Source organism: Triticum aestivum, chromosome 3A (assembly GCF_018294505.1).
Source record: "Triticum aestivum cultivar Chinese Spring chromosome 3A, IWGSC CS RefSeq v2.1, whole genome shotgun sequence".
Classification (NCBI taxonomy): Eukaryota; Viridiplantae; Streptophyta; class Magnoliopsida; order Poales; family Poaceae; genus Triticum; species Triticum aestivum.
The window spans coordinates 7,302,117-7,446,295 of record NC_057800.1 but is presented as its reverse complement, the minus strand read 5'-3'; the positions used below and the strand labels follow the sequence as shown (position 1 = coordinate 7,446,295).

The following is a 144,179-nucleotide window of genomic DNA, read 5'->3' as shown; positions in this document are numbered from 1 at the left end:
TCACAACACCTCGGGCTAGAGAATATGGATAAAGCGGCGTCGAGTTCGGGAACTGCTACTTCTGATCTCGAGGCTATGATGGAGGAGCTAGGGCTGAAGGAGAGCGATCTCCAGGATGTGGTGGTGGATGATAGCGAGCTGTCAACATAGGCAATCCGCTGGATGGCCCTGGCTAGGGTTCATACTGACAAACCTTACAGCCAATACTGGTTCTATAGGAACATGAGAGGTGAAAATCCGCCCCCTCGTAGATAACCTATACTCTTTGCAATTTTCTTGCCTCAGCGACTGGGAACGACTGATGGATGAAGGACCTCGGAACTTCAAGGGGAAAGCGGTGGTCATGTCGCCATATGACGGGTTCACCAAGCCATCTACTATCGAGCTCAACAAGATTGATATCTGGATGCAGATTCATGACCTCCCTGATGGATACTTTTCCAAGATTAAGGCTTTGTCAGCGACTGTTGGTGATTTCATATATGCCGAACCCAAGTCACAAGACTTTGAAGGAAATTTTGCACGTGTTCGTGTGAAGATAGATGTCACCAAACCTCTGAAGAACGTTGTTTCTTTGGTGGTCAGGAGGAAGGAAACGCTCGAGAGAGTAATCTTCAGAGTCAAATACGAAAGGTTGCCAGATTGGTGCGCTGTGTGTGGTTATCTCAGTCATCAGTTTAAGGAATGTGAAGACGGGATTCATCCTCCCAAGTCTCTAGTCTTCGAAGATCTAAAAGCAAGTTGGTCAAGAGGACCTGGCAATGGACCGGGGGAAGGCAGCGGGTCCAGAGGAGGACGAGGCAGAGGTCGTGCTGGTAGAGGCGGGGGACGTGCAAGAGGACAGAACAACGCCTATACCAACCAGAGCCGTGACGATATTGATGCCACGGAGAATGACGTTGCGATGCATGAAGCGTATGGAAATAGGAAGAGAGCTGTTGTACTATCAGATGGGACTCAGAAGGCACCATCTAACACAACTCAATCAAGCAAAACATTGCTGTTGACGGCGCTAGAGACCCCGATCAGCCCTACCTCCAAGCAAGAGCCGAAGAGGAACAAGTCAAGTTCGTCAACGCATGAACCAAATCTGCCAAAGAACTCTGCTACCAACAAAAATTCTGATGCGCGACTGGCGGGCCCCCTAGCGGGGTACCGCCCAACGCAATGAGTCTCTTATGGTGGAACTGTCGCGGAATTGGCAAGGCCGCGACAGTTCGAGAGCTTCGCAATTTAGCGAGGCAATTTGCCCCCTCTATTCTTTGCATCCTTGAAACACAAATAGAGGGTTCGAGAGTAGAGAATTTGGCAGAAAGTTTGGGTTATGATAAAAGCTATGCTGTAAGCAGTTCTGTAGGAGTGGGGGACTTGGTATTTTTTGGAAAGATGAAATAAAGGTTGAAATTATTGGTTATTCCAAGTATCACATTGATGTGTTAATTGACGAGATGATTGATATACAGGTCAGAGTGACTTTTGTTTATGGTGAAGCCCAGGTGCGAGAGAGATACAAAACATAGGATACCCTCCGAGGCATCTCTGAAACACAATGACGGCCATGGGCGGTGCTTGGTGACTTTAATGAAGTATTACACATACACGAGCATGATGGAATCGGTAATCGGAGCCAAGCCCAAATGGATGGTTTGAGAGATGCAATTGATACTTGTGGATTAACTGACATAGGATATACAGGGACATATTGGACTTTTTGAGAAGAAAGTTGTGGGAGGCACCTACACGAGGGTTAGACTTGAAAGTGAAGGAAATATGCCCTAGAGGCAATAATAAAGTTATTATTTATTTCCTTATAATCATGATAAATGTTTATTATTCATGCTAGAATTGTATTAACCGGAAACATAATACATGTGTGAATACATAGACAAACAAAGTGTCACTACTATGCCTCTACTTGACTACCTCGTTAATCAAAGATGGTTATGTTTCCTAACCATGAACAATGAGTTGTTATTTGATTAACGGGATCACATCATTAAGAGAATGATCTGATTGACATGAACCATTCCATTAGCTTAGCACCCGATCATTTAGTATGTTGCTATTGCTTTCTTCATGACTTATACATGTTCCTATAACTATGAGATTATGCAACTCCCGTTTACCGGAGGAACACTTTGGATACTACCAAACGTCACAACGTAACTGGGTGATTATAAAGGAGTACTACAGGTGTCTCCAAAGGTACATGTTGGGTTGGCGTATTTCGAGATTAGGTTTTGTCACTCCGATTGTCGGAGAGGTATCTCTGGGCCCTCTCGGTAATGCACATCACTTAAGCCTTGCAAGCCTTCCAACTAAATGAGTTAGTTGCGGGATGATGTATTACAGACGAGTAAAGAGACTTGCCGGTAACGAGATTGAACTAGGTATTGGAATACCGACGATCGAATCTCGGGCAAGTAACATACCGATGACAAAGGGAACAACGTATGTTGTTATGCGGTCTGACCGATAAAGATCTTCGTAGAATATGTAGGAGCCAATATGTGCATCCAGGTCCCGCTATTGGTTATTGACCGGAGACATGTCTCGGTCATGTCTACGTTGTTCTCGAACCCGTAGGGTCCGCACGCTTAATGTTACGATGACAGTTATATTATGAGTTTATGCATTTTGATGTACCGAAGGTTGTTCGGAGTCCCAGATGTGATCACGGACATGACGAGGAGTCTCGAAATGGTCGAGACATAAAGATTGATATATTGGAAGCCTATGTTTGGATATCGGAAGTGTTCTGGGTGAAATCGGGATTTTACCGGAGTACCGGGAGGTTACCGGACCCCCCCCCCCCCCCGGGAGCTATATGGGCCTTAGTGGGCCTTAGTGGAAAATAGAAGGGGCTGCCCAAGATGGGCTGCGCGCCTCCCTCCCTCCCCTAGTCCTATTAGGACAAGGAGAGGTGGCCGGCCCCCCTCTCTCTCTTTTCCCCCTCCGCGAATCCTATTCCAACTAGGATTGGGGGGGGAATCCTACTCCCAGAGGGAGTAGGACTCTCCTGGCGCGCCACCCTTGGCCGGCCAGCCTCCCCCCTCTAGTCCTTTATATACGGAGGCAGGGGCACCCCAGAAACACACAAGTTGATCCTCGTGATCTATTCCTTAGCCGTGTGCGGCGCCCCCAGCCACCATAGTCCTCGATAATACTGTAGCGGAGTCTAGGCAAAGCCCTGCTGCTGTAGTACATCAAGATCGTCACCACGCCGTCGTGCTGACGGAACTCTTCCCCGACACTTTGCTGGATCGGAGTCCGGGGATCGTCATCGAGCTGAACGTGTGCTTGAACTCGGAGGTGCCGTAGTTTCGGTGCTTGATCGATCGGATCGTGAAGACGTACGACTACATCAACCAAACGCTTCCGTTGTCGATCTACTAGGTATGTAGATCACACTCTCCCCTCGTTGTTATACATCACATGATCTTGCGTGTGCGTAGGAAATTTTTTGAAATTACTACAAAACCCAACAGTGGCATCCGAGCCTAGGTTATTTATGTTGATGTTATATGCACGAGTAGAACACAAGTGAGTTGTGGGCGATATAAGTCATACTGCCTACCAGCATGTCATACTTTGGTTCCGCGGCATTGTTGGACGAGACGACCCGGACCAACATTACGCGTACGCTTACGCGAGACCGGTTCCCCCGACGTGCTTTGCACATAGGTGGCTTGCGGGCGACTGTCTCTCCAACTTTAGTTGAACCGAGTATGGTATGCCCGGTCCTTGCGAAGGTTAAAACGGAGTCAAATTGACAAACTATCGTTGTGGTTTTGATGCGTAGGTAAGATTGGTTCTTGCTTAAGCCCGTAGCAGCCACGTAAAACTTGCAACAACAAAGTAGAGGACGTCTAACTTGTTTTTGCAGGGCATGTTGTGATGTGATATGGTCAAGACATGATGCTGAATTTTATTGTATGAGATGATCATGTTTTGTAACCAAGTTATCGGCAACTGGCAGGAGCCTTATGGTTGTCGTTTTATTGTATGCAATGCAATCGCGATGTAATGCTTTACTTTTATCACTAAGCGGTAGCGATAGTCGTAGAAGCACAAGCTTGGCGAGATGACAACGATGCTACGATGGAGATCAAGGTGTCACGCCGATGACGATGGTGATCACGACGATGCTTCGGAGATGGAGATCACAAGCACAAGATGATGATGGCCATATCATATCACTTATATTGATTGCATGTGATGTTTATCCTTTTATGCATCTTATCTTGCTTTGATTGACGGTAGCATTATAAGATGATCTCTCACTAAATTATCAAGAAGTGTTCTCCCTGAGTATGCACCGTTGCGAAAGTTCTTCGTGCTGAGACACCACGTGATGATCGGGTGTGATAGGTTCTACGTTCAAATACAACGGGTGCAAAACAGTTCCACACGCAGAATACTCAGGTTTACTTGACGAGCCAAGCATATACAGATATGGCCTCGGAACACGGAGACCGAAAGGTCGAGCGTGAATCATATAGTACATATGATCAACATAACGATGTTCACCATTGAAAACTACTCCATCTCACGTGATGATCGGTTATGGTTTAGTTGATTTGGATCACGTAATCACTTAGAGGATTAGAGAGATGTCTATCTAAGTGGGAGTTCTTTAATTAATTTGATTAACTGAACTTAAATTTATCATGAAACTTAGTACCTGATTAGTATCTTGCATGTTTATGTTTGATTGTAGATAGATGGCTCGTTCTGTTGTTCCGTTGAATTTTAATGCGTTCCTTGAGAAAGCAAAGTTGAAAGATGATGGTAGCAATTACACGGACTGGGTCCGTAACTTGAGGATTATCCTTATTGCTTCACAGAAGAATTACGTCCTGGAAACACCGCTGGGTGCCAGGCCTGCTGCAGGAGCAACGCCGGATGTTATGAACGTCTGGCAAAGCAAAGCTGATGACTACTCGATATTTCAGTGTGCCATGCTTTACGGCTTAGAATCGGGACTTCAACGACGTTTTGAACGTCATGGAGCATATGAGATGTTCCAGGAGTTGAAGTTAATATTTCAAGCAAATGCCCGGATTGAGAGATATGAAGTCTCCAATAAGTTCTATAGCTGCAAGATGGAGGAGAACAGTTCTGTCAGTGAGCATATACTCAAAATGTCTGGGTATAATAATCACTTGATTCAATTGGGAGTTAATCTTCCAGATGATTGCGTCATTGACAGAATTCTTCAATCACTACCACAAAGCTACAAGAGCTTCGTGATGAACTATAATATGCAAGGGATGAACAAGACTATTCCCGAGCTCTTCGCGATGCTGAAAGCTGCGGAGGTAGAAATCAAGAAGGAGCATCAAGTGTTGATGGTCAACAAGACCACTAGTTTCAAGAAAAAGGGCAAAGGGAAGAAGAAGGAGAACTTCAAAAAGAACGGCAAGCAAGTTGCTACTGAAGAGAAGAAACCCAAACCTGGACCTAAGCCTGAAACTGAGTGCTTCTATTGCAAGCAGACTGGTCACTGGAAGCGGAACTGCCCCAAGTATTTGGCGGATAAGAAGGATGGCAAGGTGAACAAAGGTATATGTGATATACATGTTATTGATGTGTACCTTACTAATGCTCGCAGTAGCACCTGGGTATTTGATACTGGTTCTGTTGCTAATATTTGCAACTCAAAACAGGGACTACAGATCAATTGAAGATTGGTTAAGGACGAGGTGACGATGCGCGTGGGAAACGGTTCCAAAGTCGATGTGATCGTAGTCGGCACGCTACCTCTACATCTACCTTTGGGATTAGTATTAGACCTAAATAATTGTTATTTGGTGCCAGCGTTAAGCATGAACATTATATCTGGATCTTGTTTGATGCGAGACGGTTATTCATTTAAATCAGAGAATAATGGTTGTTCTATTTATATGAGTAATATCTTTTATGGTCATGCACCCTTGAAGAGTGGTCTATTCTTGTTGAATCTCGATAGTAGTAACACACATATTCATAATTTTGAAGCCAAAAGATGTAGAGTTGATAATGAGAGTGCAACTTATTTGTGGCACTGCCGTTTAGGTCATATCGGTGTAAAGCGCATGAAGAAACTCCATTCTGATGGACTTTTGGAGCCACTTGATTATGAATCACTTGGTACTTGCGAACCGTGCCTCTTGGGCAAGATGACCAAAATGCCGTTCTCCGGTACTATGGAGAGAGCAACAGATTTGTTGGAAATCATACATACAGATGTATGTGATCCGATGAATATTGAGGCTCGTGGCGGATATCGTTATTTTCTCACCTTCACAGATGATTTAAGCAGATATGGGTATATCTACTTAATGAAACATAAGTCTGAAAGATTTGAAAAGTTCAAGGAATTTCAGAGTAAAGTTGAAAATCATCGTAATAAGAAAATAAAGTTTCTACGATCTGATCGTGGAAGAGAATATTTGAGTTACGAGTTTGGTGTACATTTGAAAGATTGTGGAATAGTTTCGCAACTCACACCACCCGGAACACCTCAGCGTAATGGTGTGTCCGAACGTCGTAATCGTACTTTACTGGATATGGTGCGATCTATGATGTCTCTTACTGATTTACCGCTATCGTTTTGGGGATACGCTCTAGAGACAGCCGCATTCACGTTAAATAGGGCACCATCAAAATCCGTTGAGACGACGCCTTATGAACTGTGGTTTGGCAAGAAACCAAAGTTGTCATTTCTGAAAGTTTGGGGCTGCGATGCTTATGTGAAAAAGCTTCAACATGATAAGCTCGAATCCAAATCGGAGAAATGTGTCTTCATAGGATATCCAAAGGAAACTATTGGATACACCTTCTATCACAGATCCGAAGGCAAGACTTTTGTTGCTAAATTCGGAAACTTTCTGGAGAAGGAGTTTCTCTCGAAAGAAGTGAGTGGGAGGAAAGTAGAACTTGACGAGGTAACTATACCTGCTCCCTTATTGGAAAGTAGTACATCACAGAAAACTGTTTCTGTGACACCTACACCAGTTAGTGAGGAAGTCAATGATAATGATCATGGAACTTCAGAACAAGATACTACTGAACCTCGTAGATCAACCAGAGTAAGATCCGCGCCAGAGTGGTACGGTAATCCCGTTCTGGAAGTCATGATGCTAGATCATGATGAACCTACGAACTATGAAGAAGCAATGGTGAGCCCAGATTCCGCAAAGTGGCTTGAAGCCATGAAATCTGAGATGGAATCCATGTATGAGAACAAAGTATGGACTTTGGTTGACTTGCCCGATGGTCGGCAAGCAATTGAGAATAAATGGATCTTCAAGAAGAAGACTGATGCTGACGGTAATATTACTGTCTACAAAGCTCGACTTGTCGCAAAAGGTTTTCGACAAGTTCAAGGGATTGACTACGATGAGACCTTCTCACCCGTAGCGATGCTTAAGTCTGTCCGAATCATGTTAGCAATTGCCGCATTTTATGATTATGAGATTTGGCAGATGGATGTCAAAACTGCATTCCTGAATGGATTTCTGGTAGAAGAGTTGTATATGATGCAACCAGAAGGTTTTGTCGATCCAAAAGGAGCTAACAAAGTGTGCAAGCTCCAGCGATCCATTTATGGACTGGTGCAAGCCTCTCGGAGTTGGAATAAATGTTTTGATAGTGTGATCAAAGCATTTGGTTTTATACAGACTTTTGGAGAAGCCTGTATTTACAAGAAAGTGAGTGGGAGCTCTGTAGCATTTCTGATATTATATGTGGATGACATATTATTAATTGGAAATGATATAGAATTTCTGGATAGCATAAAGGGATACTTGAATAAGAGTTTTTCAATGAAAGACCTCGGTGAAGCTGCTTACATATTAGGGATTAAGATCTATAGAGATAGATCAAACGCTTAATTGGACTTTCACAAACAACATACCTTGACAAAATTTTGAAGAAGTTCAAAATGGATCAAGCAAAGAAAGGATTCTTGCCTGTGTTACAAGGTGTGAAATTGAGTAAGACTTAATGCCCGACCACTGCAGAAGATAGAGCGAATATGAAAGATGTTCCCTATGCATCAGCAATAGGATCTATCATGTATGCAATGTTGTGTACCAGACCTGATGTGTGCCTTGCTATAAGTCTAGCAGGGAGGTACCAAAGTAATCCAGGAGTGGATCACTGGACAGTGGTCAAGAACATCCTGAAATCCTGAAAAGGACTAAGGATATGCTTCTCGTATATGGAGGTGACAAAGAGCTCGTCGTAAATGGTTATGTTGATGCAAGCTTTGACACTGATCCGGACGATTCTAAATCGCAAACCGGATACGTGTTTACATTAAACGGTGGAGCTGTCAGTTGGTGCAGTTCTAAATAAAGCGTTGTAGCGGGATCTACATGTGAAGCGGAGTACATAGCTGCTTCGGAAGCAGCAAATGAAGGAGTCTGGATGAAGGAGTTCATATCCGATCTAGGTGTCATACCAAGTGCATCGGGTCCAATGAAAATCTTTTGTGACAATACTGGTGCAATTGCCTTGGCAATGGAATCCAGATTTCACAAGAGAACCAAGCACATCAAGAGACGCTTCAATTCCATCCGGGATCTAGTCCAGGTGGGAGACATAGAGATTTGCAAGATACATACGGATCTGAATGTTGCAGACCCATTGACTAAACCTCTTCCACGAGCAAAACATGATCATCACCAAGGCTCCATGGGTGTTAGAATCATTACGGTGTAATCTAGATTATTGACTCTAGTGGAAGTGGGAGACTGAAGGAAATATGCCCTAGAGGCAATAATAAAGTTATTATTTATTTCCTTATAATCATGATAAATGTTTATTATTCATGGTAGAATTGTATTAACCGGAAACATAATACATGTGTGAATACATAGACAAACAAAGTGTCACTAGTATGCATCTACTTGACTAGCTCGTTAATCAAAGATGGTTATGTTTCCTAACCATGAACAATGAGTTGTTATTTGATTAACGGGATCACATCATTAAGAGAATGATCTGATTGACATGACCCATTCCATTAGCTTAGCACCCGATCATTTAGTATGTTGCTATTGCTTTCTTCATGACTTATACATGTTCCTATAACTATGAGATTATGCAACTCCCGTTTACCGGAGGAACACTTTGGGTACTACCAAACGTCACAACGTAACTGGGTGATTATAAAGGAGTACTACAGGTGTCTCCAAAGGTACATGTTGGGTTGGCGTATTTCGAGATTACTTTTGTCACTCCGATTGTCGGAGAGGTATCTCTGGGCCCTCTCGGTAATGCACATCACTTAAGCCTTGCAAGCCTTGCAACTAAATGAGTTAGTTGCGGGATGATGTATTACAGAACGAGTAAAGAGACTTGCCGGTAACGAGATTGAACTAGGTATTGGAATACCGACGATCGAATCTCGGGCAAGTAACATACCGATGACAAAGGGAACAACATATGTTGTTATGCGTCTGACCGATAAAGATCTTCGTAGAATATGTAGGAGCCAATATGGGCATCCAGGTCCCGCTATTGGTTATTGACCGGAGACGTGTCTCGGTCATGTCTACATTGTTCTCGAACCCGTAGGGTCTGCACGCTTAAGGTTACGATGACAGTTATATTATGAGTTTATGCATTTTGATGTACCGAAGGTTGTTCGGAGTCCCGGATGTGATCACGGACATGACGAGGAGTCTCGAAATGGTCGAGACATAAAGATTGATATATTGGAAGCCTATGTTTGGATATCGGAAGTGTTCCGGGTGAAATCGGGATTTTACCAGAGTACCGGGAGGTTACCGGAACCCCCCTGGGAGCTATATGGGCCTTAGTGGGCCTTAGTGGAAAAGAGAAGGGGCTGCCCAAGATGGGCTGCGCGCCTCCCTCCCTCCCCTAGTCCTATTAGGACAAGGAGAGGTGGCCGGCCCCCCTCTCTCTTTTCCCCCTCCGCGAATCCTATTCCAACTAGGATTGGGGGGGTGGGGGGAATCCTACTCCCAGAGGGAGTAGGACTCTCCTGGCGCGCCACCCTTGGCCGGCTAGCCTCCCCCCCTCTAGTCCTTTATATACGGAGGCAAGGGCACCCCAGAAACACACAAGTTGATCCTCGTGATCTATTCCTTAGCCGTGTGCGGCGCCCCCAGCCACCATAGTCCTCGATAATACTGTAGCGGAGTTTAGGCGAAGCCCTGCTGCTGTAGTACATCAAGATCGTCACCACGCCGTCGTACTTGCGGAACTCTTCCCCGACACTTTGCTGGATCGGAGTCCGGGGATCGTCATCGAGCTGAACGTGTGCTCGAACTCGGAGGTGCCGTAGTTTCGGTGCTTGATCGGTCGGATCGTAAAGACGTACGACTACATCAACCAAACGCTTCCATTGTCGATCTACTAGGTATGTAGATCACACTCTCCCCTCGTTACTATAGATCACATGATCTTGCGTGTGCGTAGGAAAATTTTTAAAATTACTATGAAACCCAACAGAAAGGTGCTTGGTTAACCCGGAGTGGTCGCTGGCCTTACCCTCAACAAATCTTGCTCACAAAACGGCTGCAAGTTCTGATCATGTTTCTATCCTATTGACGCTACGTGAAGTGCGTGCATGCAATATTGGGCCGAAGCCATTTAAGTACGAAACCATGTGGGAACGGGAGGATTCTTTATTCACGACAGTGACTGGGCGGTGGAACATGCAGGCTGCAGATTCTGTTGCTGCGTTGTGCGCAAAGCTAGATGGCTTGGCGGGAGACCTATCGACGTGGGACCGTACCCAGTTTGGGTCAGTGAAACAGAGATTCATCAACTGAAAAATGCACTAGAGCACCTGCGCTCTGTCCCAGGTAGATCCGGTCCAACACATGAGGAGGCAAAAGTAGCGGATAGGCTGGTCGAGCTCTTCCACCGAGAAGAGATGTTGTGGCGCCAGAGGGCGCGCTTGGATTGGCTCGTACATGGAGACAAAAATACATACTTTTTCCATTTAAGAGCTAGTAGACGGCGCCGCAAAAATCAAATTAAAATGCTTTAGTTGCCTGATGGGAATATGACCGAAAATGCATTAGAGATGGAGGCCTTGGCCAACGATTTTTATAAAGGCTTGTACACCTCGGAGGGAGCGCATAATATGGAAGAAGTGCTACAAACAGTGCCTATGAAAGTAACGCCCGCTATGAACGATATTCTTAATGCACCATACGCTCAACAGGAGGTCAAGCAAGCACCGTTTCAAATATTCCCGATCAAGGCACCTGGCCCTGACAGGTTCCCAGCTCACTTCTTTCAGCGTCATTGGGAAGTATGCGGGGAGGATGTAACCAGAGTGGTTCTCAAGATTGTTGACGGAACGGAGTCAGCTGCATGCATTAATGATACTGTGTTGGTCCTGATCCCAAAGGTAAAAAGTCCCACACTCCTCTCACAGTTCCGTCCAATCAGCCTTTGCAATGTTCTGTACAAGATAGCTTCAAAGGTGATCACTAATAGACTCAAGCAAATATTACCAGATATAGTTTCAGAAGAGCAATCTGCTTTTGTCCCGGGCAGAATGATAACTGACAATATTATAACTGCTTATGAGTGTTTGCATTTTATGAAAAGGAACAGGGCAAAAAAGAACCAATCATGTGCGTTGAAGCTCGACATGATGAAGGCTTATGATAGAGTTGAGTGGGCCTACCTCCGCGCCATCATGCTTAAATTGGGTTTCACTCTTAACTGGGTGGACATTGTTATGAGTTTGGTCACCTCTGTCAAATTTTCAGTCATTTTCAATGGGAGGAAGCTAGAGGAATTTCAGCATTCGAGAGGGATCCGCCAAGGGGACCCGATATCTCCATACATGTTCTTGTTAGCAGCAGAGGGCCTGTCGTGCCTTTTAAAATCAAAGAGTGAGTCATCCAACCTGAGTGGGATTCAGGTGGTGCCTTCGGCACCCCATGTAAACCATCTCCTATTTGCTGATGACAGCCTGCTGTTCTTCAAGGCTAACGGTGTGGGAGCTACCGAGGTGAACCAGGTATTGGATACCTATAGCCAAGCTTCAGGCCAGCGTATAAACTATGCAAAGTCATCTATTTTTTCAGCAAAGGTGTTCCTGCCAGTAGGAGAACTGAAATAAAAGGACTCCTCAATGTCCCAAATGAAACACTTAATGAAAAATACCTTGGGATGCCCTCTGGCATTGGGAGTTCAAAAAATGGAGCCTTGAAATACCTCAAGGACAGGTTATGGAGCAAGATCCAAGGTTGGATTGGAAGAACCTTGTCCACGGCCGGAAAGGAAGTTCTGGTGAAGTCGGTTGCACAAGCTGTACCTGTCTATTCGATGTCTTGCTTTGAACTTCCAAGAGGGCTTTGTGAACACCTCAATATGCTCATAAGGAAATTCTGGTGGGGAAGTAAGAACGGACAGCGAAAACCTCATTGGGTCTCTTGGGAGGCAATGACGAAGCCAAAATCCATGGGTGGATTAGGGTTCAAAGATATCGAACTTTTCAATATGGCAATGCTGGCTAGACAAGCATGGCGCCTGCTACAACAGCCAGATTCCCTATGCGCCCGGTTATTAAAGAGTGTTTATTTCCCTCACTCAAGCATTCTGGAGGCGCAGTTGGGTTCTCACCCGAGCCAGATATGGAGGGCCATTATCGAGGGGCGCGATACACTCAAACTAGGGCTGATCAAGCGAATTCGTAACGGAAATAGTACGAAGATATGGGAGGAGAACTGGTTGCCCAGGGAAGAAATGATGAGGCCTTACGGCTGCATCTCAGCAAACCCACCCGAGATGGTCTCAGAACTCATAGACGCTACCACGGCTACATGGGACAAGCATAGACTCAATGCTACCTTTTTCCCGTTCGATGCAAAGGTGATATCGGGCATCCCGCTGTGTACCATAAACCTACCAGACTTTTGGAGCTGGGCTCATGGGAGAAGTGGATAGTTCTCAGTTAAATCAGCATATAACATGTTAGTCACAATCAAGCAAAGAAGGGAGGCTTGGCTGTATGAATCCGCAGGGTCTTCTGATAATCGCCTGGAAGAGGGATCGTGGAAGACATTGTGGAAAACCGAGGTGCCTTCTAAAGTGCGCATGTTCTTATGGAGGTTGTCGAAACAGTTGCTACCCACAGAGGATGTGAGGGCGCATCGCAATATGACAACATCGAGTAGCTGTGGTCTATGCGGACAACCAGATTCATGGTGTCACTCTCTTTTGGAATGCACGGTATCTAGGTGTACTTGGGCACTAGTGGACGAAGAGCTAGCTTGCACCATGGCGACAACAACAGGGATGAGAGCGAAGAGCTGGCTCTTCAATCTGCTTGACTCGCTAACCCATGATAAGTTCGTCCTCTTGGCAGTCACACTCTGGGCGATCTGGTTTTCCAGGAGAAAAGCAATACACGAGGCGATCTTCTAGACTCCTCACGCAATTCATGCATTTATCACTAGCTTCATAGCTGATTTGGAGTCAGTTCGGGTGGTGAAACCCCCAACCAGCACCAATGCAAGGACTATGCAACCACTTCCTAGACCTAGTGCCCCACCGGTTAGCTACGCGAAGATTCATGTTGATGCTGCTGTACGTTCTAATAGGGGGGAGCGGCTGCTGCTGTGTGCCGCGATGACCGAGGTGCATTCCTGGGCAGTCCAGCTTTGGTCATCGAAGGAGTGTGCGATCCAGCCACGCTTGAGTCCATTGCATGTCGCGAGGCCTTTGCCCTCGCGGAAGATCTTAATGTTCACCGCTTCATTGTCTCGTCCGATTGCAAGCAAGTCATTGATGACATCGCAAAAGGAGTTCAAGGTTCCTACGGAGCCATCATTAGTGAAATCAAAGCTAGGGCTGCACACTTTTCTTGTAATTTTATTCACAAAAGCCGTAGAGTCAATATAGAAGCTCATAAGTTAGCAAAGTTTTCTACTTCGTTATCTTTGGGTCGTCATGTGTGGCTTGGCCAGCCCCATGACCAACGTTGTATCCCACTCATTGTGGATTTTGAGTAATAAAGTGGCTTTCCCCTAAAAAAATCTATATATCTACTATATACAATTAAAACTATAGTTCGGATTAGGTATACACACACCATATGAAATGCGTGGCTCAGATTTATGGGAAGCATAATAGCAAAGACGATGTAAGCAAGAATTTCACAAAATCATTCCCTATATAATACAAAAAAGTTCACCATACTTTTGGCACAAATTTCCTACATGTTAATCGATGTCATGCAAGTGAACTCATCAGATTATCGTTCCAACGAAGAGTAGTTGAGTGGTAAATATCTCATTAGAGTATCGTCCCAACGAAGAGTAGGAGACGAGTGTTCATGCGAGTGTTGAGTTGTCACAGGTCCCATATAATTGGTTGTTTTGGCATCTGCAAAGATTATGATTTGGATGGAAAACAAGTAGTTGAGGGGTAAAATAGTAAAGTAGCTATAAGTAAGGTTGCCACTAAAGAACTTAAAATAAACGACGGTTTTCCTGCAATGAAGAAGTTAGGTGCGGAGAAATTCAGTTCATGGTGAATATCAAATGTGCTAGTGCAATGATAATGTGTATTTACCTATTCATGTGATTCTATCTCTCCTTTCCACGCTTGATAAGCGACTCACCCTTGGATAGTCAAACTCCTCCTAATGGAATTGTTTGACTCTATTATCCTGCCTTTCATTATTATCTCCCATGGTCGGCTCCACTATTAAGGTTGTTAGACCAGATCAACGCTCTAAACATTGTGGCTTCATGTTATCCTTGTATTGTCTTCGCTCCTCGTTGATACCAACACATTTCACCTAGGTTTTAAATAGCATGCATATAACAGTATAGTAAAGTGGAATTGTGCGTTCAATTAATTTATGATTTTGAAACTAATATGACATTTAGAACTAATGAATTTGTAGTATTATGATTTCTAACATGCTAACTCAGTGTTAAGTTTGGTTTACTTGAGTAGGAATTTATCAAACTTGGGGTCGGTCCATGGTAACATTAAAAACTATTTTAGCATTGAAGAACTATGATAAAATTTGAGGATGACCTCTAGCAACATGAATAATTTGAAGGAAATATGCCCTAAAGGCAATAATAAAGTTGTTATTTATATTTCCTTATATCATGATAAATGTTTATCATTCATGCTAAAATTATATTAACCGGAAACTTAGTACATGTGTGAATACATAGACAAAACAGAGTGCCCCTAGTATGCCTCTACTTGACTAGCTCGTTAATCAAAGATGGTTAAGTTTCCTGACCATAGACATGTGTTGTCATTTTGATGAACGTGGTCACATCATTAGGAGAATGATATGATGGACAAGACCCATGCATCATATGTGAAACAAACTTATTTCACTAAAAATGTGTAACAATTTATTTCGAAAGAGTGAAATATGTCTGGAAATATTAATTGAAATGGATGCGGTACTGAAACTGTTCTGGAAACGGAAATGGATGCGGTCTGAAAATTTCAATTTCAATATCATATTTCAGTCTCCCACTATTATATATTGTTGCATTTCAATTTCATGTTTCAATCTCACATTTATTGAAATGGATGCGATTCCGATACTAGTATGGAAATTGAAATGGGCATGGTTTGAAAATTACATATTTCATATTTTACTGTCACATTATATATACCAGCTGCGTTCCAATATCAAATTTCAATACAAAAGATGTCAGATGAGGTGACGTGCTAGAATCAATACAAAAGAGCATATGGCAATACTATAGCCAATATATAATTGCATAGTCACGAATCTCCAACAGATCAAGGGCTCCTACATGCACTGGTCCTTCCATGCACGGGAGAATCCTTTTTCTCCTTTCCTTAGGCCTTCAACCTTCTTGCATGTACTGTACCCCCTTTACCCCTCCACTAACTTGTGAACCTCTCTACTGAAGATTTGGGCCGCTGACATCAGGTGGGGCGTCTTGTGCAGAACAGCGACTCGGTGCAGCATCGTTGATTACTAGGATCATATAGGAAATATTCAACCCGTTCTTTGGACACAGACAAGTCTGGTGAACTCCAACATCGTGTCCGGAGTAAGTGCCAAAGTCCGAACGTCCTTGTAGTACCAGTACATAGTTGGAGTATTAGCTAGAGAAGAGAGAGAAACAATAGACAATAATAGAAAACTCAAAGGTAGGAGACATATCACGTCCATATCCTCCGTGTTCAATAATAGAAAACTGATCCTGAGGCTGCCCGGGCGGAGCTGCCATTAAATTGAAAAACGGAAGCTGACAAATCTCTCTTGTGTGCATATATACGTAGGTACATGCTTCTCCCCACTCGATTGATCCCGATCAAGCCAAAGCAGCAACAACGTTGCTGCTGCGATCATGAGCCCTCACCCCCTTCTCTCAGCCTCCGTGTACATCATCATTTGCCTCTGCTACTAGCCGGGTCTGGCTGCCGCGCTCTCCTTCAGTTTCAACTTCTCCAGCGCCGGCTCCGGCGACCTTTGCGACACCGAGCTCAGGTGTGAACTGTTAGAAAAAAAAACCTTAGGGATGAACGTGACAGGATCTTAAGCCTAAAATTAGATCACCTAAAACAGATTAACAGAGAAGGAGTTCATGAGATCTTACGGGTATTGTGTAAGGTCTCGTGCCTGCTCGATGCAGGCATAGCGTATTCCATGATCTCCAGCAACGAGAAAACGGCGGATGAAGCTGAGCGGCAGAAAGGCCACGTAGATGATGGCAGCAAGCCGCCGGCACGACCCTGCGGTGGCCGGCGGTGGAGATGGCCTTCTGATCCCTTCTAGCGCCCTTTTTGAATCGGCTGTTAGGAGTCTGGGGTTTTAGCCTGTACATGTGCGTGAGTGCCCTTGATGGGTACGCCTTCCTCCTTTTATATATGGCGCTAGGTGGACCAGGGACCAAAACCAAAAGTCGGTTATGGGTGCCTCCGATCAGAGCACAATCGTTAGGGGAGGAGACTTTGTCTCCCATATTTTTCTCTCGGTTAACAATAACCTAAGATCAAACCCAACATTCTCCCCCTTGATCGTAAGGTTAATAAACATCATAAGCCCACTCTCAATAAAAATAATATACCAAAGTAAGGTGTTGCAATGGCCAATGAAGTGTCACTGAACCTCAATCCTTATAGTATACCATTCTATCTCGAAATGGATAACATTTTTCTTTATGGGAGTTGGTTTATTTAATGGTCCTAATTTCCAGGATCAATAAGGCTTTATGAACCCATGCCGGCAACATATTCATAAAATGGGTGGTAAGCCTTTACTAAGCGGTACCGCAATACTTTATAAATCAAACACCATAGGTTTGATCCTGAACTCTATCTTTCACAACAGAGACATAATGACAATGGTTTTGGCAATACCAATTGACTTGTTGTTACTCGCATAGAGAACTGCGTGTTCATAATCGCAGTAAGTGGTTTAATGGTGTTGTCTACCACTTTCAATTCCGGGAATAATATTTCTTGACATACAACCTGCCCAATAGCCTCTTAACATGCCACATAAGTAAATGCATTATTTCCAATGTCATTAGTGTCATTATAGAGCTCTTCCACGATATAGCTCCATATGTGAGAGTGAGGATGTAACATAGCGTGGAAACTTTAAGATCCACACATCTCGCATAAACAATGTCTGAATAACTCAGAATATCAAAGTTATTGGACTCCTTATAAGTGAGCATGTAAACTTTATTGTTTTGCATATCCGCAAGACATTTGGCGGCTTTTCCAGTGGTCCATTTCTGGACTTACTTGTATATTTGCCAAGTATCCCAATTAGAAACAAGGGCGTGTTCATATTTGAATACACATATTGCTTCTGATGGCTAAAGCATAAGGAATCGACATTATCTGATCAGTTGATAATGGTTCCTTGGACACTAAAATGTCCACCTTTATCGCCCTTGACTTTAGTAGCAGGTGTGATAGAGTACTACCACATAATATTTTCTTTTGTACTCTATCAACGTATGTCATCACAATAAAACTTATACTCCTTTTGGACCTATATCTTGGCGAAATCAATACAAGCAAAGTATGAGGCATCACCAAGATCCTTTATGTCATAAATAGAAGATAGTTTTTTTTGGCTCTCCCGAAAAAAAATCCATCTTCACAAGGTAGTAATCTTACTCCCCTTCGTCTTATCGTATGAGTGTCCCAACACTTGCCTTATTTAATAATTGTATTTCTTTCGATAGCACGCCTTATGTCAACTTCACCAATGACGAAACCTTACTGTTGAGTTATATGTACATTCTCAACTAAGTCAACACAAAGAGCATGTGTTAGTAATAACGCAAGCGTCACAACAACTCACTTGGGGAACTCTATTGAGTTTCATACATCATTAGAGCTCATAATTTTCATCCAATGTGGCAACAAACCAATAAGATGACCATTCACACACATTATCAACCACGAGGACATTGTTGAGGCTCAACACAAAGTGTTGCATTAAGAATTTCTTCTCAATTTACATGATGCATATGAACAAAAAACTAATGGAGTTATCCTTAAGATTCATGTTCATAAGCTTCAGGTCCCCGATGATCACTTTATTTAGAAGATAAAAAATATATCCAAAATCTTTATAACAATCATCTCAGTTCTAATTCTCAACACCGTTGGGCAGAAGATGGAAAAGAACTTAATGAACTGTGAAACGTGATTATAAACGACGTTGGTCAAAAATATAACCACGAGCCACATGATACCGACAAACTTGCCACTTGAGTTAAGTGTGTCACACAATTATAAACGACGTTGGTCAGATATATAATCAGTATGTTACATCATAATGGTCATTACTCTAGCAAGCTTGTCACTTTAGCATTCATGCGTGTTTCTTAATGCTCATAAGGGGTAAGTACATAAACATAATAAAAGGAGTCAGCACATTAGTGTGATTTTCATTCATTCTTCTAAATAAGACTTGTTGCATCTTACTTAGAGAATTTACACAACTTTTGTTGTCCCTGTCATGGTTTTAGTAAGAGAGGTGAGTGTGATATCTCATCTAAAATGAGACATCCATTTCAAGACAGAATGGTATACTATAAGGATTGAGGTTCAGTGACACTTCATTGGCCATTGCAACACCTTACTTTGGTATATTATTTTTATTGAGAGTGGGCTTATGATGTTTATTAACCTTACGATCAAGGGGGAGAATGTTGGGTTTGATCTTAGATTATTGTTAACCGAGAGAAAAATATGGGAGACAAAGTCTCCTCCCCTAACGAGGAGCATAAACCAACATAATTGCTACAATGAAGAATTAAGCCATCTCCAAATGCTAGTGGAATATATTCAATAGTTTTTTTTCTAACAATGGTATCAGAGCACAATCGTTAGGGGAGGAGACTTTGTCTCCCATATTTTTCTCTCGGTTAACAATAACCTAAGATCAAACCCAACATGAACGTGACACACGCATGGGCTCCGGCTTCGTCGAGCTAACGAAGAACGAGAAAGACGGTAACGTCTTAAGCGTAGGCCGGGCATCGTACACAAGAGCATGTCCGCGCATAGAGCGGGCCACTTTGCTAGTTGTGTAGAATAGTGTGGTTCAGCGCGGCATCGTTGATTACTAGGAGTCCTATGGTTTATTGGATTCTAAAAATACAACCGGCTATTCGGATACGGACAAGCTTGGTTGGTGAATTCCAACATCGTGTCGAGCGTAAGTCCCAAGTCCGAACGTCCTAGTAGTACCAGTCCGTAACTGGTAGGAGTATTAGCTAGAAGTAGAAAATATATACTAGAATAGAAAACTCAAAGTTAGGAGACATATCACGTCGTTATCCTCCGTGTTGGCAACTCGTCCTGAAGCTGACCGGGCGGAGCTACCACTAAATTAAAATCCCGAAGCCTGCAAATCTCTCTATGTATATATACGTAGGTAGCAAATCTGTCTATGAGGATATCGCACTCGCACCCCGTACTCGATCGATCCCCGATCGAGCAGAGCAGCAACAATGGCTGCTGCAATCATGCGCCCTCACCACCTTCTCTCCGTCTCGGTGTACATTATCATTTGCCTCTGCTACTCGCTGGGTCTTGCTACCGCGCTCTCCTTCAGCTTCAACTTCTCCAACCCCAGCTCTGGAGACCTTTGCGACACCGAGCTCAAGTGCGAACGTGATACGCGCATGGGCTCTGGTGCCATCGAGCTAACCAAGAACGAGACTCAAGTCAACGTCTTCAGTGTCGGCCGGGCATCCTACACGCGCCCCTTGCCGCTTTGGGACGACGCCACCGGCGAGGTGGCCAGTTTCTCCTCCAACTTCACGTTCCAGATCAGGCCCCAAAACAGATCAGACGACCATTTTGGTCTATGTAACCCGAACTTCACTACCGACTCTAGTGCTGACGGTATGTCTTTCTTCCTGGCGCACTACCCGTCGAGGCTCCCTCCCAATAGCTGGGGCCCAAATTTCGCTCTCGTCAATGACAGCAACCACTTCAACGCCACCGGCGATGACCGGATTGTCGCGGTAGAGTTCGACACCTACCACAACAGTTGGGATCCCAGCGACAACCACATCGGCATAGACGTCAATTCCATCAACTCCACGACCTACACAAACGTAACCAAGCGTATGGTCTCCTACAACGCCATCATGACCGCCCAGATCAGCTACGACAACCGTACAGATGTTTTAGCCGCCAGTCTCCAGATCCAGGGCGACGAGACGCTCTACAACGTGTTTACGTCCGTGAACATGAAAAGGGAACTGCCCCAGCAAGTTGCAATAGGTTTCTCCGCCGCAACTGGTACCTGCGCCGAGCTGCATCAGGTGTCATCTTGGTCATTTAGCTCCACTCTAGATGACGCCATGGTGCCTACCAGTATCATTCCACGGCGACGTCGACCACTGGTGCCTGTGCTAGTGCCTTCTGTAGTAGCAGCTTTTCTCGTATTGCTCTGCAGTGTCGCCGCTGCCGTCGTCATAGTCGGTCAGCGACGCAAACGTAAGCAAGCTGAGTTTGAGAAAGGGGTAGGCCCTAGAAGGTACCGCTACCGTGAGCTCGCGGCAGCCACAAATGACTTCGCGGAGCAGGGGAAGATTGGGCAAGGGGGCTTCGGTAGCGTCTACCAGGGTGGCGGCCTTAGCGACCACGACAGCCCGGTGGCCATCAAGATGCTATCCACGGAATCGTCAGCGCAGGGGAGGAAAGAGTTCGAGGCCGAGGTGAAGATTATAAGCCGGCTGAGGCACCGAAACCTTGTGCACTTGCTAGGCTGGTCCGACAGCCGCAAGGGGCTCCTGCTAGTCTATGAGCTCGTGCCGGAAGGCAGCCTCCACGGACACATTTACAGCGATAACCGTCTGCTCACTTGGCCAGAAAGGTAAGTGACTAGGCCTTATAAATTAATTGAAAATTTAAGTTCGTTCTAGATTGAACTTCTTTGAATCTGACCAAAGTCTATAGAAAAACATTCCAACATCTACAACGTCATATTAGTTTTTTATTGGATTCTTTATAAAAGGCATTTCTATACTATATATGTTTGATGTTTTAACCCCATCGCACTTTTCTATAAACTTGGTTTGACTTAGAAAAAAAATCTGGAACTTCAATTAACTTGGAATCACCAAATGATTATTACCTCCTTTCTGATCATTTCCATTATTATAAATTAATTTAAGCACTATTGGATTGAGCAAGTCAATCTGTGAATATGCAAGGTAGTAATTTATTAACCCGGCCTTGTTGAACGAACACACATACAGATACAAGATCATCCTTGGCCTGGGATCTGCACTACGCTATCTCCACATAGAGTGCGATCAATGTGTGCTGCATGGTGACATAAAACCCGAAAACATACTACTCGACTCATCATGGAGCACCAAGCTAGCAGATTTCGGGCTGGCGAGGCTCGTGGACCACGGAGCTGGGCCACAGACGACGAAGATCCTCAAGGGCACCCCATGGTACATGGACCTGGAGTTTATTCTCTCACACCATCCCACCCCCGAAGCGGATGTCTACAGCTTCGGTGTCGTTCTATTGGAGGTCGTGTCCGGCCAGCACCCAGGAATGGGGATGAAATTCCGGGTCAGTGAGGACATCCCGCTTCTCATGTGGGTCAGGGACTTGTATGAGAAGGGCACCATCCTTGAAGCGGTGGATAAAAGGCTACATGGGGACAACCAGCAGCTCGACCACAATTGTGAGTGGCAGATGCATCACGCGCTGGTCGTCGGGCTCTGGTGCACGCACCCACTCCCAGGCACGCGACCGTCCATTGTGAAGCTGATGAATGTCTTGGAGTCAAAGCACGTCACGTTGCCGGCCCTGTCGTGGCCAGCCCTGGCCAACGTTACCACTGGATCACATGGGCATAACACCGCATCAACCTCATCGGCCAATGCTTGAAGCGACATGTCTTGGGCTAGCAGTGGCAGATGACCAAATCTACTTTGCCGGAGACTAGTTGTTACAACTTAATTGCACAAATGTACGTCTGAATTGTTTCACAAGAACCTGGATATATTATCATATACTTCTGATTCACTAGTAACTGTGCATGTGCAATGCACATTTTACTAGAATTTAGTATTTGCATTGTGGTTTATTAAGCATTTGTATATTTTTGCATGGTATGCACCTAACTAATGATCATAGAATCATAACTTGAGCAATCATTACGAAACAAATGTATTATGTTTTGATATACTTGGATGGTACAAAAGTTAATCATTTGTTAGTAGTACTACCACAAGATAAAATAATGACCTAAATTCCCTGAAAAAATGGCCTAATAAATTCGAGTCGGAGCTGAAGATCATCAGCCGGGTGAGACAACGAAACCTTGCGCACTTGTTAGGCTGGTTCGGTCATATACAACACTAGTCGTCTGCTCACTAGGTCACAGAGTACTTATAAAATCATTGTTGGATTTCTCTCTTTTTGGATCATTTTCACTGTTGTAATTTCCACTGTTATAAAATCATTGTTGGCATGGTATCATCATTTCACCCACATAGCATGTGCATAAAAGTTGAGAGGGTTACGACAAAAACTAGATGCACTTCGTGTACAAAACAGACAATATCTTTCGAAGTATAAGGGTTTTATACGGAAACTCATCTGTTATAAAAGGGATTTCATTTTCTTGAACTTATTTGGACTCGAGACTTTTTGTGTGTTCAAAATGCACCATTCAAAGTCACATCATCAATTTTCAACCATTTCTGATTTCATTTGTTATTTTTCATGCATTTACTGATTTTTTGAGCTGAATGACCTTGAAATTGAAAAGCACTACAACTGAACTCTAAAGAGGTTGAAAGTTGGCATGATATCATCATTTCACCCACATAGCATGTGCTAAAAAGTTGAGAGGGTTACGGCAAAAACTGGATGCACTTCGTGTACAAAATGAACAACTCTCTTTCAAAGTATCATGGTTTCGGACGAAAACTCATCTGTTACAAAGGGATATCATTTTTTTGAACTTATTTCAACTCCAAACTTTTTGTGTGTTCAAAATGCACCATTCAAAACCACATGGATAGATAAGTGACCAAAATAATAAAAGTTTATCATCACATTATGTGTGTCAAAAACCATTACAGATTCACATGGATAGATAAGTGACCAAATTAATAGAAGTTCATCATCACATTAAAAACAAAGCATACATAGTTCTCATTGAACAACATATAGCTCTCCAGAGCATCTAGTTAAACCATACATTGAAACTATGTGAAACCTTTCAATGCAACTACAAATGCGATCATAATCACAACCAAGGTAAAAATTGATCCAACGGCATAATGATATCAAGCCTTGGTATGAATGACATATTTTCTAATATTTCTCATCTTGAACCGCATTGCATCCATCTTGATCTTCTGATCATCGACGACATCCGCAACATGCAACTCCAATATCATCTTTTCCTCCTCAATTTTTTTTTATTTTTTCCTTCAAGTAATTATTTTCTTCTTCAACTAAATTCAACCTCTCGACAATAGGGTCGGTTGGAATTTACGGTTCAACTACCTCCTACATAAATAAAATCTATGTCACATTGGTCGGCATAATTGTCAAAAACAATAAATGAAGCAAATAGTTATACAAAGATAATATATACCACATCCGGATCATAGCCAGGACAAGGGCCGACGGGGGCGGATACCAAAACCATCGCGCTATATAATAACAAGCAATAATAAAAATTAGAAAATTAGACAAGTATCTATCTAAAGTTAGTATTATTTTCTTTTAGAAAGAAGATAAGAACAAGAGGCTCACCGCGGTGGTGCCAGCGACGAGATCGGCGCGGGCGATCGATGACGGTGAAGACGGGGACGGGACGTGACAGACCGCTAAACATATGCAAATCTCGGGGAAAATGGAGTTTGGAGGTCGAGCTTTGAGAGGAGAAAGCTTAACTAGCGTGGCTCGGGCATTTCATCGAACACCTCATGTGCATAGGAGGTGAGCTAGAGCACCCAAATGCCCTCTCCTCGCCGGCCAGAAAAAACAGAGCACTGTGGAGTGCTCTGCTGCGACGACGGGGTATATATAGGCAATTCATTTGTACCGGTTCGTGGCTAGAACCGGAACTAAAGCTCCCCCTTCTGTCCCGGTTCTTGCCACGAACCGGGACCAATGTATGTGGGCCAGGAGCGAGGCCCATTGGTCCCGGTTCATGCCTAGAACCGGGACAAATGGGTCCATACAAACCGGGACCAATGCCCACGAGGCCCCGGCCGGCCCCCTGGGCTAAAGAACCGGGACGAATGCCCCCATGGGTCCCGGTTCGTGACTGAACCGGAACTAATGGGCTTGCCCTGCCCGAACCAAAGCCCTGTTTTCTACTAGTGTCAGTCAGCTCGACGACATCGACATCTGTAAGGGGCAGATGCACCGTGCACTAGTTGTGGGGCTCTGGTGCACACACCCGCACCCGGGCGCACGGCCGTCAGTCGTATAGCTCATGAACGTCTTGTTGTCGGAGGACGTCATGCTGCCGGCCCTGTCACGGCCAGCCCGAGACGACATTAACACTGGATCACAGGGCTACAACAACGCATCGACGTCGCCGGCCATTGCTTGTAGCGACGTATCTTGGGCCAGCAGTGGCAGATGACCAAACCTATTTTACCGAAGAACCTATTATATACAACTTACACTAATAAGTGAAGCTTCACTACCTCCCAGAACTGCCATCGATTTCCTATGTTGTATGGTCGTTTAGGGCTAGTTGATGTTTTTTGCAGTTCTACTATTCCGGTTTTCTGGTCACTAGGCATCACATACATACATAATTAACATTGCTCAAATTTCTTTCCGTAGATGATATAGGCTTTGCAGATGTGGCGGCAATTTCTTGTCTTGCGAGGGTTTCCCATCATTTTACAACTTGCATGTGGTGGAGCTGTGTACCTTGTTCCATCATGTATCTTAATCTTTGCCCCGAACAAGGTGTATGACACCACGTCTTAGGGAAAGCTGAGAGTAGATTTTGTGTTGGGTTAAGTCGCTCCACATGAAATTGTATTGGCTGCCCAAATGCAACTATAAGTCCAACATGCATGAGTCATTGATCTCAGCTTCATCCTATAGCTGAGAAGCCTTCTTGAGAAAGGAGAGAAGAGAAAAACTTGTAAACCTTCTTGCATGTACTGTACCCCCTTTACCCCTCCACTAACTTGTAAACCTCTCTACTGAAGATTTGGGCCGCTGACATCAGGTGGGACGTCTTGTGCAGAACAGTGACTCGGTGCAACATCGTTGATTACTAGGATCAAGTAGGAAATATTCAACCCGTTCTTTGGACACAGGCAATTCTGGTGAACTCCAATCCAGCATCGTGTCGGGAGTAAGTGCCAAGTCCGAACGTCCTTGTAGTACCAGTACATAGTTGGAGTATTAGCTAGAGAAGAGAGAAAAAAATAGACAATAATAGAAAACTCAAAGGTAGGAGACATATCACGTCCATATCCTCCGTGTTCAATAATAGAAAACTGATCCTGAGGCTGCCCGGGCGGAGCTGCCATTAAATTGAAAAACGGAAGCCGGCAAATCTCTCTTATGTGCATATATACGTAGGTAGAATATCTGTCAATGGATCCTGCCCCGTACATGCTTCTCCCCGCTCGATCGATCCCGATCAAGCCAAAGCAGCAACAACGTTGCTACTGCGATCATGAGCCCTCACCCCCTTCTCTCAGCCTCCGTGTACATCATCATTTGCCTCTGCTACTCGCCGGGTCTGGCTACCGCGCTCTCCTTCAGCTTCAACTTCTCCAGCGCCGGCTCTGGCGACCTTTGCGACACCGAGCTCAGGTGTGAACGTGACACGCGCATGGGCTCTGGCTTCATCGAGCTAACGAAGAACGAGAAAGACGGTAACATCTTAAGCGTAGGCCGGGCATCGTACACGCGCCCGGTGACCCTCTGGGACGACGCCACTGGCGAGGTGGCCAGCTTCTCCTCCAGCTTCACGTTCCAGATCAGACCAAAAAACAACTCGGATGACCATTTTGGTCTATGTAACTTCACTACCGCTACCGACGATAATGCTGACGGTATGTCTTTCTTCCTGGCGCCCTACCCGTCAAGGCTCCCACCCAACAGTTGGGGCCCGAACCTTGCTCTCTTCAATACCAGCAACAACTTCAATGCCACCGGTGATGATCGGATAGTCGCGGTGGAGTTCGACACCTACCTCAACAACCCCTGGGACCATAGCGACAACCATGTCGGCATAGACGTCAACTCCATCGACTCCACGGTCTACGTAAACGTTACCAAGCGCATGGTCTCCGACGACGCCATCATGACCGCCGAGATCAGCTATGACAACCGTACGGGTGTTCTGGCCGCCCTTCTCCAGATCCACGGTGACGGGCCATCGTACAACGTGTTTACATTTGTGGACATCAAGAGGGAACTTCCCCGACAAGTTGCAGTCGGCTTCAGCGGAGCAACGGGTTTCTGCGCCGAGCTGCATCAGGTGTTGTATTGGTCATTTACCTCCACTCTAGATGATGCCACCGTGACAACGAGTGACATTACACGGCGACATCGGCCACTGGTGCATGTGCTAGTGCCTTGTGCGGTAGCTTTACTTGTGTTGCTCGGCGGTGGCGCTTACATAATCCGTCTACGATGCAAACGTGAGCAAGCTGAGTTCGAGAAAGGGGTTGGCCCTAGACGGTACCGCTACCATGAGCTGGCGGCCGCCACTACGGGCTTCGCAGATGAGAAGAAGCTTGGGCAAGGGGGCTTCGGTAATGTCTACCAGGGAAGCGGCCTTAGCGACCAAGACAACCCCGTTGCCATCAAAATGGTGTCTCCGGAATCGTTTGCACGGGGGAGGAGATTGCACGGGGGAGGAGAGAGTTCGAGGCAGAGGTGAAGATCATCAGCCGGGTGAGGCACCGGAACCTTGTGCATTTGCTAGGTTGGTCCGACAGCCGGAGAGGGCTCCTGCTCGTCTACGAACTTTTGTCGGAAGGCAGCCTCGACCGGCACATATACAACACTAGTCGTCTGCTCACTTGGACTGAGAGGTACGTGCAAAATCATCATGGAATTTCTCTCTTTTTTGGATGATACCCATTGTTGTAATTTAATCAGGAGGCAGTTAATCTGTCTACTGATTCGATTAACACACATACGGTATGTACAGATACAAAATAATCCTTGGACTGGGATCTGCACTACGCTATCTGCACACAGAGTGCGATCAATGTGTCCTGCATGGTGACATCAAACCCAGCAACATACTCCTCGACTCATCACGCGGTACCAAGCTGGCGGATTTCGGGCTGGCAAGGCTTGTGGATCATGGAGCCAGGCCGCAGACGACGAATATCGTCAAGGGCACCGAATGGTATATAGACCCAGAGCTTATTCGCTCACGCCGACCGAGTCCAGAAGCGGACGTCTACAGCTTTGGCGTTGTTCTGTTGGAGGTCGTGTCTGGTCAGCGCCCAGGGATAGGGATGGAACACCAGGTTGAGGAAGTCATCCCGCTGCTCATGTGGATCTGGGACCTGTATGAGAAAGGCACCATCCTTGAAGCGGTGGATAAGAGGTTACAGGATGGTAACCATCAGCTCGACCGCGACTGTAAGCGGCAGATGCATCGTGCGCTGGTTGTCGGGCTTTGGTGTACGCACCCACGGCTGGGCACACGACCGTCCATCGTGCAGCTCATGAACGTCTTACAGTCCGAGGACGTCATGCTGCCGGCCCTGTCATGGTCGTTGTCTGATGCTTCCCTTGGATCACATGGATACAATGCATCGTCATCGGCCAATTGATGTTTGCAGCAGTGTGTCTTTACGCCATCAGTGGCAGATGACCAAATTTACTTTACTAGAGAGACTCTGATATAAATGAAGGATCACTAATAAAGGAATTGTTAAACGTGTTATACCTTGTACAACAGCAATTTGTCTTTACTGTTCGTACCTCCCCTATCCTCTAGGGCTATATCCGGCACGCACGCACAAGTCATGCGAGCCATATTTTTTGGAAGTAGTTGGGCACTCCTCCCCTATATGTATTCGAATCTTGTGCAGTGCTATCAATCAATACAGAGAGTGGCAATATTCACTTTAGATTGGTATTAGTGGCCATGGTCTTCGAGGACATCCTTGGTTCCCCATCCTCCTCTTCGGTTACCCATCCGTAGTGGCGGAGCTATGCAGAGGCAAAACTGTGCTATAACCCGTCCAACCCATAGTTAAATCAATAGGTGTCTGAGTAAAGTTGGCTCAAGAAAACAAAATTTGTTGGCTTCCCTTTACCTTAGCAAAATCTGACCATCGGTCCATATTGTCTGTAGCTCCGCCACTACCCATCCGTCCTCCTCACTTGCTACCTTCTCTTGGACTTCTCCCTGTCCATGTCCCCACCACACCGGTGGCCATCTCCACCACTACTGCTCCGCTCCAGTCCTCCACTACTCCATCCGTCGGACACTCCTCCTCTCCCCTCAACATTTACAATGACCACATCTCAAACGATATCAAGTTCAAACTCGACCCACATGAAAACAGTTACGCTAAATGGCGCATCTTCTTTCATTTTGTGCTACTCAAGTAAAATTATCGATAAGTGTACGGGATTAATTATACTAGATCTTTTCGATAAGTAAAAGTATCGATCACACGAGGAGCGGAAGGAAATGGTAGATGCAAAAATAGCAAGGATTCACGGCAAATGCTAAAACGTGTAACGAGTTTGTGATTTGTGATGGTGATGGTACCAACGAAATGTAAAAGAGTGCAGCAAGTGGCCCCATCCTTAGTAATGCTGAGAAGAAGCCGGTTGTGTTACTTATTATGATCAAACGTTCTTCAGGACGGTGGGGTAATTGCATAGTTGTCAATTGCATACATGACGAGCAACAAAGAACAGGGGAAACCAAAGAACCGCGATATTGTCAATAGTTGTTCATTATGAATGGCAGCGTCTGGTAAATTATAATCAATCTTTCGGTTAGGGGGTAGCCTGCACTTCAGAGGAGGGAGGGTGTGGCTTTGGCCCTCCATCATCTTCAAGGAGTGTGCATCGTAGGATTTGCCGCTGTGATGTGGGCTGGCAAATGGTTCTGGTGCTTGGTTGTAGTAAGACTATGGTGATTTCTAATAATGGAAATTGGAGAGGAAACTCTCTTTATAAAAAAAGAATAGAAGGATTGGCGAGGACGATGAATGAGGCATGAGGAAGCGCACCCGGTTCTGCACAATCTGTAGGCAGCCATGGTACAAGAGCATTATTGAATTCATGCTCCGGTTAACTCATCCAAAAGTCCGAACTAATGGACGAAGGTGGGCAATATATTTCAACACTCCCCCTCATGTCTAGTCTATTTTAGTCCTTAGACGTGGGTTCGATGTAGGCCGCAGAATCGTTTTTATTTTAATATTGCATCTGGCAGGGCCTTGAACTCAAGACCTCTTGGCTCGGATATCATATTGAATTCATACTTCAGCCAACTCATCGAAAAGTCCGAACTGGTGGACGGAGATAGGCAATATATATATTTCAACAAGCATGACCTGCCCTGACAATGGACATGCCAAAGAAGCCGAGAAAGAACCCACGTGCACCAGTTGTGGCTTTGGTGGGCATCGGAGGAACACCCGTGGCAATCCTAACGTTGTACTAGTTCACAAAGTGCAGGCGGCTGAGTTGATTGTTTGTGTAGTGTCGAGCAATGATTTGTACTAGAAAGATGATGTATGTGATGAAACAAATTTTCCTGTATGGTATGAGGACTTGGACTATGTGTGAGCATACAGACTGTCATATTGTGCTGCCTGAATAAAGTTATATCTTCAGAAGAATAATACGTGCAGTCGCGATGCACTACCAGAAATTATCTAGTTGCTGACGGCCTCATCTATGCCGACGGCGCCCGTCGGCATAAATGGACATATGCCGACGGCCAAGGGCAGGCCGTAGGCGTAGAATAGCCGTCGGCATATGTGTATCTATGCCGACGGGGGCCGTCGGCATATTACGGCCGTCGGGACAGCTCGCGGTACGCCTACGGGGACCGTCGGCATAGAAGAGGTCGTCGGCATAGAAAGGGCCCACCTACCCAATTAGCGGCGACCGTTTGACGGCGTCAAAACTACGCCGACGGGGGATAACGGCGGCCGTCGGCATAGAACTGCTAACATCACCGATTCGCGCCGTCGACACGTCATCGATCCGAGGGAGTGAGGGCCTGTGGTGTGGCAGAGATATGCCGACGGCATAGCCGTCGGCATAGTCCTAGCCCATGCTATCTGCCACGTCATCAATCCGCGTGCAATGCCATGTCATCGACCGTGGGATCGTAGCTCCGTGTGCGCAGCTATGCCGACGGCCTTGCCGTCGGCATACCTTTATTTTTTTTATTTTTAGTTTATATATTTATTATTTTGTATTTTTTCACAACATAAATGTGCCTTATCTAAACAAAAAACATGCCCCGATGGTATATCGATTGCCCCCCTCACGGACGTCACTGCCGCCGTGTCACGGAGGGGGGAAACGGTCGACATGGAGGGAATCTGGTTAGAGGGGGGATTCGGGGTGGCCTTCGGGGTGTAGCTATGCTACCGAAACATCGCATGGGTCCCGATGCATGTGTGAAAGTGTTCTGGCATGCGTAGACGCCCGTCTTGGGGCTCCATGGTGTGGCCCCCTCCATGGAAGGCAGAGCCGCCGTCACTTGGAGGGGGGAAGGTGCAGGTGCGGTGGAACCGGAGGGAATCTAGTGTTGGGTTGGGTCCAAACCGTGTTCGGGGATGTTGCTATGGGCTGACCTATCGCAACCAGGTGGAAGAGTCCACCGGTCAAAGCCCGCCCGGCGAAAGTCAAAGGGCTAGATCTACTCGTCGACTAGGATTCGGGATGGCCTTCGGGGTGTAGCTATGCCACCGAAACATCGCACGGGTCCTGATGCATGTGTGAAAGTGTTCTGGCATGCGTAGACGCCCGTCTTGGGGCTCCATGGTGTGGCCCCCTCCACGGAAGGCAGAGCCGCCGTCACTTGGAGGGGGGATGGTGCGGGTGCGGTGGAACCGGAGGGAATCTAGTGTTGGGTTGGGTCCAAACCGTGTTCGGGGATGTTGCTATGGGCTGACCTATCGCAACCAGGTGGAAGAGTCCACCGGTCAAAGCCCGTCCGGCGAAAGTCAAAGGGCTAGATCTACTGGTCAACTGGGATTCAGGATGGCCTTCGGGGTGTAGCTATGCCACCGAAACATCGCATGGGTCGCGATGCATGTGTGAAAGTGTTCTGGCATGCGTAGACACCCGTCTTGGGGCTCCGTGGTGTGGCCCCCCACCACGGAAGGCAGAACAGCCGTCAATTAGAGGGGGGGGATGGTGCGGGTGCGGTGGAACCGGAGGGAATCTAGTGTTCGGTTGGGTCCAGACCGTGTTCGGGGATGTTGCTATGGGCTGACCTATCGCAACCAGGTGGAAGAGTCCATCGGTCAAAGCCCGTCCGACAAAAGTCAAAGGGCTACATCTACTGGTCAACTGGGATTCGGGGTGGCCTTCGGGGTATAGCTATGCCACCGAAACCTCGCACGGGTCCCGATGCATGTGTGAAAGTGTTCTGGCAAGTGTAGACGCCCGTCTTGGGGCTCCGTGGTGTGGCCCCCCTCCACGGAAGGCAGAGCAGCCGTCACTTAGAGGGGGGATGGTGCGGGTGCGGTGGAATCGGAGGGAATCTAGTGTTGGGTTGGGTCCAGACCGTGTTCGGGGATGTTCCTATGGGCTGACTTATCGTAACCAGGTGGAAGAGTCCACCGGTCAAAGCCCGTCCGGCGAAAGTCAAAGGGCTAGATCTACTGGTCAACTCGGATTCGGGGTGGCCTTCGGGGTGTAGCTATGCCGCCGAAACATCGCACGGGTCCCGATGCATGTGTGAAAGTGTTCTGGCATGCGTAGACGCCCGTCTTGGGGCTCCATGGTGTGGCCCCCCTCCACGGAAGGCAGAGCAGCCGTCACTTAGAGGGGGGTATGGTGCGGGTGCGGTGGAACGGGAGGGAATCTAGTGTTGGGTTGGGTCCAGACCATGTTCGAGGATGTTGCTATGGGCTGACCTATCACAACCAGGTGGAAGAGTCCACCGGTCAAAGCCCGTCTAGCGAAAGTCAAAGGGCTAGATCTACTGGTCAACTGGGATTCAGGGTGGCCTTCAGGGTGTTGCTATGCCACCGAAACATCGCACGGGTCCCGATGCATGTGTGAAAGTGTTCTGGCATGCGTAGACGCCCGTCTTGGGGCTCCATGGTGTGGCCCCCCTCCACGGAAGGTAGAGCAGCCGTCACTTAGAGGGGGGGATGGTGCGGGTGCGGTGGAACCGGAGGGAATCTAGTGTTGGGTTGGGTCCAGACCGTGTTCGGGGATGTTGCTATGGGCTGACCTATCACAACCAGGTGGAAGAGTCCACCGGTCAAACCCGTCCGGTGAAAGTCAAAGGGCTAGATCTACTGGTCAACTGGGATTCGGGGTGGCCTTCGGGGTGTAGCTATGCCACCGAAAAATTGCACGGGTCCCGATGCATGTGTGAAAGTGTTCTGAAATGCGTAGACGCCCGTCTTGGGGCTCCGTGGTGTGGCCCCCTTCCACGGAAGGCAGAGCAGCCGTCACTTAGAGGGGGGGATGGTGCGGGTGCGGTGGAACCGGAGGGAATCTAGTGTTGGGTTGGGTCCAGACCGTGTTCGGGGATGTTGCTATGGGCTGACCTATCGCAACCAGGTGGAAGAGTCCACCGGTCAAAGCCCGTCCGACGAAAGTCAAAGGGCTAGATCTACTGGTCAATTGGGATTCGGGGTGGCCTTCGGGGTATAGCTATTCCACTGAAACATCGCACGGGTCCCGATGCATGTGTGAAAGTGTTCTGGCATGTGTAGACGCCCGTCTTAGGGCTCCGTGGTGTGGCCCCCTCCACGGAAGGCAGAGCAGCCGTCACTTAGAGGGGGGGATGGTGTGGGTGCGGTGGAACCGGAGGGAATCTAGATTTGGGTTGGGTCTCCGGGGCGTGGCCCCCCCCCCCCTCACGGACGGCGATGACACGGTAGTAGACGTTCTGCGGTAACGATGCGGCGTCAACATTACTAAATACTCGGAGCGCGATAAAATCATAAGTTTTTTTGCATGACGCGGGCACATGTGCTATAGGAACGATGTTATTTTTTCATAATTTTTGGTGATGGAGAAGTCTCCGAAAAATTCCCTCTACGCGGATTGCCCTTCGCGCGTCTACGGCTGTGGTCGGCGTCCTCCGAGGGCTAGCATGCCGCCAAATCTTGCGTAGGCGGCCTCTCACAAGTTTGGAAGTGTTGTGGCGGTTGGAAACGCCCGGCACACGTGTCCGGGGTGTGCCCCCCTCACGGACGGCGCCGCCGCCGGCACCTGGAGGGGGGAAACGGACGCGTGGGGTCTACACGGAGGGGATCTTGCTGTGGGTCTGGCCCGGATGTTGCTCCAAAGTGTTCCTATGGGCTGACCTAACACAACCGGGTGGGGAGGTCCACTGGTCAAAGCCCGTCCGTGCAAAGTCAAAGGGCTAGATCCCGTGGTCAAACGCTGCAGGGTTAGGCGGGACGGGGGCACTGGGGGGAGGGGGTAGCAATGCCACCGAAGCGTCGCACCGGGCCCTCATACATGCGGGGTGGTGTTGTGGCATGTCCGAAGAGGCGGGACGCGTCTCCGGGGCGTGGCCCCCCCTCACGGACGGTGATGACACGGTAGTAGACGTTCTGCGGTAACGATGCGGCGTCAATATTACTAAATACTCGGAGCGCGATCAAATCATAAGTTTTTTTGCACGACGCGGGCACATGTGCTATTGGAACGATGTTATTTTTTCATAATTTTTGGTGATGGAGAAGTCTCCGAAAAATTCCCTCTACGCGGATTGCCCTTCGCGCGTCTACGGCTGTGGCCGGCGGCCTCCAGGGGCTAGCATGCCGCCAAATCTTGCGTAGGCGGCCTCTCACAAGTCTGGAAGTGTTGTGGCGGTTGCAAACGCCCGGCACGCGTATCCGGGGTGTGCCCCCCCTTATGGGACGGCGCCGCCGCCGGCACCTGGAGGGGGGAAACAGACGCGTGGGGTCTACACGGAGGGGATCTTACTGTGGGTCTGGCCCGGATGTTGCTCCAAAGTGTTCCTATGGGCTGATCCAACACAATCGGGTGGGGAGGTCCACTGGTCAAAGCCCGTCCGTGCAAAGTCAAAGGGCTAGATCCCGTGGTCAAACGCTACAGGGTTAGGCGGGACGGGGGCACTGGTGGGGGGGGGTAGCAATGCCACCGGAGCGTCGCACCGGGCCCTCATACATGCGGGGTGGTGTGGTGGCATGTCCGAAGAGGCGGGACGCGTCTCCGGGGCGTGGCCCCCCCTCACGGACGGCGATGACACGGTAGTAGACGTTCTGCGGTAACGATGCGGCGTCAATATTACTAAATACTCGGAACGCGATAAAATCATAAGTTTTTTTGCACGACGCGGGCACATGTGCAATAGGAACGATGTTATTTTTTCATAATTTTTGGTGATGGAGAAGTCTCCCAAAAATTCCCTCTACGCGGATTGCCCTTCGCGCGTCTACGACTGTGGCCGGCGGCCTCCGGGGGCTAGCATGCCGCCAAATCTTGCGTAGGCGGCCTCTCACAAGTCTGGAAGTGTTGTGGCGGTTGCAAACGCCCAGCACGCGTCTCCGGGTTTTGCCCCCCCCCCCCCCTCACGGACGGTGCAGTTGCCGTCACCTGGAGGGGGGAAACGGACGCGTCGGGTCTACACGGAGGGGATCTTGCTGTGGGTCTGGCCCGGATGTTGCTCCAAAGTGTTCCTATGGTCTGACCTAACACAACCGGGTGGGGAGGTCCGCTGGTCAAAGCCCGTCCGTGCAAAGTCAACGGGCTAGATCCCGTGGTCAAATGCTACAGGGTTAGGCGGGACGGGGGCACTGGGGGGGTAGCAATGCCACCGGAGCATCGTACCGGGCCCTCATACATGTGGGGTGGTGTTGTGGCATGTCCGAAGAGGCGACACGCATCTCCGGGGTGTGCTCCCCATCACGGATGGCGCCGCTTCCGGCACCTGGAGGGGGGAAACAGACGCATCGGGTCTACACGTTGTGGATGTAGCTGCGGGTTTGGCCCGGATGTTGCTCCCGGGTGTCCCTATGGGTAGACCTGACACAACCGGGTGGAGAGGTCCACTAGCCAGAGCCCGTCCGTGGGAAGTCAAAGGGCTAGATCTCGTGATCAACCGCTCCTGGGTTAGTCGGGACAGGGGCCCTGGGGGGTAGCAATGCCACCGGAGCGTCGTACCGGCCCCTCATACATGCGGGGTGGTGTTGTGGCATGTCCGAAGAGGCGGCACGCGTCTTGGGGTGTGGCACCCCTCATTGACGGCGCCACCGCCGGCACCGGGAGGGGGGAAACGGACGCGTTGGGTCTACACAGAGTGGATGTAGCTGTGGGTTTCGCTCGGATGTTGCTCCCAGGTGTCCCTCTGGGCTGACCTGACAAAATCGGGTGGAGAGGTCCACTAGTCAAAGCCCGTCCGTAGGAAGTCAAAGGGCTAGATCTCGTGGTCAACCACTCCAGGGTTAGGCGGGACGGGGTCCCTAAGGGGTAGCAATGCCACCGGAGTGTCGTACCGAGCCCTCATACAAGCAGGGTGGTGTTGTGGCATATCCGAAGAGGCGGCACGAATCTTTGGGGTGTGGCCCCCTAACGGACGGCGCCGCCGCCGGCACCGGGAGGGGGGAAACGGACATGTCGGGTCTACACGGTGTGGATATGTAGCAGTGGGTTTGGCCCGGATGTTGCTCCCAGGTGTCCCTCTGTCGATGACCCCATCCCCCTTCACTCACCTGACGAACTAAGCTACCCCCGCCCCCACCCCCACCCTCACCCTCGACGACCCCCTCCCCCTTCACTCACCTGACGAACTAAGCTCCAGATCGAGCACGTGATCGAGGGCGGCCATGGCGCTCCCATACCCGCGACCAGGCCACGGCCTTGGCGGACGAAGTTGCTCGAATTCGGCGCCTCCCCTCCCCTCCCCTCTGTGTGGTTCCAGGAAAGGAGAGGGCTGAGCGGTTTAAAAAAATAAAAAATCTATATGAAATAATAATACATAAAAAAGGAAAATTATAACTATAAAAAAATTTAAAAATCGATATAAAATAAAAAAGAATAAATATATAACTATAAGAAAACATTAAAAATTTATATAAAATAAAAAAAACTATGCCTACGGCTAAGCCGTCGGCACAGGTGCCACATGGCATCACTACATATGCCGACGGCTTAGCCGTCGGCATAGTTGCCTTATCCATATCCAGTCAACCCCCTCCACTCGTTCGTCCCCGGCCAAATCCCACGCGCCCCCGAGCCCGACCCGCGCTGCCGCCGCCGCCCGCCGCTGCTCCCCACCGCCCGCGATGCTCCCGCCGCCCGCCCGCCGCCGCTCCACCCGCGCCACTCTCCCCTTCCCTCGCCCGTCCCCCCTCCCCGCCGTCCTCGCCGTCTCCACCCCTGCCTCCCCCGTCGCCGTCTGAAGCCGCCGTCGCCCCGGCCTCCCCCTACCGCGCTGTGCCGTCCCGGCCTCCCCCGACCCCAACGCCGCACCAGCCTCCCCCCGACCGCGAGCCGGCCGCGGCTCCTGCCGGCCCGCGCGCCCGGCCCTCCCGTCCCCGGCCGCCCCTGCCTCGGCCCTCCACCGCTGCCCCTGCTCGCCCGCTGCCCCGGCCGCCCCTGCCTCGGCCCTCCACCGCCGACCCCTGCTCGCCCGCTGCCCCGGCCGCCCTGCCTCGCCGTCCCGGCTGGCCCGGTGAGCTTTTTTTCATTTTTTTGCATTTTTTACTGCTTGTTATGTGATAGATGCATGTTGTATGGATGAATGGATGGATTGATGTATATTGGTTAGTTATTTTATCATGATGATCTTGCTAAAAAAATGTTGTTAAATGTTGTTAAATGTATGTGATAGATGCATGTTGTCAAATGTTGTCAAATTTGAAGAACAAAATTGGTATATTTGAGATGTTGTCAAATAGCTATAGTTTCATTTTGTGATGTTGACAAAATTGGTATCTGATGAGTAGTTATTTTATCATGATGATCTTGCTAAAATAAATTGAAGAACAAAATTTGACACTTGATGAAAATTAGGATTTGAAGTATCATGATGATCTAAAACCTTGACTAGATGTCATTAGCAATATGATTTTTTTCATAGTTTGAAGTGTCAATGCTTTATGTGATGTGGTGCCGTCAAATTTTTTGACTCGGTAAAATTTACAGGCTTTGTGGTATTTCATCTCCCTGGAGCCTTCGTCGTCTGGGTTTGGTCCGTGATCCTGCCGCTGCTCGACTACTTCCTCTACAGCGGAGGGTGAGCTACGAATCCACCTTCACCTCCTAGCCTCTTTTAACTAGATTAAATTTTCACATCAAGTCGCGTAACCTAGGTCTCCCGTCCGAAAGGGTTGCATCGATAAATATGCATTCAATTGCATATTTATCACCGCAGCTCTTTCGGATTGTCCAGCGCTTTCCACGGACAGCCCGAGGATGTGTAGATTGGGTACGTTGTCCATACTCTACCCCGTTCCGAGACAAGATTTCGGCGACGCCTCCCTGTTGTTCTCCGGATGCACATTCTCTTGGCATTTTGCCGAGACGTGTATTTGGAGAACAGCGGGGAGGTGCTGCCGAAATTTTGTCTCGGAACGGGGTAGAATGGAGAACGTACTCAATCTACACATCCTCGGGTGGGATTAGGACCCATCTTTACCTATTAGAGATGTAGGTGGATTCAACGCGGTAGAAACTGAAAATTTGATGTGATTAATTTAAGTGAATCCTTAATTATGTTGTGTGGGTTGTAAAAAAGCAGAGGATGCCAATAATCAGTGGATGTACAGTGGTTTTATCCGTCGGAATCGAGTAACATCAGAGTGGATCGCGAAAACCGATGTGTATTTGAAGGAGATATTCCGTCGTCCAATGAGAATTATCCCACCATGCCCCTGTGCGAGATGTGCCAGACGTCACCGTAGAAATCAGACGGACATGAGTGAGCACCTTCGCACACACGGATATATGCCAAACTTTGACATGCCACCGATAAACATAGCCGAGCAGGACCGTGGTAGAGAGGAGGTGATGTGACAACGCATCGATGGATATGAGGACGACGGGGTCAGGGACATGCTAGATGATGTCATTGTTGCAGAAACGGCAAATGCGACACCTTCAGAGAATGAACCGGAGGAGCCGGAGGCAACCGCAAAGGCCTTCTTGGAGGTCTTGGCCTCGTCGAAGAAACCTCTTTATGCGGGTGCGAAAATATCTCAGCTGGATGCCATCTCGCAACTGATTGCAGTCAAGGCTGAGTACGGCTGTAGCCAGAAATGCTTCGAAGCATTCCTGGGAGTATGGGCTAACAGCCTCCCTGAGGGTCATGAACTGCCGAAAAGCATGTACGATACAAAGAAAATCATGAAGGCACTCTCTATGGATTATGAGAAAATAGATGTTTGCCCGAAGAATTGCCTTTTGTTTAGGCACGAGTATGCGGATGACAAGTACTGTAGGAAGTGCGGTTCGTCTCGGTACATTGAGGTGGTCGGTGAGGATGGTGAGAAAAAGCAGCTAACCATCCCCGTTAAGGTTCTTCGGTATCTTGATTTTATAAAAAGACTGCAGCGCCTTTTCATCACGAAGGAGTCTGCCAAAATGATGAAGTGGCACAAGGAAGGTATAAGGTACAATCCAAAAAAATCATACATCCATCGGGAGGGAAGCATGGAAGTCATTCGATGAAGAATACCCCGAGGAAGCAGCCGAGGCTGGGAATGTCAGAATAGCCATATCAGGTGATGGGTTGAATCCATATGGTATGTCGTCCAATCCATACAGCTGCTGGCCTGTGTTTGTAATTCCGCTCAATCTTCCTCCCGGTGCCCTAATGCAACGGAAGACCATGTTCTTGTCGCTCATCATTCCGGGGCCTGACTACCCGGGGAAGCAATTGGGTGTGTTTATGCAGCCGCTTGTGGATGCTTTGCACCATTCTTGGTACTTTCCGAGGTTGACATACGACCGGGATCTGCAGAGAAATTTCTTGATGAAAGTTTGGTTGCACTATTGCATGCATGACTTTCCCGGCTATGCTCTATTCTGCGGATGGTGTACAAGTGGTAAGATGCCATGCCCAGTGTGCATGCAGGCTCTGCGAATGATTTGGCTGAGTAAGGGTGGCAAGTATGTAGCCTTTGACCTGCATCGACAGTTCCTCCCTCCAGACCATCCAGACAGGGAAGACAAGAAGAACTTCACGAAAGGCCGGGTTGTTCATGAAGTAACCGAGATTCCAACATTTTCGGGGGCAGATGTTCTTGCTCAGCTAAAAGCTCTCAAGCCTAAAGTCAAAGGCAAAGGCAAAGCCAAAGCCAAAGGCTTCGAGGGATATGGTGAGACGCACAACTGGACGCACATTACCCCCTTCTCGCAGCTTCCCTATTTCAAGGACCTCAAACTTCCTTACAATATTGATGTGATGCACACCGAAAAGAATGTGGCAGAGTCCCTTTTCCACACGATCCTCAACATTCCTGATAAGACGAAGGATAACGTAAAAGCTAGAGCCGATCAACAGAGAATTTGTGATAGACCACGCCTGAACATGAAGCCTCCCACAGGCGGTCGAAAAAACTGGTTCAAGCCAGATGCTGACTTTGTCCTTAAACCGCCAGAAAAAAAGAAGTACTTATCTGGCTGAAACAAATTTTGAAGTTCACCGATGGTTATGCATCGAATATAAGTAAGGGAGTCAATCTTTCAACGGGCAAAGTGACCGGCCTGAAGAGTCATGACTACCATGTATGGATTGAGCGGATAATGCCGGTGATGGTTCGAGGCTATGTCCCCGAGCATGTCTGGCGAGTGCTTGCCGAGCTTAGCCATTTCTTCCGCACGCTCTGTGCTAAAGAAGTAAGTAAAGAGGTGATTGAAAAATTGCATAAGAAGGCACCGGAGTTGATAGTCAAGCTAGAGAAGATCTTTCCGCCAGGCTTCTTTACTCCGATGACACATCTCATTCTGCACCTCGCGAACGAGGTATTGTTGGGGGGCCCTGTGCAAAATCGCTGGCAGTACGGCCCTGAGAGGCAGAACAAGCATCTCCGACGGAAATGTGGAAACAAAGCTAAGATTGAAGCTTCCATAGCTGAGGCAGTTATCCTAGAGGAGGTGTCAGACCTCAGGACATCATACTATCCAGACCACGTTCCCCATCTGCATAACAAGGTGCCTCGATACAATATAGAAGAGCCCAAGTATCAACCCAGACTCGATCTATTCAACGCGCAAGGTGGGAGGGCTGGGGCCTCGAAATCTTATAACATGCCACGACAAGAGTGGGAGGACCTCATGTTCTATATCTTGCACAACATCAAGGAAGTTGAGGAAGTGTGGATGAGGTAATACCACTACACCATTCCTTTATGTCTTCCACATCATCATGTTTCATGTTCACTTAGTCCCGGTCTAACACCGCTTATCTTTTTTTAGTGATTTCGTTCAAGAGGAATGGACGGGAGTGAATCCTCCTACTGAGGCGGAGGCACTTACTCTTCTCCGTCATGGAAACCCTGGACGTAAAAATTTTGTTGCTTGGTTCATGGACAAAGTAATTTTCCACACTCCCCTATTAAATACCTACTTCAACATTTATTAGTTAACCGAACTAATGCACGCAACAATTTCCATTATACTTGTAGGGAAAAGATCCGAACATATCTATGGATGATGAATTGAGATGGGTTTCCATGGGTTTTGACCCTGCCGTCATGACATGTAAAAAGTATGATGTGAATGGGTATCGCTTCCATACAGAGGAGCACCAAAACAGCCGCCCCGATCCCAAAACTATAAATACTGGAGTGTACACCCCCGGTCAAAATTCAGTAGACTACTACGGAAGGGTACAAAATATATACGAGGTTAAATTCCGCCAGGGGCGTGAGACCCTAAGTCTGCCTGTGTTCAAATGCCGATGGTTCGATCCGCGGGAGGGGGTAAAACATACGCCTTCCATTGGTTTGGTCGAAGTTAAACCATCAACCGTCTATGCCGGAGCCGATCTCTTCATTGCGGCTACCCAAGCTACACAAGTATATTATCTGCCTTACCCATGCCAGAAAGTGTATCTAAAGGGTTGGGAAGTTGTGTTCAAGGTGTCGCCACATGGTAAGCTACCAGACCCGAATGAAGACGATTACTACAACATTAACCCCATGACATACGAAGGAGTGTTCTATCAAGAGCAACCTGATGATGATGATGATGATGTGGTTAGAAACGATGACGCTAGACCATTGGGTGATGATGATGTGGACCCAAACGTCGACGATGCACGGAATGATGGTGAGACCATTGTCAATGAAAATGACATACTTATGCTAGAAAAGTTAAACGAAGACGCTGACGACGAGGAAGAGCCTCCACCTCCGTCGGACAACGAAGATGATATGATTGATAGTGATGATGAGATGGACCGAGAAAGAGGTTACAACAGTGATGATTCATATGGGTTCTAGCAGATGTACATTTCAAGTATTTTTTTCTATAGTTTAGGAATATGCCTTTTTATGCATTTTTATTAATGTGTTTATTATCATGCCTTTTCCTTCATTTCATTAATTTACTAATTGCTTTTTCTCTTTTCAATGCAGGTTCGTGGAACATGGGCAAGGGGAAGGCCGACGGCGTGGGTTTCCTACGCAAGGTCGTCGGCCTGCCTAGTCGGAGTGGTCGAGCACGTAATCCTCCCCCTCGGCTACTTGACGATGACTCCTCACAGGGAGGTCGAGGGAGAGGTGCCCCTAGAGGAGGAGGGGCGGGGGGAGAGCCTCTAGAGGACGAGGTGCTGGGGCGAGAGCCACTACAGGGGGGTCGCGGCCAGAAAGAGCGCACCCTCACCGACTTAGGGGTGTTGTCTTTGAGGCCCTCCTCTAGTGAGGTACACTCTAGGGAGGTGGTGGAGGAGGAGGAGGAGGTGGTGGTGGTGGAGGAGGAGGAGGAGGTGGAGGAGGAGGCAGGCGAGGAGGAGGAGGAGGAGGAGGTTGGGGCGGAGGTTGGGAAGGGGGAGGCAGGCGAGGAGGAGGGTGGTGGCGGGGATGATGGTGGTGACGGGAAGGGGGTTGACACGAAGGGATGGCTGCGTGGCAACGCAAAGCTACCAAAGCAGGTTCCTGCTACTGAGGAGCAGAAGTGGCTCATTGAGCCCACGGGAAATGAGTAAGTGGTTCATTATGTTGCTTGTCACATGCTTATTCCGGTTGTTATTTATTTTTCTTGTCACATGCTAATAGTTCATTCTTTTGCAGCAACTGGATATATTCTAAAGGGGTCCGTATTCTCAAAGGCCTCATCACCGTCTTGCTGAAGTTATATTGGCCGGGGTTGTACTGTCCTGATCCAGTCAGTCAGCCGGACCGTCGGGTTTTGGCCACGAGCTAGGATCACTGGGAAGCGGCCCGCCACGCGGACCATGAGACCCATGCCAAGGCCGTGATCACTACTTTCTGGGTGAGTTCTCTTCAGAAGCACAAGTCCATTCTAGTTTCATGAATGATTTAACTCATGGCTTCTCCCATTCTTGTTTCATGCATGATTGTAGGAATTCTATCGAGTTCTTCCGGAGCACAGGGCTAGAGCGGACCAGATCGTGCTGCGCCAATGCAAGAAGAAGGCCCGCCAGATGCAGTACGAGGTGCGCTATGTGGCCATCTCCACATACTACCACGACTATCTTGGTGTGAATATGACCAAGGAAGAAGCGCGGAGGAGGGCATTACCTTGGAGAGGCCCGAGTTCTTGGCGGTAAGTATAAAAGATTTTTATTATGCTTTCATATATTATGCTTTCATTATGCTTTCATTACCTTGTGGTACATTATGCTTTATGCTTTATGCTTCCATAACACCAATTTGGACACACCTACATGCCATTATGCTTTTATTATGTAGGTGTGTCCAAATTGGTGTTATGGAAAAGACGAGTCCTGGGCGGCATTGGTGGATCTTTGGTGTGATGAGGCTGGAGCCTGGGCGGCTATGAGAACCAAAAATAAGGCTAACCGAGGGACGGAGGGAGTACATGCTCAGGGAAACCGAAACCACTATCTCCACAAGGCAGTTAATGTATGACTAACCCCATTAAACATTCTTCTTCTTCTATTTACCATCACTTTCTTATGTATGACTAACCTCTGTTTGGTGGTGCAGGAGGAGAAACTGAAGCGGCCGCTCTCACACATGCAGGCGTGGGAGATCGCCCATACGCGGAAGGACCCCAAGCCTGGCGAGCCCAAGTACTACGGCAAGAAGACCGCAGGGAGGAAGAAGGCCTACTCTGAAGCGTATCTGGAGTTACATCCTGACACACCTGACCCCATTGCGGCGCCTCTGGATGACATGGCGGTGGTGAGTATGGGGCCCAAGGAGCATGGTCGGGAGGCGGTTCTCTATGCTTTGATCACTCCTAGTATCTCCTACACACAGCTTCGTCGGATCGACCCGAGCCTGAGCCAGCGCACGAGCCAGCCAGTGACTAGTACACAGTCCCTCTTTCAGGAGCAACAATCTGTAAGTATTTTCCCTCTTATCTTCATTTCTCACTTCATTTTCCGCATTTAGTAGTTTTATGAGTTCCATCATGTCATACCGTAGGCCTACATGGAGTACACACGCCAGGAGACCATGGCGTGACATCAGAGGCTTTATGAACACCAAGTGCAGAGGGATAGCCAGATGCAGCAGGCTTTTCAGGATATGGCGGCCGGCAGGTGTCCTCAGTTCCCTCCAGCACAATGCCCTCCAGCACAACCAGTGCTGATGAGCTTTGAGGAGTTTGTGGCACAGAACGCTGGCCCATCGCCGGTTAGTTCATCCCCAATCTATTCACCCAAAGCATGTCATGCCTTTCAACACAGTCATAGATCCCGTGCATATGTCTTTTCAACATCCAGGGAACAGGTGGATCTACCGTTGGCGGTGGTCTTCGCAGCACTCCGGAGACACGGAGCCCGACCACTCCGATCCACGGAGGCGGAGGCGGAGGTGGAGGCGGTCTTGGCGGTAGCGCTGCCGCTAGCAGTGACGACCTGGGCTTCGGCGGTCTTGGCGGTGACGACCTCCGTGGTGCTCGACGTCCTGGCGCTTAAGCCTTTGGGTCACATTGTGGCGGTCTTGGTGGTGATGATACTTATATGCTTGTGATGTTTCTTATTGTTGTTTGTGAGATTCTTATGCTTGGTGGTGATGATACTTATATGTTTATGCTTTGCGATGCTTCTTATGATGTGTGATGATGAATTTGTTGTGTGATGCTGCTGGGCCAGCTGTTATGTGATGCATATATTTGTTGTGTGATGTTGTATATATTCAAATGAATTGAGCTGAAACAAAACAGAAAAAAGAAAAAAAACAAACAAAAACTATGCCGACGGCTAGGCCGTCGGCATAGAGTTGTCGTGAGCTCCCAGTGGCTGCCACGTGGCAGGTCTATGCCGACAGCTTAGCCGTCGGCATAGTTTCAAACTAAGCCGACGGCTAAGCCGTCGGCATAGGCCTGCTCCAGGAGCTCCCAGTGGCTGCCACGTGGCAGGTCTATGTCGACGGTCTAGCCGTCGGTATAGTTTCAAACTAAGCCGACAGCTAGGCCGTCGGCATAGACCCGCCCCAGGGGTGACGCCTGCTCGCCACGTGGCACGTCTATGCCGACGGCCTAGCCGTCGGCTTAGTTTGAAACTATGCCGACGGCTAGACCGTCGGCATAGACCTGCCACGTGGCAAGCAAGCGTTGGTCAGCACTTGACGGCGGCCGCCGTTAGGTGATAACGTTGCCGACGGCCGGGGCCGTCGGCATAGATGTACGGACACCGTCGGGATAGGGCCTATGCCGACGGCCTTTCTATGCCGACGGCCTTCCTGGCTACGCCGACGGATATGTTGCCGACGACCCTATGCCGACGGGGGCCGTCGGCATAGGCCTGTCCCGACGGCCATTCAGGGCTATGCCGACGGCGGGTGCGATTCCGGTAGTGATGTGTGCAATCAGCCTGGTTGAAGAGGGTTTGCAGGCCGCGCGAACAGCCAAATTCGTCATTGTTGTCTGGCCTCTGAACCAAAAAAGGGGGTCCGTCGTGGCGGGACGGTACATCACCATAGAGTGTGACACTCATCAAAGTTGGCCATTGGTACAGGACACATCCCTCCGTCAAATCAGGATCGCCTCATATGACGGTTTATCAACCCCTGTTATCTTATTAAATGCAACCATGTGCCAGCAGACGAGGCCTATATCATATCTCGAGGATGTGGAGCGGTGCACGATAACATGATCAAGCGCGGACGAGCACTCCGATGAATTTTCGCTAATATTATGTGCTACAAAAGTGTTGACTCACACATACTTATGATTGTCTTCCTGGCAAGCAATCCACAACTGCTAAACAATAATTTATGTCATTCCGACCTCCCATTCTAAACTTACTAGCTAAGTGTCCGTGCGTTGCCACGGATTAACAAATATATATATATACAAAGAGAAAATTCATGTGACATGAGAGTCAAAGGTCATTTCTATGGGATGATATCTCATGGTCATGATCTAGTAGATACATACATCTCGTCATTGTCTTTCTTCCACACTCCATGTCTGAGCTACCACGCGACATTCGACTTCCTTCTCCCACCATGCATGCTTTTATCTCCTATTTCTCCTACCTTTACCTTACACGACAGTACCAAGTTTCTTGTCCAACTATCATAATCTTCTCCGGTAGGGCACCCCCTTAGATTATTACTGACTTGTACATGTTGCAAATAAGATCAACGAAAATGGATACTAAATTTCTGATGAGAAATGAGAATTCAGGGCAATATCTTCCCAAGACAATAATAATTCCAAGACAATCTTTTTATACCTTCTGTCAACATTGGGACACACATTCCACACAATAAGCATGCAATGATGTTGATACTTGATTAATTGTCATTATATGTCTATAGTAAAGATAACTTTACTCAAAACCGCCTACCTTAGCCAAATCAACAAATCTCTCTCATTAATGCAATTTTCTTTAAAAAACAAATAATAGATTCTTGCCTATCTTAGCCAAATCAATGGATCTCTTTCATTAATGCAATTTGCTTTAGCAAACAAATAATAGATTCTTTCCTACCTTAGCCAAATCAACGGATCTCTCCCATTAATGCAATTTGCTTTAGCAAACAAATAATAGATTCTTTCCTACCTTAGCCAAATCAATGGATCTCTCCCCGGTTCGCTGGGCGCGTTTCGGTGGGTGGGCGTGGGGGTGGGGGTAATTTGATGGAAATAAACCGGTTGAAAATAAACCGGTTGAAAATAAACGGATCCTGTCTCACTCTTCACTTTCTTTACAATAAACTTCAGAATAGCAATCTTGGCGAGTGATCTCGACGGGGTTCAATCGGCGTGGCGCACCGCTGATTCTTCCAGGAGTGGGTGCTGAGAGGAAGGATCCCAAACCTCCATTGTCAATCGGCCAGAGCTGCATCGTCCTTTGGATCAGAGCGTGGACGGGATCAAGACGGTAGGGTTTGAGGAATTTGTAGGACATGAGGGTTTATGGTTGGCAGCACGAGAACTCACCCATATCTTGGCAGACGGCAGGCCCGAGGTGCGGTCGTGTTCATGCTTCGGGAGCTGTCACATGCTGTCCTCGTCGCCATCAGCGACACCACCGCCATCGCCTGTTGCCACCACTTCAACGCCACGAGCGTGGGACCGAGGGACGAAGGGAAGGGAAGGAAGTGAATTGACGTACCTATGTTTGGTATATATCACACGAGGAATCAAAACTGGATGCACGTGAAAGCATAGAGATGGGAGAGGAGGACAGAGGAAGGGAAGGGCAAGAGGAACCTGAGGATGTGCGATGAAGGAGCGATGCCAAAACATCACAAAGGGGGACCCGTAGCTCGTCACGTAGCGCGGCCGCCTCATTGCCGGCTGCCACCCCGCGCTACCGCCTCCGTGCGCAGGTTCCGTTCGTGGAGCGTGAGGAGCGCATGACCTGCCTTCACCGCGGCCTGGTCCTCCCCACTATCGTGAAGCTCGCCCGCATCGCCGCCCCAATTGCTCAGGATGACGGATGAAGATCCTGCAACAGCGACGTGGGTGAGGGATGCAGCCGACGATGGAGGGATGATTTTCGTGGCTAAACCCTCCCTATCAAAATAACTACTTAAAAAAGGCAAAGATCGATGCATTAGGAAAATTAGGATTTGGAATTGATTGTCATAAAACAAAATTTTATTAATTGATAACGTGCTATCGGTACATGCCCGTTTATAACGTGTCTAGTTAGGAAACTTTGGAAAAGTTAGGAAAGTTTTTATTGTGAGGGTAAAAAAATCAATGTGAGGAGATATGGTGGTGGGATATGAGACGAAAATAAACCGGACGAAAATAAACCAGACGAAATATAACCGTGGACGCAATCCTACCAACTGCTTCATTAGGAGTAGAGATATAATACAATGCTTTCCTCTAGGCCCCTAGAGGTGAAGTGTTATGCAATCGCTGTTCCCATAACGTCAGTAGAGAATTACACTATATGATGATCAAACAAAGAATCTTTATTGCAAATATATATGGCAGTTGACGACTAGCTTTCTAATAGTACTGCACAATAACTGTCGACCAAAAAGACCATTGAAATGTTACAAAAACAAAACAGATTTACAGTTGCCTCAAAAATAAAAGGATTTACAGTTGATGATTGATGTCTGATGTCTCTCGAGTTCCTCCCAAATGAAGAGACTGGAAACTGGAGACGGGGACACAATGATGACTGGACATGTGGTTCCAACGTGCGGCCGTGCGTGACAAGTCAGCTTGACCAGGCAAGGAAGGGACGACTGCGAGTAGTCGCCCGCGTCCCCGCCGGAGACCTGCGCTAGCTAGCAGACAGTAACTGTAACCGCGTGACTTACTCGACAGCACACCCGGAAGCAGTCACGTACTTCCATGGGCCATGGCCAGTTGGGAGTAGACCGACGGAGTACACTGTCTTGTAGTAGTAGTAGTCCTGTCGTACCATACAGACAGTATACTAGTGGCTTGAGGCAGTGTGATTGGAAAATTCAGGCCTTGATGTTGCCTGGTCTGAAGAAATTTTGTTGGCTACTCCAGTGTAACTGGAATATTCATTCATTCGCACTCTACCTTTCTCGCATCCAAGTCGTCGTCGGTCGTCGGCTCGGTTGAAGTATTTATAAGCAACTAAATAAAAGCTATATTACATTAAAGTTTTTAGACATGTACTCTCTGTGTTTCTAAATATAAGTCTTTTTAGATAAATATATGTAAAGGTTTATGATGAAGCTATGTACCTAGGATAGGGGCACGGACCTGTCCAAAGAGCCCTACCCAAAGACATCCCTAGAAGAAGTCACCTTTCAATCGACTTGAAGGTATCTCACTCGACGGGTTCAAGACACTCGACCAAGAAGCTATCATTCGACCATGAAGCCAACCACTCGACTGCCAGAAGATCTAAAGTCATTCCTCAGGCAAACGGTCGGTCTTTAAGTAGTCTTTATGGTCATTATAGCACTTTATTAGGGGCGTTACCAGTAACGTCCAACCTTAAATGTACCTTAAACCCTGCATTACTGAGGGCAGGAGAGGGCCGGCGAACTCTATATAAGCCACCCCCCTCCTCGGAATGAAGGGTTCGCACCTCTGTTATTCACACGCATATAATCTAATCGACCGCCTCCGGGCACCGAGACATAGGGCTGTTACTTCCTCTGCAAAGGGCCTGAACTCGTACACCCTGCGTGTTTACAACCTCTCCATAGCTGAGATCTAGCCTCTCCATACACACCCCCCTACATCACTGTCAGAGTTAGAACCACGACAGTTGGCGCCCACCGTGGGGCAGGAATCTTAGCGCCTAGTTGGAGAAGTTGTGATTTTTCCGATCCCTTTGATCATGGTTTCGTGCGGAGTTTTGGTGGAAGGCCGCGAGATCCGTCTCGGCACGCTCACGTTCATCGCCGACGACTCCGCCTGGCTCCAGGAGGCACCACTCGACATCGACGCGCTCCCCGTCCGCGGTGCGACGCACATCCGCGCATGCATTCGTGGCGTCCTCCTGCGGCAGCCGTCGACCCAGTATCAGTCGGCCCCCGTGTCGTCTCCCCGCCTTGTCTCCCACCGGCGTAAGCGCTCCGGTCGGTCGAGGCTTCAGAGGTGGGTGAGGCATGCCGTGGCTCGCCAGTCGGCCGCCCCACAAGTCACGGCAATCGAGCCCGACGAATCCCTCTGCGGCCTGTTCGACCTGTCGACTGGCTCCACGGAGACCGCATCCGAGTGCGACAACAGCGACCCAGCGGCTGAGGTTCTGGCGGTCGATGGAACGCACAGTCCTCCCGGTTTCCCTCGCGCGATGGAGGCGCGGGTGGGGGCGACCCGTCGCATCCCCACGATGAGTATCGAACCTCTCACGTCATTGCAGCGAGAGGAGCTTCGCCGCCGGAACATGGACGCACTCCGCACTCCTATCTCGGAGAAATCCCAGAGGCCCGGGCCTTGGAGGACGCCGCTTGGCTAACTTGGCAGAGCGCACTCGACTGGAGAACCTCCAGCGAACACTCGACGAGCAAGCGCGTCAGCGAGCTCCCGAGTCCAGTCGACGTCAGCTCTTCCCGCCGACGCAGGTATATCGAACCCCAGTTCAGAATTTGGCCACCGCGGCCCGTATAGCAGAATCGATTCAGCCCTCCCAGTCGAAGGCTGGCAGGGGCTTGTTGCAGATCAGAGCGTTGCTCCGGGCGGCGGGAAACCAGAATTCCGCTGTTTCTCGGTCGCGGAATAGGATCCACAGTCGATCCGTTGCAACAGATACGGTCCAGTCGGCTCACAGCTCGAGATCGCCCCCGAGGCGTGAGGGACGTGGTGACCGGCATGATCAGTACAGAAGGAATGAGCAGTATGATCACCGATCCGATCGTGATGATCGACGTCGAGTGCCAACCCCTCCCCCGAGGAGTGGGTCATATGTGCCTCGACATCGAGATGACAGGCGCCCTCATAGTGTTGGGCAGAGGATTCCAGTCGACCTCATGGACCCAGGCTTTGATGCAATATCTATCCTCGTTCAAGGTTTGGTTGACAGGAACAGAGCTCATCAGGAAGGCCACAACAGAGATGCGCCTGCCAGCAGCAGAGTACATGTTTCGGGGCCAGAGTGTTTCAGTCGAGCCATCAAAGCCGCAGTGATTCCTCCCAACTTCAGGTTGGCGACTGGAGTCAGCAAGTTCACCGGTGAGTCTAAGCCTGACACTTGGCTCGAAGATTACCGAGTGGCTGTACAGATTGGCGGTGGCAATGATGAGGTGGCCATGAAGCATTTGCCTCTCATGTTAGAGGGCTCAGCCAGAGCGTGGCTAAATCAGTTGGCACCCAGTAGCATCTACACTTGGGAGGACCTCTCCCGAGTGTTTGTCACAACCTTTGAGGGAACATGCAAGTGACCCGCAGGCCTTACAGAATTGCGGTCTTGCGTGCGGAAACCGAATGAAACTCTGAGGGATTACATCCAGAGGTGGATCACATTGCATCACACAGTTGAGAATGTGCCAGACCATCAAGCAGTTTGTGCCTTTAAGGAAGGCGTTAAGTACAGAGAATTGAATCTGAAGTTCGGTCGAACTGGAGAGATGTCTCTGAATCGGATGATGGAGATTGCCACCAAATACGCTAATGGTGAAGACGAAGATCGACTCCGGAGTGGCAAGCATAAGGCAGTCGCCCAAGAAACCGGAGGGAACTCCAGTCGGAAACAGAAGCGGAAGGCCGAGCAGCCGCCCCTGGGGAGGCCCTGGCCGTAACCCAGGGAAAATTCAAGGGAAAACCCAAGGGGCCCTGGAAGCCCAAGAAAGTCAAGGATCAGGATGGGAATGATGTTTTGGATCTGCCATGTCACATCCACACCAAGAAAGATGAAAAGGGTAATTTTATTTACCCAAAGCATACCACTCGACAGTGTCGACTCCTGATCCAGCAGTTTCAGGGCAAGCAGTCCAAAGACAAGGAAAAGGAGTCGGACAGGGTTGAGGACAAGAAAGATAGTGACGATGGATACCCCCAAGTCAATTCCACCCTGATGATTTTTGCTGATGTCGAAAGCAAAAGTCGACTGAAAGTCATTAACCGTGAGGTGAATATGGTTGCTCCGGCAACACCCAGTTATCTGAAGTGGTCTCAGACTGCCATCACATTCGACCAGTCCGATCACCCTACGCACATTGCCACCCCTGGGAGGCAAGCTTTGGTGGTCGACCCAGTTGTCGAAGGCACTCGACTGACCAAAGTCCTGATGGATGGTGGCAGTGACCTGAACATACTGTATGCTGAAACATTGAAAGGAATGGTCATTCCGATGTCCAAGCTCAGTACCAGTAACATGAGCTTCCACGGAGTCATTCCTGGGAAGAAAGCCGAATCACTCGGCCAGATTGCTCTTGATGTGGTTTTCGGTGATTCAAAGAATTACCACAAGGAAAAGTTGACGTTCGAGGTTGTGGACTTCCAAAGTGCTTATCATGCCATTTTGGGCAGGCCAGCTTACGCACGCTTCATGGCTCGACCATGTTATGTGTATCTCAAATTGAAGATGCCTGGTCCCAAAGATGTGATCACTGTTACAGGCAATCGGAAGAAGGCAGAAGAGTGTTTTCAGAAAGGCTCAAAGATTGCTGACGCTCAAATGGCAGTGGTCGAGCTGCAAGAATACCAGAAGATCGCCGATCCGAGTGAATTGTTGCGAGCCAAGAAGCCTGCCTCAGAATCAGCTTTTCAGTCATCTGGTGAAACAAAGCCAGCCCACATTCACCCGACCGACCCCGATGCTGCCCCGACTCACATCTCAACGACGCTCGACTCCAAATAGGAAGAAGCGCTCGTCCAGCTCCTCCGTGAGAACTGGGACATCTTCGCATGGAAACCCTCTGACATGCCTGGAGTTCCCAGAGAGCTGGCTGAGCACCGTCTACGAGTCGACCCAAAATTCAAGCCTGTGAAGGAACATCTTCGACGGTCCGCCGTCCAGAAGAAGCAAGCCATTGGCGAGGAGGTGGCTCGGCTCTTAGCAGCGGAGTTCATCCGAGAGATTTACCACTCCGAGTGGCTCGCCAATGTCATCATGGTCCCCAAGAAGGACAAGTCACTTCGCATGTGCATCGATTTCAAACATATCAATCGGGCCTGCCCGAAAGATCATTTTCCTCTCCCTCACATCGACCAAATAGTCGACTCGACCGCTGGGTGCAAGAGATTGTCTTTTCTGGACGCCTATTCCGGGTACCATCAGATCCGTCTGTATGGACCCGACGAGATCAAAACGGCTTTCATCACTTCATTCGGATGCTTTTGTTACGTCACCATGTCGTTCGGCCTCAAGAATGCCGGAGCCACGTTCATGAGGATGATTCAAAAGTGTTTACTCACTCAAATCAGTCGGAATGTGGAGGCATACATGGATGATATTGTGGTCAAGTCACGGAAAGGTTCTGACCTGCGGACTGACCTCGCTGAAACATTTGCCAACCTCAGGAGGTATGATATCAAGCTCAATCCATCAAAGTGCACATTCGGAGTTCCAGGTGGAAAGTTACTCGGTTTTCTCGTTTCCGAACGGGGGATCGATGCCAATCCTGAAAAAGTTGGCACCATACTCCGGATGAAGCGTCCTGTGCGCGTGCACGATGTCCAAAAGCTTACAGGCTGCTTGGCTGCTCTAAGTCGATCCATTTCTCGTCTCGATGAAAAGGCGTTGCCTCTTTACCGACTGATGAAGAAGTCTGACAAGTTCGAGTGGACTCCAGAAGCTGATGCAGCATTTGCAGAGCTCAAAGCTCTGCTCTCCACCCAGCCGGTGCTTGCTGCCCCAATCAGCAAAGAGCCTCTGCTGCTTTACATTGCAGCCACAGGACAAGTTGTCAGTACGGTACTTACGGTCGAGCGGGAAGAAGAAGGAAAGGCCTTCAGAGTTCAGCGCCCAGTCTATTATGTGTCTGAAGTTTTGACCCCTTCAAAACAAAGATATCCTCATTGCCAGAAGCTTGTATATGGGATTTATATGACCACGAAGAAGGTTGCACATTACTTCTCTGACCACTCCATTACAGTCGTCAGCGACGCCCTACTGTCAGAGATTCTGCACAACAGAGATGCAACTGGTCGAGTGGCTAAGTGGGCGATTAAACTCCTTCCCTTAGATATCAAGTTTGAAGCAAAGAAGGCTATCAAGTCCCAAGCAATCGTAGATTTCGTCGCTGAGTGGATTGAACAGCAACTTCCGACTCAAGTTCACTCGAAGCACTGGACCATGTTCTTCGATGGATCTAAGATGTTGAATGGTTCCGGTGCTGGGGTAGTATTAGTCTCCCCCCGAGGAGATAAGCTCAGATACGTTCTCCATATTCACTTTGATTCCTCCAATAATGAAGCAGAATATGAAGCACTTTTTTATGGCTTGCGCATGGCCATTTCACTCGGCGTCCGTCGCCTCATGGTCTATGGCGACTCAGATTTGGTGGTTAATCAGGTGATGAAGGAGTGGGACGTCAGAAGTCCGGCTATGACTGGTTATTGCAATGCAGTGAGAAAGCTAGAAAAGAAATTCGAGGGGTTAGAGCTTCATCACATCCCCCGACTGAAAAATCAGGCAGCTGACGATTTGGCAAAGATAGGCTCCAAGAGAGAAGCCATTCCCAGCAACATGTTCCTGGAACACATTCACTCGCCGTCAGTCCAAGAAGATCCTTTTACAGAAGAAGCCCCGCAGCCGAAAAGTGCCACAGATCCGACTAAAGTCGAAGTTCCTGCTGTGGTCGACCTAATCATGGAAGTCTTGGCAATCACTCCCGACTGGACGATACCGTACATTGCGTATATCCTAAGGAAAGAACTCCCGGAGGACGAGGAAGAGGCTCGACAGATCGTCCGCCGATCCAAGGCGTTCACAGTCATAAAGGGACAGTTGTATAGAGAAAGCGCGACTGGAATCGGTCAGAAGTGCATAACACCAGAAGAGGGTCAGATAATCCTTGATGATATCCACTCGGGGACCTGTGGTCACCATGCGTCCTCTCGGACCATTGTGGCTAAAGCATACCGAGCGGGATTTTACTGGCCAAGAGCAAATGAGATGGCAAAAGAGATAGTCGACAAGTATGGAGTGTGCCAGTTTTACTCCAACATGTCACACAAGCCTGCATCAGCCCTGAAGACCATTCCACTCGTCTGGCCCTTTGCTGTCTGGGGACTGGACATGGTTGGTCCACTAAGAACAGGCAGGAGCGGTTTCACTCATGTGCTTGTGGCAGTCGACAAGTTTACCAAATGGATTGAAGCTAAGCCCATCAAGAATCTTGATGCTTGCACAGCTATCAGTTTCGTCAGAGGGCTAACATTCAGATATGGAGTCCCGCATAGGATCATCACTGACAATGGGTCAAACTTTGATTCAGACAAGTTCAGAGCTTTTTGCGCCTCTCAAGGCACACGAGTCGACTACGCATCGGTCGCCCATCCCCAGTCGAATGGACAAGCTGAGAGAGCAAATGGTCTGATTCTCAAAGGACTAAAGCCTCGACTGATGCGTGATCTCAAGCACGCGGCAGGTGCTTGGGTCGACGAGCTTCCGTCAGTTCTGTGGGGATTGAGGACCATCCCTAACCGGTCGACTGGAAGAACTCCATTCTTTCTGGTTTATGGAGCCGAAGCAGTTCTGCCGAGTGATCTTCTTCACAACGCACCCCGAGTCGAACTTTATACCGAAGATGAAGCAGAACAAGCCCGGCAAGACGCAGTCGACCTCCTAGAAGAAGAGAGGGAGATGGCCATGATCAGATCGACCATTTATCAGCAAGACTTGCGTCGATTCCATGCCAGGAATGTCAAGAGTCGAGCCTTCCAAGAAGGAGATTTGGTCCTCCGAGTGGATCAACAGAAACCACACAAGCTTGCTCCTACTTGGGAAGGCCCCTTCATCGTCACCAGAGTCCTCCGCAATGGAGCGTATCACCTCTACAATGTTGATCGCCAGATCGATGAGCCACGAGCTTGGAATGCGGAACTGCTCCGTCCCTTTCACACTTGAATTCCCCCTCGGGCGAGATGTAATAAGAAAAACTTCTGCAGTTCATTTTTATCAAAGACAAGAGTGTTCCAATAATTGCTGTCACTTTTGTTTGCATACGAAATCCCCTAGTGGGTGACTTAGCTGCGAATCCGTTTCGCCTAAGTTTGAAAAAATCCTACCGAGTGGCGAGCAAACCTCCCACTCGGGGGCTTAGCTGCAGTCCAGTACTCGCCTAAGTTTGAAAAAATCCTACCGAGTGGCGAGCAAACCTCCCACTCGGGGGCTTAGCTGCAGCCCAGTGCTCGCCTAAGTGTTTAAAAATCCTACCGAGTGGCGAGCCAGACTTCCACTCGGGGGCTTAGCTGCAGCCCAGTGCTCGCCTAAGTGTTTAAAAATCCTACAGAGTGGCGAGCAAACCTCCCACTCGGGGGCTTAGCTGCAGCCCAGTGCTCACCTAAGTGTTTAAAAATCCTACCGAGTGGCGAGCCAGGCTCCCACTTGGGGGCTTAGCTGCAGCCCAGTGCTCGCCTAAGTGTTTAAATATCCTACCGAGTGACGAGCCAGACTCCCACTCGGGGGCTTAGCTGCAGCCCAGTGCTCGCCTAAGTGTTTAAAAATCCTACCGAGTGGCGAGCAAACCTCCCACTCGGGGGCTTAGCTGCAGCCCAGTGCTCGCCTAAGTGTTTAAAAATCCTACCGAGTGGCGAGCCAGACTCCCACTCGGGGGCTTAGCTGCAGCCCAGTGCTCGCCTAAGTGTTTAAAAATCCTACCGAGTGGCGAGCAAACCTCCCACTCGGGGGCTTAGCTGCAGCCCAGTTCTTGCCTAAGTGTTTAAAAATCCTACCGAGTGGCGAGCTAGACTCCCACTCGGGGGCTTAGCTGCAGCCTAGTGCTCGCCTAAGTGTTTAAAAATCCTATCGAGTGGCGAGCCAGACTCCCACTCGGGGGCTTAGCTGCAGCCCAGTGCTCGCCTAAGTGTTTAAAAATCCTACCAAGTGGCGAGCAAACCTCCCACTCGGGGGCTTAGCTGCAGCCCAGTGCTCGCCTAAGTGTTTAAAAATCCTACCGAGTGGCGAGCCAGACTCCCACTCGGGGGCTTAACTGCAGCCCAGTGCTTGCCTAAGTGTTTAAAAATCCTACCGAGTGGCGAGCAAACCTCCCACTCGGGGGCTTAGCTGCAGCCCAGTGCTCACCTAAGTGTTTAAAAATCCTACCGAGTGGCGAGCCAAACTCCCACTGGGGGGCTTAGCTGCAGCCCAGTGCTCGCCTAAGTGTTTAAAAAACCTACCGAGTGGCGAGCAAACCTCCCACTCGGGGGCTTGGCTGCAGCCCAGTGCTCGCCTAAGTGTTTAAAAAATCCTACCGAGTGGCGAGCCAGACTCCCACTCGGGGGCTTAGCTGCAGCCCAGTGCTTGCCTAAGTGTTTAAAAATCCTACCGAGTGGCGAGCCAGTCTCCCACTCGGAGGCTTAGCTGCAGTCCAATGCTCGCCTAAGTGTTCAAAAATCCTACCGAGTGGCGAGAAAACCTCCCACTCGGGGGCTTAGCTGAAGCCCAGTGCTCGCCTAAGTGTTTAAAAATCCTACCGAGTGGCGAGCCAGACTCCCACTCGGGGGCTTAGCTGCAGCCCAGCGCTCGCCTAAGTACAGGACACAACCCAATCCGCAAGGGCGACGAGGCGCAAGTCGACTGCTACCTCCTCCTTCGGAGGTACGCCACAAATACAAGGGTATTCCGAGTGAAGATCAAGTTCCACTCGACGGATCAAACCATGAAGATATTCAACGAGAAATCAAGTTCGGATAAAGCCTAAAGGTCCCAGACCTCAGATCAAAGTACTCGAGCCCTCGGCTCGGCAGAGTTTAACGGTTACAAATCCACTCGGCATTCCAAGGCAAATTTAAAGTGAAGCATAAAAGTTTTTCATTCCTCAGGTGGAGGACTGGAAGGGGCGATGAACTCGTTCAAGTCGATCCCGTCTGCAATACGAGTGGCAGCAGCGATGAAAGTCTCCATGAAGTCTTGAAAGCTGTGCTTCCTGGTATTGGCAACTTGGATGGCGGCCAGCTTTTCTTCTCGCGCCTCCTTGCAGTGGACGCGGACCAGAGACAGAGCGACATCAGCACCACATCTAGCAGAAGATTTCTTCCATTCCGCCACTCGACCCGGGACTTCATTCAGTCGAGCCATCAAAGACTCGAGGTCGTTCTGAAGTGTCATCCCAGGCCAGAGTGATGTGTCGATCCGCGACATCGCAACTTTCAGCCGAGCCAGATAGTCAACCACGCTGGCAATACGAGACTCCAGACGGAGCACGTTCATTGCAGCCTCGTCCTTCACAAGAGAGTTAGCAGGGTCCAAGCCTGGCTCCACTCGACTGGTCTCCTCTTCAAAGTTCTGACAGAATTCTGCAAACACGATTCAAGAGTAAGACAGTGGCCCTACACAGGCTTGGTAACTGCAAGACAGTCGGGGTGGAGTAATTACCTTCGAGCATGACGAACAGCTTCTTGGCGAGTCCACCGAGATAAGCCTCCAGATCGTTCCTCTTCCCCGCCAGCTCACCCGCCTTGTCGTGCAGAGCCACGTTGTCGTTCTTCAGTCGGCTGACCTCTTGATTGGCTACCTCGAGAGCAGCTTTCAGTCTGGAGTTCTCCTGCTCAAGAGTTCTGACCGAAGCCAGTTTCTCTTCAGCGAGCCTCGTTTTGTTCAAGACCTCCTTTTGTGCTTCTGCAAGATCTTGATCCTTCTTCTTCAGAGCTTCTTCCAGTTTATCTGCGGCACGTCGAGTGAAGCCAACATCAACAATGGACAAAAAAGAAAAGTCACTCGCCAAGAATGGAGAACCTCACCAGCCATACCTTTTGCTTCTTCTTGCGCCTTCTTCAAGTTCTCTTGAGCAAGCTTCAAGTTAAGGTTGAGCTGGATCTGCTGATTCTCCAACTCAGTATAGCGAGCTACAAGTTGCAGGATTTCTGTAAAAAAAATCAGTCGACAGACGTCCAAGATAAGTTGCTTCCGAGTAACTAAGAGACAATGATGACGTTTCTAAGACTACAGCCGAATCAAAAACATTCGACAGTAGTCTCGGGGACTACACCCAGTGGGTGCACTCGGCGTGCCCCCACTGTAAAAAAAAGTCGACTGCCCGTAGTCGACCGGATACAGTTCCATTCGACATGGCCTGACCAAATCGAGTGAAGAAATACAGCTACAGCAACACAATATAAAGACTACAGTCGACTGCCAGCAGTCCACCGTAGTCTCGGGGACTACACCCAGTGGGTGCACTTAGCGTGCCCCCACTCGTCCAAAAATTGGCAGACACACCCAGTGGGTGTACAGATACAAAGATCTTCGGAAAAGAGATTCTTCAAACAACATATCGTAACAGACCAAGTCTTGAGTCGACTGACCTGGACGTTACTCTGTAGAGCCGAACTCGCGTCATAAGCTGCTTGGTTGGCCTCCCGAGCCACTTTCACTTGTTCCATCATGATCCCCGCCTGGCGTATGGCCTCTTTTGCGGCAGCCGCTTGGTCCTCAGGGACGGGGTACGTGACGAAGAGCGAAGGCGGATCCGCAGTCGACGTCGAGGCCTGCACGCTCGTCAGAGGAACAGCGAAAGTCACAGGAGCCCGAGTGGTGTCACCACCATCCCGAGCTACGGCCTCAGACGCCGGAGCAGATTGGGGGGTCTTGTCAGCCGACGCCCTCCTGTTTCTTCTCACTCTCAGCGGTTCGTTGTCGTCGTCATCCGGGAGGTTGATAACATGAGGAGGAGCTACAAGAAAAAATTCAATCGACCAGAGTTGTAATAAATGTCCAGTCGACTCAAAGCAGAACATCAGTAATCATACCAGGGTTGGAGGTAACAGCATCCTCCATCTCTTGGTCGTCGTCCTTGGCAGAGATCTCAGAAGTAGCAGCGCTGCAAATCTCGAAAGTCAGTCAGTTGGCTCAATGAAACGATCAAGGATCTGTCCACGGTCGACAAAGGAAAACAAGTTTTATTATTACCCAGAAATGGTAGGGACAGCCATCTTCATCTTGGGCAGAGCCTTGGGCGGCTTGGACGGCGTCGCGCGTGGGTGCTTGGGAGCCTTTCCAGTCCGCGTAGGAGAAAAGGTCTGAGGGCGTTTCGACAACTGCCCAACAGGAGCAGTCGCCTTACCACGTTCCCGCGCTGGATCGTGTGTGAGCTTGGATCGCCTCTCCGGGCGGGGGGTTCAACCTCCTCCTCCTCCTCTTCGCTGGAGTCGACGTCGTCGTCTCCCTCTCCTTCACCGTCGGACTCCCACTCTCCTTGATCGTCTCCACTCTCACCTCCGCTCGCCTCCCCTTCCTCAGTTGGCTCCTGTGCCCCGTTGGGCGTCGAGTACATCTCAGTAGTCGCCTGGAAAACAACAGACAAGACAAAAGTCAATCGACCAACTCAAAGAAGACCAATGAAGAAAACAAGATCTCAGTCGGGAGCATAAAGACATACCTGGTCCACGTCATACGAGTTGTCGAGTGGAATTACCCTCCTGGCTCCTCGGAGGTTGTCTTTGTTTCCCGTGATGCTCGACAGCCACCCCTCCAGCATCTCATCGGTGACCTCCTCCGGGTGGATCCGAGTGGTGTCGTCGAGACCCGAGTACAGCCACATCGGGTGGTCACGAGCCTGGAGCGGTTGGATGCGCCTCCGAAGGAAGACCTCCAGCAAGTCCATACCAGTCACGCCATCGCGGACAAGCTGAACCACTCGACCAGCCAGCACTTTGACTTGTGCCTTTTCTTCCGGCGTCACTTTCAGAGAAGCAGGTTTTTCAGCTCGGTCGAGAGAGAAAGAGGGAAGACCAGTCGACTGTCCTAGGGTCGCCTGGTCTTGACAGTAAAACCAGGTCGCCTGCCAACCACGGACCGACTCTGGGAAAGTGATAGATGGAAAACAACTTTTTCCCCTCGTCTGGATCGCCAGGCCCCCGCACAGCTGGATCACCTGCGTCCTTTCATCACTCGACTTGGCCTTCTTGACCGATCGGGAACGGCAGGTAAAGATGTGCTTAAAGAGTCCCCAATGGGGGCGGCAACCCAAGAAACCCTCACACAAGGAAATGAAAGCAGCAAGATATACGATGGAGTTGGGAGTGAAGTGGTGGAGCTGCGCTCCGAAGAAGTTCAGAAAGCTCCGGAAAAAAGGATGGGGAGGCAGAGAAAACCCGCGGTCGATATGGGTGGCTAGGAGCACACACTCACCATCACGGGGTTGGGGTTCGATCTCTCTCCCCGGGAGACGCGCAGCTTCGTGGGGAATGACTCCCCCCTCGACCATGTCGTCAAGATCTTCTTGCCGGATCACCGACGGCATCCAGTCGCCCTGGATCCAGCCTCTGGGCAGAGCAGACCTTGAGGAAGATCCGCCCCGAGCAGACCTCTTTCCTTTCCCCTGCGCCGCCGCCTTCTTCACGCGCTCCAAAGCGGACGTCTTGTCCTTCGCCATCGTCGTCGGCAAATCTCAAACGGGCCTGCGGCACTAGGGTGAGAGCGGAGGTGGCGGAGGAACTTGCGAAGAGAGAGAGGAAGAAGAGGGCGCAATGTTTGGAAACCCCGAGCCGGCGGCTTATAAGAGGCCGCTTCCGAGTGGCTGACTGGTAGGCCCAGGCTATCCAGTCAAATCCCGCAGCAGACGCGCGCGCAGTACATGGCGAAAAAGGTGGCGCGGAAATCGAGGAGCTTCCGCTTTATCGCATCCGATTACTGCGGCCGCTCCCGTCCCGCGCGCTTCCCGAAATTCGAATCCCGCGAAACCCGCGGGCTGCAGAACAACTCGTCAAAACAGAAGATCCCACTCGCGCCGGCACTCGGTATATTACAAGTAAAGAAATTCACTCGGCGAAAGGCCTGGAATGGATCAAGGCGACTGAAAGAGGTTGATGACGTCATCCGTGACGATTGATCCAAAACGAGGCACTCATGTAGCCCAAAGAACCAGTCGGAAAGATCCCCAACTCTTTCCCCACTCTAACCTCGATCCATTCGGGGGCTAATGATGAAGCTATGTACCTACGGTAGGGGCACGGACCTGTCCAAAGAGCCCTACCCAAGAACATCCCTAGAAGAAGTCACCTTTCAATCGACTTGAAGGTATCTCACTCGACGGGTTCAAGACACTCGACCAAGAAGCTATCATTCGACCATGAAGCCAACCACTCGACTGCCAGGAGATCTAAAGTCATTCCTCAGGCAAACGGTCGGTCTTTAAGTAGTCTTCATGGTCATTATAACACTTTATTAGGAGCGTTACCAGTAACGTCCAACCTTAAATGTACCTTAAACCCTGCATTACTGAGGGCAGGAGAGGGCCGGCGAACTCTATATAAGCCACCCCCCTCCTCGGTATGAAGGGTTCGCACCTCTGTTATTCACACGCATATAATCTAATCGACCGCCTCCGGGCACCGAGACGTAGGGCTGTTACTTCCTCCGCGAAGGCCTGAACTCGCACCCTGCGTGTTTACAACCTCTCCATAGCTGAGATCTAGCCTCTCCATACACACCCTCTACATCACTGTCAGAGTTAGAACCACGACAATTTATATTTAGGAACCGAGGAAAATGGATTGAATGATTGCAGGCAATTCCTGCGTGATTGCAAGCTTCAAGTCGTCGTTGGTCGTCGGAACGGCTCGAGTATTAAACAACTCGTACCCAGAGCAGCAAGGCAAGCCCTCGATCCACTCCATGCCGTCCCACAGATCAGCAGCTGCTTCTCTACTGGCAGCAGTATGGCTCTGCCTCGGCGTAGCGCTGCTTGGGGTTGGAGCAGCTCCGCCTAGGCCTAGCAGCAGTTGCCAGAGAGACTGCGGCGGCGTGGACATCCCTTACCCGTTCGGCATCGTCGACTCGCCCGGCGACAGCAGCAGCGACTGCGCCATGCCCGGGTTCGGCCTGACCTGCCACGAGACCGATGTGAATGGCGGGCGCCGCACGCCGTTTTATTACGACGTGGAGGTCGTCGACGTCTCGCTGCAGCAAGGCCAGGCCAGGATGCAGAATCATATCTCCTCCTACTGCTACAACGCCGCCACTCAGGGCATGGACGCCAGCGAGTGGCGCCTCAACTTCACCGGCACGCCCTACAGGTTCGCCGACACCAACAAGTTCACCGTCATCGGCTGCCAAACGCTGGCCTACATCGAGGGCGCGCACACCCACGAGTACACCAGCGGCTGCGTGGCCATGTGCCGAGCAGAAAGCGACGGCGATGCGAGGTCGGCCCTCAGCAACGACTCCTGCTCCGGGATTGGGTGCTGCCAGACCGCCATCCCCAGGGGCCTGCAGTACGAAGTGGAGTTCGACTCCGGCTTCAACACCACCAAGATCCACAACGTCAGCCGCTGCAGCTACGCCGTTCTCATGGACGCCTCAAACTTCACCTTCCAAACAACCTACGCGACCTCACCGAGGTTCAACACCACCTACGGCGGAGTCGGAGTGGCGCCGCTGGTGGTGGACTGGGTTGTCGGAAACCAGACGTGCGACGTGGCGCGCAAGGATCCCTCCTCCTACGCCTGCCTCGGCGACCACAGCGAGTGCTTCGACTCGCTCAATGGACCAGGCTACATCTGCAACTGCTCCAAGGGCTTCCAAGGCAATCCTTACCTGCAAGATCCGGAGCAAGGATGCAAAGGTTTGTAGTACCAACACAAAACAATACTATAATATACAGGATTGTTGTTTCTCAATCAATTCATAAAGAGAAAATTATGTTTTTGGTCCCTCAAATTCCCCAAACGTATAGACTTGGGCCCTCAAGATTTTTTGGTATATATTTGGTCCTTCAAGTCTCAAAACCTGATAAGTTTGATTCAAAACCAGATTTTTTTAGCATGTTGACCGGGGTTTGACTCGGTTTGAACAGTAAATTCAAAGAAATAGCAAACAAATTCAAAAAGTATATGTGAACTTTTGTGACAACCAACATACTTGGGTATGCTTGGTGCGTGTAAATTTTTGTGTTCAAATAACATCCGAGGAGCTTTAGCCAAAAAAAAACAAATTTTGGCTTTTTTTGGTGAGCCAATTTTTTTTTCACGAGCTCCTCGGATGTCAAAACACCACAAAAAATTTCACGCACCCAAGCATCTTGGTTGCCACAAAATTTTAGAGTTTTTTTTAATTTCTTTGCTATCTTTTGAATTTACTGTTCATAAGTCAAACCTGGTCAACATGCTTAAAATCTGGTTTTTGAACAAACTTATCCGGTTTTGAGACTTCAAAGACCAAATGTATACCAAAAAAATTTGAGGCACCAAATCTATACTTTTGGAGAACTTGAGGGACCAAAAACATACTTTTCTCATTCATAAACCATCAAAAATCTATGCAATGATTCAAGTAGATTTTTGTTATGAGCGTACTTTTTCTTTTTTTGCTGGGAAAGTTTATTGTGGTGGTAAGAAGCGGGAACTTTTTCTTCACAAAAAATAATAGAGCTTCGTGTTGTCACTTTTTTTGTCTTGTCTAACGAAGGCCTATATTGATTAGATGATTTATTGGCATAGAATCTTATAGATACGTCGCAAATTGTTGCTATAATACATCCTCCGATCCCAAATAAGTGTCACAGCTCTAACTAAAGTTGAGGTAACCTTAGTTCAAAGTTGTGACACTTTTTGAATCGGAGGGAGTATATTTTATTGAGATTTGGTTCATTGTTTGGATTAATAATAGAATTTATTGTGTTTGATTATTGTACAGTTGCAAAATATTTATTAATTTTAAAGAGCATAATAGAGTAACTTATCATGCATGTTTGCATGTTGAAGTGAGCTTTTCCTATGCATTGTTGCATATTGGGGACAATCTTTTACGATGTATGTATGTTGCATGCTGAAGTGATATGCTTGCATGTCGAGAAATAGGTTAGTTGGGGCTATATACTTAGATATATAATATTTGATCTTTGATTCCCTGAAAATATGATCTTTGGTGGCAGATATTAACGAGTGCACAGACCTGGCAAAATACCCTTGCTCTGTACCTGGAACTTGCAAAAATTTGCCCGGTGGATTCAATTGTCGTTGCCCCAAGCATACCAAAGGCGACGCCCAGAATGGGACATGCGAGAGAAACCACACACTTGGTCTTGGAGAAAAATTCGGTATATGTACGTCCACACCTTATGCCTACTATACAATCTAAGTACATAATATATCAACATTATGTGTACCAGATCACTATGTTTAATTTCATCTAAGATTCTTAGTGCCAAGTAATTCCATCTTTTACTAAATCAGAAAACACATGTTCTCTTTTGCCCCAAATGAGGAATGACGACTAACCTTGGCATCCTACTCTTCAGGAGTTTTTGGCGTTATTCTGGTTGGCCTTGTTTGTATCCTTGCAATAGAAATTACCCGTCACAAAAGGAGTATCAAGAGACAAGCGCTGATCCGACAGAGTGATGAATACTATCAACAGCACGGGTAACAGATACTATCAGAAATTATGAGAGTAGAGCGTAACATTGGGTTCACCGTCTATGCCAGAGAAGAGATCGAGGCAGCAACAAACGGGTTCGACAAGGAGAACATCATCGGGGAAGGAGGGCAGGGCACCGTGTACAAGGCGGTCCTCGACGTCGACGGCAAGGACACGCTTGTGGCGGTAAAAAGATGCAAGGAGGTCGATGAGAGCAGGACGAAGGACTTTGTGCAGGAGCTGGTGATACTCTGCCGTGTCGACCATCCCAACATCGTCAAGCTCCTGGGTTGCTGCCTGCAGTTCGAGGTGCCCATCCTGGTGTACGAGTACGTGAAGAACAAAACCCTGCAGGAGCTATTGTACAGCCAACCGACCTCGTGTCGCGCCACCCTGGGGACCCGTCTGAGGGTCGCCGCGCAGTCCGCCGGAGCACTGGCGTACCTGCACTCGCTAGTGCACCCGATACTCCACGGCGACGTGAAGCCCGCCAACATCCTTCTCAGCGACGGATGGGTCGCCAAGGTGTCTGACTTCGGCTGCTCCACCATCGATGAGAAGACCCAGGTGGTGGCCAGAGGCACAGCGGGCTACGTTGACCCAGAGTACCTGCTTGAGTACCAGCTCACCCACAAGAACGACGTCTACAGCTTTGGGGTCCTCCTTCTGGAGCTCCTAACCAGGAAGAAGCCGCTGTCAAAGCAACGAAAGAGCCTCATGGTGATGGTTCAAGAGTCTATGGGAGATGGCACGCTCCATCAACTCTTTGACAAGGAAATAGTCGATGATGCTAGCATGGGAGTGGCCGTTCAGGCTGCGGAGCTAGCGACTCGATGCTTAGTTATGCCGGGAAACAGGAGACCGGCGATGAGGTGCGTTGCTGAGGAGCTCCAGCAATTGGCAGACCAAGTGCAGCAGCCATTGGTTTTGGAGTGCCATAGCCTCACTATCAAAGATATGGAGAGCTCCATGTCATCTGAGAGTGACACCACTGGGGTTTTCAGCCTTGAAAAGAAAGCCGCATTGAGCATAGAATTCGCTAGATGATATCATGAGAAACATATTAGAAACGGTTTGCTAGCTATACGATCCATGGTTGTATCACGTTTGTTGGTCGTTGCTATGAAATCCACCTTAAGCTTAGCACCAAATAATTTACGTATTTATAAGCACTCACTTGACCTCCTACGTATGTAAAGAAGGTTTGCAACAATTTTAATTTGCTACTGTTTAAATATATTGTCTGTCCTCTCTTCATCAGCTCATATGTTCAGATGACCTGCCAATAGGTCTCCAGTTCAAGACCATGTTAACATCGTATTAAAGAAAATGATTATGCGGCCTACATCAATCTCATGTCTAAGGACTAAAAGAAAGCCTAGATATGAAGGCGGTGCTGAAACATATATTGTCTTTGTCTCTCCATTAATTGGGAGTTTTGGATGAGCTAGCTAGAGCGTGAATTCAATACTTGCACTATTTGGTGGTACATTAGCCAGAATTTTGTCAACTACAATAAGTACTCCTTCCGGACAGATTTACAAGGGACGATTCAAAATTTCCTTTGAACGAAAGTTTGTCTCATATCCCTGTATCTTTACTCTAATAATGATCTGGTGGGTGCAACCCATGAAATCTTATCTATAACCTACTATATACAATTAAAATCATAGTTCAGATTAAGTATGCTTGCACCATATGAAAAGTGTGGCTCAGATTTATGGGAAGGATAATAGCAAAGACGATGTAAGCAAGAATTTCACAAAATCATTCCCTATATGATACAAAAATGTTCACCATATTTTGGCACAAATTGCCTACATGTTAATTGATGTCATGCAAGTGACCAGGGTTGGACGCAGCACTCTCATGTAAATAGCTTAATAGAGTACCGTCCCAACGAAGAGTAAGAGACGGTGGTTAATGCGAATGTTGAGTTGTTACAGTTCTCATATGAATTGGTTGTTTTGGTGTCTGAAAAGATTATAATTTGGACCGAGAAACAAGTAGTGAGGGGTAAAATGAAGTGGCTAAAACTAAGGTTGCTACAAAAGAACAAAAGTAAAGAACGTAAAAATAAACAACGGTTTTCCTGCAATGAAGAAGTTAGGTGTGGAGAAATTCAGTTCGTGGTAAATATCAAATGTGCTAGTGCAATGATAACGTGTAATTACCTATTCATGTGATTCTACCTCTCGTGTTCGACGCTTGATAAGCGACACACCCTTGGTAGAAATCAAAGCAGATTTGTAAATAAATCCTAATCCTAAGAAAAAATAGAATATCAGGAAAATAATTTACAATTATGTGTTACAAATTTAATATTTGAAATATAAAGAAAAGGAAATTGTTGTTGATAGATGTTGCTAACTAATTAACTTCCTTTTGATTTTTTTTTCTTTTGCTTTATGGGAATTGCCATTGGATGACAGGGCTTTTTTAAAAGCAAAGTCTACCACAAGTTTATGTTGGTTGTATAGACAAAACAAAATAAAAGAAGTGTGGCAGGAAACTCACTGATCTCATTGCCGTTTGGTTCTCTACTGAAGAGAGCAACCTTTTCCCAAGGGTGAACGACATCAGCTTGCGTTGTTGAAGTCACTACTCAGCAGCCTCATGCAGGCATAAACATTAGTAACACATGATATTTTGTTGACAGAAAAAAAAAGTAAATTCAAGCACATATGCATGCAATGAAATGTGATGGTTCGGAAAAGATCTTACTTCACAGCATCGATGGCACTGTGTGGACCTGCTGGTTTTAGCCTCGTGCAAGACATCATCACTGGGGATGTACTGAACCGAGAAACTCCACGACGTTTCTTCGCCCACCATTGAAGAACATCTATAATATCAAATAAATATAATATGAAAATATATTTCACGATGAATATGATTATATTGATTTTGTATTGTGATTATTAATATATTTCTCATAAACATGGTCAAACTCTGACTTCAAAACAAATATAATACGTGAAGTAAAAAAGAAACAGTGGGAATACATACATGCGGTCGGCGTATGATGGCCAAAAACTACTCAACCCGCCTGCTCAGTGACTGCGGAAGTGCACTTGTCGGAAAGTAAGTACTTTATACGTCCCATAATATAAGAGCGTTTTTAACACTAGTGTAATGTCAAAAACGCTCTTATATTTTGGGATGGAGGGAGTAACTTCTAGTGAGTATGTGCAGATCTGCCTCAAGAAACCTCACCCTCTTCAACGACAGCAATCGCATCAACGCCAACTGCGTTAGCTAGAGTTCGACATCTGCCTCAGCCCAATGCCCACATCTACAATCAGCTCGGCGGAGACGCCGAATTCACAAAGACCGTATTTCATTTGAGGGGGCAATGAAGAATACCTATTACTATTAGTTGCCCTGCGCAATGACAGGGTCATACTTTTGCAATTTTCATTTTGATAGTATAAATATGAAATCTCTCATTAAAAAAGTACTCCCTACGATTCAGATTAATTGCTGTTGATTTAGTAAAAAAACAGCTTTGTACCAAATCAGCAACAATTAATATGGATCTAATATTTCTAAAAAATCACATGAGCAAGGGTCTGGTCTCCGATCACACCACTGTGACTTGGACTGCTTGTTTACTTGACAACTGGATGATAAAAAGTCAAAAACAACCCAGATATGTTCTTTTTTCAATCGACCTAGTCAAGATTATCTCCAACATAGTATTATTAGTTAGAGTGTTTTGATCAATAAAAAAGTTAAAGTGTTTTGGCTAGCAATCATGTCAATGCCAACGGCGTTGGAGTTCGGCACCTACCTCATCCCTGTGCCCATGGCGACAACCAGGCCGACATAGACGCGGAACTCAAGAAGACAGTCTTTTCATTCGAGAGGGCAACGAAGATAACTTTTAGTTGCCATGAACAGCGACAATGCCATAGTTTTGCAGTTTTTCAGTTTGATAGTATCGGTCTGAAATTTCATAAAAATTACTCCCTCCGTAAAGAAATGTTTCTCTTATATTTCTTTACAGAGGGAGTAATAACTTTAAAAATAATCATGTAAGCAAGCACCTTGACTTGACTGCTTGTTTACTTGACAGCTGGATGCCAAAAGCAACCTAGTCAATATTTTTGAAATGGACAAAGTCAAGATTATCTCCAGTATAGTATTATTAGTTACGGTGTTTTGACTAGCAATCGCATCAGTCCCAACCGTTTGGGGTTCGTTACCTACCTCTGCCCCTGTACCCACAATGACAACCACAACATCATACATTCGCAATTTTTCAGTTATTAGTATAGATCATACTAGATCTGAAAATTCGCTCAAAAAGGTAATATGTTTTAAAAAAAATCATGTGAGCAAGCGTCTGGTCTCCGATCACGCCACCGTGATTTGGACTGCTTGTTTACTTGGCAGCTGGATGCCAAAAACAGCCTAGTCAAAATTTTCTTTTAACTGACCTAGTCAAGATTATCTCCAACATAGTATTATTAGTTAGGGTGTTTTGACTAGCAATCGCACCAACACCAACGGCGTTGATGCCACCTTGACTTAGATTGCTTGTTTACTTGAAGCGGTGCAAAAACAAACTAGTCGACAGTTTTTTTTTCTTTTACATTGGCCAAATCAAGATTATTTCAACATAGTATTATAGCTAGGCTGCTATGGTATTATTGTTGGAAACACTGCCGGCCATATCACATCGATCCTGCATGGTGCCAAGTGGCAACTGAGCAAGTTGTCTTGTGCCAAGAACATTGGTTTCGTTTATATAACATCGGAGAGGGAGCTCTCTTTTGCCAAAAAGGACAAACCCAAGCTAGCTAGATCCCCGAGCCTAACAGCAACAATGGCTGCTGTAGTAACGAGCCTTCATCACCACCTTCTCTCCATCTCCATTTGTCTCTGCTACTCACTGTCGTTGCTAGTCAGTGGACCTCTGGGCCTAGCTACCACGCTCTCCTTGAGCTTCAACTTCTCCAGTTCTAGCTCCGGCGACCTCTGCGACACGGAGCTCAGGTGCGAGCGTGATACACGCATGGGTTCCGGCGCCATCGAGCTAACCAAGAACGAGATCAAAGCCAACTTCTTCAGCATCGGCCGGGCTTCCTATGCGCGCCCGGTGCCGCTCTGGGACAATGCCACGGGCGAGGTGGCCAGCTTCTCCTCCAACTTCACATTCCAGATCAGGCTAAAAAACGAGACGGACGACCGGCTTCGTCTCTGTAACTTAAGCTTCACGCCCAACGACGGTGTGGCTGATGGTATGTCTTTCTTCCTGGCGCACTATCCGTCCAGGCTTCCTCCCAACAGCCACGAAGGGAACCTCGCTCTCTTCAATGACAGCAACAACTTGAACGCCATTGGCGACGACCGTGTCGTCGAGGTGGAGTTCGACACCTTTCGCAGCGCCTGGGACCACAACGACAACCACGTCGGCATAGACGTGAACTCCATCAACTCCAGGGCCTACACCAACGTGGCGAAGCGCCTGGTCTCCGACGATAACAACACCATGACTGCCGAGATCAGCTACGACAACCGCACAGGTGTCCTGGTCGCCCGTCTCCACATAGACGGCGATGAGCCGCTTTACAACGTAAGCACGTCGGTGGACATGAAGAAGGAATTGCCCGAGAAAGTTGCAGTCGGCTTTGCTGCACCAACTGGCATGTGCGTCGAGCTGCATCAAGTGTTGTCTTGGTCGTTTAACTCCACTCTAGATGATGTCACAATGGCTACTAGTCCGCGACAGTGGCGACTAGTGCCCGTGCTAGTGCCTTCCACAGTAGTAGCATTTCTCGTGTTGCTCTGCGTCGCCGCCTTCGTAGTCCATCGACGACGCGTGTGGGAGAGGGTAGATGATTCCGACGACGAAGCACGTGAGCAAGCTGAGTTTGAGAGAGGAGTAGGCCCTAGAAGGTACCGCTACCGTGAGCTGGCCGCCGCCACCAAGGACTTTGCAGAGGAGGGGAAACTCGGGCAAGGGGGCTTCGGTAATGTCTACCGAGGCGACAACCTTAGCGACCATGACCGCCCGGTGGCCATCAAGATGTTGTCTGCGGAATCATCTTCGCAGGGGAGGAAAGAGTTTGAGTCGGAGGTGAAGATCATAAGTCGCCTGTGGCACCGGAACCTTGTGCACTTGCTAGGCTGGTCCGACAGCCGCAAGGGGCTCCTGCTCATCTACGAGCTCGTTCCTGAAGGCAGCCTTGAGCGACACATATACAGCACTAGCCGTGTCCTCACGTGGTCAGAGAGGTACAAGATCACCCTTGGTCTAGGATCTGCACTACGCTATCTCCACACAGAGTGGGATCAATGTGTGCTGCATGGCGACATCAAACCCAGCAACATACTACTTGACTCATCATGCAACACCAAGCTTGCGGATTTCGGGCTGGCGAGGCTCGTGGAGCATGGAGCAGGGCCACAGACCACCAAGGTCATCATGGGCACCGCTGGGTACATAGACCCGGAGTTCATCCGCACCCGTCGGCCGAGCGCCGAAGCCGACGTCTACAGCTTTGGTATTGTCTTGTTGGAGGTCGTGTCCGGTCGGCACCCGGACATGGAAATGGAGCAATCAGGCGACAAATTCATTCCGTTACTAAGGTGGATCTGGGATCTGTACGAGAAGGGAGCCATTGTTGAAGCAGTGGATGAGAAGCTAAAGGGAGGAAACTGGCAGCAGCTGCTCGATGATGACGGCGACTATAAGTGGCAGATGCACCGCACGCTTGTCGTGGGGCTCTGGTGCACGCACCCCTGCCCGAGTGCGCGGCCGTCGGTCATGCAGCTCATGAACGTCTTGCAGTCCAAGGATGTCACGCTGCCAAGCCTGTCACAGCCGACATCCGACATCTCCCTTGGAACACATGGAGACAATGCGTTGTCATCGGCCAATGTTTGCAGCGAGGTGTCTTGGGCAATCAGTGGCAGATGACCATATTAACTTTTTACTTTACTTTATAGTAGTTTGTAATAAAAGAAGCTTCACCGCCTCGTGAAAGTGGCGCCATCGTCTTGCTATATGTCTTTTTGGTCATTTAGGGTTGATGTTCGTGCAGTTTTCCTATTCCAGCTTTTCAGTAATGTTGTGAGTGAGACGTGGCAGAGTTGTACATATGAGTGTACGTATCGAGTGTGTACTACCACTAGCTACTGTTTGCTTTGTGCACTAGTCGTCACCTGAACTTCCTTGATTTTTTTGGAATTATGGTGCTTCGAGCTTTCATATTACTAGAGGATACCCCGCGCGTCGCTGTGGGAATTAGTCGATGAAAATTTTGATTGATAACATAAGAACCAAAATAAAAAAAATGCATATGACTTATTATATTTGATTTTGTATAGTTGTAACAATATTTGTTGAATCTAAGTAGAATAATTAAATAGAAAATATTTTCCTATGCATATCAGATGTTGTGGTGGGTCTTCTCACATGCATAATTGCATGTCGTGGTGAGCCTTATCTCACTCATATTTATATGATGAGGTGGCATGCTTACATGTTGAGATAAATAAGTTAGTGATGATAACTCTCTTAGGTGTATATAGGATAGGATTACCTTTTTTTCGCAGGAAAACCTTCCAATCTATTATCTGTTGCCAAGTCGTACAAAGAATATTAGAAGTAAAAAAAATCCAGGTATGTGGACCACCTAGCGGTGACTACAAGCACTCGAGCGATCCGAAGGCAAGCCGCTGTCATTGTCTCTCCCTCGTCAGAGCCGGGTAAACCTTGTTGTAGTAGACAGTCAGAAAGTAGTTGTGCTAAGGTCCCACAAGACCAGCGCATCAGAAAAGTAACTGTTGTCGATCAAGATAAGCGTAGATCCGAAATTCAAAAGGATTCAACCTATAGACACACAAACATAGACAGGATCCAAGAGAATCCATGAAGTCAAACGCCGATCGAATCATATGAGATACGCCGGAGACATACCTTCACACGCTCTCCGAGAACGCTAGACACACCGGCAGGATGGGGCATAAGCAGGGAGAACCTTATTATTCCATATTCAGAAAGCCACCGTTGCCTCGCCTTCCAGAACAAGATGCAAAACCTCATGAAACTCAGGAAAACACCTACAAACGGAGCCCTCCCATCGGCACGGTACAGAATCCACCTACCACCATGCCTCCATGGCCCTAAGGTCATATGTGCTCCCTCCGTATGTTCGTATTGAAATATCTGAAAAGACTTAAGTTTAGAAACAAAGGGAGTAGTTTATTGAGATCTTATCATGAGGGAACATAGTTACTAAACTTATGTTTTCATTTATCACTATCATATGAGATAGTTACAGTGTGATCATAATAGACCACGGTTCATCTATTGTTTCACTGATGTAGGTCGCCTCCCTCTAGTCTGCGCTTGGACTTCCTACAACCCTCTCATGTGGCTTAATATGGGAGCTCTCTCCACCTCCGCTGGCCCAGACGACTTCTAGAGCATGGTTTGCCTTCTGCTGATGTCGAGGATCTTGAATCGCCGCTACCAAGTTGTCTTCTGTGTTGTGTGACCCTCCATGACCAAATCATAGCAGTTGTTGTCTCCGATCTCTCAAATCGAGTGTTCCGGCTGCTTTCCTTAGGCCTCCAATATTCTCGCATGTTTCCCGTTAACCCCTCCACTAACTTGTAACCCTCTGTACTGAGGATTTAGGATGCTTACCGTCACTTCGGGTAAATTCAAGTGGGGCGTCTTCCACCCTCCCCCCCCCCCCCCCCCCCCCCCCCTTCCCCCGGCGTTGACTTCTTAAAACAAAAGCACGAAGATCGAAGGTGGCCCGAACCATACTTCCTAAGCCACTGCTCATATGGCTTTTTTGCGGGGTGAATCCTAGGTTTTATTTCTAGGAATTAGTGTTACAGTCTGCTAATACAAACTCATTTACATTGTCTGGAACATGGCGCAACCAACAGGCGGTGCTACCCCCAGATCGACAAATATTGGCTAGACTATGAGCAACTCTATTTTGACTACGCTCTATCTTTAATGAAACAAAAACCCGAAGATCCAAAAGCGTCTAGATTTTTCGCGTTAATTGACTATAAGTTGACCAGTCCAGAGACTCATCAGTCAAAGAGGCAATCGCAGTCGAACTATCAGATTGGATAATCCGACCATTGCGAACTCGGTGATAGGCCGTCCAAGATGGCATTGATCTCTTCTTCTAGGGCATCTTTGCAGTGAAATAAATGATGATATGCTGCAAGAATCACTGCTCCTTCACTATTCCACGGAATCACCTGCCTCACCGGACTCCTTCACGAATGAGGCGTCCACTAATTGGGCCACCCAACCAGCGGGTGGTTTTGTCCAAGGTAGGCGTGGAGTTCTAAGAGCATTTCCAGCCGCGTTTCCAGGAAGGCCTTCCCAGATGATTTTTTCGCGCCGGCGTAAAAAAAGGCTCAGTCGCGCTCCAGGAATCCGATTTTCGCCGGCCTGGGCCGAAAACAGCGCCGGCGGACCCAGGCCGAATCCGGCCGCTAGGGGCGCCCAGGGGTGCCGGGGCGAGCTGTTTTGGCGCGAAAAAGCCGCGGGCCAGCCGCGTCAGCGACACGGCGCCTCGTCTTCCCCCAACGGCCTCAGTTCCCGCGGGGAATCAATGGCAAGGCTGCCGCCGGTCAGCCTTGCCATTGATTCCTCACGGGCGGCGCGTCACGGGACGGCGCGCCGACGCCTCCCCTCCCTCGCACGCGTACACGCGGACGCAGCGCGGCTATATAGCCGGTGGCCTCACTCGCCTGTGCCCACACCAGCCCCGCCCCTCGCCGCCGCCCAGCCCCTCCCTCTCCCTCTCTACCTCTCCCGAGCCCGTCGCCATGGTAGAGCGTTTTCCCGGAGACGAGGCGGCAGCCAACGGCTTCGGCCGCCGTTCGCTCCGCGAACAGGAGTCCTGGCTCCTGTTCCAGGCGAACATCCCGGCGCCGCCGGACATGCGCGCCGGGCCGACGGGGTGGAGACTCAGCGACGGGGGAGTGCCCATTCCCCCGTTGCCCGACGCCGTGGCCAAGCCCAAATACTTCGCCGAGGAGGTCGAGGTCGTGCGCGCCTCCCTCACCGACGCCCAACTCTCCCTCCCCCGGTACGCCGCCGACAACCACGCGGCTTCGGCGGCGTACTTTGAGCGCCGCCAGCAGCAGCGGTTGGCGTCCACCAACGGCGCGCCGGTGATCGGCGGCCTGAAAAACAGCGAGGGGTGCCACGTGTGGTGGGGCGTCCCCGGGCGCACACTCGAGGGCGTGCTGAGGTACCTCGAGGGCGGCAACGACCCGCCGTTGGCGTACCCGGCGAGGGTGGCCGCCCCGGCGCACCACCGACACGCCGGGCCATGGGCGCGAAGGAGGTTCGTGTCCTCCTCCTCTTCTTCCTCCTCGCGATCTTCCTCGCACTCCTCCGGTACTCCGGCCCTGCTCGGCGTCAAGGCCGAGCCCGCGGCGGAGACGCCGCTCGGCCGGCGCACTCGCAGCGCCGGCATCGTCATCAACGAGGGCGGCCGGCGCGCCTCCTCGTCAGCTCCTCCTTCGCGCTTCGTCAAGCCAAAGACGGAGCCGGGGCTCGCGCCGGTGAAGAAGAAGCCGGCCGCGCTGGTGAAGACGGAGCTCGACGACGACGACGCGGCCCTGGAATGGGCGTGCAGGGACTCCATAGCGATGAAGAAGGAGCGTCTGGAGAAGGCGAAGGAGCGCCTGGAGAAGGCGAAGGAGCGCCAGTGCGCCGCCCTGCGCCGCTTCGCGGAGCGCCGACGCGGCCGTGACGAAGGCGGAGTCGTCGTCATCTACGACAGCGACAACGATGACGACGACACGCCGCCACCAGTCCGTCATGGCGACGCCGGGGAGGGGTCCAGCAGGGTCGCCCGCGTCAAGGAGGAGAAGGCCGCCGACGACGACAGCGGTGAGGATGGCGGCGACGGCGGCGACTTTAGCCAGTTTTTTTAGATTAGTTTATATATGTGCTATGTAATGAAAATCCGCGAACTTTATCGAAATATATGCCCAAGTTGGCCGAAATTTATCGTGTTTAGCCGAACTTCGCCGAACGGTGCCGAAATTTGCTATACAAATTTTATTTTTAAACGCGCCTGGGGCCGGCCCTGGGGCCTGCGGCTGGGGACCAACTCGCCCAGGCCCAATTTTTGTGCCGGCTCACCCCCAGACGGCGATTTTAGGCGCCCCCTGGGGAGCCAACGGCTGGAGATGCTCTAACCGGTGCAGGTTGGAAAAGTTATCAATCATAGGGGATTTGCCCTTTATAATTTCCTCAACACTTTTTTTCAACACTTTGCCTATCAGATGCTCTAACCGGTGCAGGTTGGAAAAGTTATCAATCATAGGGGATTTGCCCTTTATAATTTCCTCAACACTTTTTTTTCAACACTTTGCCTGTCAGAATGATGAATTAGATACTTCAGTAGGAGGCACTTCCTTTCCATGGGTCAATTCATTCCTCAGGATTAACATTTTTTTCAAATACATGATTAACAAAAAAATCAAATATATGTTTTGATGTCTATTTATTTTTTGCATGCATATCATATATTTTTTGTATGCATTGAAACATTATTATACAAGTTTAATATTTATCAAATACATGATTATAATTTTGTTCAAATACATGTTGAAAAAAATAGATACATCTTAAACATATTTCAAATAAGCTCTGAAACATTTTTGATTGATAAGATTCGTTCTTTTAAAATATGTGAACATTTTTCTACATTTGCATAATTTTTTTTTCTAAAAGTTTCAGGAACATTTTCTAAACACATGAAAATTTCTTTAAATGTCCCATAGAATTTTTTTTGTAAATGTATGAAACATTGTTTTGGAATTACATGATTAATTTTATGTACATTGTATAAATGCTTTCTTTAAATGTTCCGTACATTTTTTTAAAATGCGTGAATGTATTTCAAATGTCACAAACATTTTTTTCAATGCCATCAATATTTTTCAAAACTCGTGCTAACAAATTTTATACGCTGCCATTAAGATATTGCAAATTCAATGTTTTTAAATTTTTGAAGTAAATGTAAGTGTTGTAACATATGTAGTTTGAATTATTCGCAAAAAAAAGAAACAAAAGAAAATCTGAGTTGGAGGTTTTGTCTCATATCCCCATATCTCAACTCTAATGATGAGCTAGGGAGTGCAGCCCTTCAAATCTTATCTATCTGTCGGATTACGGGTTCCGGCAAACCCTTGAGGTTCGAACACTGGGGTGCACACAAAGATCTCTCTCTCCCTAGCTCGCTCTCGCAACGATCTCAAGGCCTAGCTCGACGAACCCAAAGAACAAGAGACATGAGGGTTTATACTGGTTCGGGCCACCGTTGTGGTGTAATACCTTACTCCAGTGTGGTGTGGTGGATTGCCTTGTAGGCTAAGGATGAACAGGTACAAGGAATGAACAACCTCCTGAGAAGAGGTGTTCTTGAACTCGGTGAGCTAGTGTGTGTGAGGATGATCTGAATGATCCGTCCCCTCTATGATAGTGGCTAGTCCTATTTATAGAGGCCCTGATCCTCTTCCTAAATGTTAGGCGGGAAGGGATCCCACAACGGCCAAGTTTGAAGGAAGACAACTAGTACAAGCTATCCTGACAAAAGGTGGTCTTCGTCTGCGAAAGGCTCTGGTGGTGACACGGCCGTGGGCTCCGCGGTGACCTCCTTCCTGCCGTCCTGCTGATCTTGGTCTCGTTGCACCAATATAGAAAACTTTGCCTGATGCCTCAGGACTCCGCGCCTGCGCTTGCCCCTTTAGCACCAAACAGGCAACTGGTACTCTGCACCCGTTGGTGCCCGCCTGGCCTTGATCGTCACGGCTCACGGCACGCGCACCTCGCTCCTCAGGAGCCAGCCTAGCGATGCCGCCCCTGAGAAGGTCTTGTGTCGTCCGCCTCGCGAGGCTTGGCCCCTCGCGAGGGTCTTGAGCGGTTGCTGCTGAAGAGGGGCCGTATCGTGCCGTTGGTGGAGCCGCGTCGTGGGCCGCAGGCAGACAAGTCTGGGGACCCCGTTCCCAGGACGCCGACACTATCTAACTATTCTATATAATTAAAATGACAGTTTGGACTAACTATAAGCACACCAAAAAGTGTGGCTCAAGACAACATAAGCAAGCAATCCACAAAATCCTTTCCTGTGCGATACTGATTTTTCCACCGCAGTTTTGGCACAAATAGCCCGCGGTTTCAGCACCGTGATAAGAGGTGGCAGCGCACGACTGAATGAAAATCTCATACTTCAATGGTATTCCCCTGAGAGTGTACTTATTTTATTTTTTTTGAGTGCTTGTACTTATGTTTGAGAGAAGTTTCATACTGTAGTATAGAGTACTAAACATGGAGACAACATTGGCCCAAGCTTACTAGCTGGGCCTCCCTGGCCTATCCAGAATGGGCCAAAAGGATTATTGCCTGCACACTTCAATTGAACTGTGACCTTGGGAGATTCTAAAATAAAAATTACTGAGATCTTGGGTCTCGGTTACCCAAAAAACAATGAGAAATAAACAGTCAAACAAAAAACAATGAGAAAGACTGTATACTACTATGGTTTCCGAGGTTTTTAAGATATAACCAGCTTTGTGTCTATCCATTACTGGAAATTTTGGTGGACCTCGAGAAATTCCAATACCGCGTTTAAAAATTAAATTTTTTAAATCTAAACATGACTACAAAAAGAAAACTGAGTATGAAACATACTCGGCGAAGTCTCAAATAACCGAGTGCTGCGCTTGGCTTACGGCTCTCGGTTTAATTTGGAGTGTCATTTCACGGGTACTCGGCTTACCTATGAGCCAAGGTAAAACCAACGGCTCTCGATGAAATAAAGCCACATGATGCATCTAGCTAATGCCAAAGAGAACATGTGTGCATATATCATCACGATACATATTTTGACGCTATATTGGTTTGCATGCGAAATTTGTTTAAAAGTTTCCGGCAAAAGTACCCCGAACTTGAGATTTTCCGGAAACCGTTTTTCTCAGCCCCTTGCGAAGAAAAAGCGGAATCGAAAGAAAAACCTTGGCGTTTGTATGATCATGCAAAGTGTGTGCGTATATATGTACCTACAAGATATCGCAAATCGAAAGAAACTTAACACATGATGACAAGTAGAAAGACGGCAAGAGACTATGCTATGGATGAAATTTGAAAACGAAACAACATGAAATTGAGCGCCAACTGCATGCTAGTACTATTATTACAAGAACACGCGGAGGAAATATCCCCGTCGCGCGGAGATATATATGATTTTCATGCAACTCATGCATGCATACACATTACACAAGCACAGTGCAATTAAAGGACGGTAATACAGCACATGCCAGTTGCTGGCTAGTTTATGGAAGTTTAGTTATTATTCTTCACCGGGATTAACTATTGTTGGTCGGTGAGCATGCAGCGGGCGTGCCGGAGTAGCTAGGCCGGCGCGCCATTTCATCAACGCCGGCGGTGTCCGGACGGCTCCTTCTGGGAGTTGAAGTAGACGACGGCGACGGGGAGGCCGAGCTCGTGGTTGGCGGCGAAGGCGCGGGTGTTGAAGTAGGCGCGGTCGTCCGGCGACGCCGCCGGGACGTAGGGGAAGCGCGTCTTCTGCTCGAACAGCACCAGCACGTAGCGGTGGATGCCCACCGGCGGCCGCGGCCCCATGTACGGCACCACCACCTCACCTGCATGCACCACAAATATATACACCCGGACGTAATATATCCACCGTGCATGAATGCATGGGCGGCAAAAAAGACAGAATTTGCTACTTCCTCCATTTTAAATATGAGTTTTTTTAGATATTTCAATGCGGACTACATACGAAACAGGCGAGGAAGTACACCTACATGTAAGGTACTAGCTGTATGTGTCCTGCATGCGCGGATGTACACGTGTAGCAGCCGGACACGTGGGATGCTTCCAGGACGAACGCTTGGTCGCAGCTTGGCCGTCCGGCGGCGCGGCGCCGTTGCGGCGGCCATGCTTGCGTGCATGCTCGAAAGTTTGTGCCATGCGATCGCACGCATATGCATGCACCGCGCGCGTGGTGCACATAAGATATAAACCTTGGAGCACTGTCGTTATCTTGGATATTTTATGCACCGTATCTTCTTTTCTGTGGTCATCGCAGGAAGCGGCCACCAAACAAGTTTGTTTTGTTACTTGGGCTTGGGTACATATGTAGGTGTGGCCGGTCGTCTAAGGCTGCGTTGCCATCGCGGCGTGTTACGGTACTCCACTTTGTTTATTCTTTTTTCTTCTATTTTATTGTTTGTTTAACTCGTTTTTGCCTATGTTTATCGTTGCTTTCCTACAACTTACTATTAAATTAGCATACAAACACAATTCAGCAACCACAAACGGGGTCTAGATAGAGGCATAATAAGTAAATGCCGGATATAGCGGAAGGCCTTAAAAGTATGAAATCATGTAACATGTTGTTCATTTTATATCAGCTACATATTGTGGATTCTCGCAAAAAAAGTACTAGTCAGTTTTGTAAAATATTGGAATTAGGCATTTGAGTGAATTTTCTTTTTCGCAAGAGCTATTTTAGTAAATATATGGCAAGGTTCACAAAATACTCTATTAGCACCAATGGATTGTATTGTTAGAAGGATGTGAGACCAGTTGACACACAACGTCATGCTTTGTGGTTGATGAACTAATTTCATAATCTCGTTGGTGAAAAACTACCGGTGAAAAAAGGAAGAAAGAAAGATTAACCGAAGAGTAGAAAGGCAAATAACTTGTTGGGCAAATCAAATTCTAACCGTCCATCACAATAAAAGGCATGCGTGAGCAATCATAGTATGAATGTACGCATGTCGGGACCACTAGGTATCGACATACAATGATAAATGGAAAACGACATGTGTTGTGTATGGTTGTGACATGTATAAGGGCACATGGGGTGACATGAGCTATCTCTTACATGTGACGGTTGGGTCTTAGGTGAGATAGAGGACTTTACGTACGATCCAAAACCGGCTCGGGCAAGAGATGAACTTGGCACAATGACCAACGTATTGGCAATATATGGTAGGTTTGGAGCACGTGTTTGTGTGTGTGTGTGCGTGGGGGTGGAGTGGAGGTGGGGTTTAGTTATATGCAAGTATTTTCATCGAATGTGTTCTATTTTTGTTGTGTTTGTCTATTAGAGCGTCATCATTTATAAGGCCTAAGCGGACACTAAAGGTGAAGATTGCTAGTAAGACCATTACTAGAAACGTCAGTGTGGGAAAACATTACAATAATCACAACTTATGTATATCAATGCCTAATTTAAATGAAAAGATTCTAATATGAGTAGCACTTATTGTTCATGGTGTCGAGAGATATGGTAAAAGAAGCTTAAAGAAATGAAAGAATAGAGAAATATTTAGCTCCTAATTTAAAAGCCTTAACTAAGATGATGCTAGATGCAAAGTGTCGAGACAACTATAATTCTACTCGTCGAGATGCGGGAGAGGCGCAGTGTGTGTTCCCATGGCTCAAATGGTTACTCCTAAAACAACAATACTGAGAACTAAGTGTGGACCCAAACATTAAATCAAAAGGGGGCAACTAAAAAGAAATAAGACCCCCCCCCCCCCCCAAAAAAAGTACAAGTCATCATACTGAAATTTGAAATTGCAGTACAGTAATTAATTATGACATTTCTACTATAACCAAAGTTGTACATCGGCGATACCGTGAGAGACACGCAAGAACGATAAAATAAGAGTGCAATTTACATGTGAATGGTTAATTGGAGTACAATGTATTGTGAGTGTTATATGAAACTAATGATCCATTTGTCATAAATAAAGTACTAACCTTTAGTTGCATCTGTTCCACCCGGTATGTTAACCACTATCCTGCAGACACAAATGAATAAAACGCACGCAGTGAGTGCAGTAGGAATCAGTTAATAAATAAAGAAGCTGGACGATGATGATATCCATATCTCCAGGGTGTGCGCGTGTGGAGATCTATGGAATTGACACTTGTTTAATTGTGAGTCAGGTGCCAAATCATACATACATACATACATAGCAGCAGCAGCAGTAGTAGTACATACCAGTGGAGGTACTCCTTCATGGTGGGCTCGCTAGGGCTAGGCGCGTCAGGATCCGTCATCACCTGCAGCAAGCAAGCATGTACATCCATGGATCACCATGCACACACATACATAAATCACCATCAAGTTCCCATGCATATGAACAAGTGTGCATATCCACGAGTCCATCGAGGGCGGGCAGGTGGGGCCGGCCGGGGCGGGACGTACGAGGGTGTAGAGGTCGTTGCGGCGGCCGGAGATGCGGACGAGCGGCTGGTCGGCGGCCAGGGAGGGCTTGACGTGGCAGCCGTTGCTGAGGTCCCTGGCGCCGTAGGCCACGGCCATGGCCACCGACGGCACGAACATGTCCACCACCTCGCCGATCACCCGCCCCACCACCAGCGGATCAACGAACCGGGACATGTTTGCTCCTCTGCTCTGCTCTTTTCTCCTTGTCTTCCCCTGCTTTTCTCTGGACGAGAGCCAACGACGACCTGTACAAATGACGCATGGCTGGGTGTATATATGGCTTACGCTAAGCAGGTGGCTAGCGCGGCGGATTATTAACTGAGGGTTTTGTCACGGGGGTTGGGACTTGGGCTACCCTCCTTGGCGCCATGCGTGCATGCAGCCTACGCATACGTATCGATCGCTGATGCGTGCATGGATCATGCATGTACAGGTCAAGCGACACGTAGCCGGCACATGGCCTCTGGAAGGACCGGCGTGCCACGTATGGGGTGATGATCTGGGTGCGTACTGCGTGCCTCTCCCGCCAGCGAGACAGACAATCCGCTGGCTGGATCCACCAGCTGCGTGTGTACTGCGCATGCATGTACGCATGCAATGCAGTGAGCCAGTTGTTTACAATCACTCGCCGAGCCAGATGCATGCACTTCCTTAGTCTGGGTTTTTTCTTTCTCACACAGTACATAAAAGACGCTCATAGATACGCACATATGCTCATCTCTATGAATCAAGAAAAAAAATAGCACACTATAGCGGCGCTAATAGCGCGCTATAGCGTTTCTGAAAACTAAACGCTACGATATGCAGATTTCACCCGCTACGGCGCTATTTGCGCTAAATACGGCGATTGCACGCTACAGCGCGTATCGATGCTATTTTTTCGACAGTGTTTTTTTCCAGACGAATTTTTCATCAGCCCACTATACTTTTGGGCTTTCTGGCCCAGTAACCAAGCATATCTTCTCCTCCAGCCGAGCGAACCCTAACCAACCTACCGAGCGAGCCCTTCCCAAATCGAACGAGGCGACGGTGGCAGCGGCGGCCGCCGGTGCTTCGCCCGTCTCCTCCAGCCACGGCCAGCCGCCTCCTCGGGTCGCTGTCGTCTCCTCGGGTCTTCGTCGCCTCCTCTAATCCTCTTCTCAGGTCGCTGTCGCCTCCTCTTGCTCCACAACTCGATGTCGGCGCCGGCTTCAGCGGCGGCGAACCAGGAACCAGGTAAGAGTTGCTTCAATTCATAAATCTTAAATTCTTAATTAGTCAATCTTGATTCTTGATGAACACCGATCCAAAAATAGTCAATCCTAAATTCGTAATTAGTCAATCTTAAATTGTCCATGACTTGTGTAGTTGTGTCTACTATCTAGTACTCTACTTTCTAATTAAATCATCTCCATGTTAACTTTGTTAGTAGTAAGCTAGTAAGTACTTGCTGATTGCTCTCAGTCTCAGACTCTCAGTGCTTGTACCTTGTAGTTAGTACAACCAGAGTTGGTACTTTCCAAATTTGGTACTAGTAAATGTAAATAAATACTTTGCTGCAATCATATGTTCCTTATTTGCAAGCCAGTTAAAATTTCTGAAATACTTTGTTGTATTCATGAATGTAGGCGGTGATGTGTCAAGCACAGCATCAACAGCTACACAGGGAGAAGGAGCACAGGTTGTTCCTAGATCAAAAGATCCAGCATGGAAATATTGCACATGTCTGGACATCAGCAAGAAGAACTGTCTAAGATGCATATTCTGCGATCATTTGTCCAGCAATGGCACTAGTCGAATCAAATTGCACCTTGCATGCATTCCTAAGTCTGGTGTGGATCACTGTGAGAAAGTGCCAGCTGATGTCAAAGAGGAGATCCTTCAGTACTTGACAAAGAAGGGTGACAAAAAGCCAGCCAAGCTTATGGAGCAGAAGAGGCGCAGAAATGGAGTTGACTTGAGCCACTTGGAGGGGGAAGAACAAGCTACAAGTGATGAAGATGGACTAAACCATTCTGCACTTGTGCTTCAGCCATCGAGATCAACAAGAAATAAATCTAAATCTTCAAGTGGCCCTATGGACAAATACTGTGAATTAACTCCCGAAGAGCTTGTTGCCGCAAGGAAGAGGAAACGTGGTGCTAACACGATCCAGGGGAAGCTGACAACTGAGAAGAGAGAACTAAAAAGGGCTCGTGCTTGTGAGTACATCTGCCAGTGGTTCTATGAAGCTTGCATTCCATTCAACGTAGTCACACTTCCCAGCTTTGACCTCATGCTTCAGTCAATTGGACAGTATGGTGATGACTTGGACGGTCCTACTCCTTATGAAATGGGTGGCCCAATATTGATGAAGATGAAGAAAAGAGTTCAGGAGTCCTTCAATGCACACAGGAAGACTTGGGAGCTTACTGGATGTATAATCATGACAGATGCATGGACTGACATAAGAGGAAGAGGGGTAATGAATCTTGTAGTTCATAGTGCTCATGGTGTGGTGTTTCTTAATTCTGTGGACTGTTCAGCCGTGAAGAAAGATGGGAAGTACATCTTTGAGCTTGTTGATAGATGCATAGAAGAGGTTGGTGAGAAGCATGTAGTTCAAGTTGTGACTGATAATGCAAGTGTTAATCAAGCGGCATCAACCTTGTTGAAAGCAAAGCGCCCCAACATATTTTGGAATGGTTGTGCTGCCCATTCTATTGATCTGATGTTAGAGGATATTGGCAAGCTTAAAAAAGTGGACTCTACTATGTCACTGTTTTCCTTTATGCACACACTAGAGTTTTGTCTCTAATGAGGGAATTCCTTGGGAAAGATCTGGTGAGGTCTAGCATTACAAGGTTTGCTACAGCTTACTTGAACTTGAAAAGCATGCTGGACAACAAGAAAGAACTGCAGAAGCTATTCAGATTAGATCAGATGGATGAAATGGGTTACTTAAAAAAGGTGAAAGAACGTGATTCCAACCGAAGTGTGCGCTCTGAAATTTTTGGACAGGAGTAGAACGTGCTGTCAACTTCTTTGAGCCTTTGGCTAATTTGCTGCGGCGAATGGACAGCGATGTACCAGCTATGGGTTTCATATATGGTGCTTTTTTGGATGCAAAGAAGGAGATTGCAGCTAGATTTGACAATGAGGAGGCTAGTATCCAGGAAGTGCTACACATTATTGATAAGAGATGGGACAACAAATTGAAGGGGCCCCTACATAGGGCTGGATACTTCTTAAACCCATACTACTACTATGAAAACAAGCTGGAGATTGAGTTGGATGGAACATTTAAAGATGGCCTTGTTGTTTGCATGGAGAAGATGGTTAGAGATGGTAAGAAGGAAGATATAATGACAGTTGAGTGCCAGGCATATCAAAATGAAGAGGGGTCGTTTGGAAGGGACAGTGCTAAAAGGCAGCGGAGAAACAAGAACTTTGATCCAGGTAAAGAACTAAATATTTACATTGTTGAAATAAGATGTGTAGGCTGCAATGCGAATTAGATGTTGCAGCTTTGTTAACTGTTATTTGTTACTTGTTGATGCAGCTGAATGGTGGTCCAATCATGGATCAAGTGCACCAAATCTCAGGGTACTGGCTATGCGGATTTTGAGCTTGACATGCAGCTCATCAGCTTGTGAGAGAAACTTCAGTGTTTTTCAGCAGGTAAGAATGTAGTACAAAGTACAAACTGTCAACATATCCTTTATATGCACATATGTTTCTTTTTCTTACTGATGTTTATTTACTTGCAATGTACAATCAGGTTCAAGGCAGCAAAAGGCGCAACAGGCTACTTCATGACAAAATGAGAGATCGTGTCTTCATTAAGGCCAACTCCCAACTTGAACAAAAGAGAATGAACAAAGACAAGGATCCACTTGTGGACAGAACACGTGCAGATGTTGTGGAAGATGAAGATAACGAGTGGATCACAGGAATTGTGCCGGTTCCAGTTGTGGATACTGCAGATGAACCTGAAGAAGAACCAATACCACAACCGAGAGCAAGAGCTGTTGCATCAAAAAGAAATAAAGCTCGTCAGCCTAGGAAGAAGTTGCTCCCAGTTTTTCGTGATGATGAGCTGCAATCTGTGGGTTCTTCTGATTCGGATGATGATGCCATGGCAGCAAGTTCATCTGATTCTGATTGAGCTTCTGCATCGTTGTTGGCTGGCTCCTAAACTCCTAAGTCCTTATTTCTGCTATTCTGGACCTTGCTTGTAGGCTGTTTAATTTATCCGTCTACTTTGTTTGTCTGAAATCTGAATATATGAACTCTGAACAGTGCTATATGCCTATATCTGGACCATGCTTTGTTATCTGAACAATGTTTTAGCCTTGGTTTTAGCTGCTGAAATCTGTCATTTGTGTTGATATATCTGTCATTTGTATGCTATATGCTGAAATCTGAATAATGTTTTGTGAAACGCTATTTTGCACGCTATTTCGTTTATAGCGTTTTTTTGAAGGTTGCGCTATTTCAAATAGCGCGCTATTTTTTTCATTGCTATGAATGCATGTACGCACATCTTATCTTCATGATCACCTCTGAGAGGCTGAGCCGGCATATTATCTTGAGATTGATGAAGTCGTCACGGAGGACTTCGTAGTCAACGGGAACCATGCTCACTCCGAAGCGGCGCTTGCAGCTGATAGAGGAGATCCGGACTAGGCGTGATGCTCGAATCGTCGTCGTCCTAGTTCCGGATTCGCTATAGCCGGGTGAGGAGGAGGACGCGGCCATGGAGGAGGGGCAGAGCCGAAGGAGGAGGACGCAACCATGGAGGAGGACCGGAGCCGGAGGCGGCCGCCATAGAGGAGCAGGAGGCAGAGACAGAGGAGGAGGGGAAGGTGGCGGCCATAGAGAAGGAAGAGGCAGAGGAGGCAGATCTGGCGCATGCGGGCTTCGACATGGCCGACGCTATGGCGGAGTTTGAGGTGGCCAAGTGAAAAAGGCGGCGGAGGTGGAGTCCAACCGTCGTTTGCTGCACCAGTGGAAAGCGAAGATCGACAAGCTCTTCACTCACATGAAGTCCGACGAGGAGCCGGGCATCACTTGGCTCTAGTTTTCCACTCCCTCTAGTTTTTCACTCTCCATATTAGTTTTATCCTAAGTCAACTTCATGAAGTTTGACCAAGTTTATAAAAAATAATATGAATATTCTTTATCTAATAATAAAGCAAATTGGGTTTCTTTCGTCCGTCATGGCATTTTTTAGAAAAGTCCCTCTATTTCAAAGAATTCAACCCGTAGTCCTGTTTTAAGTGAAAACGAATCGTTATTTTCGTATTTTACACAAAAGTTCCCGTCTTTTCTTAAAATCAACCCGCCATCCGGTTTAAATCACACCCAAACCGTTATTTTACATTTTTCGAAACCCCCGTGATGTTTTAGGTAATTCATCCGTGGATCATATTTAAGTCAAACAAATGCTTTTTAAAATCATCCATATCTTTTAAACCATAACTCCAATTTGAACATGTCATATATGAAATTTGATTAAAAAAATATCTAGAATATGAATATGAGATTATTTTTACCTGTTAAGTATTTTTAAAATTATTTTGGAATATATTTGAGTCAGACCAAATGATTTTCTAAATTATCTGCATCTTTTAAACCGTAACTTCGATTTTAACATATTATATATGAAATTTTAATAGAAAAATGTGTGGAATCTAAATATGATGTTAATTTTACCTATTAAATATTTTTAAAATATTGTTATGGAAGCAAACTTATAATTTATAGCGCAAGATCCGCTTTTTTTCATACCGGCGGCGATCCAGATTGCAAATAAACACCCCACTATAACCATATAGGGAAAAGAAAACATCGATAACTACACATGCATACCTCTGAAAAATGTCGCAGGGGAAAACAGCAGATTTCTCATCGCGAGAGTGAGAGAAAGCGAGAGAGAGAGAGACGGGGAGAGAGGGAGGAGAGAGAGGGAGAGAGAGACGTCTTAAGATTAACCATATTCAACACACGTTTTTTGTTGTTTTGTGTAAACACCGAGGCCATCGCCGGCGAGGGTGAGAAGGAGGATAAGCGGCAACACAAATATGATGCCTTGCAAAAATAAAGGAGATGGACCTATTGTGGTCTTGAGTGATGATTGTTGAGTTAAGAGCGTGTGTTATGTTTTCTCTCCCGTTGCAACGCACGGGCTCTTTATACCTAATAATAATAATAATAATAATAATAATAATAATAATAATAATAAAGCAAATTGGGTTTCTTTCATCCGTCATGGCATTTTCAGAAAAGTCTCTCTATTTCAGAGAATTCAACCTGCAGTCCTGTTTTAAGTTAAAACGAATCGTTATATTCGTATTTTACACAAAAGTCCTTGTCTTTTCTTGAAATCAACCCGCCGTCCGGATTTAAGTCACATCCGAACCGTTATTTTACATTTTTCGAAAAAAACCTAATGTTTTAGGTAATTCATCCGTGGATCATATTTAAATCAAACAAATGATTTTTAAAATCATCCATATCGTTTAAACCGTAACTCCGATTTGAACGTGTTATATATGAAATTTGATTAGAAAAATATGTAGAATATGAAGATAAGATTATTTTTACCTATTAAGTATTTCTAAATATTATTTTGGAATATATTTAGTCAAACCAAATGATTTTCTAAATTATCTGTATCTTTTAAACCGTAACTTTAATTTTAACATATTATGTATGAAATTTTATTAGAAAAATGTGTGGAATCTAAATATGAAGTTAATTTTACATGTTAAATATTTTTAAAATATTGTTATGGAAGCAAAATTATAATTTATAGCGCAAGATTCGTTTTTTTCATACCGGCGGTGATCCAGATTGCAAATAAACACCCACTATAACCATATACGGAAAAGAAAATATCAATAACTACACATGCATACCTCTGAAAAATGTCGCAGAGGAAAACAACAGATTTCTCATCGCGACAGTGAGAGAGAGAGAGGGGGGGAGGGAGGGAGAAGGAGAGGGAGGAGAGAGGGAGAGAGAGACGTCTTAGGATTAACCATATTTAACACACATTTTTTGTTGTTTTGTGTGACCACCGAGGCCATCGCCGACGAGGGTGAGAAGGAGCATAAGCGGCAACACAAATATGATGCCTCGCAAAAATAAAGGAGATTGACCTATTGTGGTCTTGAGTGATGGTTGTTGAGTTAAGAGCGTGTGTTATGTTTTCTCTCCCGTTGCTACGCACGGGCTCTTTTGCTAGTTTATAATAAAAATGTATATGATGTGAAGATATATTCAATAATGAACCCAATGATCTTAATTTGGTATTAGAGATGTTAATAAAAAATATATAAACTTGGTCGTAGATAAAAAGTTTGATTTAAGAAAAAACTAATATGTAGTAAATAAAAACAGAGGGTAATAAATAAGCATGATAATCATGCAAACTGCATAGCTATCAATCACTTTGTAGTAAAATTATGTTAATAGCAATATTTGGAACCTTATTGGAAAAATAATTATTGCTACAATATTTAGATACATTATAATCGAGCACTTTTCCAGCCCTCTCAGGCTATTAGCATCTCAACCATCGGATCTACAGTTTTAGGCGTTTTTGGCCGTTGGATGCACCTTCCACTCTGCTAGGAGCGCTAAACGGATTGGGACGATGCTCCCGCAACAAAATCAGCGATCTACTGTTGTTTGGGCCTGCTGGGCCCGTGTTATCCAATTTCTTTCCGTCGCTTCATCGCAAGTAAAAAAAGGGAATCATCCACTGCATATACGCACGCATTGCGGCTAGGCAAAGCAGCAGGTACGAGGCGAGGGCTTCTCCCCTAAAAGAATGAGGCGAGCGCGTTACACCTTCTTGGACCTCTACCGCTTTCAAATTAGCTCAATACAAGGTGAAGTTATTTAGATCTGGTAGCACCAGTGGATTGCATGTATAAATTATATGATGCATTATCATTTTGAGGAAGACATGCAATATTGACATGGTGTTACAAGGCGGCACATTCTGTTTCAGATCAGCATGCTATTACGTGATATTATTGTCCTTTATGTTTTTTTCTGCTTAGATACTTCAACACTTACAACTTGATGATGTCCTCAGTTTGACTAATCAGACTAAAAGAGCTTGCTAATTTACATAGGAAAATAAGATAAATTCCATGATGTACTTTTTGCTTAAGAGTTATGTTGATACAGCGAAAAAGAGGGCAAAACAAGCACCGTTCTGCAATTAAATTTCTAAATAGTCGCGGACACAATTTACACGGTGTACTACTACTGAAAATGCTAAAAAATTCATGTATGTACATGGGTTCACAAGTGAAGGAGATAATTTTATCGGAATTCTTATTTTGAGATGGTTCAATGAAACATCATCATTATTTGTTACTAAAAAAATTGCATGTCGGCGGATCGGTTTTGAATCTAAATAATTTCCCTAACAGTGATGTCGTGCCATTATACTGTTCAAATTTTTTTTTCAATATTTTTCACCGTTTGTTCTTGGGGCACAGCAACAAAACACATTTTTTTTTACTGACAAAGAAGTAGCTTAATGAAAATTTCACCTTCATATTCAGCGCCTCTGCATATACATTAATAAAACTGAATATCATTTTATTGCCAAAATAGACGGGCGCGGCAATGCGCGCCACTATGGTCTAGTGATATCAACACTGACACACAAATGATAATTATGAGGTTTTTTCATAAAAATAATCAATGAAGGCTAAAAGCAAGGTGCGCTCTTTTGTAATGGATTTTTTTTCTGGAGTTGAGATAGCTCATCATATATATGTATGATATGAACTTTTAAGGAATAAATATGATGTGCGTTCTCTACTTCGCCTTTTTCTCTTAAGTTATAATTCACCTTTCTTATGTTTATACTGATTTTTTTTACTTCATCGTAACTCATATTATGATCTTTGTAAATGACATACATTATTTTACATAATAACTTAAGATACCGTTTTTGGTACATTTAGTATAATTAACAATGTAAAGACGATAATGCATATTTATGTACATATTTTTGAAATATTCCAATGTTTTTCATTACAAATATGTTTTTATTGCTAAATTTTATTATAGTTTGTCGCCAAAAATATACCCCCTTCGTCCCATATTAGTTGTTGCTAAAATGGATGTATCCCATACATCCATTTGAGCGACAACTAATATGGGGCGGAGTGAGTAGTTTAGAAACTCCCCCCTTACATTGGATTTCATTATACTCTAAGCAAACCATTATTAGCACACTAAGTGTTTGTATGTGTTGCTTTTCAGAGTCGCATTGAATATCTACAAGACTACAAAACTCGAGTCTTCTAGATTTTATGAATCTAGCAAATAACTCGGTGGAGGATTCTAGAGAACAAGGCTACCAAGCCTAAGTTAAAGTCAATAGATGATTCTAGATTGTACGAAGTGACAACTAGTAGTTTGACCTCCAATATCGTCTTCGGTCCGCTCTCGCTTGGTTAGGGAGGGGATAGTTAGCTGCCAACACATCCATGATGTATACCATATATCAAAAGAATGCAGTTCATTATATGCATGAGTATTCATAATTTAAACTTCGTAATTGTACTAGTGCTCGCTTTATTATCTGTAAATGTTACTCCGTCCGATCCATATTAATTATTGCTGATTTAGTGCAGAGTTATACTAAATCAGCAATAACTAATATGGATCGGAGGAAGTAGTGTAATCTAACTAAGCTATGTACCCATTCTAAAAATACCGCTTAGAACCTATCCAGTTCTAACAGTAAAAACACAACTCACAACTACGAGCAATGGCGGGGCTTGAGATGAAATTATGGGGGGGCATGGGCTGAAGGGGGGGGGGCAAACATGATTGCTTTAGGCTGATTTTAGTTGAAAATTAGACCAAATATAAATGCATATGTGCATGTTTTTCTATGAGCTGGGGGGCCATGGCCCAGTTTGGCCCCCAAGTAGCTCCGCCACTGACTACGAGTGAACAGATAATTAAAAATTAATCATCAACAAGGATAACTAGAGGATGCAAAAAGTGAAACAAAAAAACCATCACAGAATAATCATCGCCCACTATTGGATGAAAAAGGGAAATAGAAGAAAGTCATTATGGAACAATTCACCGACTACAAGTGGAACAACAAAATCAAGGAAGTGAAAAAATGACCATGGATTGATTTGCAATTACTAACGTAATAAAAATTAATCATGGAACAATGAATGATTAGATCTCTTCTCTCTCCGTTTCTCTATTTTTTTGGTCTTTTTTCTGGCCGAACACCGTAATTAAATATCCAAAGACTCGTAACTCCGATTAGGCTAGAATTTTGAGGTTTTTTCATAAAATTAGCTTGCTTGTGATACGTTCATTTTGCATCATGCTTTTATATCGATATTTATTGCACTATGTGCTGTTATTACACATTATGTCACAATACTTATGCCTATTCTCTCTTATTTTACAAGGTTTACAAGAAGAGGGAGAATGCCGGCAGCTGGGATTTTGGGCTGGAAAATGAGCAAATATTAGAGATCTATTCTTCACAGCTCCAAAAGTCCTGAAACTTCACGGAAGTTATTTCCAGAATATATAAAAAATATTGAGCGAAGAAAGTTCCAGAGGGGCCACACCCTGGCACGAGGGTGGGGGGCGCGCCCCCTGCCTCGTGGGCCCCCTGGTGACCCTCCGATACCCATCTTCTGCTATATGAGGTCTTTCGTCGAGGAAAAAAATCATAAGCAAGCTTTGGAGAAGAAACTCCGCTGCCACGAGGCGGAACCTTGGCGAAACCAATCTAGGGCTCCGGTAGAGCTGTTCTGCCGGGGAAACTTCCCCCCGGAGGGGGAAATCATCACCATGGTCATCACCAACGATCGTCTCGTCGGGAGGGGGTCAATCTCCGTCAACATCTTCACCAGCACCATCTCATCTTAAACCCTAGTTCATCTCTTGTATCCAATCTTTGTATCCAAACCTCAAATTGGTACCTGTGGGTTGCTAGTAGTGTTGATTACTCCTTGTAGTTGATGCTAGTTGGTTTAGTTGGTGGAAGATCATATGTTCAGATCCATTATGCATATTAATACCCCTATGATTATGAACTTGAATATGCTTTGTGAGTAGTTACGTTTGTTCCTGAGGACATGGGAGAAGTCTTGCTATTAGTAGTCATGTGAATTTGGTATTCGTTCGATATTTTGATGAGAAGTATGTTGTCATCCCTCTAGTGGTGTCATGTGAACATCGACTACATGACACTTCACCATTGTTTGGGCCAAGAGGGAGGCATTGGGAAGTAATAAGTAGATGATGGGTTGCTAGAGTGATAGAAGATTGAACCCTAGTTTATGCGTTGCTTCGTAAGGGGCTGATTTGGATCCATATGTTTCATGTTGTGGTTAGGTTTACCTTAATACTTTTGTTGTAGTTGCCGATGTTTGCAATAGGGGTTAATCATAAGTGGGATGCTTGTCCAAGTAAGGACAACACCCAAGCACCGGTCCACCCACATATCAAATTATCAAAGTACCGAACGCGAATCATATGAATGTTATGAAAACTAGCTTGATGATAATTCCCATGTGTCCTCGGGAGCTCTTTCCTTCATATAAGAGTTTGTCCAGGCTTGTCCTTTGCTACAAAAAGGATTGGGCCATCTTGCTGCACCTTATTTACTTTTATTACTTGCTACTCGTTACAAATTACCTTATCACAAAACTATCTGTTACCGATAATTTCAGTGCTTGCAGAGAATACCTTACTGAAAACTGCTTATCATCATTTCCTTCTGCTCCTCGTTGGGTTCGACACTCTTACTTATCGAAAAGCTATGATAGATCCCCTATACTTGTGGGTCATCAGCTTGCGACGAAAGAAGAGCTCCAACCGACTTAAGGAGCAGCCACACGGGCCCATGGCGCGCCCAGGGGGTGAGCACCCCCTGGCCGTGTGGGGCCCTTGGGCACCATCTCGTGTTGATTCCTTTACCCAAAAATCACATATATTTTAGAAAAAATCATATTAAATTGTTGGGGTTATTTTGACCTATAAAAACCAAAAACATGTAGAAAACAACAACTAGCATAGGTAGATCAATAGGTTAGTCCAAGAAATAACATAAAGTGCACCAAAATCATATATAATAGATGTTAATATAGCATGAATACTTCAAAAATTTATAGATTTTTTAGGGGGAAAGCCAAGTTCTATTCATCACAAACCACAAATCGGGCCGGGCTTCGGGCCAGGTCAAAAAAAAGCCCGATGCTAAAAACCCAGGCTCGAGCCCAGCCCAACCCAGCCATCGGGCCTACAAATCGGCCCGAGCCTGAGAATGCCTGACACGGCCCGGTCGGCCCGGCCCAACTACGGCTTAAAACACGTTTTGTGCAGGCCTGAGCCCGGACCGACCTGCCCGTCGGGCTCAGTTTCCAGGCCCGAGCTCGGCCCGCTGGCACACTTGTTCTCAGCCCGGCCCGGGATTTTCGGGTCGGGCTGCCCATGGCCAGGTCATGGGATTGGCCAAACCAGACATGGCGTCCCTGACCCAGCGAATACGTATCAGTTCTTGACCATGTCCGCTAGTAATTTGAGCCCGCCTATAATCCTTTTCCCGGTAGTGAGTGCTTGCAGTCCTCACTAAGTGGTCTACGGATGTGGATGTAGTTTTTGTGTTGTTCCTGTGTTCTTTGTACTACCATGGCATGGTGGATAGATCAAAAATTTCCTGAAAAAACGTAAGAATTTTTTTGGAGAATGTTTTTTCTAGGGAAGTTTTTTAAGGTTTTTTTGGGGAAGTTTATAAACAAGAAAAGTTCACTGGAGCGGAATGAAACATGTGTAGTACTCATCCCAAAGGTCAATAACCCGGAAAGAATGAAGGATCTCAGACCCATCAGTTTGTGCAACGTGGTATAGAAGCTAGTGTCAAAAGTGTTGGCAAATCGATTGAAAATGATTTTGCCCGAGATTATAGCCCCGAACCAAAGTGCTTTCGTTCCGGGTCGGTTGATTACAGATAATATTTTGCTAGCTTATGAGGCGACACACTTTATGCAGAATAGGAGGTATGGTGGGGTGGGATATGTGGCGTTGAAGTTGGATATGAGTAAGGCTTATGACAGGGTTAAGTGGGATTTTTTGGAGGCTATGATGTCAAAGATGGGGTTTTCTGAGGAATGGGTTAATTTAATAATGAAATGTTGTCGTACGGTGAAGTACAAATTTAGGGTTAATGACATGCTCACGGAGGAAATCACGCTAGGTAAGGGTCTTCGATGGGGTGATCCTATCTCCCCTATTTGTTTCTGTTTTGCGCCGAGGCTTTCTCATGTCTACTGAATAGTGCTGAGATGAATGGTCAGCTAGAAGGGGTAAAGATTTTTCAAAATGCGGCGAGCTTTAATCATCTACTGTTTGCAGATGACTATTGATTCTTCTGAAGGTCTCAGAGGAAAGTACACTTCATTTGCAACATATTCTAAATTTGTATGACGATTGTTCGGGGCAGACAATCAATACGGACAAGACGTCAATCATGTTCAGCAAGAACACGAAAGAAAGAGATAGGAAAGGTATGATGAACAACATGGGGCTGCAAAAGGAGACTTGGAATGAAAAATATTTGGGCCTGCCGGTGTTTGTGGGTCACTCCAAGAACAAAGTGTTTGCTTATATTAAGGACCGTGTGTGGAAACGGATCCAAGAATGGATGGAGAAAATGTTGAGCAAGGCTGGGAAAGAGATACTGATTAAAGCATGTGCACAAGCTATTCCGACATACGCGATGTCAGTTTTTGATTTTACTAAGGGGCTATGTGAACAGATGACAGCCATGATTTGTAGGTACTTCTGGGCGCAGCAGGACCATGATAAGAAAATTCATTGGCTGTCAGCAGAGAAACTTACTTTACCGAAGAAAGATGGAGGTTTGGGCTATAAAGATCTGCATATTTTTAATATGGCAATGTTGGCAAAGCAGGGATGGCGGCTGCTCCAAAACCCGAATAGTTTGTGCGGGCGAGTTCTGAAGGCAAGGTACTTTTCAGATACTCTAGCGATGCACGGGTCGAAGATGGTGCATGTGTCCCAAGCTGTATGGCCGGGCGCTGCTCCTAACTTTATCCGAGACTTGATTGCCGGGCACAGTGGTTAATTGAAATGAAATTTCATTTTTTTTTTATTTTTTTGAGGGAAGAAATGAAATTTCATAGTTGAAAAAGAAAGAAAAGTACAAATGTCCTAAAGTTATGGGCCAACGGCCTGTACCCTTGCTTGTGAACGGCGCACATACTAGTTAGGCCCAACGCAACCCTCCTGAAGTCCTCCTCTTTCGCAGCCCGGCCTTCTCACCACGAGCACGACGCCGGCGACGAGGACCGCCGACGCCGCCGAACCCTGCCCAAAGCGAGGCAGCCGACGAGCCGGCGGAGATGCTGCTGGAGGAGCTGCTCCGCTGCCAGATCCAGGAGTGGTACCCGGCGTTCCGGCGCCACACGGTCCCCACCGCCATCATCCCGCTCCCGGCTGCCTTCCTCCGCTACCTCGCCGGCCGGACCGCCTACCCCGACCCCGACGAGGGCGATCAGGGGCCGCTCCCCTTCGTCCTCCCGACGCTCACCTCCGGCCGCGCGCCCTTCCCGCCGCTCCAGGGCCACTTCCCGGACCCCGTCTCCCTCCTCGACCGCGACAACACCGACCCCCTCTTCGGCGACTCCGACTCCGACGACGAGGGCGAGGGCCTGCTCCGGCCCGCGTTCCCGGAGCTCGAGGCCGCGGTGGACGCCGCCATCGCCGACCTCGGCGGGGCCGCGCTCCCCAAGCTCAACTGGAGCGCGCCCAAGGACGCCGTCTTCATGGCCGCCGACGGCACCGTCCGCTGCACCTGCTTCGCCGAGGTCGCCATGCTGCTCCGCGCCTCCGACTGCGTCGCCCACGACCTCGTCTCCGCGCGCCCCTCCTGCCAGGACTTCGTGCGCGCCAACCGTGTTCGACGGAATGCCGCAGAGGGTAGTCTGAGTGACCCTGGTGAGAACTGCAGCGAGGTAGGTGCCCGCGGCGGTGGGAGTGATGCGCCGGAAGAGGATGCTGAGCAAGAAAGCAGTGATGATGATGAGACTTGGGTGGACGACGGGTTCCAGTACTACCTCGCGCTCCGCAAGTGGTACCCAGGCCTCCGCCCCGAGTCGGAGTTCCGCTGCTTTGTGCGGGGGCGGAAGCTGGTCGGTGTGTCGCAGAGGGACCCGTCTGCCTACTACCCTTCTCTGCCTGGGTGGAGCGCTGAGGTACAGCCCAAGATCGAGGATTTCTTCGAAGAATTCATCGAGCCACAGTTTGCTTCAGAGAATTACACGTTTGATGTGTATGTGAGAGCCGATGGTCGGGTGAAGCTGATCGACTTCAATCCTTGGGGCGGCTATACCCTGCCGCTGCTGTTCACATGGGAGGAGCTTGAGGAGGAGCAGAGAGCAGAGGACGAGCTGGAGTTTCGAGTGGTGATGCAGCAGGGTGCGGTGAGGCCAGGGTTAATGACAGCAATTCCGTATGATATGCTGGATTGGGGGGATGGCAGTGGCTGGGATGTGTTTCTGAAGAAGGCTGGCAATGAGCTCGACAGACAGATGGCATCATTAGGTGTGGATTCGTAGTTACGGCCTACAGCAAGGTGCTCGAGTGCTCCAGTAGGTGAACAAGTGAAGTGGTGGCTCTTGGTAATGTTTCATCTGTCGAACACTTAGAAGTAACAGTTTTCTTCAGATTGTGATGCAACCTCATGGTACTTGTTTTTCTGTTTCCCGGGACTTTGTAATGCTAAGTTGCTAGTATGGGATTACCTCTTGTTGCTTCATTTCAGTTATATCTTCAGATATTTACAGAAACGTATTTGTAGTGGAAGTTTGTGGCCCATGGCTGAAATTGCAGCAGATCTCTTATATCTCTTAAACATGAATACACCCCCTATATTTCTTTGCTGCTTCATATGTACCTGCTTGTATCTATCTATTTATTTTGGCATTTCAACTGAGAATTGAGGCAATGATATATAGGATGATTTTTTGGTCAAAAAGGTCTTAACTTTGAACTCTCCCCCGGTTCTCATTTCAACTTTGAACTCTGCAACGGTCCGGTTTAGGATCCTGTACTCTTAATGTCGTTTGACTGAATTTAACCCTGGTATTTGCCACGAGGCGGACACGTCACCCAGTTCGGGGCCTACTTGGCATTCATTCTTTCTCCCCAAACATTGCCACAAATCCAGTTGTTGATGGCACTCCTGTGAGTGAGTATGGGACCAAAGAGATATTTATGTGAGTTCCTTGATACCCCAGCCAAAAGGGATATATTGAATAATAGCCAGGTTATAGCCCGAGGCCCTGACATATATAGTCTAATACTCCCTCCGTCCCAAAATTCTTGTCTTAGATTTGTCTAAATACAGATGTATCAACTCATGTTTTAGTATTAGATACATTCGTATTTAAACAAATTTAAGACAAGAATTTTGGGACGGAGGGAGTACATTATTATGCGGTAGATGACCAACTTTATTCTCATCAACTTGAAATCGTCTAGGTGTTCAATACTTCAACTGGTCCAAGGGAAGTGCCTGATTCTTGGAAGATCTGTCCCTAGCAAAGACAATGTTTTACTCTTTGTACTGTTATAAACTTCTTTGATTCCTGAAACAAGTGACTGTACTAGACAGTTAAAGATCTAGTAATTTAGTTGGCTGTATACTTGCTTGTGCTATACAATTTCTGTGAGCTACTAAGCTTATCCTGTAAGGTGCTCAACTGCCTTATAGCTTATAGATAAGTCTGAAGCTATTTTGGGCAACCAAACTAACAAGTCATGAGCTGCTCCCTAATTGTGGCCCATTTGCTTGCTTTGAATCTATTATGGCAGGGCTGTTCTGTTTAACGTTAAGCCCGAATAAGCTGGCTGTTTGGTTCAAAGTCCTAACTTAACTGGTTAAGGTTACTTAAATAATAGGCCAAAGCTTAAATTCGGCCATATTTGCTTTGACTATGTTATGGCAGGGATGATGTCTATTTAATGTTAAGCCCAGATAAGCTAGCTGTTTGGTTCGAAGTCCTAACTTAACTCGTTATGCTTATTTAACTAATAAGGCCAAAGCTTAAATTGGGCCAAACAGGTCCCATTATAATCTAGTGCCAGTAGGCATGTCATGTACGCAACACAAAGCTTACTAGTATCATGTAGTCTTTGTTTTTGAAATTTCTGACGATGCCATGTTATATAAATTTTCTCCTTGAAGTGAATTATGATGATTGTTTTGGTATGGTTATTGCTTAACGAGGGTGCAATATACTTCTGTGTGCCAATTTTAACTGAAGGGTGAAAGAAGCGTTACTAGAAATGCTATCTTGGAGCTGAGGGTGCAGTGTCTCAGCAATGGCTGAAATCCTGATTCACTTGGTATCAATGACTTGCATGATGCACTGAATTTCTGTCCCATAACTGAAGAATTTCAGAGCTCGTTCGTAGAGTTAACGCTGCCTAGCGATTATTCACGAGCATATTACTACTGAATCCAAGTCTTGAACAGGTTATGTTTTGCAGTGCATGCTTGGACCTGAACCACAGGGGTACCTACATAAAAGTAACTGCGAAGCAACACGTACTTGGAGACGCGTTTTGATGGCTCCACGAGGTAAAGACTCTTGTCTATATAAATAACCTCAGTTGCATTGCATATCCTACTGTCAGTAGTATATATAGCCTGGACACCATTGGAATGCTGGCGTTACTCATCAGTAAGTAGCGAGTATTGACTATAGCTGCTTAGGGACAAGATGGTGGGTGGGTACGCGTGCCGCGGTCGGCAAAGGGGCAGCTAGCTAGCCTTGGTATCATAACCTGTAGCTGTACAGCCATTACAGAATTCAGATAGGAAAGAAAACCATTAGTGAATTCAGATAAGAAAGAAAGGACGGGATAATTCAGATAAGAAACACTAGAATATCGATCTGCAGATGCCTGGCTGCTCGAAGGATCAGCAGTACTTGTTTACTCGAACCCTAGCATGCATCTGCCTGATCGACGGGGAATAGTATAGGCGTGCAGCAGTACTTGTTTACTCGAACCCTAGCATGTATGTATAATTGTAGACGTCCTTGTCTAGTCAACTAGTCACGGAGATGGCTTATTATAGTACACTGTACGTCGTTTCCAATATGTATTCCTACAGCGAGGTGCACGGGGCTGAGCTCCGTCGGGTTGGGTTGGTAGGGAAAGACGATGTGGGTGCGTCGCACGTCCAGGGTTTATCAGTTTACTCGGGGGGGAGGGCTTTGTTTATGCTCCTGCAATAAGTGTGACACTTGCAGTGCCGAGCTCTGCTAGCTAGGCCATGTGAAGCTTTGAAAGGCCACACTGCTCTCATTAATTAGGGGGAATTTACCGGGTCGATCGTGAGCGCACGTCGAAGCTGGAGGCAGATCCTGATCCGCGTGAGATGTCCATGGGGTGTTTATCCTACGCATCGCCCGGCACAAGATATTCTTTTAAGGTACTTCCTCCGTAAACTAATATAAGAGCGTTTAGAATACTAAAATAGTGATCTAAACGCTCTTATATTAGTTTACAGAGGGAGTACGTGTGAATAACAAACGATTTCCCATGTGCGTAGGATATGCATGCATGGATGGATGCTTCCGCTCAGTTTACTGCATGTCTGCATTTGGTCCAGTAGTTTTGAGCCACGTTTGTTAATGAAGGTGAAGTTCGTGTCCATACAAAAAATATATATTACAGTGAACACAAGAAACTATAATTTGCTTCCAGTGGAAGTAGTAGGAGATAGTTTCTTGTTTTGGATGTAACCATTATTGGTGCTCTGCTAGCAGGTACCTAAACCGGACCAATATTTTGTAACCTAAATATATAGAAGAAATATGTACTCTCGTACGGCGTACGGCTGATCAATATACCAGGGAAATAATTGAAGCTACCCTAGAAGAACCTACACATATTTTTGCTTGGCTACCTTACACATGGGCTAGCTAGCTACAGCTTAGCTAGCCATGGCAATGGAGGTTGAGAGGCTGCATTTATGGGAGCATGACATCCCAGCTAATTATTTGCATTGCAGTTCCCCAGCAAGCTAGCTTGTTTCATGCATGCTAACCTTCAATTGAATACAAGCTTGTCACAACGTCATCACCACCTTGTTTAACTAATGTAAACAGCATCAACTTGGCCTTGAATGCCACGTGAAGAGAGAGCCCGGATGTGGAGGAGTGTAGATTATGTGGCACTGGAACATGGGGGGAGGGGCTAGGGTTAGCTCCACTTCTACTGTACTACTTAATCACCTTACTTAGCTGAGCATAACAAGGGAATTAATCATGGGTCCACTGCTGTCTGTCTCCCTCTTTGCACTTGACCCCTATATTCCACTGACAGCTCAAGACCTTGCTGGCTCATTAAGCTCCACACTAGCGCCTACTCGATTAAGAAACCGCTCACTCTATATAAGTAGCCGCATGCTTGCACGTCTCATGCATTCACAGAGCTTAGCTAGCTAGCTGCCAAGAGCTGCCCTGAACCCTAGCTAGTAGTAGCTTCCCGGAACACCGTCACCAGTAGCTCGATCTCACCTAGGTAGGGAACAGTGACACAGAGCAGCAAGCTGCCTAGCTAGCCAATGGCGTGCAAGCGGGCCACCACGCGGGAGCTCCGGGCGATGTACGATGACGAGCCCTCCTCCATGTCCCTCGAGCTCTTCGGCTACCACGGCGTGGTCGTCGACGGTGATGATGAGGAGGGCGACACCGCCACCGCCCTCCCCCAGCTCTCCTTCGTCGATAACTTCAAAGGCGGGTGCGGGTCAGCAGCGGCGGACTACTACAGCTGGGCGTACAACGCCTCCGGTGGGACGCCCGGCGCCTCCTCCAGCTCCACTTCTTCGGTGCTCAGCTTTGAGCATGCCGGCGGTGCCGGTCATCAGCTGGCTTATAATTCCAGCACAGGTGACGATGACTGTGCGCTCTGGATGGACACCATGGCCGATCAGCATGGCGCTGCCAAGTTTGGGTTCATGAACCCAGGGTCGGCCGATGTCGTCCCAGAAATCCAGGAGAGCAGCATCAAGCAGCCGGCCAAGTCTGCGCAGAAGCGCTCGAGCTCGGTAACTACCTACATCAGATTAATTTTTTCTATGCATTCATGAGAATATGTTGTTACCTACACAAACTTTGCATCAAATCTATTTAAGTGAATAATCTGATCTGTGTTTATCTGTGAAGGGTGGTGAGGCGCAAGCGGCGGTGAAGAAGCAGTGTGGAGGAGGCAGGAAGAGCAAGGCCAAAGTTGTGCCTACAAAGGACCCTCAGAGCGTCGTTGCAAAGGTACATATACAGGCAGCATGGATCAATTTCTCCCTATTGTTGTGGTGGCAAGATTCTTTGCACTGCAAGAAAATTGCTTCGACGAAGCCGAACTAATCCAAGTTACTCGATCGATCATGGATCTTTAGGTCCGAAGAGAGCGCATCAGCGAGAGGCTCAAAGTTCTGCAGGATCTGGTCCCCAATGGCACAAAGGTGCGTACCATGATTTCTTCTCATGCCTCAGCACAGTTTTTGTGTGAAAAAATGACCTGGTCATGGTCATTAGTTGCTAATTTTCTGAATGAAACCAACTCGCGTAGGTGGACATGGTCACCATGCTCGAGAAGGCAATCACCTATGTCAAGTTCCTGCAGCTGCAAGTCAAGGTATGCGGCAATCGGTTATCAATGCGTCGACTACTCTTTCGACCCAATTCACTTCTATGAACTACATGCAGTCTCATGTCTGATGTATGAATTATAACCCGGTTCGTGCATATTCGGTGTGTTTGCGCAGGTGCTGGCGACCGACGAGTTCTGGCCGGTGCAAGGGGGGAAGGCGCCGGAGCTCTCCCAAGTGAAGACCGCCCTGGACGCCATCCTGTCTTCTCAGCAGCAACCCTAGGCCATGGATGCATGCATCCATGTTGAATTTTTTACCCAAGTTTTAGATGATCGCGGCACGTGTAAGATCAGAACAGAAAAGAGAGCACAAGCTCTGTAAAAATACATGGCAGATCATGTTTTTTGTTTCACTCCTTTTAGATCAATTCTCCTTGTTTTTTATGTGATCGGGATTTGAAGTTCCGATCACTGTAACTAGTCCAATAAAACTTAGAGGAACATGATGTTACACAGCTTAGTGAAACCTAGACAGGGTCCCGCCATCGCGTGCAACGAAAATAAAGTTGTTTCTATTGAAACATAAAACCCTCTTCTTCTTTTGCAGGGAACATAAGATCCTCTCCTTGATTTACAAGAACAACGCACGATCGGATTCATTGAAATGTTGTTATCTTGAGTTCTTCGAACTAGAAAACTGAGCTATGGGGATTTAGATCAAAGGGTATTTGACACCACATGAAAAACAAATGAACTGTACAAAGTGGTTTGAATGCAAACCAATCCTCAGGAAAGAAAAAGAATCCCTAAGGATTCATTCACATTCTCTAAAAAAAATCCCTTTGAAATTCCAAGGATCCAAACTAAACCTCAGGGGTTTGGATCCAAGTTCCTTTCAATCAAAGGAACCCTAAATCCTGAAATGGCAACAGGGAGCCTTCCTGAGATGAACGTAGTTTTTTTTTTTTTTAGGGATCCCCACACTTTATTAATTTGAACCAAAGATCAAAGGGATACAAAGTTTTTACAAGTTAGATGAAAGTAGTTAAAATCAATTTCGCGTCAATTGGGCGGCGGGCCTGAGTAGCATCCATCCATCCATGAATCGTGCAAACCTTATTATTTCACGGGGTCTAGATCTGAGATTGACAAATGAGCATTTGTCAGGGATCTTAATTAACTTTTTCGCAAACAAAAAGGGATCTTGGTTAACAAAGTAAATCGCCACAGAATTTGTATAGAGATTTTCTGCTACCAACATTTTCGCAAACATCGGAGATCGTGCGGCTACTTGTGTTTTCTTCTCTCCAGGTCAAACAGTTTTGTAATGCAACTGGAATTAATTGCAGTTAGTGCGTGATTAGAGGAGGCTCAAGACAACTCCTTAGGATGCGGCTGCTGATGATGCCATCATGTCTCACTAGAGTGGAGACAATTCCTCAACAACTAAAAGACATTGTTGCTGAGTAAAAAAATGTTGATCTAATTGCACCATCGTTTGCGACAAGCTGTAGTTTCTCGTGGTCTATGGTCACTGTTGAATCCGCGCAAGAATTTACCGTAAGAGTTAAATTTCACTTTTTACCCCTTTATTTGTCTGGAAGTGTCAAAAGTTACCCGGCTAAAAATTGTGTTTCTAATTTTACCCATAGTCATGCATTATTTCCACATGTTTCCCCCATCCCAACAGCCTCATGTGGAAATTCTCTTAATTCTACTGAGTGATTATAGTGTTGCTTTTTGATTCCTTAAATGTTCTTGAATCCCGAATTCGCAATTTCATTTCAGTTATCATATATTTTAAAAATGTCTTCCACTTAATTTAGTTACCGATACGAAGTTAATTAATTAATCATGGAAAAATTACATACTTTAGATTATAATTAATACAGTCTTTTGGAACAAGTGCCCCTCAAGGTGGTGTTAAATGAGCAATATGTGATTTTAAGAAAGTAATAACTAATTTCCAGTGTCGATAAAGTGGTCTCGAGATGTCAGGATGGGGAAGGCTGGTAAAATGGTACAATATCTGGAATAATTCACAACTAGAGGGGTAAAAAGAGGAAGAAAAACTCAAAAAGGGGTCATCTTTATTGTAGCAGTTAGTTGCAAATAGGAGTTGAGAAGTGGCATTTTACTCAAAATAACAAGGTAGAGAAAAAAATTCCCATTCATGCCGGAATCGAGTTGTTTTCTGTGCATTTGTTGCGTTCTAAATGACCCGACGACAGCATTTTTCTTAGAAGCTGGTCAGAAATAACTGAAATGCTCGATGTAGAAAGTTAAGAACTAAATGAAGGAAGCATCCAATAGCAGTATGAAAATACGTACAACTTTCCGAAAAAGACAAAGCAAGAAAATTGTCACTTTCTAAACTACTGAAACTCGCGGTTGAGAATGGTAAACTGAAACTTGCAGTTAATTATCACTTTCTAAAGTTTGTGTAAGAATTTGAGGAAAATTATGATCATTTGATGTAGAAAAAATGATGATATTCATCCTGTATACCACATAAATCTGAGATAATTAGAATGCTGGATGAAGAAACTTGAGAGCTAGATGGGAAAAAACAAGGGTGCATTAGGTGCTCTAAAATGCTTCTTCTGAATAAAAGAAAGAGATTGTAGCTGACGATCGCACCTATTAATGCTAATAAGTGCACGACAACACATCATCAGATGCTTGACATGTGGAACCGACTGTCATTTACGTCATCCATCACGAGATAACCGATCCGATTATGATAAACAATGTCGTTGAAATGCTGCTAATCCCTAATCAGTGCGGTATAATGATGGCCAGGAAGGCAGGAAATGATACAGGGAGATGCTGCATCATGCAACTGGTCGGTGCCTTGAATGCAGAAAAGAAAAACAGTGATCATGTCATGTGGTCCTAAGATCCAGAGATTTCTAGGTTCCAATCGTGCAAAACCAAGGTCAGATCACGGTTTCGGCCATGTGAAAACTCCATTACTCTAGTTGTTGACAACGGGTGCAATATGCAATATAATGCACAAGCCAAACAAATCAGAATGAAGATCCAAGCATGGTTGCCATGAAGCAAAGTCAACACTGTCCCATGATTTTAGCTTCACAAGATGTTTTGTTTCCCTAGGAAAATATGAAACGATTGATGTTTCATGCATCATATCTCAACAATTAGGGACATTACAAGAAATATTTTACCAGCAGTTTCCCACACATTTTCCCTCACAAAAGATACTTTACCAGCAGTTTCCCACGCATTTTCACTCACAAAATATTTACTGGCAGTATTGTGCTTCGGAGGTTCTAAAACATACTCCCTCCGTTCGGAAACACTTGTCCTAGAAATGGTTGTATCCAGACTTGTTTTAGTTATAGATACATCCATTTTATCCATTTCTAAGACAAGTTTTTCCGAACGGAGGGAGTAGGTGTCATGTGTGTGTTTCTGTGGGCATGGCAGTCTGTCCTGTGTGAGGTCACATTCCAGCAGAATAAAATCTAAAGATTCTTGCACACCATCTAGTACTTTATGCATTATTCTCATTTCCCAGTCCATTCCCATGTGACTTTCGAGCATAAATCTTAAAATTTAAAACCATCAATACCGAGAATTCATGGCACCCTATGTCATAAACAATTTGATTGAACCGATGCCAAGGAGACGTGAGGAGCATTACGGCATTACCTTCCTCGCAAACTTCAAGTTGCTTTCTCTCCTCTGCAACAACAAAATAATCAATAAAATCACATGAATTTAATGCACATAACTTGCCCATTATTTCTTTTCTTCTCTTGTTTTCTTCAGAATCAGATGCCCATCTTCTTTTGCAGCACACTAGAGTGGAAACCAATGAATGCCATTGATGTAATTTTGGACTAAACTCTAGCACTTTTGCCATCCTCTGTAGTAATGGCAAAGTAATAATACTGCGATAACAAAAAACTGAAGCGAACTGCCTAGAGAATTACACCATTATAGAGTCAAGCGCAGAAAAGGGACTCCTCTGATCACATGAAGGGACATGTATCTTCCTTATGGTATTAAGCATTTAAGCCATCTTCACAGGAAACAAACCTGAATTGCATTGTTGCTCCTGATTACCATGACTTCCAAGGTTCTTACATGTCATGATTCTGAAAACACAGGCTGCTCACCATAATTCTGACTATGAGATTTTGTGCAGAGACTACAACAAACCAGCATTTGCAGCTTAGATGAACTATTTACATGATGAGAACCTATGGTACATGAAACAGATGCCGCCGAACTAATCTAGGATCCAGAATTTCTGACCATTTATTCCTCAAGAAGACTCTGGACCATTCACAGCATCAGGAGCAGTAGCAGACTCGATTAACCTCTCGAAATCAACAATGGTCGACTGAAAATTGAACTGATACCCGCTTTGCATCCATGATTTTATACACATTGTAGCCTGCATGCTACTAAGAGGAAGGCAGTACTGCTGCTTGTGGATACTGTCCCCTTTGCTTGTGAAAAGTTCTTCAGGATCCAACGATGTCCCTTGGATTGCCAAAAAGTCACGGGCCATCAACGAGAGCCGTGGCTAACGGGAGGAGTGCCCCCTCCACCATTCAAGAGCATCAGTGGAAATCGGTGCGGGGGGCTCCGCAAGATACTGAGTGAGCTCATCAGCGGCAGTGCTCATGCTGACACGACGGCGCTTACGGATAATCTCTTCGGCAAAGGAGAACGCACCACCATCCTCGGTGTTGTCTTGTTGGGTGTTGTAGCCATTTCCGGGAGCTTGGAAGATGCTGCTGTAGTCTCTGACGAAATGGTCCCTTGCGTCCTCCAAGTTGCTGGCGGAGTTGAGGGCTTCAGGGATGAGCTCCCCTTTGATCCTTGGATCAAGAATTGCGGCCGTGAAGGTGTAGATGTTGTAAGCTTGAGATGTGAAGTCACGAGCCGTCTTGGACATGTCTCTGGCGATTTTCTCAAACAATTTCTGGTGGCTGCTATCACGGCAGGCATTGATCAAATCAAAGACATGGTCCATGAAGAAGAAGACCAGCCCAACAGTTGGTAATTTGCAAGTACAAAGGTTGGTCGTAGTTTTATAGAATGGCTCAAGGTACGGGTGCAATGAATTCAACACTGACTTCTCCTCGTCACTCAGAACCCAGTCCCTCGGACCAAAACTGTCTTGAAACTTCTTGATGGTGTTATCCATCGCATTAGGGGCCTGAAGAAAAAACATTAAAAAACGTGAACAAAAGAAGTAACAACCGTGATGGAAAATAAGATGCAGGCAAGGACTGTGCAGTACCTTATTTACTATGTCGAGCACATTGTAACTGCCGTTCCAATTTGCTGAATGATCAAGAGGGAATTTACATGGGCCTTCCTGGTAAACTTCAGTCCAGTGCTTAAAATCCACCATCATCTCCTGGTTCGAATTGGTCTCGAGGATAAACTCGCGGGCCTTGGACAGCACAGGCTTCACATTTTGCAGGCCATCTTCTATGATAACCTCTAGTGCCTTTGCGGCACAGGGGATGTAGCAGAAGGGGAGCTTACGGGACTCGAGCTCCCGCCTGAGCTCTTCACAGGCATGGATGGCATGCTGGCTGTTATTATGCGTGCAAGCAAGGATTTTCAAGTCAATGTTAAAATCCTGCAAGACAGCCAACAGAACTCGCAGAATGTCAGCACCGGTGGAGTGGCACCGAACCCGGCACACGTCAAGCAGGAGTTTCTGCGAGACCCAGCTCTCGTCGATCCAGTGGCACTTGACAGACAGGTACGTTATCTGCTCGTAGGAAGTCCAGAAGTCAAGGGAGATGGACAGCCGTGACCTGACGCGCTGCAGGGACGCCTTGACATCCTCCTTCATGCTCTTGAACACCTGCAGGGTGATCTCCTGAGCCTTCTCCTTCGGCCAGAGCCTGACGGCCGGGTTCAGATACCTGCAGCTGTCGACAAACGAGCTGTCCTCGAGGGTGGAGGGAGGGAAGGAGGAGCCGATGAGCCACCGAAGGAGCAACCAGTTGACGTAGTCGACGTCGACCGCCGGCTTCGCGCTGGGCTGAGCGCGGACGGCCCGCGCTTTCGCCTGAGCCTGAACAGACTGAACCTGAACCTGTGCTTGCGGCTGAGGCTGAGGTTGCGGGTGAGCTCGCACCGGGGCCTGCGGCTTCTTGCTCCTGGCAAACATGCCGGAGATGGCACTCTGGGCAGGGTTTTCGCCCTGTAGATGCAGGTGGTGATCGGCGAGCTGGTCGTAGCCCGGGTGCCGGTTGTTCAGGTGCTTCCCCAGATTGCCTGCATCACAATTGGAACCGTTGTGAAAGGGATGTTAGTTAGTATTTCCTCCCTCCGGTGATCCGGTCACAAATATAAGATGTTTTGGATATTTGAATATGGACTACATACGCACTGAAATGAGTTAACAAACACGCTGAAACGTGTCTACATAGTACATACATCCGATTCAGAAAAGAAGTTTATACTCCCTCCGCCCCTAATTACTTGTCTTAGATTTGTATACAATGTTTTAGTGTGGGATACATCCGTATCTAGACAAGTAATTTGGGAAGTAAGTAATACGGAGGAAATGTGTTCTAAAGTAATTTGGGCATGTAATCAATGCGCAGACTGACGGTGTTCTTGCTGCGTTCTGAAGATTTCATTCAGTAAAAAAAAAGATTGGGTTTGGGTCATCGGGTGTGCGCTTGCGGCTTGCTTACCGGTGGCGGTGGTGAGGCAGTAGGACTTGCCGCAGAGGCGGCAGGCGCGGGAGCGGCCGTCGGCGGCGGTGTCGAAGAAGGCGAGGTAGAGCGACTTCATGGTCTTCTTCTTCCTGGGCCTGGCGGCCTCCGCGCCGTCGCCGGCGGCCGGCAGGAGGGTCATGTCAGCCATCCCGGTCACGGTCGGTCGACGGAGCGCGGCAAGATTGGAGCCGGCGGCGGCGGGCGGGGCGGGGAGCCGAGGCGCCGAGGACGGTAGGGGGCGGCCGGGGCCGGGGCTGGAGCCGAGGAGGACGGCGCGGCGCGGCGCCGATCTGGGCGGGTGGGGAGCTAGGGTTTGGTTTGGGCTCGGGCTCAGGCTCGAGCTCGGTGGTCGGGGTCTGGGTCGGAACCAAGGGGCGGCTCGAACGCCAGCCGGCTCCCTCAGCAGCTGGCGCGTGCGTGCGAGCTGACTGTCGCCAATCTTTTTTCTATATCTCTTTTCTATTTTTAACACAAGACAAAAAATCCATGTCATTTTCGTCGGTCAATTAAAAGGAATGGAGGAGCTTCAACTGCTGTAAACCCTAGCACATTACCCTCGCAGAATATGACAGCAACACAACTCGCCACCGTGCACCGGCCAACGTGGCTACCACGCACCAACACGCATCAACTACAGCTTCGATTTCGATGCCAAGGTTCGCAAGGGGGGAGACGCGGGGCTCACGCCGACCGAGCCCTCCGCAAACGGCCATCGAGCACTGCCTGGACTTACTTCACCGTAGCTTCGACTCCACGACAACGACAAAGAGAGCCAACAATTAATGGAAGGGCATGTTGGATGCCCGGATAGCCGATTGCTGAAGCCCAAGTTGCAGCCTAAACTCATCTCAAAGGCATCATAGCTGCCAAATAGGTCTCCGCGGCGTCTGACATATCCCTCCAAGGCCAGAGGGGGGGGGGAGACAATTCCATGTGATGCTTTTGAGAAAACTCCAAACACCAAGTTGCTTTTGCTCCGTCCCTTCTCGTGGCATGTACGAAAATTTTGCTTCTTTATTCTTTGAAAAGCCAACTTGAGAGGCGGGTTCTGGAAAACCCATAAACTTGAGAAAGTTTTTTAGGGGAAAGTTTTCATTTCGGATCGAATTTGTTCATTTTGCAATACAATGTTGTTTATTACAAGCTAAATAAACGGATGCTGAATTCAGCAGCGTGCATGTATCACTACGCCAATGAATTAATGCGTAGACTAGACGGTGTTCTTGATGTGTAACCTTAAGTAAAAAGGATTGGGGGGTGGGTGGGTGCTCTGCTTACTGGTGGCGGTGGTGAGGCAATATGTCTTGTTGCAGAGCCTACAGGCACGGTTCTTGCCGTCGGCGGCGGCCTCGAAGAAGGTGAGGTAGAGTGACGTCATGGTCTTCTTCTTCTTCTTGGGACTCGCGGCTCCTCCTCCGACCTCCGCGCCGTCCCTAGTGACCGGCAAGAGGGGTATATCAGCCATCCCGCCTAGTCGATGGGTGGAAAAATTGGAACCGGTTCTCCGATTCAATTTCCTCTCCTCTGCTCTGCTCTGCCTTGCACCGTGGCGAGCCGACGGCAGGGAGCCAAGCCACCGAGGACGGAAGGGGGAGGCGGGGACGGGTTGGGGTTGGGGCTGGGAGGCGGAACCAAGGAAGACGGTGTGGTGCCGATGGGACGGGGGAGGAGGGAGGGTGGCTTATAGACAGGGTTTGGGCTCGGGCTCAGGCTTGGTGGTTGAGGTTTGGTTTGGAAGGGGCGGCACGAACGCCAGCTCCCTAGCAGCCAGTGTGTGTGAGTTGGCATGCACTAATCTTGTTTCTATTTTATAACAAGACAAGAAAAACATGCCTTTTGTTAATTAAAAAAATTGATCCTAAACGGTCACATACCCTGCCACATCACCGTCGCGGAATATGAAGCAAAAAACTCGCCGCTAGCTGACCTAGCTACCAAACACACGCCAACGACATCTCAGATTTCGATGACAAGGCTCATAAGAGAAAAATAAAGGGCTTGCGCCAACCGAGTGCTCCGCAAATGACCATCGAGCACGTGTCGATGTCGCCATCTGGACTCGTTCCATCACAGATGAACTTGAAAGTTTATATACAAGTCCAGAGATGTTGGCATCCATTCATTTCCTCTTCTTTGATGATGATCGCCTCTAGATCATGCCCAGCGACAGTGTGAAGATCGGGAAGAGGATCTTGGGCGGTGGGATGTCGTGAAGATCATAGAGCACTCCCCTCCCCCCCCCCACCCCCACACATACACCTTATGTTCGAGTGTCGGGGGAGGCAATGCCCCCCTCACCTGTGTGTCACCGTGCTATATTTATGTATTTTTTTTGTTTACATCACTTGATGGACGCGGTTTTTTACCATCTTGTCCCATTCACCCCCCCCCCCCCGCCCCACCCTTATAAGGACAGATTGACAAACTCACTAAAGACGTACACAAAGCGGCCAACTGGAAGCTGAGGCAACGAAGGCTAGTGTCGTCAACGAGATGGTAAAAAACCGCGTCTCAACGCAACTCACAAGTAGCACTGCACATGGTAGTAAAGCTCATAAGAACATGAAAACATATTAGACTGAAACAATGGACAAGCAAATGTAATCTACCTAACTCTAGCAACCATGAAAGACTAGTTAACTTAGGACTATTAGGGATTTTCCCCCACCTTATGTTAGAGCGCTGGAGGGGGGCATTGACCCCCTCCCCTGTGTGTCACCGTGCTATATTTATGTATTATTTGTTTACAATTGATGGACGTGGTTTGTTACCATCTCGTTCCGTTCACACCGAAAATCTCACCGTTCTTTCGCCCATTGAGATGAGTGTTGCATGCAGACCCGGACGAGGTGGGTCAGGAGGCTGCTCTTGAAGCTAGGGTTGCCGACCACGACCAGCAGATCGCCAACCGTTGTGTCTAGAAATAACAACATCATGTGAATTGATATGTCTAGAAATAGGTTTTTAGTGTTCAAGACCGAACAAAAGTCCTTCTGGTTCCATACTCTAAGTTCTAGGCAAATGGAAACAAAGCGGTGTGTTAGCCATTCCCATTCTTAAGTACGTTGAAGGCGGAAACTAAGTGCTCAATAAATATCATGTATATAGAGTGCTTGATTCCATCGTGTTTTATTAATTAAGTATCAGTCCCGCTTAATCAAAGTCCCACTTGAATCCTAGATCCAAGTGTTCAATATACGGAACTTGTCTAAGTCATTTAGTCTCGTCGGACCAAGTACCCGATAAAACGGTAGTAAAGTGCATAATTGAGTTAGAGCCCCTAACTCGGGATTGTCTACCTTCTTGTAAAGTCATATAAAATGTTGCAACAAAGCACTAAAAACATTTATGGGAAATGATGCCATAGGGACTACTTGTAGTTTACAACACTGGTTAAAGTCCTTTTTTCGTAGTCATCAAGTAAATTCCATGTTGGATGGAAGTGCTTCGTAATTTCCCCATGCAATTTGTGTGAAGAAAACAACAACTTCATGTCAAGTGCTAAAGTTATTCTGGTTTGATACCCTAAGTACCGGGCAAGCGGAAAGAAATGCACTAGTAAATACTCTCTCCTTCCCATATAAGGCGTGTTTGACTTTACATGGTCTTTGATGCATGATTTTGACCATTAATGTATACCAAAGTACACGGACTGAACATCTCTAAATTGCATTGGCATATTTGTCTTGCAAAACAATTTGATTTCATATGTCTATGTACTAGTTTTGTAGACATACAATAAGTGAAAAACCATAGTCAAAGTTGCATGATAAAGATCAGAAAAAGTCAAGTGCGCCACTAAATGGTATAGCTTTGTGATTTCCCCATACAATTTGTGTGAAGAAAATAACAACATCATGTCAAGTGCTATGTTAGAACCCAATGTTTAGTGTTTGAAACTGGATAAAAGTCATTCCGGTTAGATACCCTAAGTACCGGGCAAGCTGAAAGAAAGTGCACCGGTAAACAACATCTAAATGAGGCCAATGTCCTTTGAGTTCGATCGCTTAAGTACGCCGCAGGTAGAAACAAAGTGCTCAGTAAATATCATGTATGTATATAGAGTGCTTGATTCCATCGTGCTTGATTAATTAAGTATTAGTCCCGCTGAACATCCACCACATGTCACCAAAATAGGAGGGGGGTTTTTTTTTTGCATGGCCCCTTCTTGTAACATGTACACATTTTACTATCCAAATTTGGCAGATTTTTTTACAGAAAATGATGGATTCTATTTTTGCCAAAAAAAATTATTTGGATGAGCAATTTGAGATAATCATCATCCTTCTGAAGTTATTAGGTCCAAATTTGACCTATTTTCTAACAGAGGGGATAAGATAGAGGAGAGAAAAGAGAGATGAGTGAGAAAGAGAACATAAGAGAGAAGAGAGAAAAGAGAAAGAGAGAATAATATGTGTTAATTAGTACTCTATAGTTTTTGATATGCCAAGCTATATATGCCCGATGAAGATTCAGAAAAAGAACAGCCCGGTACACGTAGCTCTCGCTTGCGCAGGGTACAAGTTGGAAGTGAGTATTGGCGAGTGGGCCCGGCCGCTCCGTTTTGAACATCACATGGTAACAGCCGTCGGCATACAAAGCTGTGGGGTTTTACGACTGAAGAAACCCTCAAAAGTTCTCCGGCAAAAACAAACAAAAAAAAACCCTCAAAAATCCTCTGAAGCTGGGGTTTCCCTTCGTAATAAAATCCTCTGTTGCTCGGGAGGTGTTGCCACAAGGCTGGAAGAACATGTCGATTCTGTCTGTCCATCAGACAAGACACACATTTTCGGCTGTCGAAAACAGAGACAGTGTCATCATGGGTCCCTGCATTTTTTCTCTTGTTTGCTGCAGAGCTGGTGAAACTATGCAAGAAGAAGAGAGATTTGTGGCAAAAATAAAAGGAAAGAAAAAAGATGTCTGTCTGTATGTGCAAGGCTAGCAAGCAGAGGACTTGCAGGTTCAGATACAACTCGCCCGGAGATGTTGCCATCCATCCGTTAAGTCATCTCCTCTTCTTTGACGACGACGATCGCCTCCAGATGACGCCCAGCGGCAGCGCGAAGATCGGGAACGGGATCTTGGGCGGCGGCACGCTGCGAGTTTCGATCAGTACAGTCTACAGTCAGAGCAAGAACCTCAATTGGTGTCAGAAAAGAAAATGCAGTGGTATTTGGCTCTGGTGCGCTTACTGCAGTCGTATGGTCTCCACCTGGGTGAGCTCCGCCTCCACGGCCCCGTGCCGCGCCGTCGCGTGCTGCCGGACGGCCAGCACCCGGCACCCCAGCCCGCTCACTCCCTCGTACGGGCCCGGCGACCTGACCGTCAGTCACGAGAACACACGCAAATTCAGACTTCAGAGTTGAGACGACGAACTGAATCTATCTGCTGCTTACCCGTACCCGTAGAGGAAGCTCTTGTCGTGGAGGCCGACGACGAGCGTGGACGCCCGGAGCTGGCCGACCGCCGCACCACGATCTCCACCATGGCCTCCGCGACGCCGTCGCAGAGGTCCCTGAAGGCGAGCGCGAGCTGGAAGCCCCGCAGGCGGAGGCGCCGGCGCCGGCGCTTGGAGCGGGCCGGCGCGCACACGTGGAGCAGCGCGATGGAGTCGCCGGCCCGGATGAAGTTGCGCACGGCCCACTGCAGCGCCGCGCGCGACGCCGGGGCGTCCTCCACCACCACCACCACCCGCTGCCTCTCCATGGCCAGCCAACTCAAGAAAGAAAGAAGATGGCGATTGGTGAGCGACAGTAGCTTCTTGGTAGCTGGGTAGCCAGCTAGAGTTCGTTTCAAGAATGGAGAAGGGGTCGTTGGGACCAGGGGTAGGGGGAGGAGGGAGGGACCCCTAGCTTAGCTAAGCTTGGCTGGGGGGGAGTGGTTCAGGGCGTCACTTTAGGAGGGGATCTTTAATTAAATTAATTTGCTATCTCCTGGATAGCAAATGCGTTTGATTTGATTTGCTTTCTCGTGTGCTTCTTCCGGACTTTCTGCCGACCGGACCTGACCGACCAACCTTCCCTTCCCTTCCCTTCCCTTCCCTTTAAAACAAGCACAAGCAGCAGCTTCATTCTACTCTAGTTCTAGTTCTAGGCCAGCCTCACAACACGCAAACCAGATGCGGTCCTATCTTCTTCCTGTGATGCATACAAAAAGTATGCATGCATGATACGCGTCCACTACTACTACCAATACAACAAACCAAACAACGAAAGCGCTGGCCCAACCGATTATCTACCCTCGCCATCAACAAAACACACACAGCCGGATGCCTGCCATCAACAAACACACGCGGATTCGTATTGCATTTATCTCCTCCTGTTCAATACAACCAAGTCGGGACACAAACAAGGATGATGATGTTTTACCAGGACGAGGAAACGCCACCAAAGGAAACCAAAAACACGACTAAAACTTGCTCCAATTCTTATCTCAAACTCTCTGTTTAGATCACTACTTTTATTCCTGTTTCGCGATATATCCCTCTTGGTCTACTCCCTCTGTAAAATTGTAATTCTTCACAGAGGGAGTACACAAGAGGTGGTAAAGTGCAATCTAGACTATAGAGTCTAAGCAAAACAAAGGCCAAAAAGATACTAACTGGACCCAACAAACAATGAAAGCGCCGGACCGACTTTTTCCATATCCCCAACAAACCAGACACAATTATTTTTTTCTTTTACACTTGCCTCACAGCACCAGGTGTCCTTTTCGGTCCAACCAGGAGGGGACAGAAAGGAGACCAGGAAGAGAAGCAGGCGGCACACAAGAAAGAAACCAAGACCGAAATAAAAAAAACTTGTCATCAGCTCTAGATTCTGTTTACAACGGTTTCTTCTGCTCAATTCCGGTACAAAACAGTTGGTAAAATACAGCTAGAATGTATGTATTGTAAAACAAAACCAGACAGGCACAATGGGTGATGAGATAAGAGCCCAACACTGCTCACCAGGCATGAGATAGATCGGCGTCCTATACAACCACATCTCAGACTCGCAGTACAATCAAGATACACAAAGTCTACACAGCAGCAGCCACCCCTGCTGGGTGGGGTGGGTAGGGTCCGACCAAGGGACAAGCCAAGTCGCACTTATTTGCAGAACGGGAGCAAGAGAGATGAGCTGTAGGTGCCAAGTGAAGGGGCTACAACACCGGTGTATTATGACGGATGGCCAGCCCGGGGGGCAGTATCATCAGCCTCTTCCATATGAACCGCCTCCCCCACGCTGAGGGTACGAGTCTTCCTGCCCGCCACCCCTCACATAGCCTCCTCTGCCACTGCCGCCATCATAGTAGTTATCCTGCCCGCCACCACCCCTTCCCATGTTTCCATGGCCTCCTCTCCCACCACCGTAGTAGTTCTCCTGGCCGCCGCCCCTTCCCATGTTTCCATAGTCTCCTCTGCCACCGTAGTACGACCCACGGGAACGCCCACCACCCCCACGGTAACCACCACGTCCACCGCCACGGTAGGGCTGGCGATGCCTTGCGAAATCACCAAAAGTCTGCACAAAGACAATCATCAGATACGTATACAAAGCGCATCAGAAAAGAAAGAATGTGGCTCTTAATGTATGTACCTCTGTGTCCATTTTCCTCAGTTCTGAAAACCTTGGCCTTCCGTTCTGCCCACCTCGTCCAAATGTTCCACCAGAAAGGGAATCGAAGAAATCATCCTTGACGTAGACAGGCTGCATGAAGAATGAAACAAAAGGTTGATTTTTTTTGCCTGAATACACAAACCTTTGAATGCCAAACAGGCACAAGAAATTATCAAACCTTGACATCTAGCTCTGGATTGTCTGTTTCCTCGTACTCGAGGTCTTCATCAAATACATCATCTCCTTGCTCACCATCTTTGTCTCTAGACTGGGATTTCCTACCAAGATGGCCCCATACTTCATCTTTGTTAAACTTCTCATTCATGGCCATAAAATCAAACTCTTCAGTAAATTTTGTTGACGCTTGCGACAACTGCACGACAAGAAAAGAGGAAGCATGAGTACCTCAGTCCAATCAAGCCAAACGTTCTTTAATAAGAAGCATTTTCAGTGTTTCATACAAGAACATGTAAACATGATACAAGAGGTCGACCTCTTCACAATAAATAACTGGAATAATGTCTACATGATTTAGGCCTCAATATAGTGAAGGGCTTCAAGTTTCAGCTATTTCAGTTAAAAGCTCCTCTTCTCCAGGGAAAACCCCACCGTCACATACAGAAATTAGATGAGCGAGGCCACCCACCAAACGATCAAGACCGACTACTGATCAATCTCATGCAGGAGATAGCACTTGCAAACGAGAACTAAACAGACTACACTACGCAGACACAACGCACCCCCTATCATATGTACATTATATCGTACATGTCACTTTTCCCTGTGTACAAATTCAGAACATGTGAATCCCTAAATTTATACTCCCTCCGTAAAGAAATATAAGAGTAGTGATCTAAATATATTTCTTTACAGAGGGATTACTAACAAAATGAATTGATGCTAAAAGGTAACAGAGAGATATGTGCAGTATACTGATAAACAAATTTTTTTGAGATATAGAAGTGCGTACATGTATCACAACTGATACAAGTATTCCCTCAAATGTGAGAATGCAAAATAGTAATGTACCAATAATCTACTTTTGGCATAGATAAAATGAAGACACCCAAGATAATTTGGATAGCAAGCCTGTTTAAAAAAATACAAGCGATCCAACTGAAATAAGAAATCCACAACAAAGAAAAATTGCAGGCACCGGAAGTAGTACAGATGAAAACATGCAGGATCAATATAGCATTCAATATAGACAACGCGAACAAAAAAAACAAGATATACTGGAGTGCATGTGGCATACCGCACTGCCTCTACCCCTTCCACGGCCCCTATAGTTGTGGTGGCCCTGTGAACCAGCTCCATTGTGCTGAAAATAAAGTGAGGCACAACATAATAAGGATAGGCCTAATAATGAGCACAGAAAGATAGACAAGATGCTAAGATTTTTCAGAAAGTTGTTATGACGACATATGCCTAGTAGGTTTAACGATGTTCATTTCAAAAGCAAGTTTGGTGTAAGAAAAGGTGTAAGCAAAAGCAAGGGTCCCTTATTTTGCATTAAGAAACAAGATGATTCGATGAGTACATGGCAAGTTGACGACATCTATCAATCAGAAAACTGAGAAATATTTTAACTTGAGATGATAAACAGAGTTTTGAGGCGGTTAACTAGACACTAAACTGGTTGAGTAAGCAGTAACCAGCCAAATTCAAAACCTGATTTCACATTTGATCATTTTAATTGTATGGTAGTAAACTAGTTGTGAAGAATCCAGTATTACCCTCTAACAATGTTAAGATCCTGGCTTTAAAAGCTTCAAACAGTTAGTGATATTCTGAGTTGGACAAAGCATCTACAAAATACTATCTAACCATAATTGCTGCTTAAACATGTCCAGCCACATGAAGCCAGGAAAAATGATGGGTCTCCAGAAAAGGAAAGTCAATAAAAGGAAAAGAACAAGGGGTGAAAACACAATTCCTTTGGCAAAATCAAGCAAGTTTCTCATGATAAGCCCATCTGGCCGCTAATTATATAGTATAACTCTGAAGAAAAAAAAATCATGTATCTAAATGCATGCAAATACAAATATAGAAACGGTGGTATTACCCGTTGAGGTGTCTGTTTTGGCAATGGCAGTATAGGCTCATTATTTTCAGCACGTGCCGGAGGATCAGGTAGCAGTGGTTCTGCAACCTTTGTTTTAGTGTCAGCAGGCTTGGCGATGTTGTTGCTCATCTGTAAAGGTGTTTGCATGGACTGAGATGATGAAAGCATGGATGGAGCATTCTGCAATAGCTGGCCAGATGATGCTAACAAAGGTGCTGGGATCTCCAATCCAGCAAGACTAGATGAGGCAACAGACGAAGAAATTGCCTGGGATGCTGTTTGGTGCGACAGTGTTGAGCCTGGATTTACAGCAGGAGTCTTACTACTAACAAGAGAATTTAAGCTCTGTGATGCTGTTGCACTAGTTTCAGTCATGGAAATTGGCTGACTGGCTACAGGAAGAGAGGCACCATGAGATGGCACCGGAGGAGTAAACAAAGGTACCATGTTCGGCAGCAGAGGCTTTGATGTTTCTGGGCCTAATAAGCTAGCAGAAGGTGCCGTTGTAGCAGGTGTGGCACTTGAGGAAGGACCCTGAGCAGTAGCAGATGGTTGCAACAAGGGGGGCCCAGATGGTAAAGATGGATTTAGTCCTGGATACTGGAAAGTCTGTGGAGCTGATAATCCAGGCGTGGGCTGAAGCATAGTAGGTTGCTGCAGATGAGATGGAAGGCCACCTGCAGGTGTATAGTATCCCTGCCAGTACATTGGGGGGACAGAAAGAGCAGAAGCATTTCCAGCGGGGGCTTGACCAGAAGAACCCCACGGATTATTCCCTGGCTGATATAGAGGAATGTTGCTTGGAAAATTTGGTCTCTGAAACCCATATTGGGCTGGCTGGGAGCTGAGGTGTGGTAAAGCTGCACCAGCAGCAGACTGCAAACTTGAGGCCGTCGATGCGGGCTGAGGATAATGTGACTGCAGAACAAAATTGCATCAGCAGAGTGGCTCTTGAGGTACAAGTTGCATGTATTTGCATCATAGTAGTACCTGGATTATGGCAGGATCATTGTGCAGGGGAGCTGGTTGTGGTTGTGGCGGCGGCGGTGACGACTTAACTTGCAAATCCTGCAGAAGCAAAGTGAATTGTCCGCCCCCGTGAGATATGACAGTAACACAACACTTGAATAGATAGCTAGTAGCAGATACCAGAAATGGCATGTTAGAAATAACAACTTCACAGGTGTGTACTGAGAACATGCCGTAGCTACTAAATTAACTCCTTAGCGAGATGTAACCCTGTCACTATCTAACTAAATTAATACATTACAAAGAATGAAACCTTCTCACTATATAATTGAATTAATACATTACCAAGAAAATTAATACATTACAAAGAATGAAACCTTCTCGCTACATAACTGAATTAATACATTACCAAGATGGAACGTTCTCAAAATCTAGCCATCATAGTATCATCTCATTTCCTGATTGGCTTAAATCTCGAATATATCTTAGTTGAGTCATATGCAATCCTACCATATCCAAAATTCGAAACACAACATGGTTTCACAAACGCTGTGTTGGGAGTTTTGCGATTTAAACAAAAGGCATGCCCAATAATGTGAACTATACAACATAACCAATCATGGATTTGACTACGTGTGTAACGATGAGATGACGTCACACATGGCTGCTCGACACCATCGAGCAGACAGACAAGCTAAAAGTAACGTCCTACCAAGCTGTGTACAGACCCACTAAGTGGAAGCAATGAAGCAGCAACGCGACAGGACCATTCAGTGCACGCATTTAGTACAGGAATCAGGAATGGAAACAACATAATAAGATTACATGAGGGTCTGTCTCCACAGTGCCACGTGTACCTTGATATCGCTTCCGCGGAAGAGTATGTACTCATAGACCTTGTCGCTAGCGGGGATCTGTATCCCATCCTTCTTCCGCCCTTCGGTTCCAAACGACCGCACTGCAAAAACGACAATTGGAACAGATGTTAATCCAGCGCATACAACACGTGGGCACATCACAGAGCGAAAGGCGACAAGCCAGCGCAGACATGCCAGTTGAGAATTACAGCAAGCCATGTTGATAATTACAGCTAACCAGCCGCCGACAATTGGAACGGACGTCAAACCGGCGCATACAACACGTGGCACGACGCGGCACAAAAGGCGGTGAGAGAACCGTTAACTGGCTGTTCAAAATTATACCATATATAACAAGATGCGGCGGTTCGTGCGGCGAATCCTAGCAGTAAAGGCAAGGAATCAAAGGATTTAAACACTACGCCCATACTCGACACACTGTTCACTCCATCATGTAACCGCCCGAACTGCTGGTTGCAGGCCTACGTGCGAGTCGCCTGCCTCGCCTGGCCGCGGCGGGGGGCACCGAATCTAGGGCGCCTGACCTAGAACCTGCCTCATCGGGCGCGGCGGGCGGAGCAAATCTAGGTCTAGGGCGAACGCATCTGGGGACGGGGAGCGGCGTGGCGGTGCGTGCGCGTGCGGGCGGACGGGCGGACGGGGGAGGGGAGGAGGGAGTGGGGGTTCTCACCGTTGCGCAGGCCGATGCTGGACTCCTCGGTGTTGATGTTGTAGAGGACGCCCTCGTACCTGATCTCGCTCTTGGAGGTGAGGCTGATGAGGCTCCCGAGATACGTCTCCGGGGACGCCGCCCCGGCCGCCGGCGCCTGCCGCGCGGGCGCCGCGGCGGAGGAGGAGGAGGACGAGGAGGGCGGCTGCGGCGGGGGCGCTTCGGCCGCCATGGACGGATGGCCGCCGCGGCGGGGGTCGTCGCTAGGGTTAGGGGGCAGGGGAGCGAGAGCGGAAAGGAGAGGGGGAGAGAGCGAGTGAAACCCTAAGCGGGCGCTGGTCCGCTTTGGCTCCCGGTGGGGTGGGTGGATGGATGGATGGCGTTTCCGTTTATGGGCTCGGCTTCTCCCCCTCTCGGGCTCCGGGTTTCGGGCCCAGATCGGGGAATTTCTTGATCCAATCATCCGTTCACAGGATCTATCCAACGGTGAAAACGGTTTGAGATTTAGACGCACGGTCTAAAAGATAAAGCGTTTTGAATAAACGAATATAAAAAAAACTCTCAGCTTGCGAGTGCATGTCACTTATCATAACCTAAGAAGGTGTGGGTGGTCTTTGGAAGGAGTGTCCCTTAATCAGTGATTTTGATCCATTGTGGATGAAATTGAGTGAAAGCTCTGATGAGATTTCAGGTCTCTTTTGTACCAGGTGGTTGTTTTTCTTGCGAATAAGAGTCTTCCATTGCTTAACCAAGGTCATTACAATCATGCTTACATATAGCTTCAATTTCAGTAGGGACACATCATGATCACATTGTTGATGTCTTTGCGAGCGATTGACCCATCTGGGCCAGGGTGTGACCGGCACCGCTGTGCTCACGCATGGCGATCCTTGTCTCATGCTGCCGAGTGCGAAGTGTAGATATCTAATGTCGCTCACCATAGCTGTCATGCGTGGTCTATCTATAGCAGGGTCACCGATCATTCGCGTGCACTGCCACCACACAATCCGTCTCTATGATGAGCTGATCAGGACTCCACTCAAGAGCTAGCGAAACTCCCTCCGTGAGCGCTACCATCTCTGTCTGCCTCCGGTGCACTCGCACAACGCTGAGTGAAGAGACATGCTGCAAAATGATGGCACCGATGTGGTCGCGTAGTATCATGTCGGCTCCACCTGTGTCATCCTCCTCCTTCCATGAGACATCAGTATTGAGCTTTACCGATCCCAGTAGTGGCTTCTTCCAATGTTCTGGTGGTCGTATGCACACTGCTGTTACATCATGCAATTTACTATTTCTCCTCCGGACGCTATGTGAGACCAGTGTCTTCCCTTTAGTGAAATCAACACTTGGGGTCTGTTGTATTTGAAGCAAGGTAGACCTCATTCCACACATGCCAGTTCCGCCGCAGTGTCATGATCACAGGAAGCCGCTCCTCCTCAGTGCAGCCACCAAGTAAAATGGATGATCCATTCACGACCGGTGTTGGTTATGTTTTCCAGCTTAGGCATTCTTCTCCTATTCGTCATCTCCATCCATAGTCGTCGAGCCAAGGGGCATCTACATAATGCATGGAATATATCCTCTCGTTCCATTCCACATAAAACAAATGTATCAGAGACCTCGAGGTTTCACTTACATTTTTTTCAAGTATGGCCAGCGAATTAGTAGCAACCCGCCATGCGAAGACTCGTACCTTAGTAGTGGGAGCAGGGCATCCTCCCCCCTCCCCCCCCCCACTGTCTTCCAGAAGGCACGAGTGTCGTCTGGTGCCCTGCTCGTGGCGCACGCGGTGCTACTGGTTTGCTCCTCCAAAGCGACCTTGTAAGCTCTGCGCAAGGTGAAGATACCTCGCACGTTTGACGCCCATGAGAGTACATCATCTAGCCTACGTGGGTTGGCTTTAATTACCAATATGCACTCTACATCCAGTGCGGAGAAGTGTTGTCGTAGAAGATCAACACGACATCTGCCATGGTCGTCCAGGAGTTCCAACACCCGCGGAAGGCGGCAGGTAGCGCGAGGTGTGATTGGCCTATATGATGGAAGTCACGGGATTGATGGGTCCCGCCAGATAGGGATCCGCTCGCCTCTTCCCACGCGTCAAATGAGCCCTTTCTTGAGCAGCTTAAGGCCATGTTGGGAAAGTATTAAAAAACTGTGTCCTCAAGAGAGCCCTTAGGATAATTTTTTGCTTTTAATACTTGAGAGGATAAGGACTCTGGTCTGGTCATTAATCGCAATACTTGTGTAGCGAGCAAAGCTTGTTTGAACAAGTGAAAATCACGGAAGCCCATTCGACCCTTCCCTTTTGGCTCAATTAATTTCTCCCAAGCGCGCCAGTGAGTGTTCCTCTCTCCTTGTTTAGATCCCCACCATAATTTCCGCACTAATCGTGTAAGATCATCACACACTGAATAAGGCAGCTTAAACACCCCCATAATATACGTGGGAATGGTCTTTAAAACAGACTTTATTAAGTTTTCCTTCCCTGCATGTGAGAGTGTATCCCCCCATGCCATGATCCTTTTGGTCAGGCTCCGGTCTGTTTTGGCTCCGGGTGGATGGATGGATGGCGTTTCCTTTATGGGATTGGGCTCTGGGTTACAGGCCCGGATTGGGGAATTTCCTACGATCCAATCATCGGTTCATGGGATCCATTGTGGACGAAATCCAGAAGCTATGGGTGAGATTTCAGGGCTCTTTCGTGCTAGGAATTTTAAAAGGGGTATAAAATTTGTAGGAAATATTACTTCGAAACACTTTGATTTGTAGGAATGGCTTCTTGTCACATACCCCGTAGGAATTGAGATGCATGTCATCTCACTTCATATGTTTTTTCTATTCCTATGATACTCTTATTCAATGAACCAAATGAGTCCTCTGATATGGATGAAAGAAATTGTGAGTAACAAAATAAATATGGCGGTGTTTGTTCCCTTCATTTCAGAGCATATGGAAGGCAAGACTTTTTGTGGAATAATATGAAGAGTAATTTGATATAATGTTGAGTGGACTGATATGTCTCCATGTATCTGATGTATTATAGTTTCTTTTGTTCTGTGCTACTCCTATGTCATTACTGCATATCTTGGTACAATTTTTATCAGCTCTATTGTACTAACCTAATAATTAGTATTCATTGCAAATTGTTGTATTATTGTGTTTTTGGACTTCTCAAAAAATCATTGCTTTTGAGGATAAAAAAAGAAAAAAAATAGTTTTGGAAGTTCCTCACCAGGAAGGATCCAGAAAAGCACACGAGTCATTCGGGAGCCCTGTGGGCCCCATGCACCCTAGACCCACATCCAGGATGTTGGCCTCATGGGGTGGTCATGTGGGCCCACACGGGTTACCTCCATTGCCTCTCGGTGCCCTTGCCTTTGTATATTCCTGAAACCTGTAAAAACTAGAAGAACACCCGTGCGTTGCAACGGGGCCACATTGACTTTAAAAGTTCAATATTAATATTCTCATATATATCAAGTGAAATTGGCGACCTTTTTTATCATCAATTCCTCACACACACTCTCTGCCTCCCTCTTCCTCACTCTCTCCCCCTCTCCCTCTCTCTCTCTCTCTCTAACACACACATATCCATCTTATTGGGTACGGGACCATAATCCATCTATTTCACACACACAAGCTAGTACATAACAATATGAATTATGTGTATTATATTTGCCACCACAACTGAGGGAATTAATTTCATGTAAATCGGCCAGCCACAGCTCCAAGAATACGCGGAGGAGGTGGCCCGGGTCGGCGTCGGCGCCGTCCGGCACGGGCCACGGGCCCGCTTCCAAGCGCGTCTGCGCGTCGGCCACCCACGCCGTGTCCTTCAAGTGCCACTTCCACCGCACCAACTCACAGGGTCACGGCCATGGCCAGGGCCAGGGAAGCCGCCCTTCTTTGCCCCCTTCACCGGCCGCGGCCAACGCGGTGCCGCGGCACCCGGCCTCGCCGTCCTCGTCCTCCAGCACTGTCGCGACCCAGTGACGCAGCCCAAGCATCGGCCTCGAGAATCAAGAATGCTCGACAACGTAGAGGGAAGGAAAGATCATATACATGTCATAAGAAAGGGAGTTTATTTACTGCTCCCTCGATGTATTGTTTCCTTTGTTTGGAGATTGATTACCATCCGTGAGTTAAGGTAAGGTTTACGTGATTGAGCGATTTTTTGAAAATCAATTATTTGTTTTCTAATTAATGTAACTGAGTGATTTAAGGTAAGGTTAATTAATTTAGATTTGATCTTTAGAGATTGTTCGTGATTGATTCTACATTACTAAATAACTTGCGCCAGTATGAAAAGTTCTGATCTGTTTAGATTTCTTTCATTGTGTGAGAGGGTGACGCGAAAATAAACCGATGAAGTGAGGGGAGGGAACGAAAAAAATCTACGAAAAAAAACCAGCGAAGGTGGGAGGAGGTACCAAAAAAAACCATGGAAGATGGGAGGAGACTACCAACTGTTTCATTAGGAGTAGAAATTATTAGAGATTAGAGATTATTTGTTTCCTGAAAATCTATTATTTGTTTCCTAAAGCAAATTGCATTAATGAGAGAGATTTCGTAGATTTGGTTAAGGTAGGAAAGAATCTATTATTTGTTTGCTAAAGCAAATTGCATTAATGGGAGGGATCCGTTGATTTGGCTAAGGTAGGAAAGAATCTATTATTTGTTTGCTAAAGCAAATTGCATTAATAGAAAAGATCCGTTGATTTGGCTAAGGTAGGAAAGAATCCATTATTTGTTTCCTAAAGAAAATTGCATTAATGAGAGAGATTTGTTGATTTGGCTAAGGTAGGCGGTTTTTGCGGTTCGTGGCGGCTTAGTGTGAGGTGGGACGAGGTACCCAAAAAACCATGGGAGGTGGGACGAAAAAAACCTGGGAGGTGGGAGTTGTCCCTGGTTAACCTACGAAATTTCGTAGATTTTTTTAGGACGAAAAAAAACTGTGAAAGGTGGGACTAAAAAAAACCTGGAAGCGAGACTACCAACTGCTCCCTTAGGAATAGAGATTTTTCTTATGTGTAGGAAGAAAAATAGAGCAATGTTGGATACACCATTGATAGGTAATTGAATTGCAGGTAGAAAGTATACCAATAATTTTACATATACATTTTGACCAAAGAAAATTATGCTTCCAAAAAGGTGGAAATTTGTTTCCAACAACAATCACTTGTACTTCCAATGTGAACAAAATCTGAATCACGTGTGGCTACTACACATATGGTATCCTTCAACCCGGCCAAATGCAAGACCGCTGGAGCACAGCCGACGTAGCACGCATGAGAGCATCGCTACCACGCAGCCACATTGAAAAGGGACCTCATGAGTCTATAGCATGCAGCCCCAATTACAGGCTTCAACGAGCAGAGCACGACCATACCACTTCAAGCAGCAACTACAAAATGTTTGACGAGGAGTAGCAGAGGAAACGAAGGTCTGCACACCGGCGAAATTACAGTGCCACACCAGCCAGATTGGGGATGCAGCGCGACGAACGGATCACAAGGAGCGTTGTGGGGGCATGAAGCACACATGCACATGCTTAGCCATCAAGGCGACATGGTGTGTGCGTTCTTGCCGGAGGACTTGCTGGTCGAACGTAGATGCGGTGGTGCGATAAGAGCGAGGTTGAAGCGAGGAGGATCCAGATGGCAGGTGTGGCAGAGAGGGTGGCGAGGTAGTTGATTAGGGTTTGATGGTGGATGTGAGGATGATTCGGAGGGGTTATATAGTACAGCCAGGCGTTGTTGGATGCATGGCTCCAAAACGATTGGTGAGATGCTGGTCTGACGAAAGCCATGTATTAGACGTCTCACAGGAATAGTTTTCCTTTATATTTATAGCCTTACCATACCTGGATTGATTTATTGCCATATAATTACCATATTCGAAATTTCCTGAGTTATGACCTTACCATACCTGGATGGATTTATTACTATAATAATCATATTTGAGATTTCTGAGTTTATAGCCTTACCATACGTGGATTAATTGTGATTGATTACCATAAATACATTGGGTGTTGCCGGTTAGACGAGAAAAGAGGAAAACCAGTGAGAGGATGGTGGTGGGAGGTGGGACGAAGAAAAATCAGACGAAAAAAAGCCAGACGAAAATAAATCGTGGAGACTATTCACCAACTCGGATTTCCTTCTCTTTCGCTGAACTCGGGAAATCCTTCCTGCATGTGACGCACGGCCTTAACTGCCCTGCAATCTCCACGATTATCTTCCCTACATACACGTGATTGTTTCCTTCTCATTTGTTAACAGATTGGCTAGCACCATTATATATCGGGAGCAAGAAAATCGCCCGATATATCGCTCCGTTTTATTGAATTGATTGTGTCTGGTTACCTTAAGTTAATTGATTGCGTTTGGAAAGAATTGATTGTCATGCATGATTGCGTTTGGAAAGAATTGATTGTCATGCATGAATCGGGGACGTAAGGGGGGAAACGGAACCTGACTGCATGCGGTGAATGGGGTGGGGTAGGGGTGGGGATGGTGTGATGAAAAAACCGGTTGAAAAAAAACCATGATAGGTGGGACGAAAAAAACCATGGTAGGTGGGACGAAAAAAAACCTGGAAGCGAGACTACCAACTGCTCCATTAGGAGTAGAGATTATTATCGAGGATTTTTATTGCCGCCATCTCTTGTTATGCAAAGTCCAATCTGGAGGCCTTTTTTCGTACTCTGCAAGAGGGAGATCGATCCCGAAAGCCATCTTCATCAACCTTGCTGCCACCATGACCATGCATGTGTGAGTAGTCCTCCTATGGGCTCATGACAGTAGCTAGATGACATCTTCTCTCCCTTGTTTTCAATACAAGGATCACATGAGCTGCCTTGCATGATTGTGATCCATCTGATGATTCTCAATGTTTCTTGCGCATGACGAATTGTCACTTTGTGATCATATCTATATATGAATTTCTTTGGTCTCTTTACTACATTATTTATGGACGTGTATTCTCTTTGATCTATTAGTCTTTTACTAGCCATGTTTATATGAACGATCTCCAAGAGGGACTCGTGTATGTTAGTTGAGTTTAGCCTTGCAGTAATCCGTCTTAGTTACATGAATATAAAAATGCTTGCATTGTGTTACTAAAAAGGATCAGGATGGACCTAGGGTGAATAGGTAGAATGGCAAATTTCAGAGTACAGGACATGACGAAGCTCCTTCGGAACGTCAACTACCATGACTGACTCTGTGCTAGACCTTGCTCGGCATGCCAGAATGTGAGTTAGTTTGTTAGTAAAAGATGACATCGTATCAAATATTGTATTGAACCCCAAACATCACAAAGTCATTTTGAGCGGTTGTGGTAGGTACCAATAGATCTTACACCACTCATGTTTTCTTAATATGGCCCATCTAGATGTATAGTAGTAGTACAGTTCCTGTATATTTTGTTTTAGTCAAATCAGTGTCAGTTTAGTGACACAGAGACAGAGGACCACCTTCTTCCAGGGAGATGCGCAGCTCTCTTCTCTCTCTACCTCCTAAACAAATCCATAGACTTTTCTTTTATCTTACACATTTTAAATCACTCATATATTTTTTTAAAATATTTTGTTTGTGAAATGATTTATATATTTGAACTCTCGGCACCAAGACCTTTAAAACTAGACCAATATTGGATACATTTTAAACACGTTTAAATTTTGACGTTTCACATCCCATATGTGAAACGAACCTATTTCACTAGAAAAATGTGAAACAAATCTGTTTCCACTAGATATATGTGAATCAACCTATTTCACTGGAACCCATTTAACCCAAGTATAAAACTGAAATGTCATCGTATGAAACTAAATATTTAAAAATGTGTAACAGTTTATTTCAAAAGAGTGAAATATGTTTTTTTAATGTGCAATTGAAATAAATTTGATTTCTGTGAAACAAGTTATTGAAAAGTGAAATGTAGCTTCTAAACATGAAGAAAAGTATGAAACTGAAACGTCAACCTATGAAACTGATTATTTGGAAATATGTAACCATTTTTTAAAAGTATTTCAAAATTGTAGAATTGAAATATATGTGATTTTTTGTGAAGCTAGCAGTGAAAAGGGAAATGTGGATTATGAAAATGAAAATAATATGAAATTAAAATATCAACTTATGGAACTGATTATTTGGAAGTGCGTATTAGTTTAATTCAAAAGAGTGAACTATGTTATTTTTGTGAAACTACCCTACAAAAAGTGAAATGTGGGTTCTGAAAATGAAAACAATATGAAACCAAAATGTCATCATGTGAAACTGATTATTTCGAAATAGGTATCAATTTATTTCAAAAGAGTGAAATATGTTATTACAAAATTGGTCACAATTTATTGAGTAATATTTTGATATTTTTAGGAATTTTTCAAAAAGGTTACAATGTTTTTTAGGGAATTTGTTTTTGGAGAAGTGTTTTAAGGAAGCTTAAAAAATGTTGCCATGTATTAAAAATATGTTTTTAGGGAAGTTTTTAGAGGAAGTATTTTAGGTAATTTAGAAACTATATTTATTGTAGTTAAAAAATGTACATTATGTATTTAGAAAAAAATTATGTGGCTAAGGTTATCGGCGTCTGGTGGTTGCACATAAGTGCCCTGGAAATTGTCGAGGAATGCGGCTTCCAGGTCCTCCCAACAATCAATTGATTCTGATGGCAAGCTGTTAAGCCAATGCCGAGTTGATCCTTTAAGCTTGAGTGAGAGGCATTTGATGGCGTGTAGGTCATCACCGCGGGCCATGTGGATATGAATGAGATAGTCCTCGATCCATACCACAGGATCTGTTGTGCCATCGTATGATTCGATGTTCACGGGTTTGAAACCCTTAGGGATTTGATGATCCATTACTTCATCTGTGAAGCATAGTGGGTGTGCGGCACCTCTGTATTGGGCTATATCACGACACAGATCAAACGAGCTTTGTCTACTGTGTTCGGCCCGGCCGGATTTACTATATCCGGCGTGACGATTACCGTCTCGTGCCGTGGGGCGCCCACGTGATCCGTAGATCGATCTTGTTTGCCTTGCCTTGTCCTCCAATATATCTCGCAGGTCTGGCGCATTTTCTCATGCCTTGGTATTTTTTGAGCGGCGCTGGGGTTCGGCTTGAGTGGAGGGCCGAGAGGCCTCTCTGTCGCGGCCACGGGGTGGCCGGTCGACCGCATCATGCGCTGGTGATGTAGATTTAGGTGCTTCCTCCTCTAATTGGGGTAGCAACCTGCGCTTTGGGTAGCTCTTGGAGGGGCGTTCGAGTTCATACTCTTCGGCGCAAGGACTTCAGTCCATCTGTCGGCTAGCAAATCTTGATCAGCTCTAAGCTGTTGCTGTTTTTTATTGAGGCTACTCGCCGTGGCCATAAGCCTGCGTTTGAAACGCTCTTGTTCAACGGGATCCTCCGACACGACAAATTCATCGTCATCGAGGCTTGCCTCGTCTTCGGAGGGAGGTATGTAATTATCGTCCTCGACCTCTCTGTCTGCCGCTCTCTCATGAGGGATGGCTTCTCCATCCTCCTGTGCTGAATCTTGCTGGAGGTGGTTGTCTTCGGCACTGTCCGGGGTGTTATTATCTCCCGTGCCGGAATCACCGTTTTTGCTTTGGCGGGATTTAGAGCGGCGCCGCTGATGCCGGCGCTTAGGCTGCTTCTTGGAGAGGTCATCCTTCGCTATTCCATTGCCATTGCCTTCTTTTGGGGTGTCCACCATGTATATATCATACGACGAGGTGGCTTTCCAGTGCCCTATAGGCGCTGGTTCTTGATCGTCTCCTGCATCGGCGTCCATCCCGTCGATGTCTTCGGAGTTGAAGTCGAGCATGTCGGTTAAATCATCAACAGTGGCTACGAAGTGGGTGGTGGGTGGGCTTTGAATTTCTTCATCATCCGCATCCCAACCTTGCTGACCATAGTCCGTCCAGGGCTCTCCTGATAAAGAGAGAGACTTTAGTGAATTCAGAATATCGCCGAAGGGCGAGTGCTGAAAGATGTCTGCGGCGGTGAACTCCATGATCGGCGCCTAATCGGGTTCGATCGGTAGGGGCGCGGAGGGCTTGGAGTCCGGAGAGGAGTCCGGCTCCTTGGAGTCACGGGCTTCGCAGAGACTAGGGCTGGTGTTCGGCTCGATCGCCATAGAGATTGCAGCCTCCGAGGCGGTGTCTAACCACCCATCCTCGAGTGGTGTGATCGGCTCTGAGCTAGGGGTCGGAGCGGACACAGGTGCGGCCTCCAGGGCACTGTTCGGTGGCAGAGCTAGATCATGCCCATCGTGACAGTGCGGCGCGCTCGGCTGTGGCTCGAATCCGTCGAAGATCAAGTCTCCGTGGATGTTGGCCGTGTAGTTCAAACTTCCAAATCTGACCTGATGGCCAGGGGCGTAGCTTTCGATCTGCTCCAGATGACCAAGCGAATTGGCCCGTAGTGCAAAGCCGCCGAATACGAAGATTTGTCCCGGGAGAAAAGTCTCACCCTGGATCGCATCGCTATTGATGATCGGAGAAGCCATCGGGCCTAAAAGTGACGACACAGAGGAACTCTCAACGAAAGCACCAATGTCGGTGTCAAAACCGGCGGATCTCGGGTAGGGGGTCCCGAACTGTGCGTCTAGGCGGATGGTAACAGGAGGCAGGGGACACGATGTTTTACCCAGGTTCGGGCCCTCTTGATGGAGGTAAAACCCTACGTCCTGCTTGATTAATACTGATGATATGGGTAATACAAGAGTAGATCTACCACGAGATCAGAGAGGCTAAACCCTAGAAGCTAGCCTATGGTATGATTGTTTTTCGTCCTACGGACTAAAACCCTCCGGTTTATATAGACACCGGAGAGGGTTAGGGTTACACAGAGTCGGTTACAATGATAGGAGATCTACATATCCGTATCGCCAAGCTTGCCTTCCACGCCAAAGAAAGTCCCTTCCGGACACGGAACAAAGTCTTCAATCTTGTATCTTCATAGTCCAAAAGTCCGGCCGAAGGCATAGTCCGGCTATCCGGACACCCCTAATCCAGGACTCCCTCAGTGACCATGTAGGATTAGTCTTCTCTTCTAATTCGGTCAAGTAACCTGGCATATACGTATGTAAACCCCCTTGTAAATCGAACCGTGAGTTTACAAGACAATAAAGTAATTATCATGCCCATGGAAATCCAATCGGTTTCTAGTGTACGTGCGTGCGTGTGAGTCAGCCGGTTAGTAAATCAGATTGACCGGCCAAAGCTGTTGTGTGGTACTGCGTACGTGTTAGATCAATTGGAGGCTAGCTTTGTACTAAGGTGCAACTCGGCGTAAATCACTTTGTTGTGTTTGTCAGTGAGCTTTGTTAGTCATCGTCGTTCGTCGTAGGTCGTATCGCCTTCGCCGGAAGTACTGGTGTTGAGCCAACACTAATTAGATTAGCTAGTTATCTATTTAGTTTAATGTGCATATGACATGTGGACCCCGCTGATAATTTAAAGGTTAAGGTAAGTTAAAAATATCTAGCCTATGACATGTGGGCCACACCTTCCCTTTTGACCCATCATTATGACTTGGTCAACTCGTTTTGAAACAAAATCAAAATATTAGAAATTCAATTAAACATTGAAAAATTATATAAAATAATCTATAATTCAGATGAAAATAATTTATATACGAAAGTTGCTCAGAAAAATGTGACGAATCGGAATATGCCACCCACATACCTGTCACATACCTCTAGCATAGCGGACATGGATCCGTCCGCTCCGATTCATCTGTCCGGAAAATGCCAAACTCCGGGAAAATATTTCCTGGATGTTTGTCCCCTTCGCTGTATCGAGTAGTACTGTGTTAGGTCAACCCTAGCACATCGTTTTACCATGTTATATGCTTTATGATGCTTTATTTCTTTTATATTTATTGTTTCTTCCCCCTCTTCTCTCCGGTAGACCCCGAGACCGATGTCGCCCCTGTGATCGACTATGTCACCGACGACCCCTCCTTGCCAGAGCAACCAGTCAAGCCCCACTTTGATCATCCCGATAACGCCCATTTCCTTTCTCTCATGCTTGCATTAGATTTTGCTACTGTAATTGTTTGCTCCTATTCTGATGCATAGCCTGCTTTTGTATCCTGCTTATTGTTACCTTACCTGCTTATCCTAAACTGCTTAGTGTAGGTTGGTTAGTGATCCATCAGTGACCCCCACCTTGTCCTTGTTGCCCCTGCTTCATCATCGAAGACCAGATCAACGGGATCGAAGACCAGGCCCTGGCACCGCACATCACTTTCCCATTTTGTTGCTCGACTCTGTAGAGTTACCATCGAGTGCCGAGGGTGGAACCTCATACATCACTCCTGATGAGATATCTGTAGTGTAGCTATCCGGTCGTGGACATCGAGGGTGATTTCCTCCTTAACCACTTCCGATACGGCTCTGTCGTGCAATCCCTCAAGTGTGAACCTCGAGGGTGGATCCTCTTACGTTCACCTTGATGATTACATCGAGTGGAATTCACCGGGGGTGATTCCTCGGGTTTTCCCCTTGGTGTTAGACACACAGTTACTATGGTTACTATGACTTTACTCTGAACCCTATTACTAAAGACGGGTCGGCCCTGAGGGGTACCCGTGCAAGCATATTTTGCGAGTGATGTGGAGACGGGTTGACCTGGAGGGTGCCCGCGAGATACTTACGAGGCGCAGCCGGGCATTCTTAGCCCTTGCCGCAAGTACTCGAGACGGGGCGACGGGGTCACATATTTTGTGAGTCTCTGCTTGTTACCGCGCATTCCTAATCCACTACGATTTGGATATTTGATCCGAGGGGCCTCTGGCCTGATAGCACTAACCATCATGTGGGCATCGCATGGGCGTTCTGCGTCGTATACATCAGCCGAAGCTTAATAGACGTCAGCGACTGAGCGACGCGCGCCGGGTTGGATTGGTAAGCACCTACCTTTTTGAAGGAGGTAGCTAGGTCTGATCACCGGCCGCCCACGCAACATGCAGGAGTTCCCGGGGAGATGGCCCATGACCCCTGGGGGCATAAGTTTAGTCCGGCGTGCTGACCTCTCTATTAAGCCTAGGTCGGGTTGCGGCGTATTGTTTGGCCGAGGCCGGGCATGGCCCAAGAAAGTGTGTCCGGCCGGAGTTAATCGAGCGTGGTGGGTAAGTTGGTGCATCCCTGCAGGGAAGAAAACATCTATCGATAGCCTGTCCTACGGTAACGGACACTTGGAGTTGTATCCCGATCGATACAACTAGAACTGGATACTTGTGATGAGAAATGGATTGTGATGAGAATTGGATAGTATGGCTCTGGGATTGCTTTCTCGCAGGGAGTCGAGAAAGGATCTTTGGCCGAGGTTGATAACACTACTACTACTTTACTTTATGCTACCCTACTCCCTCCTGTTGCTGCAAGATGGTGGTTTCCAGAAGATGCTAGTCTTCGATAGGACTAGGCCTTCTCTCTATAATGGCATTTCTGCAGCCTAGTCCACATATACAACCTTCCTTTGGTAATGTTGCATATGTAGTATAGATCCTTGCTTGCTGAGTACTTCGGATGAGTACTCATGGTTGCTTTGCTCCGTCTTTTTCCCCTTTTCCTTTATTTCCGGATGTTGCAACCAGATGCTGGAGCCCAGGATCTAGACGACACCACTGACGATTACTACTACCCCGAGGGTGCCTACTACTACGTGGAGGCCGCCGACGACCAGGAGTAGTTAGGAGGCTCCCAGGCAGGAGGCCTTGCCTTTTCGATCGTTGTTGCTTTTGTGCTAGCCTTCTTAAGGCAAACTTGTCTAACTCATGTCTGTTTTCAGATATTGTTGCTTCCGCTGACTCTTGTGTTTTCGAGCTTATGTATTCGAGCCCTCGAGGCCCCTGGCTTGTAATATAAAGCTTGTATTATTTTAATTTGTGTCTACAGTTGTGTTGTGATATCTTCCCGTGAGTCCTTGATCTTGATCGTACACATTTGCGTGTATGATTAGTGTACGATTGAATCGAGAGCGTCACAATTGTGATGACGAGAAAGGGTTGGTTGCGCTTTTTAAGCACTCGTTGATGAAGTATCGTTCCTACCTGAGGCAAGCGCACTTCGATGGCAAGCCTCTGAACCAAATTTCTGTAAAGTCTCCGGTGCTACATTTATCCGACGGTGACTGGAATAATCTTGTTACACATTGGTCTCGGCTGCAGCGTAAGGTACTGTCTATGATATCACATCACAATTTGAACTACATTTCTGCATTTGCCTTAATGTCTCACTTGTACGAAAACTGTTAGTAGAAGAACATTCGTTCTCAAGGGACCACAGAATCTCGCAACTATACTACACACTGCATTGCTCTTGTGAGTACCTCTTGCCCTGTATGACCATACTTACTTTCATAGCTATTTGATTATGTAGCATCACTGCACATGTTAGCCTCGTAATCGTCCATTTGGTGGACATTATAAGATCCGTATGGACTCTTACATAAATTTAGAATCAACCCAATGCTTTTGAAGAGGTTTAGCTCTGCAGTCCTCTTGTAAGGACTGAACGTGGTCTATCACTGAACTTACATTAACAACTACTCCCTTCGCCTCATAATATAAGAACGTTTTGTACAGTACACTAGTGTTCAAAACACTCTTGTATTATGGGAAGAGGGATTGGTTCATTTTGTAGCATTCTGCATCTTATCTCCCTCGCCCACCATTTACTAAAAAAGATCAGATCTATATTTAATCTTACCAATAAGTAGAATACACAGACAATGCCAGTGCAGAAGTGTAGCCCATTGCTCTTGTCCGTACATTTTGTCCTGTAATGCTTGTACTTCCAGGGATTGGTAGTTGATTATGTAGCATCAATCTGCATCTTATCTTCATTATCCTCTATCCCTTCCAGTATTATCATATCTATAATTACTCTCTACAAAATGTTGAGTATAGGCAATGCTTATGAAGAAGATTCTGTGCTGAAATTCTTGAGTTATCCTTCCCTTGCCATGGAGAAGGGCATTATAAAGCTGGTGTTAACTGTTAATGTAAGTCAGTCCTTCTAAAGCCTTTATCCTTAACTCCTGCTTAATTTGCTCATACTCCCTATCGTTTACTGCTATTTAGTTTGCTGTTTCTACCAAAATGCATGTTCATAAGAACCACAAGTTCTAAGTTTTACTTGTAAAACCAAATTCCTTATTCATACCATGCACATTACTTAATACTCCCTATATGTATGCTTGTTTTTGTGGATCTATAATCCAGTGTGTGGTGAAGCAGCCCACGTTTGCACCTTGTCATCTCATGTTTTATCTTACTGATGTGGATGATATATGAACAACATGCCATGCACATTATTCAAAATAGATACAATGATTTTCTTTGCCCTTCATCTATGCTTCTTACGTTGACATGGTAATCCATTAGTGTGGTGAAGCTCCCCACATTATGAACAATGCCAAATTATGCTATTGATATTTTGAACATACTCTTTATTTTCTAATTTGAAATTGGATAGAATTGATAGAACAGTTATCATCTTTGTTTATACACGTGCAAAACCTGCCATGTCTCTGCTTTGTTTCAGGGTGATATGCCTGATGGCATGCACAAGTCTGCTAAAGGCTGTGAGACAAACCCAACATATATTGTAGCAAAGAAGGCAAAACATCTTGAAGATAGCGAGACAACCCCAAAGACTTGTCTTGATGCAGTGTTCAAGTTACTTGAGACTAACAGTCAGACAAGCTCACAAAATTCATTGTCTGAATAAGTTCGACTTCTTCAGTCCCAAGTTCTAGCAGAAAGGCATTCTGCAACTCAACTTCGACTTGAAGTCCTATCTCTAAGAAAGATTGCGAAGAACACCAATGAGAACCTCATCGCTAAACAGCTACACCTGGAAGCTATGACCGACATGCTAGGCCGGTCTCACAGTCTTGCTCAGCAGCTTGCGCAGCAGTTTCCCCGCAAGGCTAACCTTTCTTGAACTGTCTTGGAAGTGGTCTCGGTTCAGTATTATTTTGTCACGCTGCAATGGTGCCCAATTTTTGTAATCTGCTTCTTCGTTGCGCTTTATGATCACTGGTGGCGAACTTTGATGCCTAGTGGATGTAATATATCTTAAATCCTTTATTGTGTAGTGTAGGTTTATTCTTAGTTACTATGCCGTAATTTCTTTATTGTATAGAGTAGGTTTGTTCTTAATTCCTACTAGTTACGCAGCAGCCCGGAATGAACTCCGGCCCATGATTGTGTGAATCAAATCACGGGCTTTTAACACGCCAAAATTGTCTGGGTTCTTGTTTGGCCCAATCAGATATCGGTTGCGAGCAGGCCGGATGCAAACCGGGCCGTAGTTAGGCCCAACTATATGACGGGCTTTTAACAGGCCGAAATTAATATAGGGCCGAAATGTTAAACGGGCCCTTAACAGGCCAAAACTAATATCAAGCCGAATTACTAAGTGGGCCTTTAGCAAGTGGGCCCAAAAGCATAGTGTCCAGTTGACGGGCCGAATATGATATGGGCCATAATTGAGCCCAAAGCCTCTTAAAGGGCCGGACCTGATCTGGGCCGTAATTTGGCCCAGAACGTGGTAGGCTTTTAATGGGCCGGATCTCATATGGGCCACTATTAGGCCCGGAGCGTGGCAGGCCATTAATGGACCAGATCAAATATGGGCCGGCATTTGGCCCAAAACATGGCAGTCAGCTAATGGGCCGGCCTACTAGGGTCCTCAAAATCTTGTGGGCCTATAGCTGGGCTGACCCATTAATATCGGCGAAATCTCGTGGGCCTTTAGCTGGGCCGGCCCATTATGACCCGCAAGAATCTTGTGGGCCTTTACCTGGGCCGGCCCATTATGGCACAAAAAAAATCTTTTGGGCCTTTACCTGGGCCGGCCCATTATGGCCCGCAAAATCTTGTGGGCCTTTAGCTGGGCCAGCCCATTATGGTCCGCAAAATCTCGTGGGCCTTTAGCTGGGCCGGCCCATTATGGTCCGCAAAATCTTGTGGGCCTCTAGTTGGGCCTGCCCATTTAAACTTGTTGGGTCATGCCACGTGTCGACGTATCATATGCGCCTTCTGTCCAGTGAGTGGATGACATCTGTCCCGACGATGAGCCGACATGTGTTTCCTCTAGCCAATGATGCTTTTACACGTGGAAAATCCCCATTGGTCGGGGCTGTTAACGGGTTATCGGATCCAAAACCCGACCCGATAGCTTAACGGCGTTCCGTTACGGTGGATGCCACATGTCGGTAACCCTTGACGAAAGCACTTCTGTGACGCGCGATTTATCGTCATGGAAGTGGACACTTTCGTGATGATAATTTTGATAATGTCATGGAACACTTCTACGACAGCACAGGTATGACTATCTTGATTCTGTCATAAATTTGTCATGAATGTACATGCATGAAAAAAAAATGACCTACTGTGACAAACACGTATCATCACGGAAGTGTATTTTTTTTGTAGTGTTGTTATTTAGTTGCACAGTTGCTTGAGAGAGACCATCTTCATCCTACGCCTCCTACGGATTGATAAACCTTAGGTCATCCACTTGAGGGAAATTTGCTACTGTCCTACAAACCTCTGCACTTGGAGGCCCAACAACGTCTATAAGAAGAATGTTGTGTAGTAGACATCACATACCGAGGACACTTTTGGTGGCGCCATCAACTCAAGGAGAGTATATTGCGAGCTATGTCGTCATGATGCTGCGACCGGCGATTGGCGCCACCGAGTGCAAGCCGCTACATGCGTGGAGCTGGCGCGAAATGCTACCTATTGAGCACCGCGTTGGTTTTCCCTTGAAGAGGAAATGGTGATGCAGTAAAGCAGCGTAAGTGTTGGAAATATGCCCTAGAGGCAATAATAAAAGCATTATTATTATATTTCCTTGTTCATGATAATTGTCTTTATTCATGCTATAATTGTGTTATCCGGAAATCGTAATACATGTGTGAATAACAGACATCAACATGTCCCTAGTGAGCCTCTAGTTGACTAGCTCGTTGATCAACAGATAGTCATGGTTTCCTGACTATGGACACTGGATGTCATTGATAACGAGATCACATCATTAGGAGAATGATGTGATGGACAAGACCCAATCCTAAACATAGCACAAGATCGTATAGTTCGTTTGCTAGAGTTTTCCAATGTCAAGTATCTTTTCCTTAGACCATGAGATCGTGTGACTCCCGGATACCGTAGGAGTGCTTTGGGTATGCCAAACGTCACAACGTAACTGGGTGACTATAAAGGCAGACTACGGGTATCTCCGAAAGTGTCTGTTGGGTGACATGGATCAAGACTGGGATTTGTCACTCCGTATGACGGAGAGGTATCACTGGGCCCACTCGGTAATGCATCATCATAATGAGCTCAGAGTGACCAAGTGTCTGGTCACGGGATCATGCATTATGGTACGAGTAAAGTGACTTGCCGGTAACGAGATTGAACGAGGTATTGGGATACCGACGATCGAATCTCGGGCAAGTAACATATCGATAGACAAAGGGAATAGCGTACGGGGTTGATAGAATCCTCGACATCGTGGTTCATCCGATGAGATCATCGTGGAGCATGTGGGAGCCAACATGGGTATCCAGATCCCGCTGTTGGTTATTGACCGGAGAGTCGTCTCGGTCATGTCTGCTTGTCTCCCAAACCCGTAGGGTCTACACACTTAAGGTTCAGTTACGCTAGGGTTGTAGGGATATGTATATGCAGTAACCCGAATGTTGTTCGGAGTCCCGGATGAGATCCCGGACGTCACGAGGAGTTCCGGAATGGTTCGGAGGTTAAGATTTATATATGGGAAGTCCTGTTTCGGGCATCGGGACAAGTTTCGGGGTTATCGGTATTGTACCGGGACCACCGGAAGGGTCCCGGGGGTCCACCGGGTGGGTCCACCTGTCCCGGGGGGCCACATGGGCTGTGGGGGGTGCGCCTTGGCCTACATGGGCCAAGGGCACCAGCCCCACATAGGCCCATGCGCCTAGGGTTTGAGGGGGAAAGAGTCCTAGGAGGGGAAGGCACCTCCTAGGTGCCTTGGGGGGGAGGGAAACCCCCCTTGGCCGCCGCACCCCCTAGGAGATTGGATCTCCTAGGGTCGGCCACCCCCCCTTGGCACCCCTATATATAGTGGGGGAGAGGAGGGACTTCATACCTGAACGCCTTGGCCTTTGGTTGCCTCCTTCTCCCTCCCCAACACCTCCTCCACCTCCATAGTGCTTAGCGAAGCTCTGCCGGAGTACTGCAGCTCCATCAACACCACGCCGTCGTGCTGCTGCTGGTGCCATCTCCCTCAACCTCTCCTCCCTCCCTTGCTGGATCAAGAAGGAGGAGACGTGGCTGTTCCGTACGTGTGTTGAACACGGAGGTGCCGTCCGTTCGGCGCTGGTCATCGGTGATTTGGATCACGTCGAGTACGACTACATCATCACCGTTCTTTTGAACGCTTCCGCTCGCGATCTACAAAGGTATGTAGATGCATATAATCACTCGTTGCTAGATGAACTCCTAGATGATCTTGGTGAAACGAGTAGGAAAATTTTTGTTTTCTGCAACGTTCCCCAACAGTGGTATCAGAGCCAGGTTTATGCGTAGTTCTTCTTGCGCGAGTAGAACACAATTTGTTGTGGCGTAGATTTGTCAACTTTCTTGCCGTTACTAGTCCTTTCTTGCTTCAGCGGTATTGTGGGATGAAGCGGCCCGGACCAACCTTACACGTACGCTTACGTGAGACCGGTTCCACCGACTAACATGCACTAGTTGCATAAGGTGGCTGGCGGGTGTCTGTCTCTCCTACTTTAGTTGGAGCGGAATCGATGAACAGGGTCCTTATGAAGGGTAAATAGAAGTTGACAAATCACGTTGTGGCTTTAACGTAGGTAAGAAGACGTTCTTGCTAGAACCCTAATTCAGCCACGTAAAAACTTGCAACAGCAATTAGAGGACGTCTAACTTGTTTTTGCAGCAAGTGGTTTGTGATATGATATGGCCAAAGTTGTGATGAATGATGAATGATCTATATGTGATGTATGAGATGTTCATGCTATTGTAATAGGATTCACGACTTGCATGTCGATGAGTATGACAACCGGCAGGAGCCATAGGAGTTGTCTTTATTCTTTTATATGACCTGCGTGTCATCAAGAAACGCCATGTAATTACTTTACTTTATTGCTAAACGCGTTAGCCATAGTAGTAGAAGTAATAGTTGGCGAGCAACTTCATGGAGACACGATGATGGAGATCATGATGATGGAGATCATGGTGTCAAGCCGGTGACAAGATGATCATGGAGCCCCAAGATGGAGATCAAAGGAGCTATGTGATATTGGCCATATCATGTCACGTTTATTATTTGATTGCATGTGATGTTTATCATGTTTTGCATCTTGTTTACTTAGAACGATGGTAGTAAATAAGGTGATCCCTCATACTAATTTCAAGAAGTGTTCCCCCTAACTGTGCACCGTTGCGACAGTTCGCTGTTTCAAAACACCACGTGATGATCGGGTGTTTTATTCAGACGTTCACATACAACGGGTGTAAGACAGATTTACACATGCAAACACTTAGGTTGACTTGACGAGCCTAGCATGTACAGACATGGCCTCGGAACACGGAAGACCGAAAGGTCGAGCATGAGTCGTATAGAAGATACGATCAACATGAAGATGTTCACCGATGTTGACTAGTCCGTCTCACGTGATGATCGGACACGGTCTAGTTTAACTCGGATCATGTAATACTTAGATGACTAGAGGGATGTCTAATCTAAGTGGGAGTTCATTAATAATTGATTAGTTGAACTTAATTATCATGAACTTAGTCTAAATATTTTACAATATGTCTTGTAGATTAAATGGCCAACGTAGTCCTCAACTTCAACGCGTTCCTAGAGAAAACCAAGCTGAAAGACGATGGCAGCAACTATACGGACTGGGTCCGGAACTTGAGGATCATCCTCATAGCTGCCAAGAAAGATTATGTCCTACAAGCACCGCTTGGTGACGCACCCGTTCTCCCTGCAGAACAAGATGTTATGAACGCTTGGCAGGCACGTTTCGATGACTACTCCCTCGTTCAGTGCGGCATGCTTTACAACCTAGAGCCGGGGCTCCAAAAGTGTTTTGAGAGACATGGAGCATATGAGATGTTCGAAGAGCTGAAAATGGTTTTCCAAGCTCATGCCCGGGTCGAGAGATATGAAGTCTCTGACAAATTCTTCAGCTGTAAGATGGAGGAAAACAGTTCTGTCAGTGAGCACATACTCACTATGTCTGGGTTGCATAACCGCTTGACTCAGCTGGGAGTTAATCTCCCGGATGATGCGGTCATTGACAGAATCCTCCAGTCGCTTCCACCAAGCTACAAGAGCTTTGTGATGAACTTCAATATGCAGGGGATGGAAAAGACCATTCCTGAAGTATTTGCTATGCTGAAATCAGCAGAGGTAGAAGTCAGGAAGGAACATCAAGTGTTGATGGTCAATAAAACCACTAAGTTCAAGAAAGGCAAGGGTAAAAAGAACTTCAAGAAGGACGGCAAGGAGGTTGCCGCGCCCGGCAAGCAAGCTGCCGGGAAGAAGCCAAAGAATGGACCCAAGCCCGAGACTGAGTGCTTTTATTGCAAGGGAAGCGGTCACTGGAAGCGGAACTGCCCTAAGTACTTAGCGGATAAGAAGGCCGGCAAAACAAAAGATATATGTGATATACATGTAATTGATGTGTACCTTACTAGTGCCCGTAGTGGCTCCTGGGTATTTGATACCGGTGCAGTTGCTCACATATGTAACTCAAAGCAGGGGCTGCGGAATAAGCGGAAACTGGCAAAGGACGAGGTGATGATGCGCGTCGGGAATGGTTCCAAGGTCAATGTGATCGCCGTCGGCACGCTACCTCTGCATCTCCCTTCGGGATTAGTTTTAAACCTTAATAATTGTTATTTAGTGCCAGCTTTGAGCATGAACATTGTATCGGGATCTCGTTTAATTTGAGATGGCTACTCTTTTAAATCTGAGAATAATGGTTGTTCCATTTTTATGAGAGATATGTTTTATGGTCATGCTCCTATGGTGAATGGTTTATTCTTTATGAATCTCGAACGTGATGCTACACATGTTCATAATGTGAGTACCAAAAGAAGTAAGGTTGAT

The 144,179-nt window shown here is 47.0% G+C and overlaps 5 protein-coding genes and 5 pseudogenes across 6 annotated transcripts; 7 read left to right on the top strand and 3 right to left on the bottom strand.

Annotated features, from left to right (window-relative positions):
- The first annotated feature begins 19,976 nt into the window (after positions 1-19,976).
- Positions 19,977-22,419, top strand: LOC123057464 (L-type lectin-domain containing receptor kinase IX.1-like; annotated as a pseudogene).
- Positions 22,420-26,161: 3,742 nt separating this feature from the next.
- LOC123057463 (L-type lectin-domain containing receptor kinase IX.1-like) lies at positions 26,162-28,295 on the top strand (annotated as a pseudogene).
- A 34,148-nt stretch (positions 28,296-62,443) lies between these two features.
- Positions 62,444-66,724, top strand: LOC123057462 (wall-associated receptor kinase 2-like; annotated as a pseudogene).
- Positions 66,725-70,205: 3,481 nt separating this feature from the next.
- On the top strand, positions 70,206-72,113 carry LOC123057461 (L-type lectin-domain containing receptor kinase IX.1-like; annotated as a pseudogene).
- A 7,243-nt stretch (positions 72,114-79,356) lies between these two features.
- Positions 79,357-82,700, bottom strand: LOC123057460 (protein MOTHER of FT and TFL1 homolog 2). Its single transcript, XM_044480423.1, has 4 exons — positions 82,444-82,700; positions 82,237-82,298; positions 81,993-82,033; positions 79,357-79,855 (listed from the first exon to the last, which is right to left on the bottom strand). Exons 1-4 carry the CDS (start codon positions 82,636-82,638, stop codon positions 79,626-79,628), a joined length of 528 nt encoding a protein of 175 aa, XP_044336358.1. The 5' UTR covers positions 82,639-82,700; the 3' UTR covers positions 79,357-79,625.
- A 766-nt stretch (positions 82,701-83,466) lies between these two features.
- On the top strand, positions 83,467-86,737 carry LOC123057459 (uncharacterized). Of its 2 annotated transcripts, none has more exons than XM_044480422.1 (4): positions 83,467-83,679; positions 84,072-85,881; positions 85,985-86,103; positions 86,204-86,737. In XM_044480422.1, the coding sequence occupies exons 2-4, from the start codon at positions 85,497-85,499 to the stop codon at positions 86,588-86,590; spliced, it is 891 nt and encodes a 296-aa protein (XP_044336357.1). In that variant the 5' UTR covers positions 83,467-83,679; positions 84,072-85,496; the 3' UTR covers positions 86,591-86,737. The 2 variants fall into 2 exon arrangements, 1 of the variants encoding a protein (XP_044336357.1); XR_006426865.1 differs by having other exon boundaries at positions 83,473-83,679.
- A 9,981-nt stretch (positions 86,738-96,718) lies between these two features.
- LOC123059766 (cell division cycle protein 123 homolog) lies at positions 96,719-98,412 on the top strand. Its single transcript, XM_044482250.1, has one exon. The coding sequence runs from the start codon at positions 96,867-96,869 to the stop codon at positions 98,079-98,081; it is 1,215 nt and encodes a 404-aa protein (XP_044338185.1). The 5' UTR covers positions 96,719-96,866; the 3' UTR covers positions 98,082-98,412.
- A 3,519-nt stretch (positions 98,413-101,931) lies between these two features.
- Positions 101,932-103,604, top strand: LOC123059765 (transcription factor bHLH113). The gene is made up of 5 exons (XM_044482249.1): positions 101,932-102,586; positions 102,705-102,806; positions 102,935-103,000; positions 103,108-103,173; positions 103,304-103,604. The coding sequence occupies exons 1-5, from the start codon at positions 102,104-102,106 to the stop codon at positions 103,409-103,411; spliced, it is 825 nt and encodes a 274-aa protein (XP_044338184.1). The 5' UTR covers positions 101,932-102,103; the 3' UTR covers positions 103,412-103,604.
- An 11,109-nt stretch (positions 103,605-114,713) lies between these two features.
- On the bottom strand, positions 114,714-116,464 carry LOC123059764 (uncharacterized; annotated as a pseudogene).
- A 174-nt stretch (positions 116,465-116,638) lies between these two features.
- On the bottom strand, positions 116,639-122,377 carry LOC123059763 (protein decapping 5). Its single transcript, XM_044482248.1, has 8 exons — positions 122,037-122,377; positions 121,346-121,446; positions 120,510-120,587; positions 119,520-120,437; positions 118,710-118,775; positions 117,633-117,827; positions 117,434-117,544; positions 116,639-117,358 (listed from the first exon to the last, which is right to left on the bottom strand). The coding sequence occupies exons 1-8, from the start codon at positions 122,245-122,247 to the stop codon at positions 117,047-117,049; spliced, it is 1,992 nt and encodes a 663-aa protein (XP_044338183.1). The 5' UTR covers positions 122,248-122,377; the 3' UTR covers positions 116,639-117,046.
- Positions 122,378-144,179: the final 21,802 nt, after the last annotated feature.

What these genes read in the sequence shown, in the direction of transcription:
- LOC123057459 (XM_044480422.1), top strand. Translation starts at nt 85,497, where the DNA reads ATGGACAGCGATGTACCAGCTATGGGTTTCATATATGGTGCTTTTTTG. An exon ending in AAACAAGAACTTTGATCCAG is followed by an intron (nt 85,882 to 85,984) that starts GTAAAGAACTAA and finishes TTGTTGATGCAG; the next exon opens with CTGAATGGTGGTCCAATCAT. An exon ending in ACTTCAGTGTTTTTCAGCAG is followed by an intron (nt 86,104 to 86,203) that starts GTAAGAATGTAG and finishes ATGTACAATCAG; the next exon opens with GTTCAAGGCAGCAAAAGGCG.
- LOC123057460 (XM_044480423.1), bottom strand. Translation starts at nt 82,638, where the DNA reads ATGTCCCGGTTCGTTGATCCGCTGGTGGTGGGGCGGGTGATCGGCGAG. An exon ending in ATGAAGGAGTACCTCCACTG is followed by an intron (nt 82,034 to 82,236) that starts GTATGTACTACT and finishes TTGTGTCTGCAG; the next exon opens with GATAGTGGTTAACATACCGG. An exon ending in TGGAACAGATGCAACTAAAG is followed by an intron (nt 79,856 to 81,992) that starts GTTAGTACTTTA and finishes TGGTGCATGCAG; the next exon opens with GTGAGGTGGTGGTGCCGTAC.
- LOC123059766 (XM_044482250.1), top strand. Translation starts at nt 96,867, where the DNA reads ATGCTGCTGGAGGAGCTGCTCCGCTGCCAGATCCAGGAGTGGTACCCG.
- LOC123059765 (XM_044482249.1), top strand. Translation starts at nt 102,104, where the DNA reads ATGGCGTGCAAGCGGGCCACCACGCGGGAGCTCCGGGCGATGTACGAT. An exon ending in CTCAGAGCGTCGTTGCAAAG is followed by an intron (nt 102,807 to 102,934) that starts GTACATATACAG and finishes ATGGATCTTTAG; the next exon opens with GTCCGAAGAGAGCGCATCAG. An exon ending in TGGTCCCCAATGGCACAAAG is followed by an intron (nt 103,001 to 103,107) that starts GTGCGTACCATG and finishes CAACTCGCGTAG; the next exon opens with GTGGACATGGTCACCATGCT.
- LOC123059763 (XM_044482248.1), bottom strand. Translation starts at nt 122,247, where the DNA reads ATGGCGGCCGAAGCGCCCCCGCCGCAGCCGCCCTCCTCGTCCTCCTCC. An exon ending in ATGATCCTGCCATAATCCAG is followed by an intron (nt 120,438 to 120,509) that starts GTACTACTATGA and finishes TTTGTTCTGCAG; the next exon opens with TCACATTATCCTCAGCCCGC. An exon ending in CAAAACAGACACCTCAACGG is followed by an intron (nt 118,776 to 119,519) that starts GTAATACCACCG and finishes CTTTATTTTCAG; the next exon opens with CACAATGGAGCTGGTTCACA.